At 40.9% G+C, this 142,594-nt stretch overlaps 2 protein-coding genes across 2 annotated transcripts; both read left to right on the top strand.

The window, feature by feature from the left end:
• The first annotated feature begins 22,577 nt into the window (after window positions 1–22,577).
• On the top strand, window positions 22,578–57,698 carry LOC134006546 (microtubule-associated protein 2-like). The gene is made up of 17 exons (XM_062445462.1): window positions 22,578–22,601; window positions 31,367–31,427; window positions 39,324–39,499; window positions 40,660–40,734; window positions 41,729–41,751; window positions 41,803–41,968; window positions 43,190–45,976; window positions 46,185–46,379; window positions 46,538–46,699; window positions 47,654–47,706; window positions 49,085–49,202; window positions 49,434–49,484; window positions 50,269–50,579; window positions 54,490–54,582; window positions 55,276–55,357; window positions 55,695–55,807; window positions 55,892–57,698. The coding sequence occupies exons 3-17, from the start codon at window positions 39,361–39,363 to the stop codon at window positions 56,099–56,101; spliced, it is 4,578 nt and encodes a 1,525-aa protein (XP_062301446.1). The 5' UTR covers window positions 22,578–22,601; window positions 31,367–31,427; window positions 39,324–39,360; the 3' UTR covers window positions 56,102–57,698.
• A 2,070-nt stretch (window positions 57,699–59,768) lies between these two features.
• LOC133976430 (protein unc-80 homolog) lies at window positions 59,769–101,362 on the top strand. The gene is made up of 66 exons (XM_062414640.1): window positions 59,769–59,860; window positions 60,305–60,353; window positions 60,703–60,880; window positions 61,508–61,857; window positions 62,287–62,410; window positions 62,508–62,572; window positions 62,877–63,019; window positions 68,491–68,764; window positions 68,986–69,120; window positions 69,203–69,419; window positions 69,967–70,107; window positions 71,933–72,201; window positions 72,389–72,730; window positions 72,820–72,951; window positions 73,361–73,508; window positions 74,621–74,671; window positions 75,168–75,316; window positions 76,575–76,738; window positions 77,301–77,399; window positions 78,181–78,389; window positions 79,521–79,627; window positions 79,951–80,104; window positions 81,822–81,994; window positions 82,108–82,320; window positions 82,410–82,545; window positions 82,958–83,091; window positions 83,295–83,472; window positions 83,568–83,781; window positions 84,097–84,190; window positions 84,282–84,485; window positions 84,609–84,716; window positions 85,177–85,315; window positions 85,710–85,891; window positions 86,009–86,140; window positions 88,111–88,297; window positions 88,465–88,596; window positions 88,947–89,090; window positions 89,211–89,311; window positions 89,404–89,490; window positions 89,590–89,773; window positions 89,935–90,029; window positions 90,180–90,269; window positions 90,488–90,589; window positions 90,697–90,877; window positions 90,986–91,251; window positions 91,652–91,786; window positions 91,882–92,020; window positions 92,128–92,224; window positions 92,396–92,566; window positions 92,670–92,762; window positions 92,886–93,104; window positions 93,410–93,640; window positions 94,715–94,838; window positions 94,937–95,062; window positions 95,159–95,282; window positions 95,597–95,803; window positions 95,899–96,083; window positions 96,220–96,385; window positions 96,509–96,688; window positions 96,798–96,945; window positions 98,184–98,240; window positions 99,274–99,355; window positions 99,477–99,582; window positions 100,073–100,093; window positions 100,333–100,547; window positions 100,874–101,362. The coding sequence occupies exons 1-66, from the start codon at window positions 59,769–59,771 to the stop codon at window positions 101,360–101,362; spliced, it is 10,383 nt and encodes a 3,460-aa protein (XP_062270624.1).
• Window positions 101,363–142,594: the final 41,232 nt, after the last annotated feature.

The following is a 142,594-nucleotide window of genomic DNA, read 5'->3' as shown; positions in this document are numbered from 1 at the left end:
GAGGTATGAATCGTGAATTGGATGTATTAGAATCTCGACAGGGAGTTTGTAACTTGAAGTCGCTTTCTTTTTCAGTGCAGATTTAAGATGGAAATTCTTGGCTCATGCATGTAAGAAAAATTTGTAGAATTGTGTTTTATTTGTGGGATTTAAGTCGCTGTCTTAATGCGTCCTGGTGCGCCTCTTTACGCAGCAGCAGCCTGCGCCTTTTGTTCTGGTCCACGCCTGCATGGTGCTGAAACCGGCGCTGCTTCCCGGCTATCCACTGCAGTAAAAGCCGACTGACGTGTGATGAAAGGCAGTAGATTAAATATGTGGCGGTGTATATTATTTTAACCATCTCGCTGTATATATTCGCTCATGTCTTGCCAGTGGATGGGGGATATGGGAGTAGCCCAGCCTGTAGTTGGCATCTTGTCTGTCACAGCCATTCTGCCCTTGCAGACATTACCACCCTCTGCATCAGCAAAAGGATGGTATTGGATAGAACACGTGCATTTTTTAATATAATTCAATTTTATTTATTCGGTAGAAATCATATATGAGAGTTAAATTGATTATTGTTACAGGAACTAAGCCATGATTCTCCATGTCTGGTGGTTATAACAGAAGTCCTGTTCTGCCATAGATAATGATCAGGAAATGTCCAGACTTCCATTAGGAATGGCTCTATTTGAAACCTTCCTCCTTTCTCAGCCTCTATGTGTTGAGGAAAAGCAGGCACAGTAGATTTTCTCATGTCTGGGTGTGAAAACATTCCTTTTATGAGAATTAATACCCAAATGAAACTGCTCCCTAGATTTTGTATTTGCACATTCCAACCGGTCTCTTATAAGACCCTGGATATAGACAAGATATGCAATGAAAACAATGCCTTCGCATACCAGTGATGTTGGATTTTGAGTACAGTTGTGGCTTTTCTCGTTTTCCTGATAAATGTTCATCACCAGATCTAGTCTTGCTTCATAAGAGGGTCAGTTTTGACTCAAACCTCAAAATATTTAAATGTTTTACCCCCCTCATAGTGCTCGTACTGCAGATTCATCAGGTATGGTTGCGCTTATGTCCGCAGCTTATGCTTTTGCTCAGTCAGCCTTCTTGATTGAGGTTTAGTCATCCGAGACTCTGTGTAAGTACAACGTAATACACTATGTTTGTGCATTCAAGCAAATTATGTTTTATTACCATGTAAAATAAATGTAAAGGATTAGTTTTACCTACATGAATGAAGACATTAACTTACAGGGATTCACAGTGTGCAGTGAGAGCAGCCTGTGGCAAAAAATATAGCTTATGTGCCAAAGAAAGGTGGACAAAAACCCAATATCTTACATGAAACAGTGCTGTGTTATGGTGAGTTCATGGTGACTTGCTAGTTCTCATTACACTGCGAGGCATTGGGAGACACATATTCATATGACCACACATATGGTATATTCATAATTCAGTGCAGCTTGCCAGCCAACACACAAATTGAAAGCATCAATTCCTTCTGTTAACTTCTCTGCTCATTTAAATGAGGTTTTTTTTGGCTGGGCCCAAATGGAGTTTGACAAAGTGCATTAGGAAGGCAGCTAAGATGTGTATCAGATTTCACCTACTTCTCCTGTAAAGACAATCCACTGTCAGGCCAGATTGGGCTCAGTCTAATCACTGATGGAGTAATTGAAATGGCCTTAATTACAACACAACAGGTTGGGGTTTTGTCTGAGTATTTTCTTGCATAAGCTATGAAAATACAGTTGTTCAGCTTATATTTCAAACTTAATTCTAGTGTACTCAGGTATTCACTTGAATATTGTGTGTGCGCGTAAGCAAGGACCTATAGATCCAAGCCACCTCTTGCTTTTCCAACCACCAGGAAACCCTATCCATCTCCATGCACCATGCAGAAACGTTAAGTACATTTCCCAACGTCAATTCTGGTTAGTCGCACCGTCAAACTCCCGAAACCGCAGAACCTTTCTCTGCTCCACTGAAATTAAGACTTGCCATGTTGGAAGCTTTTGAGACGGAATTGTATTGGAATAATGTTTGGAGTAAAAATCAGTTCCTGGATTTGTTTGTGGATTGTAAGCTGGTTTGATTTTGTTTGGCTTGTTTGTGAAGGAGAAGGTTTAGTCAGCTTTGTGTCATGATGGATTTTGAGGGTATTTAAATGATGATGTGGGTGTCTGTTGAATGTGTATGTGTGTGTGTGTGTGTGTGTGTGTGAGTGCATGTGTTCTGGTTTAGGGTCAGTAAAATAGGTAGACACAATGCCATAGTCACAGGTGTTTGAGGTCTCAGGATGCATCTTTGTCTCCTGCTGCTCCAGCCATCTGAGGCCTTATGCACTACAGGTGTCTAATGGGAGCTGGCAGAGCTGTGCTTTAGTACATGATTAAGCCTTGACTGTGAGAGGGACGTAATCTAATTCACATACGTCACAGGAACCAAACGGCCCACTAACCTGCATATGGTGCAGACACACACTTTGTCAATAAACACACACTGCTTCTCAGCATATTTGAGTGCTTTGAGTTTTGGTTGTTAGGCAAAAAGGAGTAAAATTGTCAATGGGTAGTAAATCAAAGGATGGGAACTCAAATAAACTGGCAGTTTGTAGTGTTGTGCTGCCATCATGAACACTGAATGAATTATCACTGATTTATCCACCACCAGGTCTGATGTCAATGTTCTGCTCAAGGGCTCTTTAAACTGAAATATGGCTCATAAAGGGAAATCGGTGCTCTCTTTATATATGTTCTTGTGCCTGTAAATTCCATTACATGTTTGGAGTAATATCCAAAATCAAATGTTTAATACGAAACAAAAAGAACATGCTGTACAGGGGAAGGGTTGGACATTTAGTCTTCAACCGAGAGTGTTAGATGACAACAGTTTATTGTATTGCAGCAGAATCAAGCAGCTTTCACAGTCTGCAGTACAGATATGGTTGAAGCAGCTGTGAAAATGAAGTCCTGTGGGTCAAGCAGCCAGCCAAACCAGCTCAGTGTTTTTGAGCAAACCTTTCTTGTCAAGGACGCAGGTGCCAAGTTGATTGAGTATAATGCACAGTCCTTCTCTGGCGCAGATCCATCCTATAACCTCCCTGCTACAGGACAGTCTTTCTAACCATTCCTCCACCCTACTGCCCTTATACCAGGGCTCCATCTTCGGCTGACTTGCAGCCAGTCTCTCAAACGAGCCCTGACAGCCAGTGTCACATCCCATTCCTCACGGACGATGCCCCTCGACAGAGAGGACACTCATGCAGGGGCATTCTTAAACTCAACACCAAACTCCCTCAGATATTGGCATCTCTAATCTTCTCTGCTTCCAGTTTTGTGTTGTAACCATGTTAGCTAATCCATGAGGTTTGAGTGGTAATGCCAGGCTGTACATGTGAGGCTGTGGAAGACCGGTAGTGAGTGGGACTAAATTTTGTTTCTGAGAGACAAAGAATACGCCTACAGTGGTTCAGTTTGTACAAGTTGACTTGGCTCGAGTACAGCAAATCCACTCCTGGTGATCCATGTGCCTTAAATGTATTTCCTCCCTCTAGAAAGCTGTCTTTATTTAAAGCAATTTATGTGGACAAGTTCCCAATAACACATTCCAAGAAATAAATTTGCCATATGTTCACGAGACTATCACAGGAAGTTCATGTGTCTCTGTCTTAGAGGGGTTATGGTGACATATAGTCCAGTTTAAAATTGCTGTTGGAGGTTTCGCACCCTTAATTGGAACATAAGACTTCAGGCATCTGGGGTGTTGACATATTCTGGATGATAATATGGCGGTGCCTGTTGTTCTGTGTAGCCAGCTGGGTCCTGAATTTTGTTTTAATGTAAGCAAAGCACTTGAACTTGCGTATGTTTGGCTTTGCAGATAATTGGAATTCAATTAAATGCATTTTTATGGACTGATAACAAATACCAAATGTCAAAAATAGAGAAAAATGCAAAAATAGTCCAAGGACAAGGTCATTATTGCAGCCAAACATGGAAAACCAGTTAAGGAAATATTTGACTTTGTACCAGCTGGTTGCAAAGTGAAATATTAAAGATGTACAAAATGAGTTATTTTATAAAGTTGATCTATGTCTTTAAATCTTGATATTTGTTGCCTTGCATATTTTAAGGTAAGGAAAAAGGGAAATTCTCTAACTGAATTTGCAGAACTTTCCTCTCACCTGACTTATAGAGATTGTTTTGTGTGCATGAGTCACAGCAGCTGTAGTAACATGGGAGGCTGGTCTGATTTGTCGGACCTTGACCTCGGCCAGCAGTGGGAAGAAACCACTAATGAGCCTTAGCGTCTTCCTGAATGGGCCAGGGACCTCCTGTTAGCCTAGTGTAGCGTCTGAGCTACGTAGCGCCCGAGCCTTTATGGTTTCCAGATGTGCAGGCTAAACAGCTAGATTGTTTTCTCCCCGTCCTTTTGCAAACAGTGGACTGGCAGCAGTTACGCTAATGCATCGGGTGTACTGGAGCTCTGTTTGGAGGAATGAATGAGCCTCATTGTTGGAGTCCATGCATTGTTAGAACATACAGACTCTATATCGGGTTTCTCCATGCTTTTATGATATTTTTTTTCCCGAACTGCATCTCAATGTGAGTGTGTTTTTCAGTTGATCCATTAAGGGAAAGGGGTTGGAATGTAATGTCATGGAAATAAGTCTCCAAGGATTCAGAGCAAATAGCTTCTCAGGGCCTGAAGCTTCCTAAACTAAAGCATAACATCTCCTAGCTGTGTTAGTGTGTGCATGTTTTTGTGCACATGTGGATCCTTGTGAGAGCTCATCTCTGCATCTGTTTGTCCCGGCCGTATTTTGGATGAATGAACCCCCCCCCCCCCCCCCCCCCAATTCATAGGAACTTCACACACAGCAGCTCTGTAAAGCCAGTGTGAAACGCAGAAACAGATGGGTGGCATGAATGCATTGATGGTACATCTCGTTCCCCCTAGTCTGTTTTTAACTGGACTGCAGAGACACAGCAGCTGAGTGTGTGTAGGGGACCTCCTGGCCGCCTTCCAGGAAGAGTTTTTTACTGTGTCCGCCACTGAATGTGTCTGAGGGACTTACCAGAAAAGCCTGTCTTCTCTCAGACATGTAACTGACAGATGCAGGATGTAATTATTGGGAAATCTGAGGATAAACTCAATTTACCTACTTTTTATGGGACAAGGACAAATGAAAAGGGACAAGGCCATGTGAACTTGCCATGTGAAAAAAAAATGTATTGGAAGTTTTAAAAAAAAAGAAGCTTTTATGTGTTTTCCATTGTAACAATGATCAAAATGCACAGTATATCAAATTAATATCTATATTTTGTCATTTACACTTCTCGCCTAACAGATGGAAATAGCTACATAAAACAAATTGTAACACACAAAATAAATGGATATAAATACATGAAAAATATATGAAATACATAAAAAATAAGAAAAATACAGCAACATGATACATTTAAAGGGAATATTACATAAAGATTGGCAGGAAACATACTATTTTGACAACTGCTTAATCATTTCAGTAATTTTTCAAGCATAAATGCCAACTATTAGTTGGTTTCAGCTTCTAAAATATGTGGATTTCCTGCATTTTCTGTCTTAAGTCATAGAAACCTGAATATTTTAAGATTTTAGACTTTAGATTATTGACAGATGAGTCACTAATGATCAATCAATAATGATGCTTCTTGGACCCTCATACTACACTGTACTGGGTTCCTCATTGACACGTATTATCCTACCCGAACTGTCTGTGTTGTTTTCAAGTGTTGACTGTGACTACTTCCCCATTGGGACCATCAAGGGCCCCCCTCACCACGGCAACCCCTGCCATGGAAACCAGCCCCTCAAAGGAATGACCCTTTTGAGTGCCAGTGTGTAGACCATCGTGTTTTCCTGCCTCGCTCTGGAGTAAGGGGATTCATGCAATAGCCTAGAAAAACCGAATACACACATTTGATGTTCTTTTATCTCCATCATGTTCCCTTCCCCCCTTCTCCTTCCTCTTATGCTTTCCTTTCATTTCCTTTCCTCTTATTTCCTTTGCTGTCCTTTGCTGTCCTTTGCTTTCATATCCTTTTAACCTAGGAATCCCCTGATTGGGACACAACCTTTGACCCTAATGTGCTTCTCTAATTGGTGTGATTGTTGTCTAAAGCAAAACTGGGGAATCTGTGCTTGTTTGTTTTTTTACCATTTTAAACCTATCCCTCCTCTATTTGATGTCAGCCACTCACAGCAATCATCTACGTTAAACCATTGATATAACAAGATAAACAGTGCAGTGTGAGTCGATGTACATGTGCGACAGAGCATGTGTCCCCAAGGCACTGTCTAGTGGAGGTGGGGTGGGAGACTTAACTGCCTCAGGTCGCCTCATTAAATCCATGAGCATAAATCCTGGTAGAAAAAGCAGCCGTTAGCTTTATTTCGGAGCATCAGCAGATGTTTGTGAATGGAAACTGGGGAAGGAAAGTGTTGTTCTCAGCCACAATGAGCTTTGTGACAGTTTCTCTTGAGAAAAAATTTGTATTTTTGGGTCCCATTGACCCAGTGTGGCCGGTCTTTTTTTAAAGCTGACAATGGCTGGCGATGAACTGGCGATAAACTGAAGAGCTTGAGCTTACATGCCCCCTACTCTTATGTGGTTTATGTGGGCAGAAATATATGTAACATGCTGTTGGAGGAAAAACCGAATAAATTAGATTAAATGTAATAATAATAATAACTGTAATAACTTGGAATTGCATTTCAAAACAGTGACTGACTCACTTTGTAGCTTATTACTCCACAAATCTGCAGCATGTGTTTCAAATGCAAATAGTAAAGTATTTTTTAAACTTGTAAAATCTTTTAAAAGTAACTTTGTCTTGTGTTTCTGGCCTTTATTGTTTGAGTCATGCCATGTACAGTAGTCTGGCATTTATTCAGGGTGTCATATGCCATGTAAAGTTTTCTCCATTGTCCTTCGAACAGTTTTATAGATTGTGTTGGATAATACAGCGAAATCTGTTGAGTTTCTTGGTCTCCTAGGGACTACAAACTTGTCCTCTGTGTTTTTACATCAGGATCTGAACTTCCTGATATTTTCCGTACTGAAATCTGGGAGCCAACATTTTACTCCAGAAAGGGGCAAAATCCTGCTGTGACATGATTTTGTAGAATATTTCTGCCTTGCTTGTACTGCTTGTGCACAAAATGACATTTAATAGGCTCAGTGTACTTGGAAGTCATTTCCTCTGTCAGATAAGAAAACCATGACGTGTAATATCATGGTTGGAGGATGTTTTTGAGACAGCAATGGGGGACCTCCACAGCACAAATGCAGCTAATTGTTGATACCAGCATGTTTTTCTGACTATGTAGCACAAGTCCAAACATTACAGACATGAACTTCAAAGCTGCGCCACTCGGTATGTGTCCTGACGTTATCTCTGTTGCCGTCATGTCTGCAGCAGCATGACGCCTGATTGCCATCTCCTATTACTGTACATGCAGGTTTGTTTCTACATTTAGATTTTTCTTGCCACTGTTTTCATGTTCAAAACACAATATAGAAACAACAATAAAAAATAACTGAGCAGCATATTCAGAGGGAGCATCTGTAATTAGCTGTTTCTCTTGCAAAATCCCCCCAGTTTTAAGCCACCAGCTTTTCCCAGTTCTTTTGTCTGTGCGCTACGGGTTGCCAATTATTGATTTTTGTCCCTCCTGAGCCGTCACTTCCTCAGCTCACCTCTCCCCTGTGGGGAAAGCAGGAGGAGTGGGAGACCCCCTGTAGATCTGCATGCCCACATTCAGATGCTAATCCCACCGCCATCTGCTTTCTACCTCAAGGGAAGGCTGCACGTGATGCCTCCCCGTCCATGTTCGTTATGGGGTAAAAAATAAATAAATCTCCAAGCTACCCTGAGGGCCTGCCAGGCTGATTGCCACCTTTACACCCTCACCACCCTTCGTAAAACCCATTTTCCCCCTTTTTCTCCACACGGGTCATCCGTAGAGATGGCTAAGAAAGAAAACTTCTAAGGGCAGTGGACCCTACCACAATAGACCTCTTTTTCTGCCCGACCACTCACAATGCCTGGTCAAAGAGGCTTGCAGGCAGATGAGTTAATCACAGCGGCGTTCCAACGTGGTGGGCTGTTCAACACTGCCAGCCTCTCTGATCAAATGATGCAGACGTAATTTACATGTAACGTCAGAGTCGTTGGAGTTCGGCTCCCACTTGTTTGAGTGGGAATGCTAATTCAGGCTGCACCTCAACTTGTGTGTGTGTGTGTGTGTGTGGGATTGTGCTTGGATTTGCGGCTCCAGGATGACATAATAGAGTATATTTTGGCAGTCACCGCTGGATGTTCCTCTTTAGGCCTGTAGCCTGCATTTAGAAGGCAGTTATTTCTTGCTCATTATATGTCCAGTTTGGCATACTGTAACGCAGTGTAGCTTTCATGGATGAAGCCAAACTGCAGCTGTAGTCCAAAAAGCATGCAGTAAAACGGCTCCATTCATCAAAAAGTGTGTATTTATGCATTTATTTTTATGTATTATATTTCCTAGATCACCAGTAGAGCTGAAATTGCCAATTATGTTCATTATTGATTAATCTGTCAATTAGTTTGTCGTATAAACGATTAGTTGTCTGGTCAAAGAATAGTAAAATGTCAATCAATGTTTCCCAAAGCTGAAGATACAACCTACATTGTTTCCTTTTTGTCCCAAACAACAGTCCATAACCCAAAGAAGTTCATTTTATTGTCATAGATATCCAAAGAAAACAGAGAATAATCACATTTTAGAAGCTGGAACTGGAGAATTTCAGTGTTTTTTTATTAAAAAATTACTCAAAGCAATCAATTGTTGATCAAAATAGTTGGTTATGAACATTCTGTCCATTGACTAATCCCCAACATGACCAACAAATAATAATACAATAATGTAAATCACAATAGAAAACATTGCTGCCTGATAAAAGCTGTGACAAATATCCCCCTAAATCAACAACTATCTTGCCCTTTGTATGCATTTCCCAGTGCAGATCAAGTGTAAACTTCAGGCAGCACGAACAGGAAAGTAAACCTTCCAGATCGTCGAGGCTTCCGCTCTCACCGACCTTTATCTCCTCATATTCTCACCACTAATTCAGCGCAGAGGCATGCATTTCCAAACCGGGAGACACAGAATGCATTTTATCAGCAGTAGCTTGTGTGTTCTCGAGCCCAGCTATTTCCTGCACTGGGCGGAATCCCGTCAACAGACACGTGTGATCTAAACCACAAAGAGTCGGAGCCCGAGATTCAAGACGCTTTTAATCTGCATCCACATCTGTGTAATGAAAACACTGCTCGGTCTGGACCAGCCTGTCCTGCATCATTCTGTCTGCCTGTGACTGCGTCTGCATTTGGCGCTACAGTATTTTGTGTGTGAATTCCTGGCTCTGTGAGTGTATATGTGTGTGTGTGTGTGTGTGTGTGTGTGTGTGTATGCATATGTGTGTGTCTGGCTGTGTAAAGCCAATGTGACACCCAGTCACTTGCATTCCATACGACGTCACTCTGCTGCAGAGCTGTTGATGGCGGCACGGTGAATGCTGAGGATGCACTGACATCACTGGTGTTATGTGTCCACTTCTGATAGATGAACCTTACCTGCAGTCTTTCTTGTCCCTTCTCCTTCGTCATCACTTTCACTGGGAATGAATTATAAATGGACCATTTGATAGGGGAAATATTTCATGCCGATGGCAAATTCGGATGCAGTAGGTTGAGTTTTTCATTTCACCCCTCTGTGCTTTACTTTTTTCTGTGATTGTTTGACCATTTCCAGCTGTCTAAATGGTTTAGTTCAGCACATTTACAGGCACTTTGTCATTCATGAATTAGTCAATTGACTATTTTGATAATACTTTTATGTAATTTAACCTGCTAAAATGCCACACATGCACTGCTTCCAGTTTGTAAAATTGGTCAAAACAAGCAATTTGAAGATCAGTCAGTTAAAGTCACTTTGGGCTGTGGGAAATTGTATTTTTCACAATTTTCTCATATTAAACTATATACTTAATTAGTCAGAAATGAACAGATTGATTCATTAAACAGTCTTACTGTAGACATCCTGTGATTTGTTGACTTTAACCTTTTGTGAATCTTTGAGTGTTTTTCTTTTGAGCTCAAAAATAAATGCAGCAGTGGAATCTTTTAAAGGCGTGTTTTGAATGTAGTTTTGGCTCATATGTCACGCTTTGTGCTTCTTAAAAAAAGTAAGTGAGGACCGTGTAATCTTGACCTTGCACACTTCCATCTGTGGCATTCAGAAGTTTTCATTCATTGCGGTGTGCACATTCCATTCCTGTGCAAATACAATAGTTTCATCATGCATTAAAAAGTCCATTAAAATGAGTGGTACCTGATACATGCAGGTTCTTTTAGATAGAAATAGTGCACCTTGTGTTTAACACCATTTGCGTCTTCCTAGTTTACCAAGCTTTTCATTTCCCACGACATTACCACTATACCAATAAAGAGGCCCACCATCGCAGTCCTTGGGTCTTCATTTAACTTTGTTTCCTGATGGAGCTGTAGCCATAGTGACTCATCTCAGTGTCATGGAAACAAAGCACTGTCATCGCAGCAATACCACCTCCTGAACCTCAGTTGCCCACACATGTCTCCAACTATGCAGTGAAATATTGATGAGATTAATTGAAAATCTTTTGACTGTTTTAATGAGACAAACAAGCAGAAATAAGCAGAGTGACAGTAATTCCAAAAGTGTTGGCAAATGTGTCTCAAAAGAGGTCACAGAAATAATCACACAGACATACCCTGAGCTGCAGTTGGCTCTGACCATATAAATGTCAAAGAAGTTACTAAAGAAACTAAGTTACTCTTTGGTCCCTCAAGTGCAGGAAGTCATTATCGCTTCACCACACCAAACCCCAATTTGATACATTATAACTGGGACTCTGCTCTTTATTCTTAATAACTCCAGCCTCACTCATCGCTCCATCATCTTTTGTTAATGGAAACTGGCAAGAGCTTTGTTCATATCGAACTCCTCCCCTACCCCCAAGTGACCACCCTCATATGCCTTCTTGGGAGGCCTTAAGGGGTTTCTCATATTATTGCCTCCCCTCTGCATGCCATCCAGCCTCTTCTCTCACTCTAACCACAGTATTGCAGTATCACTTACGCTAATAGCGTGCACTTAAGGTACCTCAAGGTGAAAGCAGTGTCGAGATGCTTCCTGTGGACGGAGCGGAGATGCGGAGGGATTGCACATTTAGCCGTCAGTGTTTGCTGTTAAGATTCTGTTTAAAAGGTAATGTCTTTGAGTTAATTGAATAGTGATGTTGCTTCTTCCACATTATTAGTCATCAGGGGACTGTCAACGCCGTGGCCTCTTTGGCACGTGATGCTTTTTATCCATTGCCTGAATGTTTCCAAATGCATAATTCAGCTTTCTTTGGCCATCATTGACTGAAATTTGAGTGATGGTGTTGCTAGGATACCAGCTGTCAAGTTTGATAGTGTGCTATTGACTGGAGCACCATCATAGTCCTGTGTGGCTTTCCAATGTTGAGCTGTTGCCTCATTATCAAGACCATTTATATGTGCAATTGACATTTTAAAACTAAACCATAATTAACCTGAAAAATGGCACTGAAACAACACAGGGGCTGGAGAGAGGGCCTTTTATGTACCTGCTCCCAGGTCCATTGTCTCATTATCCATGCAAAAATGAATTCTTATTGATTTTTACACTGTGCAGAAATTAATTGAAACAAAAAGCAGCTTAAGAAAACATTCATAACTGTAAAATTGTGCCACATAGTTTGCAAAAGGGTGAGCTCTTCTTTTTTTTTTTTTAAGTATTCATCATTTGTAAATGGGACGAAACTAGCAAAACCACTTGTATTGTCCTTTGGTAGCAGTGAAAGATTTGCTTTCAATTAAAAAAAAAGATGTCAAAACATAACACATATTCATCATGAGGGTGGTGCTTGCAATTTTTCCCCATTCAGCACAGCCAAAATTCAAATCCCGAGCCTCCTATGACTCACTCTTCTTTGGGGGAGAGAGGGAGGGGGTGGGAAAGGAGGGGAAAAAATGCTGGCTTGCTTGTTTTGGATGCTTTAGTGACAGGGTGGTTTCCCATGCAGCGCCTGAGAGACAGAGTTGCCCCTTAAGACTTGACAGCTGCTGTTGACTCCAACTCCAGGATGTGTTTGTCTGTGTTTGTTTGTCATTTATGAGTGTTTACTCCAGGCAGTTTCAGACTGCGTGTTTGCATGTCGGGCCACTGACCCACCCGTCCAGGATGTGGGTCCTCACTGACGTCTTTTTGCGTGTTATGTTTGTTGCCAAGCAGTATTCCATAAGGCATGCTGAATTTGTGCGCTTTGCTTGGATATCACAAAGTGTGTGTGTGTGTATGTGTGCAAACTTGCATGCATGTTGTGACGTCTTCTTTCGCTGCAGTAAAAGTCAACTGCAGCTGGCCCCTCCGCCCTGCCCGTCTCTGATGATTTCCAGAAACTTCCGCTTCTCGCTCAGTCTCAGTGACACGTGTGTCCTCTCTCCTCCAGGCCTGCAACACCACAACAGCTTAACAAGGTTTATCTGCTGCTTCTCACACTGCTCTCTGAAGAAACCATCCAACATCTGGGCTAAGATATCATTTAATTAACCGCAAGCTTCACTAATCTTTCAGTGTCGTATCTGTTGGTGTTTCCAAGAGTTGGAAAATCATGAATTGTTGCAGTTGTACAGTTTGATCGTGATTTATTTGTGTTATTGAGTCTCAAAGGAAAAGTCATTCTTTGCTTCATCTTATCCTTATAAATGGTGGTGTACAAAGCAGTGTCCCTCATGCTGGAAGCAATTTAGTATCTTACTGTACAACAGTTCTATCATATTTCCAGACAGGACATTTATTTTGAGCAATCCTTGCAGTTAAAGCAGATAAACTATAGTACTATAGGTAAGGTATGGTTGTGGTTAAGCTAATATGGCAACCAAATACGGTTTCTAGTATGAAAGTTGCATGCACTTGTCCTTCCACCATCCCAAACTACTAAGCGTGGAGCGAACCGGATATTCACTGGTTGTGGTTCGGTTCTGTTTTGGTTGCATCACACCTCTGTCACATTTCAAATCAACCAGATATCCTGAATTGTTTAGGGTTGTTTTGCAACATTTTTTCATGTTATGCTCCAGTATTTAATACGTTGGAAGCTAATTTAGATGTGGTAATGGAAACTGTGTGGCTGTACTATGTGTGCTCAGTTTAATTGAACATTTGTCCAACGTGAATCTTAATTCGTGGAATCGGGCTGAAACTTAAGACTTGAACTGAACTCAAGTTAATTCCAATGTCAGGTCCAATTGGGTGCACGTCAAACCCAGATCAAGAGGAAGATTTATTGTTAGTAGCACTGCGATGAACAAATAAACCAAACATGACGACTAAGAGTATTTTATTTCTGTTGGACAAAAAATTGAATCAACCTCAAAACAGTTTAAAAAAAGATCAAAATGAGTCCAAAATGGTGAAAAGTGCTCGAACAGCCGTCACCAGATATCATTGCTTCCTCTTCCAGTATCTATTATTCACATTAGTCTTCTTAGACTGTCTCTACAATGATAAGTAGCTGTCCTCTGTTGTTGGAGCTTCAGGGCTGTCAACCCCAGTGTCTGACCACTGGTGCCCAGATCTCAGTGCTCCCTGTGTAGGTGCTAATTTAGAGCAGATGGCATGTAGACGCCAAACCTCAGAACTCCCATGGACAGGAAAAGGCTTAGAAACGGGAGCATCCCTGCTACAAATTACAGCCGCTTACCTTCCCTTGCTGTTAACCTGGCCTTTAAGTGATCCATTCAAAGACAGCGTTAGTAGGGACGCACTCCAGGAAAATATCAAGCACCAAGGGAAAGCAATAACAGGAAATATGTTACCGTTTTAGCACATTTGAGCCATCGTTTCATTCCTATTTTGGTTTTGGTTTGCCATTTCAGTGCACTTTGTAGGCGGGAGTGCATTGTCTCTGACCTTTTTGGATTCTCTGTTCTATTTGATGAATTATTTGTTCACTTTGCAGCATGCAGATACCCTGCAGGTACGGGCAAGGAGCATACATTCCAACTGAACAGATTGTATAATATTTTTCAGGCAAAATAAACCCAGTTTGGACTGTTTCTTTCAGGCAAATCAAGCAATTTCAAGCTGTCACTTTGCAGTATTTTGTCATATTTTACATAATTGCTTGAAACCCTGCTGCGATTTCTTTCAGTTTTTTCTACCTAATGACGTTTTCATAGGGGAATAGAGAGGGCAGTGTTCCCTGTGGGTAAAAAGCATGTTGTGATTTTTCCATGGAGTAATATGAGATCTTGTACAGTAGCCTGTGTTTGAGTTCAGCCTAGGGTGTAGGGACGACTTCAAAGCCCACGGCTACACCCTGTGGTTAGTGTAAAGCCAGGCACACGCGAGCTGGAGCACTCGCACACATACACACTCACACACACACATACAAGTCAGGGGCAGACATACAACCTGGCAGAGGCAAGCACACGCCCTCAGACAGGCGTACATTTATTTAAATCCATAAAAAACAGTTGACTGCGTTCTCACTCCTGAATTCCCCCACAGTCCTAGCATCAGTCCCCTCCAGACCCCTTCTCTTTCTCTTGCTGTAAAACACACACATGCGCACGCAATCCTCTCCACTTCCGATCTCTCGTCCTTTCTCGTGCTTTCTCCTCTTCCTCTGTTTTAAACGGGCCTCTCGGAAACATATTTCACATTTTAGGAATTTCCTGTGAGAGGACTGACAGTCCAAAAGCGGTGCACACACAGGCAATCTTTAGCCTGTCAGTGAAGGAGGTGTGTGTGCGTGTGTGTGTTTGTGTGTGTATGCTGTATGTGTTGTGTGTGTATGCCTTCACGTTGTATACATGCATATGTATGTGAGTAATGAGGCTATATGTGGCCCCTAAGAGGCCATCTTGCTGGGTGGTAGAAAGGAAGGATTACTATCTGTGAAGACACTTTCCATCCATCACAGCCAATATTTTATCCAGCGGTGGTCCAGCTGTTGCATAAGAAGAGCATTGGACACTCCCATGCTTGGTTGTGTTTTCAATTTTGCTGCGAATGACAAGCCGGTCATTAAAACTGTGTGACGTTCACTCTTGGCATATGAGCTACTTTGGCAGACACAAATAAGGAAAGCTGCACTTTCACAAACCACTTACTTTTATACACTCAAGTGCCTTTCGCAAGCTTTGATTCAGTTGAACGGCTGAAAAGTGACAGGCGGCTGGGGTTGTCAATGCATGCTTGCTCGGGTAACTGTGTCAGTATCATTGAGTTAACTATTGCTTTTTTTTCTCCAAAGAATTAATGGTGTCAAGTTCATCTGTGGTGTTAAATATAAAGCTTTGTCACCCACTCTCTGGAGAGTAATTTTCATATAAAGACATGCTACCATTTATCACTATGATTGGTAAAGTGGGGTTCTGCCTGTGCACAATTTGTATCAGCCACTCAAAAGTGTCTAGAAGGTATTTTCAGGAGGGGAAAAAAAGAGTGGAGCACAGGAAGTCATCCATTCTACATTTTTGGTAGCAGTGACAGGAGTTTGTTTGGAACAACCAGCTGAAGAACTGGGTTGTTAGTATGAACAGTGAGTGCAGAAATGGTGTGCATGTGTTTGACTGACATGTGAACCCTTTGAGATGTAATGCAAATGCAAAACAATGGCCAAGTAGCTCCAAAGATTGTGACTCTCTCCCTGCTACATGATACAGCATGAGACATGAAGCACAAGCTAGATAGAAGCAGTGGTAGCAGTTTGGCACATCACCACAGGTGGAGGTTTAAGGTTTCCTCAGCAGGACACTGGATTCTGAGATGGGAACTCCTGCTCTCTAAATCTGTACTTGAGATAAAAGGCGTCACGTGGATGTACAGAGAAATCTTAAACATCACTCTCAATCTGAAATGAGCAAACTGAATCCAGCAGTGTCACTGACCAAATCACCATATTTTAGCATTGGAGCAGTTTAACTGTCATATTCAGTATGTTACAACCCCAGGGAGCCACAAAAACCCTTAAAACACATTGCTTGTCCTGAACAGTTTAAACCAGCATCAGACTGAAATTACTTAAATGTAAGCAATTATCACACTTAAATGTCACAGTCCTTTGAAGAGTAATTCTTAGCACAGTATTCCACAATCTTCTTAGTTTGTGACTCCTTAAAATTAAGAAAACCTAGGCAAAACAAAGGAAGGAACAGGCTCTTCTTGTTTTTATATTGGTGCCGGCACCCGGAGAAAAAGTCCACAAAATGTACACTCAATACAGAAAAGATTATGGCTTCAGTGTACAACAGATGTCACTTTAAATAACATTTAGAGGCTTTCAGGGGATTTTGTATATCTTCTTTATTGTCTCCTTAACTAATTTTGTCATGGGTCCTGGTACTGTAGGGTGCTCACAATCCACTGGCCGGTAACCAGGATTACGGTTTTAACAACATACAAAGACAGTGACTACAACGCTTTGAACCGAACACAGCAATTGTCCCTTCAGTCTTAAAAATGATAGACAAAGAAGCTGTTTGAAAGCTGTGGGTGGTCATGATCAACATGCAGAACAGTAATTCATCTAATCTAATAGGGGAAAAGAGGGAAGTGCATCAATTAAATTTGCTCATGTATGAATTAAATGGATTCCCCATGTCTTTATGTGTTGATCACAGTGTGATGTCATCATCTGGGAGCTGCAGCATGTGTCTTTGCAGGAGCATGTGCACAGGGCTTGGACAGGGTGCAGGGCTTTCCTGTTATGTCTATATGCAGAGCGCTCTGAGGGGATGGAGAGGATCAGCTCCTGTGTCTGGTCTAGCCGGTCTGAGCAGACTTACCTTTGACCTCTGACTTAAGATACCTTAAACAGCTTCCGATTAAAGAACAACAAGGAGTAAAAAGCCCTGATATCATGATAGATGTTTGAACAGTTATCATTATTAGACAAAGAAAGCAGCCTGGGGAAAAAACGAGATTTAAAAAAATAAGAAGCTTTCGAAGAAGTGGAATTAAATGTATCTAATATAAAAGGAAATTACGTCATCTAACAATAATAAATAACCCTCACTGATGAAATTATCTGAATGATACATGATTGAATTGGCTGACTGAGACAGAGACAGATGAGTGGCCAGTAACCTTTGAAGAGGCAGTCAGATAGCACGGATTTGGCTAATTAGATTTCCGTCGTCTTAAGCAAACAACAAAAACAAGCAGATGCCACCCTGTGTGTGTTTTTGTTTTTACAACTTCAGGCCAAAAGAGCAGTTGTTGTGGGAATTGGACATTGGCCTCAAGCTAGAAAGAGATTGCTCTTGTGATCCTATTGATGCTACAGTGGTGATCCAATCCTCAGTCATTAACATGTGTTTGCCAGCAAGTGATTACGAGGTCTGTGTCTGGGTGTAAGTATTAACACAGCATTGACTGTAAGGCTTATAGTTATGTATGTGGTCATCAGGAAGGAACTGTTGTTACACAATTATTATGAGATATTTTAGTCTTCTTATTAAAAAAAAAAAAAAAAGACTTATTTTAATTAATATTTAAAGGAGCAGTCCACCCATTTTAACAATTAAAGCCAGCTAGAAAACTATGTCATGAGGTTATGTCGGGCTGCAGAGTTATTTTGATTGGATTGAACTTGCATAATAAGTGGTGGCACGGAGTTTGAAAGATAGGGGCGTTTACCAGGCAGGACAGGTGATTCAACGTGATTCGTGGGAAGTGTAGTGTTTTTGGAGCATGAGCCATATCAGGTACTAAAATTCAGTACATTTCCCCCTATGCATCAGTTGTGACCATTCTTTCTTATTAGTTTGTTCCACAACTTTATGGGAGTGAAATACTATATAGCTTGAGTAGCCAAAAATGCCAGCTAAGTCTATGAAGTGTGAGAAAGTAGTGAAAAAAATGTCCATCACAATTTCTTAGAAGCCAAGGAGATGCCTTCATCTTAACTTGTTTTGTCCGACAAACAGTCAAAAATGAAGAGGTATTCTAGTGACTATGATATACAGCAGAGAAAGGAAGAAAATCCTCACATTTGAGAAGCTTTAACCAGGAAATATTTGATCAATTCATTTTATGTCGATTGATTTATCAATTAAGTGAATAATTATCTCAGCAGTACTTCCATCAATTAACATTTTAAAAAATGTAGCAGTAGCCATATTATCTCATGCAAAATTGACTTTTTCTTCACTCACATCAACTGCTCTCTACTCTTTAATGTCAGTTTATGTGGTCGCATACTAAAACAGAGCTCAGATCACAGCTACGTTAACACCTCTGTAGGATGACGCACAGCCACTAATGTTGTGTAGTCAAACACCTGCAATAAATATGCCCGCTCAGTGAAACTGTGCTTTTGCTAATGCTGCATTTTGAAAAAAGCTTGAGTCATGGTTCCAGAAGTGGCCTGATGAGGTGACAGCTTAGGATAGACAGCTTTTTGAGTATGACGACACACCAGCAAGTCCGCTGCAAGAGTATGTATGAATTGCAGTTATAGTCAGCACCTGTTTCATTTGAGCAAATGATGCCTCATTTGCTATCCTTCACACTGCAGTGGTTTGCTTTAGAGTGCAGCCCTCCCTAAAGCTCATCCAGACTTCTGTGCATGACCGTGTGTGTGTGATCAGCTTCCAAAAAAGCAGATGTGTTTTTTTTTAAGAGAATGTGCTCATGGAATATCTTGGGAACTAGCAGGCTCAGGAATAGGTTATGATATTCCACATTACATGGGAATTTATAGCTGTGGTCACGCACAACCTAATCTGAGTCCGTCAAGCAGGAGTGCTCTAGACTTTTAAAAAAATGATCCGTACAGCTATTGAATCTCCCGTCCAAATCTGGATGAAGGGGTCCAGGCAGATTACACCGAAGGCCGCGATGATCTATTTGGCTAATCCTGATCATAGTGTGTTGGCAGTGCCCCAATCTCACTGCTGAAGGATTGGCGGGGGGGGGGGGGGGGGCAACAACTATCTACAGCGATCAACCCACACACCCTACCTCCAATACAGCAATGAGATTGACCTACCTTTTAAATTGGGATTAGATGTAAGGTTCTATTTTGACCTATGAAAAAAACATTGTGTTGAAACATTAAAAACTAAATCTGTAACTTAAAATAGACATTTGATGCATTTTATGTTCTTTCTGAAGAAGAAAGGAACTGTTGAGTCATGTTCAGTCACATGTAGCAATTATTCATCGATTGATTTCTTGCTTTACAGTGCTTACAGAAAAGCACAAGATGGTTTTTGGACTCAATGTTTAACAAGTTGCTTTAAGGAGTCTATGACCACTGTAAATCATTAACTCTTATTTCCACCTATTTATCAAGGGTGTGTCTGATATTTACCATCCATATGTCGTCTTCAAACGCAAGATAAACAAAATGTGTAATCTGGCAGGAGCATGTCCAGTCTGCTGCTGTTTACGTTTACGTTTTTGGTTGTGGCAGATTGGCGTTAGCACGATTAGCATCTGCTTGCTGGCAGTGGAGACAGAGGGCAGATTAGATGTTAGTGGCTATGCTAGCTGGCTCTGCAGCTCCGGTCCAGGCCTCGCTCTCTAATCAGCGCTGGCAAAAGACCTCCAGAAAAGCCGGCGTTGACAGGACTGTCTGGGCTTCTCTGAGCTTTGATTCCCCCCGTTCGTCTCGCCCTCCCTCAACATGCCACCCAACCTTCCATTAAGTCTCCTTCCACCCTTATCTGTCCCCAGCCTTATCTCTTATCTCCCCTTTCCCTTTTCATTTACCAAAAGTCCAAATTCCCAACAGCAGCGCCGTGCCGCTTGGTTCAAGCACTCAACCCTTTCAACAAATGTGAAAATTGCAAATTATCTCATAACTCAATTTGACAGCAAGATTATTTTTCTGCTGCCATTTTGAATATCTCATTTGCTTTTTTAAAATCTAGTCCGGCCCCAACGCTGACAGGTTTATTACAGTCTCACAATGATGGCTCTTTCTACCCCCCAATAAGAGGACAGGCTAATGATGGGACTGAAAGAGGATGTGATACGGGACAGAAGGAGCAACCCTGGCTTTCTCTCCCCCCTCTCTTCCTCTAATGTTTTAAGTGGTTTTGGGAACCAAATGACTGTATCCTCTGATGATTCAGTCTTACGACAACCTCGGTGGTCTCTGAGGTTTGGCGATCGTGTTAGGGAGTGTCTTTTGGCATCAGCCTGGCCATATTGGTTTGCTTTTGTGGCTTAATTTATTTCCTCCTACAAGGATAGTTTCAGAATGTTTCTGTCTGTGTTAATACATTACTCACATGTCAAATGTACATTGGAAGAGTTATTAGTTCTTAAATTTCCAACCATAAAACAATCCCCATTGCCCATTGGTAGTATCAACACTAGTATCACTAGAATGAATGCCTAAGAAATGGATCTGTATCACATTAGGTCACATTATGGACAATTGGTAGTCATTGCTTCTCTGCTGCTGTTGGTTCACAGGATTCATCCAATAAAAATGGGTTATTTATTCCATTAAAATCTGCCCTTTTTCTTGGGAACATCATCATTTTTTTGCCACTCAGAGACAGTGGAAAAAAGCTGTGATATGTTATTACCATTTAAATCCAATGCTCTCTTTTCTTTGAGCTCTCTCAGTGGAGCATTTAGCTCTCGCTAAATGCTCCACTGTTGTTCCCCAGCTAGTTACTAACTTTGTGTGCCTGCTGTTTGGTGCTGGTTAGTGCACAGTGGGGTTTTTTTACAAGGTTTTTTGTAAAAACAGACAGTGTAAGAACGAATGAAATGGAATGGAAAACCAAAACAATCAGCTAAAAGAGGCTACTACGCTCTTTGAAGGAATTGAGCAATCTCTTTCACCTGTGATTCATTGTTCATTATTTAAAAAGCTGATTTTAGTCATATTTGTTTTGGATGGTAATGAAAACATAGAGGCATTGTAATTTCAGATCATCATCCAGTCAAAAAAACATATTCATGATACCTTTCACTTCGTGAATCATGACGCACTACTCTCCCCTACATTATTTTACTGGTTTCAAAATAAAACCTACCAGCCAATATTGGTGTTTTAACTCTGATATTATTTGGTACCAGATCAAAATCAAATGATTTTAGTTGGGCTCACTGCCACACTGTAAAAGCTTGTTCTTATATGTCCTGTTGAAGCTAATATTAGAAGTCTGAATTGGCCAAATTTTATGGGTATTTTCATTCTGGCTCATTACTGGTGCTGTTTCACGCCACCAACTGACAGTGAGGAAGAACTTTGTACTAAAAAGGCTGTAACTTCGGAAGATACCTAGTTAATTATCCACTTATTGGCAAATATGGAGAGGAGGAATGATTACAGTGACTAATGACTCTTTCAGTGTAACGTTACATATAGCATGTGAATATTATATTAAGATTAAGTGTTTGGTTTTACTTTACATGTTCAATTATCCATGAATACAAATTTGCATGCATCCGCTCTCTGTATTCATTTCATTATTATTTATCCACTTTTATTTAACTTTGACATCTCTAGTAGTACAGTTGATGGATCGCTGCAGACTGGAACTGTTGTAAGCCTCTGAACTAAATATATTTCATTTCATGTGGTTTGAGGTTGAAATAATGAGAGGGGAATTAGGCATTCTGCAGTCAGCGCTTGGTGCTACTGAGCTGTATGGGTTTGCTCTGCTTGTCTGGCCACTGCAGTCTCTCTCTCAGAACCCCTTTTCCCCCTCGTTCCCCCTCTCTGCCTTTGTTTCAGTGCTGCTGCTGCAGTTGGCCATGCCTGCAAATGAGCACCAGGACAGAGCAATTATTCAGCATGGAGCAAGCCCCGCACCCCTTCTTTATACACACACACACAATCTGACTACACTCACTGTCATGTTTTAAATGTTCCATGCATACAATGCGAACGTTATTGAGCTAAAGAGCAGAATGTTTTACGGATAAGATAAACACAGAGAGGAGAATAAAAGGCGCTTCTGGAAATTTCTTGGATAGAGATGGTCTTTTATCTTGGAACTCAATTCCCTCAGGGGTGGATGAGCTTCGCATCCCTTTCAAATATGAATTAATGTGACTGACATACACACATGCAGCCACACTCACGTAAATATACACACACTTTCGCTCAGACATGGCAAAACCCTCCCATCCCCCCCTAAATCCACCCCTCCCCAATGCGATGTAGACACTAGCTTGGTTGCAGTGCTCAGGAAAGGCAGTCGAAGGAGAAGGAGGAGGGGGGGTTAACCTATGTGTAAGGCAGCGTGCCGGTTGGCTCGGTGCGTGTTTGTGTGACGGAGTGTGCGCTTGCCGGCTCGGCTCGCCGGCAAAAAGCATCAGCCATCTCTGTCAGTGTGACGCTGCCCCTCTGAGTCCTGTTCGCTCATCTTTCTGTCTCTCATCTTTTTTCTCTCTCTTCCTTTCTCTGCAGAAGCCGCTGCCTTGCCTCCCCTTGTGCCCTCTTTGCAGAAAAAAAAGCTGGAATAACTGCCCCACCCCGACAGGTAAGATTTTTTTCTTTAAGATGCATGTTTCATTTTTTCATTGCTAGAAAATCCACCAGCAAAGCCACATAGATAAAGAACATATTGATGCATCATTGTTTATAGTAGTAGCAAATCCTTTGTGCTAATTATTTAATAGTCATAGAGGGGAAATCTTATCTTTCCCTCTTGTTGACAGGAGCTATGGAGACTTCTCTCCAGAGCATGCCTGTAATCTCTGATCAATGTCAGCCTGCGTATCATCTTTCCTTTTGTTTGCAGATATTATAATTATTCCAGATATTTGATGACATATTCAAACAAAAGAGTGAAAGAGCTGTTGTGATAAGCCGGGAGTTGTTACTGTGTTTTGGTGACCTTTAGTCTTTGTGACGTACCTCGTCTAGACATTGCTGATTATTCAGCCGGCAGGATAGAACAGTTCACCCCGAGTGTGATGCTGCTTCAACTGCTGCTACATGTGTGTGTAAGAGTCAGTGTTTACCAAGAGATCCAAACCCCCGATCTTTGGAGCATAACATTATTTCCAATGGAAATGATGTCGATTGTGATTATATTTAGAGGCTCATTCTGTGATGGCATGTGGCCACTGGCGGTTAGCGACTCATAGCCAACAGATTGTTGGTGGTTTCTCCGTGGGAATGACACCAAGCCGAGAAAGACTGCAGGACACATTACTCTGCCTGTCAGCGTCGACAGAGCTGGCTGTCAGGAGTTGCTGACAGCATCGTATGGTCGGGAGGAGATGGAGAGCCAATGAGCGGTTTTGATGTGAGCTGGTGGTGATTGAGTGATGAGACCTCGAATCTGTCTTTACCCTTTTCTACTACCCTTTCTCTTCTTTTTATTCTTCTTTTTTGCTCTTATTCCTCCCTGTGTATCTTCCTGCCTGTTTTGATCTGGCTCACCCTGCCTGCCCAACCCCCACTTTGTTTTTTTGTCCTTTCCTCTCTGTCTCTCAATATTTTTCCCTTTTCTTTTTCTCTCTTTACTAACCACCTAACCTTTCATTCCTTCGACTGTATGTCAGAAGTCACCAAGGCGTCTGTCACATCCATAGTGATGTAGCCCCCCACTCCCTTCCGCTGACCCCCCCGCCCACCCCTTTCACTATCTCCGTCTCTCTCTGCCTATGTGGTTGCCGGGCAGCTCTCAGGCGAGCTGTCTTTTCCGGGGAACCAACTTTGGATGACACGCAACAGTGTGGGAGGGGAGGACAAGGGGACGAATGCGCCCTCTCCCTGTCCTTCTTTTGAGGGTCACCAATGGAGTCCTGTCCCCCCAATGATCCTCCAACCCACTCCCGCATCCCTCACCCAATCCTGTCAAGCTCATGCCCTCGGAGCGAGGTCGCATTTTTGGCACGGAGCCTGCCGTAGCGGTCGGTTAACCAACCGCTATGGGCCTCGCGGAGCAAAACCCGTGGGAGAGGGGGACATTGTTTTGGAGTCAACATCGCCCCTGGTTCCAACTGCTGTTAGTCAGCAAAGCAATGGAACTGTAGTCGAGATAAATGTAGGTGTTGAGATGCCAAGTGTGAAAGAGAAGGGCATTGTTTCGACGCTTGTCCTCTACTTAACTCCTCCAGCTGTCAGTTAGAAAAATATCTGAAATTTGATTATGAATTGTAGTTTGTTTAATCCTGTAATGCACAACGTTTAAACTGCATTATGAAATATGTAGGATTGGGTGTTTTGGGAGCTTAATCCACACAAGGGACTAAAAGTGATGATATCTCTATAGCCTCTGTAGGGTTGATTGTAATTATTCTTTGTAAATCTGTCCCTCACAAGTATCCCTAATTGATTATGTAAAATCCAAACTGTTTTTAGATCTCTTGGTGCTTAAAATCACATTTTGTTTTTCATCATCAATGGATACATTTTGCTCTGTGTGAGCTCCAGAAAGTTGTGCGATAAAAGCCATATTTTAGACCTTGAGCTAAGACTGTATTTATGTTTTGTTCAGCCAGTAGTTGCATCAGTAATAATACCAACCTCTCATGCTGCAGTATTTTTTTTCTCATTGTCACACTTATCAGAGATTAATTTACAGTGTAACGTAGGTGCTTCGTAGAGGACAACTGCAGGAGAAAAGGACATTGCAGTTGAGTTAACATCACCCTTGACTTTGACAGAATACCCCTAAGTGTCTGTTGACAAGTGATACTTCATGAGTGTGCTGTTGGATGTCAAAGCACTGACAAAGATGAGGTGAGCCACAGTGACAGATTCAGCAAAGCGAATTAGACAGGATGGTATTTGGGGGTGGACTGCAGCAAAGTTTGTGATGTTACACAGGCTTTTATGTAGAAGACTGTTGTTCAGCTGTGCGTGATGATGTGGTAAAGTGGAAAATCAAATTTGATTTGGATCTTAAGGAACAGAAAGTAGGAAAAACACAAAGAAAACAACAGGAATAAGAGGAAAAAACACGAACATATTACAATACATATCTAGAATGAAGTGACAAGCGAGACAACTTGGTGAAAAATAGCATACAAACAATACTGCTACTAAATATATATTGCACAAATTACTCAACATGCTTTTTAATGTCTTACTTTTATATTTTCTGCACATTGCCTTTTTAAAATAAACACCAATTCCAAATAAACTTAAATAAACCTCAATTCACCAAAACACACCACTTAACAGCAAAGCCAGTACCCTAAAGACTATTTTACACATTCTTAGCGTCCTCGCATTCTTGAGAGGGGAAAACTTTCCAGGGCAGTAAAATCGTAGCCTACAGGCCACATTTTTGACCGCCCTTTTCTAACATGTTGATTGATAAATGTGTATGTAATACTCTCAGGCCACTAAGAAACCCACATATATCAGTATAAAGGCCAATTCTCCCACCTGTTTCTATACTCATAAGTGCAGCTGTCGCCTCAGGGGCACAAAGACCTGCACCTGGTCCTGCCTGGCTTACATAACGCAGCAGGACTAGGTGCTGCTCACATGTGTTCGGGATTGTAAATGGTGTGACGAGCAGAGAGCAGAGAGTTTGATTTTTGCATCTCCAGGATATTAGAGTTTAGTTAGTGTACAGTTATTGGTTCCTCAAAAATTCCCTCAAAAGCACTGCTCCATATAGTCCAAAGTAAATATTTGATCATTATTCATTTATTATATGAAACTGAATTGTCTAAATGTTGATTTGCTTCCCTGTGGACAGATGTCACATTTGTACTTGGTTGGCTGACCTGCTACGCATTATCTGAGCAAATCTCTAGGTTATGTTACCAATTAACGCAAATTAACTGGAATTGAACCAGTGAACAGTTATTTTCTCTATAATTAATGTCAATCATCTTGCTGGTTCCAGAAAACTCTCTAGTAAATTAGAAGGAAATAGTAGACTTGTATAATAAATCATGACTATACATGTCATTTCTGAATGTTTGATGTTTCATGCTCTGGAAACATTGAGGAAAATCAGTCTTTCATTGTTTTACAGCCATTTTTTTTATTGTTGTGATTGTATTGGGAAATAGTTTTTTGGAGTCCAAATGACAGCTGGAAACATCCTCAACCAGCTTTTCGTCAGGGCTTGGACGAATCCTTTCTAGCTCCCTGAAATTGTTCATCTCTGCTCTGCTCCACAAACTTTTCAACAAAAATCCATCACACCAAACTCTGAAAGCCTTTTCTCTTTAATTTGACAAAATAATCTCAACACAGAGTTTCTAATGAGTGGCTCTTACCCTGCTCCTTTCTTTCTTCAAACTGGGTCTGCATATCTACTTGTTTAGAGTTTTTCTGCTTGTCCATGCTCTCTCATGCTCATATCCTCTCTATTCTTCTTGCAAATTAATTAATGAGCCTGTTTCCCTGCGGAGATTGGCTCATTAGCCACACAGGCCCCTCTGTGCTCTGTACAAAGTGTGTAGGTGTATAAAACAACCCTCCTTTCTTCTTCTCTCTTTACACCTGTAAGATTGCGCTGATTACATAGGAGGATCCTTGCAGAGTGAAGGAGTTCAGGACTACGTGGAGAGTCCTGATTAAAGAAGGCAAAGTGAATCACAGATGCAATTACTCACCGGCTTGCATTGAGTGATGAGAAGATAATGAGAAGCTGTAAACACTAAACACCATAGCTGAGATGGTTATCAAAACCCATGTGATGTGGAAGAACACTAAAGGCGTCATGATATAAATTGAGTTTTCAGAGAACATAACATTCTTAATTATAGTAGTTATTAAGGAAATTAGCAAAATAATGCTCATAAAAGCTTTAATTTTATTGTGTAATCTTCCTTTTCCCCATTATATATCATGGTGTTTTGTACATGTCATAGATGAACACACTCCTAAGTATTCCTCACCTTGACTGTGACTTTTATGTATTAAACATGCATGTTTGTCTGTTATACAGAGGCGTGTGTTGGCCTGATGGAGTGTGTGCGTGTGTTTGTCTGTGGGGAGAAGGAGGCTGTCTGTGTGAATTATAGATGAGGAAACGGGGCTGATGGCCAACTTAAAAAGGGAGGAAGCAGAGACCTCTGAGGAGAGACTTTTGGTTGGACCAAAACACAACACCAAACAGTCAGGACACAACCACTACAGCTTAGTTTAAGCAGTGTTTCCATAAATCATCTAAATCCCTAGCCCTTGATTCCTTGTTTTACAGTAGGATTGTTAAGTAATGCATTCATAACTTCCTTTTTATGACCATTATTACCTGCTGCAGGGGGGTAGAAGTAACATTAGCAGCAGTGCCTTCATGTGACGTAACCCAAATTCTGGCATCCATATTCGATGACCTCAGGAAACTAGGACTACGTTACTTAATGCACTTCCGACAAAAGCAAATAGGGCTACTAAAGTGCTGGTATTGGTTATGTCAATATTTGGTGCTTTGTATTGCTAGCTATCTAGTTAGGTAAAGCCAATATAACAGGATATAAATAACAGGAAAAAAAGACATATCCCCTTTAAGGATTTAAACTTTATTGCTTTTATGATAGTTAGCTGTTTGTAGAGTCTGCTGCAGCTCACAGAAAGCAAAATATCAAAGATGGTGTCCAGAAAAAGGAATATAATATTATTATAATATTTTTTACCCTCTTGCCAAAAAACCTTGATAATGCTCATTTTTTATACCCTTCTATAGTATTGTTAAGGTTAAAGGGAAGGTTATAGAAAATATATAACTTAGGCAACTAGGATAATTTAAAGAACCCCGAAAGTCTTTTTTTAAGACCTAAAAAATCTCCTCCCCTTCTCCTCTATGGTGCCAAAGAACATGTAAAATTTAGTATCAATTGACCTCCTCTTGTATGATTAAATTCAATGGTTTTCTTTCATCAAGGGTATGATTTATGCATTCTGAAAGCTGTGTATGGTTTAGTCTGAAATTAAGATGTGGATAATTAAGATCCTGGAGAATGAGCTTTGCCGATCGATAAGACAGCATTAAAAGCTTGCCAGTAATGCAGTGTGCTGGGCTCAGTAAAACTGAACTGTTGGCTCACTTCAGTACATTTCAGCAAGGTTTATCAGGCCCTTTAGCGCAGTGTTGTGATTAGGATTCATTTCCTGTTTGCCTCATCTCTGATGATGAAGTCAAATCTGTGGATTAGGTCAACTTCTGACCGCCTTCCCCTCTTTCTTCTATCTTTGACTCTTCCCTTCCTCCTTCCTCCTTCGCTCTTTGCCTTCTGTTTGACCCATTTGGCCTCCCTCCTCCTGTGAGGAACGTGCAGGTCAAGACTGATGTCAGCATGGACAAAACAAATGTGATCGACTGTATTCCTCCTTTCCAGAGAGAGACTCGGAAGGAATTGCTTGTTTGTTCAACCTTCTAACTATTTTTTGCTCTATATATATGTGCCCTGGAGTTGATGGTCATCTTGGCTGGCTGATAAGATTGTAGAGATGTCAAATTATCAGCTTTCCATCCGGTGAAACCCGCAATTGATGAGTTTGTAGATAAGAGATGGCGTGCCTCAGATGTTTAAGCAAGCTGGGCGGAAATCAGAGGGTGGTTGTAGTTAGTAAGAAAAAAGAGAAAGGAACATTTTATCATATAGTAACAATGATCAAAAAGACCAGAAATGTGTCTCTCCCCCCCCCCCCCAAATAAGAGTTAGCTTGCATCAATTTGTTAATTAGTTTTATCCTATAGCAATCACAAGTTCCACAAATTCCAATCCATCAGATTATGGGCACACTCATTTGCAAAAGAGTTTAGATAAGTTTAGCTGAGGGAGACGTGGGTTTCATAACAAAAAGACCAACTACTGTGCAAGAGAGGGATCATTTACTGTGACTGTTAAAAACATGTGTCTTTGAGTACAATGCTGCTATTCCTGTCACGCTCCTGATATTTTTGGGCTGGGCGGTAACTGCTCATCTCTCTTTATATTTCTCTCTCATCATTCTTCCATCCTCATCTTTTTTGTTTTCCTTTGTGACCTAAGTTTCTCTTTTTTTCACTCTCTCTCTCGTTCTGGCTCCCTATCTTTCTCTTTGTCTGTTGAATAATATCAACCTGCTTCTTTTGCAGGATTGCCACTGGTTTTACATACCAGACTGACATTTAAATGATGATTTTCCAGGTTCTCACTGGACATTTTCTCATGCACATCAGAAACTTTCGGGTGTGCACATGAAACTTGCTGAAACACTGTGAATCACTGTATAGTACTGTAGAAACAGTATCTGCATAATTCATAAACCTACAAATCTTAAGCAACATTTCAGTTAATAAAAAGCAAGTGCATCAAATGAAATGTCAGTCTTGGACATTAGTAGATAACTTAAACTTAAAATATTTTCCTCCCTTTTTTTTTTTTCTCTGCAACATTTTTTCCTTCACTCTCTCCAGCCCTATTTTTTCTTTTACCCATAAATCCGCCTCTTTTTTGTATGGGTTAAAAGGAAAATGACAAGAAAATAAAAATAAAAATAATGAAGGCTTTTGTATCACTAAAAAGACATTTAACAGGCCAAAAAACATAGGTCAGGTTTTATTTTAAAGAGAGATGAAAGCAAACAGTAAAATTATGACCCAAACTACATATTATAATTTAACATTATATTCTTTGAGTATAGTGTTATTATAACCAAACTACAGCAATGAGAGGTAAGATGTAATAAATTAACTTTTAATAGAGGACTAAAAATATCTTTTTTCCCCCTCTGTGAATTCTACCTCTGTTTTCTCTCTTTTTCACCAAAGGCCTCATATTGGTCTCTTCTCTAATAAATCAACCTCCTTCCTGTTTGGGGAATCTCTTTGTGTCTCTGCTTCATCCTCTATCTCCTTCTTGCTCTCTCCAACTGCCTCTTTTGGCGCCAGACCCCCCTCCTCCCCGATGGTCCTTTCACTGTGCTTTAATGTTAACAGGATGCTCTGTATTCTACCTCCTTACAGTTTCAAAGCATAGTGAACGTGCAAATCTGTCTTTCTCCACGGCCGGTTTAAGCTTTAACTCATCCTCTGCTCAGCCCCAATGGAGCAATCCAAGAGTTTGACAAATCTTGAAAACAGCTCAAAAGTGGAGTCTGCTTAGTTGGCACGCAGAGGACTTGTTCACTTGTAATCATGTGTTTATGAAAAATAATCACTTCAGTTTCCTTTAGGATCATTATCCTCCTTGCAGTTGCCTTGGAAACTATCCAACCAGTGTTTACTTTCTCTGTCTCTTGTGTCTGCAGTCACAGTCATTAACTTGAACACGTGTCTTTTTTAACTTGATGTTTCTCAGATTTTCACCTTATCAAAAGCCATACACATATACACATACACATATTTGCCTGCTTGCCAAGATCTAGATAAGAAGACTGATACTTGTATCTATATTTTCATTAAATGTAAGGCTACAGCCAGTAGCCACTTAGCTTAGCATAAAGCTTGGAAACAGCAAGCGAAAATCCCCATAAAATTGTAGCTTTCACACTTTGATTTTTGTTGACAGATTTCACAAACAAGATAAAACGGGTTAATAAGTGGGCTTTAGCTGTTTCTACATTTCAACTCTTTATGCTAAGATAAGCTGAGTGTTTTGGGGTTTTTTTTCTCCTCAACATTTAGAGGGACCCATTGGGCTTTCAAACATATTTGGTGCCAACACACACCAGTGTACAGCTTTTCTGATCTGCATGATTTGGTTACAGTATAACCAATTTGTGCAGCGCCAACTCCACTCACAGTTTGCAATTAAAAGTTTAAAAGAACCAGAATACACACCTTACTATGAGAAATGTGATAATGTTAACAATGCTAAAAAATAAGACTATTAACTTCTCTATAAAACATGCACGACATAATCATGTGATAACACACCTAGTGAAATGAAGCAAGACACACAAAGACAATGCTCGTCCACTTACTCTGAATAGATTAGATTGTCTTTGGCTTTGTTTCTGCCCATCAGTAGCAGCTTAAAAGACAGAGAGGAGAAGCCGCATTGAGGTTTGGATTAATGTTGCTGGCGAACTCCAGGTGACAGAGCTAAGCTGCTGCGTGCATGCACGGCTCATGCAATGCTGTGTTAAACATGAGACAGAGATGAAAGCTTCCTGGTAAAAAGCCCCACATTAGATTCTGAACTAGAGGTGGGATTCAGAGGTTATAAAGCTTAGAAATGTTTGGGAATTAGTTGGGTTTAGGCTTTTCTTTGACCCACTGACATAGCCTGTTCTTTAAGAGGGCAGTATGTTGAGAGTGCGTGTTACATTTTAGTGCTGCAGTTAATTGTGTCCTAACATGTATTCCCTTTTCTTTCGCTTTCCTTTCTTTTCATGCAGGTCTGAGCAGACGCAGCACTTGTCAGGTTCATCCAACAGTGAAGACAGATCTTCAAGTCCGGTAAGCAAACACAAACAAACAAGACAAGAAAAGAGTCTACAGCTCTGCTAACGGCTCTGTGAGGCTGTACTGAGCAGGAGTAATGTGTATCATGTTCACAGCTCAGCTTAGTGCACTGGCATGTTCACATTTACTAATTATTACATACAGCTGAGACAGAAAAATCCCATGGCAACTTATCTAATAGATTTTGATACATTTCTCTAATAGCCAAAAATATTGACCTTCTGAAGGCACAAGCACAAAAGTCAGTGGGATACATCTTGTGGGGACCATGAATGCCTATACAAAAGTCCAAGGCAATTTGTCCTGGAAGACCAAAGACCAATGGTCATTTTGGAAGACCAAGTGACCAACATTGCTTTAAAACGTGGCTAAAAATCACAAAACTGCATGTTTGTGCTTGAATACAGCTCTTTCAAGTGACATATTTTCACTTCACACCTAAATAACCAAATGAAACAGCAAAAACATAAAAGTCTGGACTCGTGCCAGATGTAATACTATGCACTACTTATACTCGTATCCCCCACCGTGACATTTCACACTACTTTTCCCATGACTCATGGGGCCCCAGGAGTCAGATCTAAGTGGCTGCACTCAGCCAGATGATTAGCCTTGGCCGTTCATGGATATATAATAGAGGAGGAATTATGCTCAGCAACATGTGGAAGGGAGAAGGGGCGATTGTTTGGGTTGATGTCATGACAGATATTTTTGACCGTTGAAAAGCAGTGATTAAGTTGAAACTCCAATCTTGTGTTTTTAGCTTTACTGTACTGTAATTCTGTTTGAGTTTCATGACAGGAAATTAAATGAGAGAGCAAGTGGCTAAATGTAGCTACAGTGGTAAATGTCTCAGAGAAGTCTTCTGTTTGTGTCTATATTTAGCTCATGTTAACAATGTGTTCTTCTGGGTTTAGCTTTGCGGATGCATTTGGCATTTGTTTTGTGTGTGTGTGGTTGAGTTGTTGATCGGCTGAGGCGGTTGTTGTCCCACGACCATTATACAAAATATTGTTTTCAGGACAGCAACCACTTGGCAAAATCAGGATGTGAGTGTGGGCAAGTGTTCAGTTTGATCTGAGCAGGGCGTGTGCGTGTAGAGATGCAGATGTATATAAGGCGTGTAAGGCGTGGGCTGGGAGATGGTAAACTGTCAGCAGTCATCACAGTCCCCTCAGCCATGAAGGACACATAAAAATACAAGATGGCTGAGGAGGGAGGGACTGACTGCTAAAAAGACGGACGACTCAGACTGACAGATGGTAGGTTTTGTCGGGAAACACAGCAGAGAGCTTCAGCGAGTTCACAGCTGTGTGAAAATATCACAGTTGTTGCTCAATATTTTTCATCGAGACAATTAACAGGGGTAATTATGTATGAAAAGCTGGTGAAAAATGAGGCACAGTCTTTTTATTTTACTCTGGCAACCTGTGATTTAACATGAGTACAATTAGTCAACAAGTCAATAATTTTCCCAAAAAAGAAAAATCATTGCTGCATATTGCTTTCTCTAAAACATATTCAAATGTAATAATCTGAAGCTTAACTCAACTACTTTGATATCAGTTGGTAATGAAAGCATACAATTAATGAATATGCCTTCTCTTTTTTACAATCCTGCTGTTTGAAGCATTTTTTGACTAGATTTTGTAGTAATAGGATGGAAAAAATATAAACCACCCCCACCACCACCAGCGTAAAGGTCTAAAATGACATCAGCAGCCCAACCAGCAACCAGCTAACAGTTTATTGATGGATTTAAATGGCTCGGATACCATTTGTGTTCGGGTGAGGAAGGAGTTACGAAGGACCCCCAGAGGCTGTGCCTGGAGGATCTGGTGACCTATTTCAGGATCCATAACATAGTAAAAGTCGGCTCTTTGCAGCCCAGCATCCACTCCTGATCACCAGCCCCTCCCATCCTGGGATCACATCACCATGGGAACGATGACATCACCGTAGGTGGGGCTGCATCTACTCCTCTGATGAGATTTGAATGTAAAGACAAGGAGAAGCAGGCGAGCGGTGACAGGAGGATATAAATGTGAGTTAGGATGCAGGAGAGACATGGCAGTCAGTTTGATGTAAATTCAACCTTCAATTGTCTTGAAGGAGGAAACATTATGATGCTGGCTAACTGGCATGGTGATCACCACTCTTTTGATTGTGTTTTATCAACAAACAAAAAAAAGAATAATAGAAAAAAGTAAGAAACTACAGTCATTTTACCAACAGATATGACAAATGGTGGCATAGCAGTTAAAGAAGTCTCATGGTGTCAGTTGGTGTGCAAGCTTCAGCCAAAAATGATAAAAAAAAATGTAAGTATAAATTGTGACACTTCATAAATCCTTATGAATAAATGACAATGTTTTACCCACCCCCACATCCAATGTCTATGGTTGAGCTCAGCAAGTCTTCCGGTCAGTAAATTAATGTGCAAATCTTCAGACTGTGATGAAAGGTGGGGGAAAAGACCCAGTAGAGACTGACTTCATAGGATTGTATATACAGCACAGCACATTTGTGAACTTAAAAAGTAGCTCAAGTTTTATAAAGACTACTAGTGATGAAGAGGATGAAAAATCAATACTAATCATAGTTTGAAGTGGCAAAAAAAGATCATCTGAAGTATTTTTTACATGCTCACATCAATACCTACCAATATTTTTTAGCTCGATTTAATAATTCTATTATAATATTATGTTATCACTTTTTTGACAATATTAATTGTGTGAAATTCATATGATAAGGCATGTTTCTCTTTAAACTGAATGCCTCTTTTTGCAGGCATATTCATCCACATGTGTCTTATCTCAATGAAAATGACATAAATACTGATTTACTTTACAGATCGCAGATTTATGTATTCATATGATTTCCAGTCAAGGTGTTGTTTTGTGGAATACTACAATTGCACTCCACTTCCTCCTCACACTGTTATATTTACGTCACATAATCTCAGTGCGCCTATACCGCTGGTATTACGGTACTTAATCTTCAAGGAGTGTACTCATCCCCTACCTCTTGTGCATGGGTGTGTGTGTTTGTATGTGCGCGTGCCTCACTCGTCATGCCGGTGTTCACCGTGTACACAGTTCATTCACACTTCACTGCCAGCGCTCGTTGTGCCTCAACCCCCCACATGTCTTGCTGAGTCAAGGAAACATAATCCACTCGACTGCTGCTGTGGTTGATGCAGGAACTGCTGGATTCTGAATTAACGACAGGTCACTCTAACCTTCACTGTCCTCAGGTCTCCTGTGACAGTTATCCATCATTCATGGTAACTTGCTGTATCAAACTGTGTTTACATCAACTATAATCATCTCTGATTGACCCGAATTTCATAATCATGTCAATTTTTCATTAAATGTAGACATTTGACAATCTGATGATGATTTTCTCAATTATTCAGTTAATAATTTAGTCTCTGAAATTACCAAAATTGTGAAAGAACACTGCTATAAGTCTCAGGTGACGTCCCAACAGGCCAACATCCAAATATGTTCAATTTACTATTAGAAAAAACTGGAAATTCATTTATATGGCTTCCACTTTAAAAATGGCTCATATGATAAATTATTATCAAAAGAGTTTGAGATTTATTCATTTACATTTCTAAAATGCCCTTCAACGAACATTTTAAAATTCAATTCAATCACAAAATGTTGTCTTGTTCAGGCTTAGATAATCATGTTCACAAGCCATATGCTTTCATATAATTGTCTTAATAATAGTAATTTATAATGGAAATGTATTTCATATAATTTATTATTGAGAAAGTAATATTGATAAACTTTATTTGCATAATTCCAACACAAAGGGATTTACATAAATGTGAATGATCAAAAAAGGAATTTAAAGTAAAATAAGGATAAAATCAATAAAATAAGATATATAGAAGATGTTTTAACTGGGACAAAATGACATATGACATACTGGAAACCAACTGGAAACAAACCTGTGACCTTCTGAGTGTGTCTGTGTCTAAAACTACTTATTTTCCTGGAAACTCTCCCTCAACTGATCATTTGCCAAAATATTCTCATTATATCCAATATGCAGATGTTTGCCAAATACCCAAAATGCAAATTCCAAAGCTAGGACTGCTTGCCAAATGGTCTGCAGAGAAGAAATGTAAAGAGCTTTTCAGTCAATGAAGGCTTCATCAGACCAAAAAGGAGGAATTATTAGTTTAAATTACAAAACCCATGGTTTAAGACAGTTTTTACAGTGTCGTCTCTGCTTTTAAATGCATAAAAAGTGTTCAGGAAATAAATGATACTATTAATTGATCAAGCAATAATTGGGGTGTAGAAAACCATACCTATTCCTATCGTTAGAGACTTAGCTAATCCTGTGCAGGTTCTCAAACTGACACACACTCGGCCGCTCACACAGAGGATTAAGGCCAGGTTGGCCTACTGAGTCTGGCTGCCAGAGATTCCATCCTCCCTCCTAAATGGATGGTGACATTCCGATGTTAGCGGCGCTCCATGGAGGCGTGATGAGTGACCCAGATTGGGGTGGGGGGAGCGGGGCAGACGGGGAGGGAAGTGAGGTCGGATTAGGGATGGGGTGGGGTGGAGGGATTCTGGGGCTGGAAGGTAGGGCTGAGTGCAGCAAGGGGGGGCCATGAAAGTGCGAGACGAAAAGACAAAAGAAAGAGGGCAAAGAGAGAATGAAAGCCAGTGGAGCCTCGGGCCTGCTGCCACACCTTCTTCTCTAAGTCTCTGTAAGGGATCGAACTGGCATGCCCAATTCAAGATATCAATGCCAGGACGTGATGGGATTTGACAGCCGTTTTTTGACTCCTAATGCTGTTGATTTAACCCTTTTATGATTAAGAAACAGTGATGGTTCACATGCTGAGCAGTTGAGAGATGACTGCTCTGCTGTTAGACTTTCTGACAGTATAGTAGACAAACAAACCAAAATGCAATTTGGTTCTATCCTCAGGTGAAAGATGAGAGAGTGATTATTACAGCGTATTGCATCAGTGTGAAATATTAAAAACTGCTGCTTGGCTGTGTCTGGGAAGATGCCTTTTATTCACTTTATCATTTTCTCTATAACACAATATGACTGGTAAACAGCTGAAAGGGAGCAATGAGGGAGGGTGATGTCAGATCAAGTTAGTGACACAAGGACAGGATGTACCTGGAGAGCAAGGTCTGGAAGGGAGGAGAGGCAGACATCAGGATAAGAATATATAATTTAGTCTGAGTTTCTGAAACAATTTGCATAAAAGTTTGTTCGGAAGAAGTAGCAGATTTGCTGATGTAAAGGTCAGAATACAGCCAGTTAGATTAACACAGTATAATATGCATTCAAGAACAGGAACTTGATTTTGTGCTATGTGTTAGTGTTTAAATGTAGTCACTCTCTTTCAAAAAACTTTAAATGTAATATCTTCTATAGCCCACCTGATAGACAGGTGGATAGGATAATTAAATAATGTACAACAATGCCTTCAGCATATTCTTGAAGTTTGTCAGAAACCTTTTTTTAGATGAAGAAAGGAATGTTATTTCAACTCTAAACTCTTCATTGCATTGTGGTCTAACAGTGTTGTGTGGGCATTGATTCACACAGTTCATTCAGGGACAGTATTACTGTAACTCGCCACCAATCCTGCCAATTTTCCTTAAGCCACTTTCTATCAAAATATCACTGGTTCTTAGCATATTGCAGTCTGCTGCCAGTGGAGACAATCAAATATAGAATCAAAGATAGAATTAACACAGCCAACAGGCCAACAAATAGTAAGCAAGATATTTACGATGTGGGATGTAATGCATTTAAATTTTTGAGGGGAAAAAAGGTCTGTTTTCCTCTGCAATTACTTGCTTTTCTGCTAAATGAGAACACATGGGCTTTATGTAAGTAGCTAAGATTTATAACATCCTTGTCTAGGGACAATCTGTGATCTGTGAGTGTCAAGTGTGGCATAATATTGCCAAAACAGCAGCTGAAAGCAGGTCAATGCAACTCTAAACCACCATCAGCACAATCTGGCTGTCAGAACACCAGTTTTCTTCCTTAGCAACAGCTGGGACCAGGCTTGCCTTTGAGCCCTGGGCTGAGATTTTCAGTCTCAGACAGTTTGGCCCAGTATCTTTGAGTGTCAGTGGGTCTTTCTCCTCCTCCTCCTCCTCCTCCCTCCTTCTCCTCCTCTCTCTCGTCTTCTTTTTTTCTCTCTCTGTCTTTCTTTCTCTCTCTCCTCTGATCCTCACATCTTCCCACTGCAGCAGACATTAGCCCCGATCGCTGTGAGCCTGTCGTCATGCAGCCCTGCAGGCAAGGAGAGGAGACAGACTTAGAAAGGAAGAAGGAGAGAGAAAACGAGGGAAGCGACTGAAAGAAATAAGTGACAAATAAAGAACCGGATACTATTTTACAGAGGCTATTTAGGACAGAAGCAGCTATTTCTTTGTACATCTTTGAATTTGTTCTTTTTAATCACATCTCCCATAGATTTTTATTCTTAAGAGGGCTGAAATCCTCATTTACACCTTTATTTGATACTAAATTCATTCCATTATTCACTCTCTTGCCAAGACATACATTTCCCAGTGTACAACCACTGTAAAATGTTGTTGCTTTTTTTGTATTAATTAGTTAGTTTTAGGGGTCCTCATGCTGGTGGATTTTGTTACCTAGGGACAGAGCAAGGCTAGCTGTTTCCCCTTGTTTCCAGTCATTATGCTCAGCTAACCTGCTGCTGGGTCTAACTTCATATTTAGCACACAAACATGACAGCGGTATCCAAGCAAGACTTGACGATTAGAAGCTACAAGAAAGTGGTTACAATAGAAAAGCTGAAGAAAGGGACAGGAGGAGGAAGGCAGCAGTTTCAGACAGTGATGAGTTGTAAGGATGAAATTAGCTGCTGCAGCTGCTTGATGATAATGAGTCTATTTAGGTAGGCTGCCAGGCATGGGAGGGCCCCCTACTAATCTTGTTTAAAAAGCAACATTATGTGTTTTCTCTAAACGGAAATAGACCACTTTTATGAGGGTACATGCTTGATTAGAATGTAGACACTTGAGTAGCGCACACTTGATATGGATAAATCTTTTGTTATTATAATGGATGGAAAAGAAGGTGGAAGCTAAAATGTGCTACAGTCTGTCACGTGTTGCACTTATGTGTGCGGCTAGTGTCTGTGTAGGGCCACTTTTTCTTTTTTTTCTGTCTGAAAGGGACAAATCTGTCAAACCCAACTGCCAAAACTGCCGGACCCCGTAAGACCTGCTCTGGTTGCCATGGCAACAACCTCCTTATCGTTGGTGAGGAGGGTATGAAGGGTGTGTTCGTGAGCTCTTCCTCTCTCTCTTTTTCGTTGCTGTTTTACAAGCCGCCTGCTGCAGTGCGCCTAAACATATCACACAGTGGATGCTTGGTACTAATTTGTGTATTGTAATACACAAAATATAATATAAACCCCCAAAAAACCATTACAGTGAGTGTGCACATATAGCATGGGAGGGAATTAAATCTCAAAGCTTAGCTGCCACACTCGACCTGTTCTGTTTAGCTTACAAAAGCACATTTGTAGATGTCACAACAAATGTAAAAGTGTGTGTGTGTGTGGGGGGTGGGGGAGGTGGGGGGAATATTACCAATGAAACACTGACATTCAGTCAGTCTTTTCAGCACGTGGATGCTGAGACAAAGACTGGTTGGCTGAGACGGTAGTAACAATGTGGCATCTTACTCCCTCTGGTGGCTCATTTGTTAACTTCACCCTGCAGTGTGCATCAGAATTAGCTGAGGTCCTTCAGTGGAGTCCACCTTTTTGACTCCTCTCTACTCATTTCCTCCATCTTCTGCATACTCATCTGTCTCCTTTCTTTCCCCCAACTCTTTTACCTGATCTAACAGGTGATCCGTGCCCTCCTCGGTGTCCCAGCAGGCAGGCATGGCAGACGGTCAGCAGCCAGAGGAGCACTGGGCCTCCAACGGGCAAGAGAACGGCGAGAATGGCTACTCCGCCTACAGCTCTGCCTACAGGGAGAATGGATACCATGGTGGGGCAGCTGCACATCCTGGGACAACAGGTAGGAACATGGACATGGTGTGCCGGCGATCCTGTGCATGCATATGCGTGCAGTACTAGCTTAATGACATTGATTGCCCTGCCCAGCCAGAGATAGGTCTGCAACTGAGGGTAAATGTGATTGGTTTCATGGTGCCAGGAGAGGACAATCAATCCCCAAAAGGCACTTGAACAGATTTCACATTTGAGTGCTGAACATTTAAACATCAACAATCTGCTGTAGCAGTTCTCACAAAAGTAGAAAGGACCATTGGTCATATGGTTGTGGGTTTAATCACTCAAGTAATTAAAATATAAAGCATATGGAAGACTTTTTAGGCCTTTCTAAAACTAGACCTGAAAGCTTGATGATTATTGGTTGGAAATATTCCAAGGATTGCCAGAGAGTGCAATCACATTTTAAGGATGAGAGGTTTTTCATTTAATAAAGTTTTATTTATACCTACTTCCTGGCTTTCTTCCACAGTGGGAAAATGTCTTCCCCTCAGTCCCAATTTTAGTTTCATCAAGCTGAAGACATACCCTACCTCGTGGTAAATCTGATAAGTACACCATACTCTCGTGCTATCAATAGCATCCAGGATCTTTTGGATATACTATCTCATATAGAAGCCCTCCCAGCTATAAATTGTGGCAATGTTTTTGGTTATTGTATTATAACTTTTCTTGGTATAAGCTGATAGGAAAGACAGAAAAGAGAAAAGGTAAGGGCAGTGACACTAGTGTAAAAATAGATGACGATAAAGATACAGAAAGCAGAGGATAAGAAAAGTAAAATGAGAGAGAAATCAAGTGAAGGAATAAGGACAGAGGAATGGTGCAAAAGAAAAGATAAGAATGAAAAACAAATACAACGAGAAAGACGATTAACAATTTGGCTGAGGTAAGTTTGGCTCTATCTGCATTCACTTGCACTGGAGAAACAAAAAGGCCAAGCTAGCCTCTAATAAAATCCAAGAAGAGCATGAAATTTGCACTCTGCATCTACAACTCATCAAACACACACAAACACAACCAGCTTTGTTTCAAATTCAAAGGGAGGCCTCCCACAGAGTTAAGGTCAGCGGAGTTATTAGTTTTTCATTTCCACCCATCCATGTCTTGTCTTCCCGGTGTGTCTCTCTCTCTCTCTCCTTCTCTTTGTCTCTCTCCCTTTCGCAGTGGATGACTCAGCCAATTTGCCTCCCTCCCCTCCCCCCTCTCCATCCGCTGAGCAGATTGGGCCCGTGGCACAAGGTACACACACTAATAACCACTCAGACCACCCGGGATGAGAGTGTGAATGGTGGTGAGAGTGACAAAAATTTCTCTAAAAGACGACACCTAACACAGTCTTGAGGATTTCTGGAGATCTTTCTTGAAACACGTCAACCACTCCTCCTCTTTCTTCTGGTCCCTTAGTTTTTAATTTTGAGGTGCTTTATCCCCTTGCATCGTCATATCACTTTCAAGGTGCCTGCAGCATGTGCTACACTGTCCTGTCTTGTTCACACTTCTGTCTATCTTATCAATATTAGTTCAATAGTAGTTTTCTAACACACAGCAGAACGTTATTGAATTCAACCCTGGATACTAGAGCTAGACGCCAACAAAAATATCTCTCCTCCCTTTAGGCAAGTACATAACCTGCCACTGGAGCCCTTCATCTCATTAGTCTGCTTTACCCTCTCAGCGTCTTCTCTCTTCCTTTCCTCATTTTGTCTATTGATTTCCTCTAGGAGTAAATCACAGATTTGCTTTCAGCTCTTTACTCACAGAGAACAGCACAGGCTGTTTTCTAATCACGTCCATCTTGCATGTGGCATACAATCACTAGAATGTACTTTTAGATTTTCACACTGCATGGAAAGCTCATACTCAACTTTATACTTATAGTTACTTATTTGTGTAATACTGACTTAGATTTAATATGTTATCATAAGCAGTTCTACTGGAATGCAGATAAATAAAGTACATTATATCATACATTATTTTGGAGTAAATATATGTGGTTAAATGAATAAATAACAATATAATAATAAAACAATGATAAAACACATAAAATGATTATTAGGCATTTTAAGTTATATTGCTATATATCTGCAAGCTCTATCAGTGCACAGGTGATAGAGGGCTTGTTGATTGCATCCCATGCATCTTCATCAGAGGTGAAAGTGTCTTGTTAACCCATGTTATCCCAGATTTGTTGTCCTTCATGTCTCATCCATGTGTCTCCCTTCCCCTGCTCAAGAAGATAAAGTAGAGGTTGTCAGTGCTTTCTCTGCGGAGGAGCAACAGCAGGATGAGGAGGAGGCTCCAGAGGAGCCCGACAGTTACCAGGAGGAAGTGACATATGAGCAGCCAAGAGACTTGCTCTTAGAGCAGACAGATTTTGTAACAGAGCCCCAGGCTTTGGGCTTCCAGCAAGCCCAGACACCTGAGGTCCTCAATGGAGGAAGTCATCAGAGTGAACACAGCACGTCACAAAAAGGTGTGTGTGGTTTTATGGGTTTATGAGTGTGTGTGCATACAGTTTGAGTGGGAGCAACGTCTGTATGAGAGTGAATCTGAGTGAATGTGAGTCTGTTCAATACTTAATTTGCATGATCCTCTTGTGCTTAGTTATTGGGCACAAGGACATTTTGCTCTTGATTTCTTTAATGCGATGCAACAAAGGCTTTGCTGTCAGCGTTCCTGCAGCTTTGTTGCTCTTATATCCTTAAGCTTCCGCTTCAATATATGAAGTTGCCATGTGCAGAATGATGTTACAGCATTTTGATTTTGTGCTTTTTCATGCAAAACATAACCATTTGCTTTCATTGGAGTGACATTAGAATACCTGATCAACCATATTGCAGTTGATCATTTCTCCACATTTTGTATTGCCAGCTACATTGCAAATGCAAATATCACTGTCAAAACTGTCAAGCATTGTAGACATATGTGTGGCTAGAACTAATTGTCTGTATATAATTTATGTGGATTTTGTCGGAACTGTGTTACAATATAGTGTTTCTAAGTACACCCACATGTGTGGGTGCTCCATGAATCCAGATCTGAATGTATTTTATGTTTATTGTATATCACTTGCTTTGAGTTTCAATGTTGTTTTCATTTCATCCCAAGACGAAGGATAACTCTGTTTTCCTATTGTTACTAAGATTACACTTTGGGCATTACAATCCACCTTCATTGGACATATATCATCATCCTTATCTTCAAGGGTAATTGAATCAAGAAAATCAACCTAATGCATTTACTTACACATTTTATCCAGGCAAGCAAGATTCACATCTACAGTTTTCCTGTACTTGCAGTAGAAATTGACACCATTAATAGTAACAGCACATCAAATAAAAGTATCTTTATTTTAATCAGGACATCATTGAGTTGACCATTTTTGTCAATCAATGTGTATTGCAATAGGAATTCAATATTTGTGTGTACATTTATTTCTTGTCATCTAACATCATGCAACTCATTCCTTCATTCCAGTTCTGCACGCTACCTTAGGTGCTGTGACCCCCCCTGTGCTGTTGTGGCCTGCCACAAAATACACTGTGCTGTGTGTTTTGCTTGATGCAGAGCTACTGTATCTATGTGCAGAAGGTTTCGGCTTGACTGTATTGGCTAGCTTTTGTGGATGCTGCAAGCAAAGCTTTTAGGTAATATGACTCGGCACAAAGTTGTACAGTATCCTTGAAACTCACAGCCCAGCCCGAGGAGTGTATCAGTAAGGAGTCTCATGAGCCTGCTGTGAAAGAAGATGAGCCTCAAGAGGCGTCGCTACATCAGAAGCAGGCGGCAGTTGAAAGAGCAACACCTGAAGGGGCAGAACTTGCCTCGATCGAACCTCCCCCTCCCTCTGTGAAAGAAAAAGAGCTATCTGATACTTCCTCAGCTGAGCAGGGTAATCAAGAGAGAAAGGGTCGGGTAGAAGAGGCCACTGAGAGCCACCTAATTGCAGAGTCAAAAGCAAAAGAAGAAAAACAGCCTTCGCCAGCAGAAGAGTTGGGAATTATAACAGAAGACAAAGAAGGAATTATCTTGTCAAGCAAATCAGAAACCCCTGTGAATGAAGGAAAGGAAAAACTGGGGATTGATGATGGGATAAATAAGGAGGCCCAAAATAGTGGCAACGACAATAAATTGCATGAGACGCCTGTGACTGACATTCATCAAGTGGATCAAAAGGAAGAAACCGACAAATCAAGTCCAAAACCTGGTACAGAGTTGAAATCCTCATCTGATGTTTTGGTGGAACAGGAGTCAGGATCAAAAAGCTACTTTGAAACATCATCAAAAAGCAACAAAGAGGAGACTCCACAAACCCAGAGCTATTATGAGCTCAGCACAGCAGCAGAGACAAGGTTAAGTGGGGACACTGAAATTATGGAGAAGTTAGAGGAACAACAGGATAGAAAAGTCAGTACGTCTCCTGGTAAGATGTCATTAGAACAGAGAAGCCTCTCCGTGAACATAACAGTTGGGTCCACAGAGAAGGGAGAGAAATCAAGGACCCTCTCAGAAAGCATGTCTCCAATCAGTGGAAGTTTTGATGAATCAGAAGTTTACCCTTCAACACCATCTGTGAAGACCCATACACCCAGTTTTCCTCCAGCTGTCTCCATTACCCCAACTTCCACTGAATCACCTAAAGATACCCCCACCCAGGCAGAAACACCTTTACCTTTTGATAAGGACAGTTGCAGTCTTGAGCAATCAAGTAGTCTCTCTGAGATGTTGGACTTGGCCGGGGCCCTGCCTCGGCTTTCCGTAGAGAATAGGGAGGTTGACCACATGAGACGAAAGTCCATGCCTGCAAATGTATCAGCTCTGGTTGGGAGTTCTTTAGCCAAGCTTGCTTTGGGAGATCAGACCCCAAGGGTGGTGGGTGGGGAAAGCCAGCTGGAGGAACTAGGTTACTGTGTATTTAGTGAATACTCGGGGCCCATGCCTTCTCCTGCGGATGTGCCCAGTCCAGGGGACTCTCCATACCAGCGCTTCCCTGCTATGGAGGGTGAAGTTGAACAGGAGCTTGGAGCTACAGAAGTTGAGGGGGTCCACAAAGGAATGCAACAAGAAGACCATAAAGGAATTGTCCCTGAGACTTCTCAAAAAGCTGTGATGGAAAAAAAAGAAGCACCAGTAAAGACTACTCTGATTCTAGAAAGAGCTCTGACAAGCGGAATAAAACCTGATCGCTTAAGAATCCCAATCCCTACTTCAAAAGACAGACTAACTGAGTTTCGCTTGGAGAGTGGCCTTCCTGGTGACATAAAGATCCAAGCAATACCTGAGGTAGACATTGAAAAAGACCCCTCAAGAGAGGCTTCTCCCATCCCGCCTGACCATTCCTTTACGTTTACTCCTTCTGAAACTGGAGTTAAGGTTCCCCCAACTCCCTCCACTCCCAAGTCACCAGATGATACACCCTCAGAAACCCAAGTTATTGAGGAGAACACCAACAAAATCTTACCAGAAGTCAAAGCAGAGAACGATCCAGAGTCTGAAAAGACTGATAATAAACAGACAGAGTTAGAGAAAGAAATTAAAAAACCTGAACAGGAAGTCTCAGAAGAAAGTGAAGAACCTGAAATGGTAAATAGAGACCTACATTCAACACCATCTCAGTCTTCACGAGAGAGCACAGAAAAACATGACAAGACAATCCAAAGTGAACATGAGACGCCTACAAGATTAGAAGGAACAGAAACGCAAGAGACCTCAAAAGTTGTACAGGATTTAAGCACTGAAAAGCCAGTAGATAAGAAAGATTCCCAAATTCAGTTGCAGGAGGTGAAACTGGAAAAAGACTCACCAAAGCCACATATATCTTCCCCAGTCATTATTATTCCTCAAGCACAAATAGACGAAGAAGCAGATGAAGACGACGATATTGAGATTGCTGAAGAGCCTCGAGAGATAATGGAGGAAACTGAGGTGCCTGTACTCTGCAGGACTGATCAAGCTGAAGTTGGAAAGGGACAGGAAAAGCAAGAAGGGATGAAGCTTCTGGAAGCTCCTGGGATGGTGGATGAAGATCCCAAATCTGGTGCAGAAGAATGGAGTCATAGTGCACTAAACAGTGATGATGGGGAACCTGCAACTGACAGTTCACACTTGTCTCCATGCTCTGACCATGGCTTACAACAACCACCAGAGGAAGGAGACAGAGATGAGAAGATGGGCGAGGATAAAGTTGTAGACAACCTACAAAATAAGGAAAAAGGGAAGAAAGAGGAGGATGAGGAAGTAAAGAAAGTCCAAACAGAAGAGGAGGAAGCGGAGGAAACTGGTTCTGGTGAAGTAGTTGAAGAGAAAGAGGAGAAAAAAGTGGAGAAAGAGGATGATGGGGAGGAAAGGACGAGTGAAAAGGGGGGTGAAAAAAACATTGAGATTGCTCAGGAGGTGGAAGAGACCAGTCAGGCAGTTAACGATGAAACCACCATGGACATCTCTATCCTAGACACAGACAGTGGCTGGATGGACTCACAAGGTACCCAGAGTTATCAAACAATTACACACAATTGCTTGTAAAATCACTGTTTAAAGCATTTAATGTATATTGAACATAATGTTTTATATAAAGAACAGGCTTTTTGCTAATAAATTTGAATGTGAATGAGCTTTTTTGTACTAAGTTAGCTCTTAAGATAGCTAGGATTGTGGAGAATTAGTCTTCTTTTAATCCCTCTCTAATGCAGATGATGACAAAAGTATCATGACTGAGCAAATCGAAGCCCTTCCTCAGACCCAGAGTCCTACCAGTACACCTGTGGTGGACAGACCCGCTAAACGGGCGCTTGTCAGAGGAAGGGGCCACCCTAGCATCACTGAGAGTAAAGTGTCCCGCAAAGTACCCAGCCACCATCCAAGAGAGGAGATGAAGAAGAAAAAAGGTTCCAATTCTATATTTAAAATTCATTTTCTTTAATAAATTGCAATGTATTTTGTTTTTATTTAAATATAAAAGTGTATTTATTTAACTATGTACAGTAATAGCAAACACAGTAAGAATGTGATTTGTTCATATAATCCTGTCTCTCCTCTTTGCTAGTAGGCATACGGAGGGCTGACCAGAATAAGGTGTCAGCCCTCCAAAGTCGCTCTCCATCTCGAAAGAGTGTAGCCAAAGTGCCGGCCAGACATCCTAGGCCCGCTCTGCTTCACGGCTCTGCTAGACGCAAGGTCACAGGTGAACACTTTTCACCAGGAATCTGTGCCGTGGATAGAGAGAGTGCAACCAAATCTTACTGTATTACTTTTAAATTGGCTCAAGTGACATAGTGTAGCAGTACACAGTACCCACAAAGCCTAAGGGAGTGCTGAGAGCCCTTCCAATAGTCATGATTTAGAAAAGAATCTCCTCAGGGGTGTTGAGAGATTTGTGTGATTGGCAAAAATTAGAATGTGAACTTTTGTGGTGTCAAACTTTGTCTTATATGCAAAAAACAACAAACTCCAACTAAACTTGACATAGCAGAAGTTCTACCAAAGTTGAAACAAAAAGGGTGTGGATTGTTATGGAAAGGTTGGTTAAATATGGACAGGTAATGGAAATGTTGATGCCTGCTCTCTCTCTATTGATGGCTCTTTGAGGTATCAAGCAGGTGCAATGTAGCTGGCAAACATCATGTGCTGCTGACCCATTTTCAAAACATCATGTTTGGTCTCTTTATTATAAGCTCAAATGTGTTGTCCTTTTGGTTCTCATTTTATCCATGTCAGAAATGGAGTATTTACTCACGCTTGGCTTCATATTCCTGTTTTTTCATGCTCAGTGATGCTGCTGCATAATTTGTTTGATTGGTTTTCACTGAGTGAACTTTGGTTTCATTCTTTGTCTTATAGCTAAGTGTCACTTGTGTATGTTTGGTGGAAGTGGCTGCATGTTGAAAGTGGTGTGTTTGATCAGAGGGTGTGAAGAGAAACTATATTGTGATGTGATTCTTAACATGAAAAGAGGGTGTTTCACTGATCTCTGTATGGATCTTGATGTGTCTGCTGGTAGACTGTTGTGCAGCAAACAACATTTGCGCCTTAACTATGGTTTCAGAAGTTTGAGTACATTTATGTGTGTGTGTATGTGACTGTATGTGAAAATTCACACTCGCAAATGTCTTCCCCCTGCTGGTTTATATTGGTCATTACAGCCAAACTGTTTTCTGTACAGGTTTGGAAAGCCATCAGCCCCTCAGTGTTCACCAGTCCAGGGAGAGACCCACCGTAAGTGCTGCCATGCAGCCACACACATACACATGTGATTAAAATAACCCTAGTTTTTTTATTTTCTTTTGGTCACACTGCTTTTTTCATAAACTAACAGGAAATAATTATTTTGAATTTCTTGGCCCTTTTTTTGATCGCATCTTAAATTTAAATGTTTTTCCTTTGATATGTAAATAAAAATATGCATCAGTAAATATCTCATCATGAAGCCTAAACAGGAGAAAAAAGGATGATGTAAAGGTACAGCGTTAAAGTGTGAAGAGAAACTATATTGTGTAGACGTCCAGTACACTTAAGTTTACATAAATGTATTTTTTCCATTTTATTATGAGGTTATTTCCCAAGCTTATTCAGTCAATATCTGTCAAATGCACACTATCACATCTGCAAAAGCTTGATGATGTTGTCACATAAACTGAAGTGACATCATTTTCAGGATTGCTATGTTGTTGCAAATATTACTTAGTATATCTTCTGTCGTACAGTATCTCCTTAAATTTCCCAAAATAACTGTCATGGGGCCTTGTTTGTATGAAAACCCCAAACATTTTCTTTCTTTTTTCCCCTCCTTTCTGCATGTTTGCATTTGTCTCTTTTTGTTTCTCTCTGTGCATATTTGTCTTGCATGCCTGCCTCTGTCCTTGTGCCAGTCTCGACAGAGAAAATCAGTGAGTATAGAAATAAAATAATAATGTGCACGTTTTAGCAATAAACATTGATGTGCACTACAGTGACACAGAGGCTCACCAAAGTGAATTGAGGCGAATATCATTTGTCACTTTCATACATAACAACCCCAACATTTCACCTCAAACCTTTTCCTTTTCTGTTGTTAAATCCTCTTTTTAACTTTGTGTTGAATGTTTAAATCTTTCATGTTTTCTGTCATTCATGTCAAACTCTCTATCCATCAAACCATGCCAGCCATTAAGACACATTTCATCTGCATTGCCTCTGTCTCATGTCTTCATTTCTCCATCTGTCTGTCACTTCTGCCTACCTGCCTGCAAATCATCCATCTATCCTGCATGCTTTCCTGCCTCTTTGTCGCGGCTGCTGTCCAGAGCCCCACTCGGGCTGTTCTGTTAAAGATGGCAGCTCAGCGACGGGGGCTCGAACACCAACCCCCCCGGCCCGGCTCTGCCTGTAGCATTAAACGGAGCCCCCTGGTGGAGGCGGAGCTCTGTCAGGCCCGCCCCTCCTCTGCATGCTCCCGTCCGTCCCCTCGAATACATAAATGGGCAGAGAAGGTAAAGTGAATGGAAAGAATACGAAGGGATTGCTGTGTGTGAAAATGTCAGATAGGTAGCTGTAACGAATGTACATGCAGACTACATACATGTGATTGAGCTTCTGACGGTGTGTGTTCATCCAGGAGAGAGCATACCGCAGCCCAGAGAAGAGGTCATCCCTCCCCAGGCCTGCCAAGTCTCTGACACGCCACATCCCTGCTGCTGAACAAGATGAACACAGCAGCCCCTCCAGGCCAACCTGTAAGACCACACACACATTCAAAATATTGAATCCTCAAGCTGATTTCCTCATTAACTCATCCCTTGCATAGCAGATTGCCTCTGTACTCTCTTGCGCTTTCACTAATGACTGTTTTTAATCGCTTGCTTATTGATCGCTTATTAAATTTAACTCCTACCACCCTCCACCACTTTTCCCTCTTCCTCCACTCACTCCTCTTTGCTTTCTTCTGCCTCTCCTGTCTCTCAAAGCGTTCCAGTCCAGAGGAGACAGCAGGTCTGGGAGAGCCGCTAGTATGGCAGGTAGAGCACCCAGTAGCTCCGGTTAGAACCATCACACCCTCCCTCATCCATATAAGGCATCTTAGTTTTACAACATAGTGTTTTCATTTTTGGTGTGTTCATCAAAAACTAAAAGGTAAAAGCAGAAGGACTCATATTCTGTGTAGTTATGAGCATCATCCATGCAAAGCATCCATTCATTCATTATTCTGTAGAGTGTCTGCAGGTCTTCCAAAACTGGACAAACAAAATTGGATCTTTCTGTGCATGAGTTTGCAGCTGTTTTCTACAAAATCTGGTCCTAATTGATACAAATATAATTCAATGGTTGTAAAAAGTGTCATATTTGGCTTTGTGAAACCTGCAGTCACCCTAAACCAGAAACAGTTGGGATCTATGACAACAGATTGCCAACTCTTCTTATTCAGGATCTTATCAGCTAAAATCCTATTGGTCTAGCCCCAGTATCCCAGCAACAAGCCGTCTTCATTAACTGAAATCAGCTGCCTGTGTGTGCTCAAATGCTCTTTGTCAAACAGTCTTGTTTGGCCAGCATTGTTTGTTTTGTGGAAACAGAGCAAATCTGGCATCAACATAACAGCTTTCATAGTTCCATGTGTGTTTTGTTTTCTTATCATCATCAAAACCAGATGAAGGATCACACACAGAACCCATCTGTTTCTCTTTAATGTTTTTCTCCCACTTTTCTCTTTGTCCGAGGTGTTTCTGTCTCCAGCAAGGGTTTTCTTTCATTTCACATGTCTGTTTCTTCCCTTCATCATTGTCATCTCTCTCCCTCCCTCAGGCACAGACTCGGCACGTTCCCGGTCAGTCCGTAGCGGCGCCTCCACCCCCGGCTCCTCAGCCGTCACGCCTGGCTCACCCCCTAGCTACTCCTGCCGCACTCCTGGCTCGCGCACCCCTGGCAGCCACACACCCAAGTCCTTCAGCATCCTCCAGGAGAAGAAGGTGGCGGTCATCCGAACCCCACCTAAGTCACCATCCTCCGCCCAGCGGCAGCTGAAGGTTCTCAATCAGCCCCTGCCTGACCTTAAGAATGTAAAGTCCAAGATTGGCTCGACCTCCAACCTTAAACACCAGCCGAAAGGAGGACAGGTAACAGGACTGTGCTGTAGCATGACACTCACTATGTTATTAAATTATATAATCACGCTCAAAACATAAAGAAAACCTTTTAAAAAACAGATTCTCATGCATTCATTCAATTGAAGTAAATATAGTCCAATTACATTTCTATCAAAATGTCCAGCAGTTACATCCTTCTGTCACATGGTGGCACTAAAGGGCAAATTTATATTGTGCAACTTGATAAACATCCCAGTTTATTATAGCTCTAAGACATGAATATTCATAAACTTTCTGTAAATTTATACAAACAAGATGTAATAAGATATGCTGTTAAAAGACAGAAAATGTACATTAATGACACAAGAAATATGAACATAAAATCAAAGTATATTTCATCATTTCACTTTTGCTTACACCATTACAGCACTAAGACATCTAATTAAGAATGTAATTTTTAATTAGATGGCTTTGAAAATAAGTTTTCATTGCCTGATATATTTTGGGATTCCACTGCAATGTGTCTGTTGTCACAATATAACAAAAGTTTTAACCACTTCTATAAAAAAAGGCACGTTTGTGCGTTTTACGTTTTACCTTTTCTCCCCTTCTATCCTTTTCTTTGCTTGTCTCTCTCTGAGTTGTAGAAATGTCAAATATCTCTCCTGACATCTTCACTATCACTCACCCTCTGCCCTGCCTCTGAACCCCTGTCGTCACTGTCTGTCTGCTTCCTCTGACTGTCCCCTGCCCTCTTCCTGTCCACTGTCATCTCCGTCAGTCTGGATGAACCGTCATCGTCTGCCTCCGGCCTCCTCCCCTGACTTTCCCTTTTCTCTTTCACCTCTCCTCACCTTTCTTAGATTTCACCCTTGTGAAAAAAAGAGTCATGTGTTTTCTAAAATATGAAAATCTCCTAAGAATATTCCAAGAATCCAGTCACCTTTGATAAGCAGATATCCTTTAGCGTCATTTGCCCGGGGGACCTGCTTTCGTCACTGCTGTGCAGGATTTTCCCGCTGGCTCTGAGTATTAATAATTGCAAGCAGGTGGAATTATTTATTAAGAAGTTGCATTAAGGACACAGAATGAAACATATCACCTTCTTTTTCTTCTTTGAACAGTTTTGTGGGGATTTGTGTGTGTGTGTGTGTGTGTGTGTGTGGTGTGTGTGTGTTTGTGTGTGTGTGTGTGTGTGTGTGTGTGTGTGTGTGTGTGTGTGTGTGTGTGTGTGTGTGTGTGTGTGTGTGTGTGTGTGTGTGTGTGTGTGTGTTTGTTTGTGTGTGTGTGTGTGTGTGTGTGTGTGTGTTTCAAACTAAATCGTGGTTTACTGCATCCTTGAATAGAGACAGATTTAGCAGTCAGCCTCTCTTAAACTAAAGAGGATTGCCAAGCGAGAAGTGGCCGATTATCTTATTATTTCTTTGTCTTTTCGTGGTGATTTCAGATTTAATCTACAGTTCAACCATTAATAGTCTCACTCCTCCTATACTTGTGTCTGTGGGGGTGAAACAGATGTGTGGTCATCTAATAGACTGCAAATTCTTAATCACATAACCAAGACAACCGGCAGTCTTAATGCTCATGAATATTTCAAAGGTGAGACTTTTTCATTAACCCCAGTGATGCATGGGGCTCATTGTCATTTTTTCCAGCTCTTTTTTCCCTCTTTGGGGAGAAATTTGACATAGGGGTAGAAATATTTAATGAATCTGGGTGATACACGACTTGGAGGAGCAGTACACCAGGCTTTGCTGTGTGGTCTCTGATATACCGGAGGTCTGTGGGAAATCTTGAGTGATTGATGTTTGACGTTTCTTAAATAAATAAATAAAGATAATAAAGATTTTATAACTTATCAAGTCATATAAGATTTTATGCCATAATTATCTTTTTGTAATTCTGACCTTTTTCTTGTACTGTATTATTTGTTTTTACATAAAATGTTGCAAATGCACAAAAATGGTGCAAAAACTAAAAGTTAGTTAATTTAGTGATATTTTGTTATTCATTAATTGTCAGTGTGTCACATGTAGGCTGATTTTTCTCCAATAAATTAAGACAGTGTTTTAAATATTAAAATAAAACCATTATATAATGTAAAATATAAGGCTTCCACTAACAATTTTAGCAATATTTCCATTATTGATGAATCTGTCCAATACTTTTTTGATTAACTGCTGACAAAATGTCAGAAAGTGGTGAATAATGCCTAAATCTAAGTTTTCCTGAGCCCAAACTGACATCATATTTCATGTCATTTCTGACCATGGCCTAATACACAGAAGACAAATAAAGAACGTCAGACATTTTTACATTTAAGAAGCTGGAACCAATGAGATTTGGTACATTTACTTAAAACATGATTGATAATCAATTATCGAAGTAGTTACAGATTATTAATGAATAATCAACTATTTATTTCAGCTCTGGTATAATAACTCTGATTATCATTGGGTTCAGTGCAGGTGCTTTGTCATTGGTTGACTTTGCAGCTGTCTGTGCTGTACCAGCTGTAGCAGGGACAAAAAAACACTAAAATAGATTGTAGGAAGAGTATGTGTGTCACATACAGTAACGTGTGTGTGTGTGTGTGTGTGTGTGTGTGTGAGTGAGTAAGAAGAAGAGCTGTCAAGAGAAACCAGGTCAGGTCAGTGTAGACTGGAGACGGAGGCTCGTGTGTTTTCCTTGAACCCCTGTTGTCTTTTCGTTTCCCCTCTCTGTGTGTTCACCTTGAACAGCTAAGTAGGCTTTTTAAAGATTCGTTTTGTATTCCAAAACAGCACAAAATGATGCACAAGGCTGAAATACTCTCATTGGTTGTGTTCAACCAGCTAGATCACAAAATGGATACATTTTCATTCCTATTGATCTATTTTTTGAATTGTTTGTTTGCTTGTTACTCAAGAATAATCAGCTTCATGGTATTAATTACCTCCGCTTACTTTACTAAGTTTTCATTAATCATTCAACCAGAAAACATGTTTTTATTTTTTAAGGTTTAACTTGGCCAATGAGATTATTTCTGCCTCCAGAGCAGCTCTGAGAAAAAACAGTCAAACTTAAAACTAAAAATCTGCCACCACAAAATACCCTGGGCAAAACAGTCACCCGCAGTTGTGCAGATCATTACTTCTAATCTCAGAGCTCTTCACCAAAGAAATCACTGTAAATGACACATGTTAAATATAAATGCATGAGAAGACACATTGATCAGTCATTGCACACTTATCTAAATGAGGCACATATAGTATTTTTTTTCTTTTTTTTTTTTGTCCGATTTTGTTTTAGGTTCAAATTGTAACCGGGAAACTGGACTTCAGTCATGTTCAGTCAAAGTGCGGCTCCAAGGATAATCTGAAGCACACGCCCAAAGGAGGCAATGTATGTACGGCTTTCTCTTTTTGTTCCTCTCTCTCTCTCCTTATCTCTTTCTCCTTTTTCAGCTGTTGTATTGCTGTCTCATGCTTTTTATCTGTGGACCCATCTGTTTGTCTGTTATTGGCTAATGAACGGGTTTATTTCCAAACTGCAATACATCCATGTTACTTCTTTCTCAGGCAAGAAGTAAAAGAAGTTCTGAGAAGTTTTGATTGTGTGCCATTCAAATATGCTTCTTACTGCTTTAACAGCTCTGTTCAAAACAGGGACAAGACTGGATGGATTACAACAAGCGCACCCTCTGCACACTTATAAATACCTTGATCTGTGCATAAAAGCTGCACTCCATCAATAAAAAGCATATTTTTTTTGCTCCAACGCTGAAGTGAGTGCAGACAGATTGATAGGTTGCGGATTTAAAATTGGGACAATTTTACGGGGATTATATTAGAAGGGAAAGGGCGGGGGGGAGGGTGTGCCTTTTTTAAAGCTTCCCCCTCCTGTTTGAGAAGCTGTGCGCTGTTTGTTTGTATAAAAAGAGATACCTTGTCATTCCCAGGTTTTTATTCCAAGTGTTAAACTGGACTTTAGCCACGTTCAGGCTAAATGTGGCTCCCTGAACAAACTCCATCATACAGCAGGCGGGGGAAACGTGAGTGACTTCACAAAAAATAAAAGCATACTCATACACAAAACCTTCTCTTTCCAAGTTGTCTCTCTTTCTAATAAACCAACACATTTATATTTAGGCATGAACCTGTCTGTGAGTTGTAGTTGTGGAGCGTTTTCATATTTATTAACTGTTTTTTGTGCCTCAGAATCAAATATTTTTAATTTTCTTGCAAGAATTGGCACTATTATATTTTTTCCTTATATTTGGCTGAGGCACAACATTCAGTATCTCTGCACAGTGTATGAACTGCTAAAGTAAACACAACTTTACAGCATGCATGGTTGTCAGCGTATCTTTTTAACCATGTTTGTCTTTACACTAATGCATATCACCCATGGACAATAAAGTTAAATTGAAGCACCTGCTCCCTGTAGTGTTAGGTAGTGCTTGTTTTCTGTGTCTGTTTGATCTCTGTGATTTTAGTGCTTGCTTTCAAGTTAACCTCTCTGCAGTGGACTGACATCAGCACCCTGTGTCTCCTGTGTCGACGAACTATGATTTGAATTAACCTGCCTTCATCCAGGATCATGTCACGTCGTCTCATGGCTGATTTATTCAGTTTTTGTGAAGATCGGATATCATACACAAGATGTTTGTAAAGCATACAGCTTACAACACTTGACTTTTCCTAGTAAACATAGGTTGATATGTGTTTTCCACTGTTCTACACAGGTCCAAATCCAGACCAAGAAGATAGACTTGAGCCACGTCACCGCCAAATGTGGCTCCTTTTCCAACGTCCACTACAGACCAGGTACTGTACATTTATTATCTTGGCTTTAACAAAGGAAAGATGGATGATTATATACAGCATTATGTTGTTTTTTGTTAATTTAATTATATCATGATAGGGATTAGTATAGGAAAATATCATTATTAATATCATGATAATAATTTCAGCCCTATATGATACTACATATACAGAGTCAATAAACAGAACCATAGTACTGTTTTTTTGTGCACTGCAGTGTGCAGCCTGAGCTGGTCTTCCCTGAGCTTTGTTTAGGAGAAGTGATGCATGTATGGCCTGCAGGCAAGTGATGCCTGTGGGTTTGATGCTTTTCTTCTCCTCCTTGCTTCCCTGTTCCCAGGGGGAGGTCATGTGCGTATTGAGAATACGAAGCTGGACTTTAAAGACAAGGCCCTTGCCAAGGTTGGCTCCCTGGATAATGCCAGCCACACTCCCGGAGGGGGGAACATTATGGTAAAAGAAGCACATACATTATTTGCACACAAAAACAAGTATAGGAAATTATCCCGAGTTAAACTCTCTTTACTCACCTACCAGATCGAGAGCCACAAGCTGTCCTTCCGTGAAACAGCCAAAGCTCGGGTGGACCATGGCGCGGAAATTGTCGTCACCCACTCCCCCGGGATCGAGACGGGAGGCACTTCACCTCGCCTTTCTTCCGCCGGCAGCATCAACATCCTGGAGTCACCCCAGCTCTCCACACTGGCCCAGGATGTCACCGCTGCCCTGGCCAAGCAAGGCTTATAAGCTGCCTGCCTCCACTTCGGATAATCTCAAAAATCCACACCATTTCTCCTTTACCCATCAGTCTTATTTACTCATAAGCATCCAGTGTTCTCCCATGGTCCTTCACTGCAACATGACCCCCACCCACACACACTCTCACTCAAACCCACAGGTTCCACAGTTGTAGTTGATTGACTGTCTCGTCTGTCAATAACCCTTTCAGCCCTTCCGCAGGGATCTTAAAAACTGAAATCTAAGATTATTCTTCATTCACTCCCTTAAAAGGGCTAGAGCCCGCTCACAACTTGTTTTTCATTCTTTTTTTTTTTGATCACTCAACTACAGACTTTTTTGTTCTAGATAGGCTGAGTGCAAAGGTTTGAGTGGATGTGTTTGTCTTAGAAGGCGTTGTCGGTTTTATGATTGTACAGTGAATTTTTTAGCATGAAAAGCATCACCACATTCAACTAATTTGGGGGATAAACGTCATGCATTATGTCCATTCAGAAACTTGAACGGTACCGAATGCAAGATTTAGCTACTAGATACTAGGCTCTTGTCTTAAAGATACAACTATGTGAGAGAGTTCAGAAACATGGTGTGTAACTGCACCTGCGAGAGAATGGCTGATGGGCATGTCTGCTAAAATGTGACATTTTAAGTCATGAAATTTTGTTTGCTTGTTGGCTGGTTTCATGAGTTCCTGATACGTGCTGAATTGTTGGACAAATTGTGTTCTCTTGTTTTATTTTCTTTTTATATATATATATATATATGTCACTGTAGTGGAAGTTGTTGCAGTTTTTTTGTACGTTCCCTGTGGCTGCACTGGCTTATTAGCACTTAAATGTGGATAACCATTGCAGTTCTGTCGCTAAAATGCTAGCTCTCCAATAGATCTCTTCTTTTTTTTTTTTCTTTCTCTGCAAACCAATGGGCTGCTCTTTTTTTTTGGTTCGGTTTTATGTTAGCTCTGTGGTTTTATTAGGCTGCAACAACGCTGTTATGCTGGCATGGCAAATAAATAATAAATAAATTAGATCTATTTGGAGCAATCTTAAACTTTCAGTGTAAATGGCCAGGGTGCACCCTAGTGTCCGTACTGTGAGGTCACATCCCTCACACCCCTTTGACCTTTCCCCCGTCTGCAGAAACTGGGTCACACAACAGCTTTGAAAGGGCAAAAAGCCCCACAGTTTGTTATAAAAGTGGAAAGTCTGAAGCTTTATACTGTATGAAAACATTCCATTTGTAAGAGCAGCTACCCGACCTTATTGTGCGATTGAACCTACGTGGCTGTTTTGACTGTGTTACTTTACAGGCGACGTAGAAGATGAAGAATGGGTATTTAAAAAACAAACCCTCAACTTGCAGCTGTTAGAATTCATTTTTGAAAAAATGCATAAAAAAAATAAAACTAGCATATTGTCTGCTCACCATTGTGAAACTTCTCTGCCCCCCCCTCCCCAAGTCCTCCTCCCCTGATGTCAGCTACCCCCTCCAGTGTTTTTCTGTGCTCCCCCTTTCCTAACCTCCTCCCCCCAGCCCCACTTTGCCTGTGTAAGTGTATTTAAAAGACCATGTAGATGTGTGCACACTTTCCAATGTTTGAGACGTACTGATGACAAATGCTCCTACAGGATGATGACGACAGAAATAAAGAAAATAAAAAGTGCTTTGCTGTAGTCTCTTGAATTAATTCTAATAATAACGACTGATTTATTTCCAGGATGCTTTAAAAAAAAAAAAAGAAGCAGTATAAAGAAACAATAATGCCAAGGTGTGTTTGTTTATGTCTCTTTAGAGATGTGAAAAAACATGTTTGTGTACAAATGTTTTGAGGATACCACAAGTTATTATTCATAATTTATGAAACAAGCAGCAGCATTACCACACTAGTAGTAGTCTACATAATAGGCCTATAGTGTATGTCTGATGGGGAATGCTAACATGTTTTGAATTTATAGTTATTTATCTTTTCTGTTGCATTCACTTAGTGGAAACTGATGAGCCTGTGTGTTTTTTTGTGTGTAATTGTTTAGTCTATGGGAAAATGTTATTCATAGTTTTTCAGAGGCCACACTGATGTCTTCAGTTTCTTTGTTTTGTCTGAGTAACAGCCTAAAATGGTAAGATATTCAATTAACAGTCATACCTCAAACCACAGAATAACCAGTGCTGCCCTAGTGGCTATTTTCTACATATAAAGTTTGAAATGTGTGGACATTGTCATCTATCCATATACTGAGGTATTAATATTCTTAAACTCTCGCAATTATGGATGCAATAGTGGCAATATGAAAGTTGTTGCTACTATTACCTCTAGCTCTAGGTAATGGCATAAACTTATTAACAAGTTATATGTGCATTCAGTACAAGTTTAAGATCATTAAGTGCAGCTTGGAGAATGCAGAAGGAATATAGCAGGTTCTCCACAGCTAGCTGAGCAGAGTCTGCAATACAATACAATATTGTATCATCCGTGTGCATGGTAATTAGTTAAATATGAAAAGATATTAATATACATTTTAAAAAGAAGTGGACCCAGAATAGAGCCTTAAATATTGGCTTCACTGACTGCTGCTGATTAGACAGGCAATTTAGGAACCCTGCACAGACATTTGAACCAACATTATTTTTAAAAAAAGAGTTTTTTCTCATCCAAATATAATGTAATGCAATAAGTTAAACCACCCTGTAATGATGTAGTTTATTTGCTTTGAGCAGTTGGAAACTTGAAGCCTATAGTTCACATAAACTGAAGATTCACTTTTCAATAAAGTTGGAGACATCTTGAGCCCAGCAGTGACACTCCTAAAAATACCAATATTTGTGTATTCATAGATTGGAGAATGGGAGAATGATTAGATGTCATTAAGCTTTTTGTGGAAAAACCATATCAGAAACACATTATTGTAATTTAGATGCCTTAATACATGTCAGGAGGGAATCTTTAATATGTTGACAGGGGCTATTCTTCACTTTTACTTCTAATACTACATATTTGTCGTGTGTTTTGCTGTTCGTACTTGAAAATATGGTCTAAACACATAAAATCCAAATCTTTTTAGAGCCCACAACGTTGTCCACCTGGGTTATTATTAAACAACCTGTTGATATTCAAATGTGGTATTATCCTTCCTGTGAATGCACTATTGAGGAGGCGAGCCAGCGTGTGTTTGCCATCATCAATTTGTGTTTATGTACGTTCAAGTCATATGAAGTGTTTCTGTGCCATTTGCTGTGCTGGTGCACAAAGCAGAGGAAAACATCTGTCCCAGCTGCATACTGCGTCTTAAAGCTCCGCCGCCGATAAATTAGCACGCCGATCAACTGTCGCTGTCCGGTGAGGGAGGTGCTGAAATCAGAGCGCGCTCTCTCCTTCTCAGTCTCCCCCACCCACCACCCCCCTGCTCTCTCCCCTTCTCTCTCTCTCTCTCTGTCTCTCTCTCTCTCTCTCTCTCTCTCTCTCTCTCTCTCTCTCTCTCTCTCTCTCTCTCTCTCTCTCTCTCTCTCTCTCCCGCTCCTTCGCTCTCTATTGCCGCCGATCGACCGACACTTGCAGCCATTTTACGCAGGACGAACCTAATCATGTCGTGAGGGGAAGGTCTCTGGTCACCTGGGCAGAGCCAGCAGCTGCCGAGCGTCCCGGTGGTCGCACACAGGCAGGCAGGCAGGTCCGGCCAAAATGGTGAAGAGGAAAAGCCTGGACGAGAACGAGCCGGAGTGCGGGAAAGGAATACCGTTCCCCATTCAGACCTTCCTATGGAGGCAAACCAGGTTAGTGTGTGTTTCAGTGTAAATTGATAACAGGTGTTTATCATTACCGAAAATAAACAGGATCAAGGGTTTGACAGCAGTGGTGACAAAAGTCGCTGCCTGTCACATGAAAATTGTCACCCGAATTTTTATTCTAACCGGCATCAAAATAGATGTATTGCCTTCTTTCAATTCAACCGGTGAATGGGTAACCGTGTCATTTCACCGGCTTCAGTGAATGTATTAAATGGAGGGAGGTGGGCTTGCATGTCTGTGTAACTGTGGTGTGAATGGAGACGGATGCAGATTGTATGATGTCACACCTGTAAAAGCAAATTTGCGTTAAAAGTGAGCCAAAGAAAATGTATTGTTTGTGGCATTAGAGATGAAATTTCCATAAATATAGTGTAACCCACTTTCGTGTTTTTTTTAATCTCATATGAGCATGTTTTTTTGTATTTTCAGCGCATTTTTGCGTCCAAAGTTGGGAAAACAGTATGAAGCATCTTGTGTGGTAAGTCATTTTGATAATGCATGTCCATGATGAGGGGAAATAATCGCTCCAATCCCAGTAATCTGTTTTTACCTTAATGCACCTGCAAATCAAGTGTTCTCTTCAGTTTGCATTTAGCAAATTAGTTTTCCCCCTTTGCTTCCTCCTATTACCCAGGAGCCAGACCTTTGGCAATCCATATCCATAATGACGCTTCTCCAGATCCCTTTGGATCTAAACAGAGCTGCTACTGTCTCTCCCACAGGCACTGCCTTGCTTGGGGCCATGGGAGACATTTAGATAGTCAAAGAAAGAAGCTTTAGTTCCTGGCTGATGTCTCTTTTCTCCTTCTCTCTGGCTGTCTCCCCAGTCCTTTGAGCGGGTGCTGGTGGAGAATAAGCTCCACGGGTTGTCGCCGGCCCTGTCAGAGGCCATCCAGAGTATCTCCCGCTGGGAACTCGTCCAGGCAGCTCTGCCTCATGTACTCCACTGCACCTCCATCCTGCTGTCTAACAGGAACAAGCTGGGTGAGGACACGCAGGACAGACATTACCAGCGCTTCAGGCATTGAGTTGACAGCCTTATCCAGGATATCCTAATTCAACAAAGCACCAAACTGATGTTCTTTCAGTTACAGCAACAGTCTGACTCTGAATTATGGGAAGCAAAGAACAAAATAATTAACATGTTTATTTAAATGAAATCACTTTTTCTGGATCATGTTAGAACTTAAATGCACAGAAAGGCAATTGAAGCACTGACTATTTATTTTACTCTAACATAAATATAAGATTAATTAAACAATGTATTAACCAAAACTGTTATTTGTCTGTATAATTGTGACAATAGATACTTAAAAGCACAGATAATATAAAAAATAACATCATAGTAAGGATTGTATTCTTTGAAATGTCTACAAAATGGGACAACCAAATACATGATTCAATTTGAGATTTGAAAAACATCGATCAACATTTTACACCATTTTCAGACAATTTATAGACCAATTAATTGGGAAAACGATCCATAGATTAATTAATATGCTTAGTTGAGGCCGTTTATAATTCCAGTGATTAACAGGAGCCATCCACAAAAACACTAAAGCTTCAGGCTGCCTCTCGAGCCAGTTCATCACTTCACTTAGCTGCTGTCAACATTAACCCCTGACCTTTGACCTCTGACAGGCCACCAGGACAAGCTGGGCGTGGCCGAGACAAAGCTGCTCCACACCCTGCACTGGATGCTGCTGGATGCCGCCCAGGAGTGCAACCACGAGCCCAGCCTGGGCCACGGCTGGTCCGCCGGCAGCAGCAGCAGCGCCTTCCTCCAGCCTGTCGGGAACCAGGGTTCTTCACCGGGGGCTCCTGGCTCCTGCTCTGGCTCGGCCTTAGGAGGATCGGGGCCCCAACACAGCGGTTCCCTGCTGGAGGAGGATGAGCACACTCGTAACAAGCTGTTCCACAAGAGTATGGCCACGGTGGAGCTGTTTGTGTTCCTGTTCGCACCGCTTATTCACCGGATAAAGGTTTATTAAAACAAAAAATTACAATGCAATTAATTGTTACTGTGCAGTTTCAGTCTTTCTAGAACTATTAATATCTATATATATAGATTATTAAAACCCTCCATCACATACACCCTCAGGGTCACCATACGCTTGGATTGATCTGTGTGTACAACAGATAAAAGGGTCAGGTTCCAGCACTCTTGGCATTGTTCTGTTTCCCAACTGAGGAATTTATTACTATATCTTGTAGATAATCATATTACAATAGCATTGTATTATCTTTGCATTTGAAGTCATAAAAGTTGATTGGTGACCCTTTTATGTTGTTTCCTGCTGCTTCGATTAGATGATAATTACATGGTTGAGGATGCAGCATTTCATCTTTATACAACTAATGTGCGCTAATGCTTCCTTCTGTAAATTTCAATTATTTATCTTTTTCTGTAGGAGTCAGATTTGACCTTCCGATTAGCCAGTGGTCTGGTAATATGGCAACCAATGTGGGAGCACCGCCAGCCTGACATCCCTGCCTTTACTGCGCTCATCAAACCTGTCAGAAACATTGTTACAGGTGAACAAGAAATCCTCATTTACAGTTAATTGCATCCTTTTAAGAATCAGTCTCGTTGTTCATACTGAAGCTAATCTGCTACGCCTTTCTGCAACAGCTAAGAGGAACTCCCCAGTGAATAACCAGTGCAGCCCCTGTGGATCAGGCAACCCAGGTCCCGTGGTGAGTGAGCGTTTTTTAGCTCATATCTTGTCAGAATTTGCTTCAGAGGATCCCATGATGATTGAAAATGTTCAGGCAAGAGTCTGAGGCTTCTTCTCCTCCCCCTTATCAGCACCCCCCATCCCCCAGGGACTGGCTGCTAATATTCATTAGCACCAGCCATCCAGGACCATTAGTTTGGTTGGCCAGGGTCACTACAGAGACCTCACTCCAACCTTCAGATCCTTTAATTATCCGGAACTGCCTGTCTTCCTTTTTTTTGCCTGTTTATCTACTCATCTATCTGTCCATCTGCCTCCCACAGGGCTTCCAGGTGGTTTGTGAAGCCACCCAATCAGATTCCTCCTCCCCCTCAGCTGGAGAGCAGAGTTGTCGTCGTGGTAACTCGGTCGAGAAAGGTGGCCCTTCCCAGCAACCCCCTCCAGTCAAAGGCCCTTCCAAGAAAAAGTGAGCGCTTTCAATCAAATTACTAGAAGCAGGGAGATTGTGAGCATTAGGTCATGCAAGCATCATTGATTTTTTTTGGAGTTATGTAGAAGAGTCATGTCCATGCATGCCTGCTGTTAAGAAGGAGGTGGAGGTGTCATAAATAGTGTGAATGCAAATTGCAATTGCTGCTCCAACTTTGAAGTGTGAACATAATAAGCTAAACAAGGACACTTTTCATCCACCATCTTTCCTTTAATCCACTTCTACTGCACATTTCTTGGTCTGGTGTCAGACTTTCTAACATAACAGAATATTCTCCACAGTCTAATCATAGACAAACATTATGTTGTCTCAAAAGCAAAACTGCCTGTCGGTCATAGGCCATTCTGTCACTCTGTCAGCTTAGAAACGTTGGTGTTGGAGACCCATAGAAATTCCCTTATGAATCAAGTCTGGAAGAAGTCAAGAAGCATGAAATCAAAAATTTGTCCTTGAAAGCTTTGCCAGCTGTACAGCACATGGCTGTATATAGACACTCTTATATTTATGGCAAGGAAAAACACGAGAGACAGTTTTTTCAAGTTGGATAGACATGTACATAACAGGCGGAAAAAAGCAACTAAGAATGCAGCATAACAGAATTTCAAAACAGCAGAAAATATAAGAAACTAGCTAAATATGACAGAGTGTAATCATCAGTCAAGACTGCAGTTTGCCCTTGCGTTACTTTCCTGATGCATGAGTAACTTCATTATTACATAGTTGCTCTTAAAGGCCTGAAAACCATTTTTCAGTTTATCAGTTTCCTGAAGCTAAAGGCATTATATATGAGCACATAATTCTCTGCTAAAATAGAGCTGTTTTTAGTAAATGACACTTGACAGTTCCTCTCACTGGTTTTAAGTGGGCCGGGTGCAGTTGGGAAAAGCTGGCTTAAGCAACATTTGAATATAAATGGGGTTGTTTGCTTATGTTACTCGGCCACTGGTAATTGACTGGTGCTAATTTAGTAATTCATATTTAATGTTATAGAGAAATATTTAATTTAAAACCAAGTCTTGTGGGCTTTAAACCCATAAAACCTTTGCAGTTTGGTAGCTGTTTCTCTGAGCTGCTGCCATTTGCATGGAATAGGACCATGGCTTGTTTTTTTCAGACACAATACAGTCACGAGATGCCACTTCAGGTTAAATGTCATGTCACGTCTCACCAAACAAATCAGTAAAATCGCCACGCCATTTACATGATCAGCTGCACCAAAAATGTGTTGTGTCAGTGTATCGTATCACCATTACATGTCTCATGCAACATGAATGGGTGTTGTTTTTCATATTAAATTATAAATGCAGATTCATTATGTTTAATATATGATTTTATTTGCAAAGCTGTGACAAAAGCTTTCATAATGAATCAATTGTGTGAGCTATACCAAAGACGCCAGCTGTGGGTTGAAGCAGTACAGAAGTGCAGTGATTTATATGTGACCCGTGCTGACACAGAGCTGGTGCCATCATCTCGTTCGTGGCTAAACATTTAGCCCTGCGGCACCGTCTGTCGAATGCACTGCACAGCACAGCTCGCTCCACTAGCTCATGAGAGCTAGCGTATAGGAATAGCTCCTCCTTCCCCTGTGTAATGTGTCGCTCTAAGCAGTCTCAGTCAGCATAGACACACACACACACACACACACACACACACACACACACACACGCATACATTCACAGCCTTGTCTTTCGTGAGTATTAGCAGACCCATCTGACGTTTGCACACATAACCAGGGTAATTATGCAGAAGTAATGTGCTACATGTCTAATGCTGGCAGTGTCCCTGGCCTGGCATGACATGGTCTGGCTTGATTTGGTCTGCCCACGGCAAGTCTGGCATTGTTTGGCCTTCACTGCTAGACTTGGGCTCAATCTATGCTCACTTTGGCACCGACAAAAATGGTTTGACCAGCTCGGTTGGCAGCTAATGGTAGCTGACTTTATGCACAGTCTGATCTTGTTAACAAAAGTTTTAGTTATCCAAATAGAAATATAGGAAGAAAAAAAAAGTGACATTAAATAGGTGTGAATAAATAAATATGTCAAAACATTTGCATCCTGTGTGGGTGTTTTGATGTTTTTAACTTCATCTCGGCTGGTCCATCATCATCCTGATTCACCAAACCAGTGGGCTGAGAATATAAGAGTGATGTGGGGGGAAGGCGTAGAGATGTTGATGAGCTATCCATTGCTCATCTCAGCTGACAACTAAACAAGTCACTCCAATGCTTCTGCCTTTGATCCCTTTGACAGCCAGCGACTGACTGAGAATCAAAATAAGCCCCAATCCCCCCCTCCCTCCCCCAAGCTAGTTATATCCTCATGCACTCCAAACTCAAACACAAGGGTTTTTTGAGCAGTCACATGGCAATGCAGGAAGGGAGAGATTTATCCCTATTGTTTCTCTGCATGCACTCAGCTAAGACAGATTAATTGCTTTCTTGATGTGTCGATGGTGGGAATTTTAAGCCGTTGCGTGCAACTGGTGCAATGCAAGATAGGATGGGAGCAGGGCTGAGGAGAGAAGTGCTTTGAATGAAAATTAGACATACAGCAAGGAGAGTTTTGACATTTGAGAGGATTTGTGTGTAAGAGTGGATTCAACCAACCAAGATACTCAAATTCTAATTCAAATGTGCATCTTATGTCTTAATTTTTCCCTGTCAGAGTTAACATTACTATATTCTGCCTCACACACCTCTGTGTCGTACAGCACCAATAAAATAATTTCCGCCATCGGGTTCTGTGATTGATGCAGTTTAATCATCCCGTGGCGCGGCATCACACATAACTCAAAGCACTGCTGATGCTGAGACAGTTTCCATGGCAACCGCTGGCTGCTGCATCTCTCCTACCGCATGGAGTCAGGGGCTGGGCCACTGCCTCTCCGAGGGCCTGGGGTGGCTGTCGTCACTCGGGTCTCCGTGGCAACCTGACACAACAGCAGTAGGCAGAGCGCGTGCGTGTGTGTGTCGGCTAGACAGTGAAATATGATACAGCCTCACTCTGCTGTCCGCTCTCAAAGTGATTCATGTAGATATCGACCATCTCTTCCTGCTCCATTTATTACAACGGCCAAGATTAAATGTCTTCCTCTCTCTGTCTCTCTCTTTCGCTCTCTCTTTCTCTTTCAGGGTATCAATATATTTCTCCTCAGTGTGCGGTGCTCTATACGCTCTGCAGCTCACCAACCACTGACCTTCATTCCAGCTTATTTATAGTGGACTCACGTAGGCTTAGGCTCCCTCTCTCCCTGCTGTTCTCTCAATGATGCTGGAGGGGGAATCTGCCCTTGTTTACCATCCTCCTTTGATGCAATATTAATGAAGCAATGTGGCAAGTGTTGATGATAGGCTAATACAACAGGAGAGGCTGTGATATAGTGTCATTGTCATGTTAATAGAAAGTTGTGTCACAGGACTGGAAAGGCTTAAAATGTTCCAATTAGTGTTGCATTTTGTCACAATTTCCTATCTAAGTATTGATCAAGCAGTTGGCAGATTTCTAAGATGTCCCTTTTACTTCTTTTCTTTACCTCTTACTTGCATCTTTTCACTGATTTTAATCAATCTGTCTTCTCCCTCCTTCCACAATTTTTACATGCTGGTTTCTGATTTCAGCCCCTTTCATCCTTGATTTTTAAACCCTTTCTGCTTTAACTGTTTCTTCAGTTTTTTCCCTTTAATTCCCTAACATAAATATTTCACTTCCTGCACAGATTTAGCATTGCACTTATATAACATTACAGGATTAGTGATGGACAGTATAAAATAGTTCTAAAATTGCAGCATCTCTTTTACTCCATGTACTCTCCTTCCTTGTTAAAAAACTGGAACCTACATTCTCCATAATGCAACTTGACTGCTGACATTATGGTCGCAGATTCAGGTTTTTTGTGTTTGGTACATGGTACAACAGGTTTACCCAATCTGAAGTTGTTTGGGAGAATTTCAACAAAGCTTTTTAAAAGATACATAAACAGTGGTGTGCAGTAAGGGGCAGCAGGGCTAGCACTGCCCTGTCAAAAATGTATTTTTTCCAGTTTTTTCCATAATTAAAAGGTCATTCTGAAATGTATCTGGAGTCAATTACTTGTTCAGTATGCAACGTTATCCAGAAAACGAATCGTTATATTTTGTGGAGCTCAAATCTCCTATGTCCTATAAACGCATCACAGCTCCTTTCCTTTGCTGGGGCCAGCAGTAGTTGCATTGCTAGCCCTCTGATCGAGCTGGACGCTGCTATTGGATGTGTAACGTTGAGTGACCGTATAATCAGCCAATCAAATTTTGATGTGTTATGGACAGAACGCCCTAAGTCCAGCAGAGTTTCTAGTGCTGGTCTGGGCATCGTCATTCAAATGAGCTTGGCTGATTGGCCCACGGGCAGGTGCGTGATGACGCACTGTCTGTTATTCTGGAAAGATGATGGCGGTTGATTTAACAGCAAGATCGGTAGATAAAGATATGATTGCGGACCTGTTTCGGGTGCCTTTTTCATCATGAAGGATCGCAGAATGGATTTAATCTTCAAGTCATCGGTGAGTGCTAGGTTTTTTTTTTTGTTTTTTTTTTTAACTTTCTCTGGACCAGATTGGCGCTGCTGTTGGGCTAATATCTCTCTCTCTCTCTCTCTCTCTCTCTCTCTCTCTTTGTGAAGGAAATTTAGAACCGTTTTTGGAGCATGTTTGTGTCTGTTATAAAAATTGATATTATTTTTGAAGTGATTTAGAAGTTTCCTCTAAGGGTGCAGAGCAGTCGGGCAGTATGTGCTGTTTTTGATGTTGTGTCACATGGTATGTGCATTGTAAAGTGGGCAGTGACGTAAGGGAAGATGATCTGATGGCGATGCTGCACAGTGGTGTTTTGATGCGTTGCAGCTGTTGATCAGCTGTCATTTTGGTGTAGTACTGTTGCATAATAGGGGCCTTACATTGGATTCGCAATGTGTATATATTGTAGGGCATATGTGTGCGGCTGCTCTGTTGGCTGTATCGGCATACAATACTTTCTTTTTGGGAGGGTTGGATTTTGGTGCTGGCCCTGACTGAAACACCACCGCACGCTACTGTAAATAAATATATCTATGTGAATGCACAGAGGAGAGTTCCTGGGTTCAACAATGTCAATGTCAATGGGACATTATCTGCCTTGGTGCTATCTAAAATCTATTGATAATACACAATAAAATAAAATAAAACTCACTTTTCATCCATTATATTAACCAAAACTAATTTGGGATGATTGGAAGTTTCACACTGCAGTTCCCATCATTTTTTGAGTGATGCAAACAGGAAGTGCAGTTTGTTAGTTAGTAGCAGAGTTCTAATAATAAATCTATGGTCAGCTCTGGACTACATCTGAGCCTGTTTAAACCTGTATTTTGGGGGAGGGGAAGGGGGGTGAAATCAGTCAGGTGCTAAACACGCTCCCCACTTTGTTCCAGGACATCAGCTCCTGCCGGCTTGCCAACATCCCTCTCCCAGCGAGCACGCTACGCCACCTACTTTGATGTAGCAGTTCTGCGCTGCCTCCTGCAGCCCCATTGGACAGAGGAGGGTGTTCACTGGGCCTTAATGTACTACCTGCAGCGCCTGAGGCAGATCCTGGAGGAAAGGCCTGAACGCCCCCCGGAGCCCCTGGTCACGCCTCTGCCACGCCCTCGCAGCAGCTCCATGGTGGCTGCCACGCCCTCATTAGTTAATACCCACAAGACCCAGGTAATAGCAAGAGGATAAAGAAGTAGTCGTGTGGATTTCATGAATGAACTGTATAAAGATTAATGCTCTATTGTTATCTATTTATCATTTCAATGGCAAAACAAACTACTGAAACACCTTTTCTTGCACAAGCTGTCATGAAAATGGATTCAAGTAGTTTTTCAGATGTCCATGCTGCACTAACCATCACATCATCTGTATCCTCTGATGTGTATCTGCAGGATATGAGCCTGAAATGCAATGAGGAAGGCAAATCTCTGAGCACGGAGACCTTTGCAAAAGTGTCCTTGACCAATCTTCGTCGACAGGCAGTTCCTGACCTTTCTTCTGACCTGGGCATGAACATCTTCAAGAAGGTCAGACATTTTTTATATAGCCCTTTATCTCATAAGACCGATGTGGTTCTTACTGGGAGGCCTTTTTCTTCTTCTGTTTCAGTTTAAGAACCGGCGTGAAGACCGGGAGAGGAAGGGCTCTATCCCCTACCATCACACAGGAAAGAAGCGTCAGCGCCGTATGGGGGTTCCTTTCCTGCTCCACGATGATCACTTAGACGTCTCGCCCACCCGCAGCACCTTCTCCTTCGGAAGCTTCTCCGGCCTGGGTGACGATCGGCGAACTCTTGACCGCAGTGGTTGGCAGGCCACCATCATGGGTAGGTTGAGTGATCATCATAATGAGAAATAACTGCATGCCTTAAGCCCGCAGTTGGTGAGTCAGAGGATTCTGTCTGGATCTGGTTGTCAATTAGGTCAGTTCATTAACGTCAGTATAGGTGCTGGTATCACTTCTCTCACAGAGAAGTGTGATCAAAATTCACCAGGCACAAAGACGTTCCTTGTTATTATCCCGAGTTACTGACTTTTTAAAGCTGTGAATGAGCTTTCTATGAGTCGGTTGACTTTCACAGTACCGTGTAAATCCAGTTAGCTTGGCTACTGCTTTAAATTTCAAAGGATTATTCTCAAAATGCCAAATATATGCAGGAAAAAGTGCATGAAATAGAATTTATAGCAGCTATCATGCTATGAAAATATAAGTAATTTAATCCTCTGTTTCAGCCTTAACAGCCTGGTCTTTTTCACTCTCATGCTGCTTTAAAATATTCAGCTGGCCTTTATCATCTTATTATAGGTGTGTTTGGCTCTGTACTGTATGTGTGTGTGTTTAAGTCCTGACATCTAAATCTTTTGCGTCACCAGGAAAATTCACACGGAGGGGCAGCACAGACACAGCTGCAGACGCAGACAGCCTGAGCGCCAAACACTCTCATTCCCACCACTCTCTGCTCAGAGACATGCCCGACCACTCCAACAGCCACAGCGATAACACCGTCAAAGAGGGTAAGAAGGACCCGCAGTTGAGAGAAATCTAGTAAAAACTGCAAAAATCATAAAGTCAGCACACAGCAGTGATTAAAACCAAAACCAGGATAATAGAAAATGCTCCGTGCTACTAGAGAAGCTCTGCAGAAGAGCAGAGTGATATCAAACATGCACGTTTTATAAAAAATAAAATTAAATAAAAAATTAAATGACAAACTATAAAATAATCATATTGTCATCTATCAGCTATAATAAAGCGAAGACAGGCACTGCTGGTTCCTCTGAGACCTGCTGAGCAGAGCAAAAATAGGACAGTAATATTGTTGTGACAATGCTAATTTGCATACAAATAATAGTGCTGGCTGTACACTCTGCTCTGCACTGCATCACGTGTGCACTATTAGGTTAAGTGAGAACAGAATATAATTATAGCTGAGAGTTGATTCTGACATGAATTACTCTTCTCTCATATCACGTAGATATAATTGGATAAAAGCTGCCACAAGTCATTTCAGTCTTTACATTATGGCAAAACAGAGCAGATATTTTGATTTAAGAAATTACTGGATACAATTGAATGCATCTGATATTTTTTATTTGAAGATTACGACACTTGGCATTGCATTTAAGGCTTAAAACCTTAAATTAAGTAATTAAAAACCTTGAATATAAAGCTTTCAATTAGTTGTTGTTTTTTAAACATCTAATTCAGTTATTTTAGCTCTAAAAGTTTTACACTTTAGACCCAGTTATGCCCCAAAATTACTTCAACTCCAATGTTATTGCCCTTAAGCTGAAATGTGCCTTGCAGCCAGGTGAAACACAGACTACACCCGAATATATACTGCGTTCCAAATTTAAGTGTCATAAACATTTAATTTTTTGTTAGTCAGTTAAACACATGCATTGGTATTGTGTCTCAGGGCTCTTTGGATCACTGAAATCAATCTCAGAGACCTGTGATAATTAGTTTGCCAGGTGAGCCCAATTAAAGGGAAGCTACTTAAGAAGGACGTTCCACATTATTAAGCAGGCCACTGGTTTCAAGCAATATAGGAAAGGAAAAGGATCTCTCTGCTGCCGAAAAGTGTCAAATAGTGCAATAAAAAGAGAGAAACTCATGGTGTGGCCCCCATCCTCCCCTGACCTAAACCCTTTTGAGAACCTTTGGAGCATCCTCAAGCAAAAGATCTATGAGGGTGGGAGGCAGTTCACATCAAAACAGCAGCTCTGGGAGGCTATTCTGACATCCTGCAAAGAAATTCAAGCAGAAACTCCCCAAAAACTCACAAGTTCAATGGATGCAAGAATTGTGAAGGTGATATCAAAGAAGGGGTCCTGTGTTAACATGTAACTTGGCATGTTAAGATGTTTTTGATTGAAATAGCTTTTGATTTCAGTAAATATGACCTCCTAATGCTGCAAATTCAACAAATTACCATTTTCAGTTCTTTACAACCTATAAAATGTTTTGAAACTCTGCTGGCATAATAATTTGGTGCAGTGCATTTAGATTTTTTAGATTTTTGAAAAACATTCTGTTATCATTGGGAGGTTTGTTCAATAAAATTTGAATTATACTCTAATGGTTGATGACTTGAATATTATACTGACTGAAAAATTTCATTTGCATAATTTGGAACGAGGTGTAAAACATACAATGCTTAATAACTTTAATTTTAATCATGTACATAAGAGTGCCACATAAAACCAGGAGTACATCAAGGTTAATTGATTAATTAAGGGACATATTTGGGGTTGAGAAACTGAGCACAATTAAAGAAAAAGATCTGATTAAGACAATATTACAAAATGATAACATGTCTTCTTCTGCTGCCTACAGTTCGGTCTCAGATCTCCACCATCACCATGGCAGCATTCAACACAACAGTGGCGTCCTTCAACGTGGGGTACGCCGACTTCTTCACCGAGCACATGAAGAAGCTCTGCAACCCAGTGGCCGTACCGGAGATACCCGTGGAGCCGCTGGCCTGCGCCAACCTGCCGCGCAGCCTCACTGACTCCTGCATCAACTACTCCTGTCTGGAGGAAGGGGGGAACATCGAGGGGACCAATAACTTTGTGCTGAAGAATGGCATGTTGGACCTCACCGTAAGTGACTTGATGAACCTAAACTGAATTTGATGGGGGGGGTTTTCTCTCTCAGTCTTGGACCTGAAAACTCAAAAAAAGTACAATCCAATCCAAGGAGCCCAAAAGTGAAAATGATGAATTGTCAAAAAAAGGACTAATTTCGGCATCAATTTCTCACCTTGACTCTTTCCCTCTTGGTTGCCAGGCTGTCCTCCGAGCACTCTACGCTGTCCTCAGCCACGACATCAGCTCCCGAATCTGCGACGTGGCCCTCAACATCATCGACTGCTTGCTACAGCTGGGTGTAGTGCCAGGCATGGGCAAGAAACTGTCCAAGCCCGACAACAAGGAGAACCAGGAGGCACGAGCCAAAGATCCGGCGGGGCAGGGTCTCGGCGGAGGAGCCCAGGGAGGCGGGGCGGTCCCGGGGGCTGGAGCAGGTGGAGGGGGAGATGGAGGCGGAGGTGGAGGAGGAGGGGGAAGTGGTGGAGGAAGTGGGCAAGGGAGCAAGGATGATGTGAAGAATAACAAGGATAATGATAAAAAGGTGCGTTATAAATTTTGAAGACATTTTTATATATATATACATAAAACTTTAACCTGCATGATCACATTTGCATCCTATGCAATGTACAGGAAGAGGGCTCCAGCCTCAGCGCCCACCGATTGGCTCTCACAATGCTGATAAAGATAGTCAAATCTCTGGGCTGCGCCTATGGCTGCGGTGAGGGACACCGCGGGCTGTCAGGAGACCGCCTCAGGATGCAGGTCAGACTCCTCACTCTCTCTCTTTTACCTCGGCTGACCCTCCTCTGTGCATGTTTGCATTTTTCCACTAATTTGCACAGTTTGCAGTGCCTGACATGTATTCATATTCTATTAATTATTAACTGCATTGCCTGTTTGATGCAATCAAAGTTTCATGAAACTGAAATGAATCCTTCAAGGTGCACTGGGCTGAGTTTATAAGCATCTGGAATTCTATTTTAACGCTGATCAATATTTTCTGTTATTGGATTTAGTAGAGAAGCGATAAAATGCTGTCTCAACAACTGATATCTTCCATGAGAATTGATGAAAATAGCACATCCTGCAAAATAATACGACGTGTAAATCTTTAATACTTCGCAGTGACTTTTTTCTAATCGTGTATCTCATCCCACCTCTTTCCTTTCAGGCACAGAACTGCCTGACCAACCTGTATAAGCTGGACAAGCTGCAGTTTCGCCAGACAATGCGCGAGTATGTCAACAAAGACTCCCTCAATAACATAGTGGATTTCCTGCATGCACTGCTGGGCTTCTGCATGGAGCCCATCACTGACAGTAAGTATCTTGCGTGTGTGAGTGGGACCAGATGCTAATCAAGACACACACACAAAAATAATTAAATTGATAGGCACTGACAACAAATGCACAAAATAGGACCAACATTGCTTTAAAATGCTGATTCTTGTATAAATTAAGAGGCTGCAAATAGGTGATATCATGTGCAGTAGGGCTGCAACTAACAATGCTTTCCATAACAATTAATCTGCTGACTATCTTCTTTTAATTTATTTTTTTTGTCAATAAGAGGTGAAAAATGGCCACACTTCCTCAAACAGTTTGAAACCCCACATTTTAGAGGCTGGAAAAAGTGAATGATTTTGCTTAAATAATGAATCAGTCATGATAATAGTTGTAGATTAATTTGATTGTTATTTCAGCGCTACTTTGCAACAAATTCTCTTGTGTTTTTGCACTTTTTTTTTAATATAACCATTTAAATTTATATTACACTCAAAGGTCTAATGTGGGACAGCTTCGATGCTCCAGTGTGGTTTGCAAAGCTGAATTGTACTACCACTGTCTCACCCCACACTTCGACTTTGCATTCCAGCGCTATATCTGTTTATATATCTGTTTTACCCTTCCTCCTTCCACTTGTTTCTGCTTGTCTGTGTCCCCTTTTTTGTCGTCCTCCTCCTGCTTCCATCTTCCCTACTTTTCTTCATCCACCTCAACGAGCCTAATCCTACCTTCCTTACTCATCCATTCTGTACACTTGCCAATCCAAAGCTTTTCCCATTACATCTCTGCTCAATCAGGGGCTTTATTGCTGAGCATTGAGACACATTGTACATGCCAATTCAGTTTTGCACTTCAATTTGAAGTATTTTGTAAGCTAGAATCAGCACAATCATGTCATACAAAATACTGTACAGTTGGCAAGTTACTGAAATGATGAGTGTTTTAGTTCTGAAAGTGCACAGGGCACCATGTTTATTTTTTTTGTAATGTGTGTGTGTGTGTGTGTTATATTTGCGTGTGGCAGTCTGTGTGTGCGTCTCAAGTTCACCTCCTTCCGGAGGTGGGGTGCCACATCCTGACGCCGCGTACATGTCTGTGCTGGCCTGATGTCAATCAACTTGTGCCCCGCCTCTTTTCTCTTGCAGAGTACGGCAGTGCAAGTGAGAGGTCCAGGAGGGCGAAAAAAAGAAACATCGGTAGATACACATAATCAATAACAATAATATAAGCAGTAAGATGAATACACTCACCTGATCAGACCCATCCCTAGGCACCGCTTCCATTGCTGCACCCCTCACTCTGTCTGAAAGTGACAAAACTCACCTGCAACTTCAAAATTTAGACCTGTATGGTTGAATCTGGTGTTCATCGAGCTTCTATTTTTTGCATAGACGATAAGTGTCATCTAACTGGACCAAGAGAATAAGCCCCCCACTGTATGGTGTTATAGCGGGCCCTAGTCACTTGCATGTATTCCTTATCCCCTACCCTAAATCCTTTTCAGTTTGCTTCTCCCCCATATGCTTTATGAACCCTTTCCTTTTTCCCCACCTGCCCCCCATTCCCTCCCTGTTGTTTGGGCTCACTGTTTAAACTCCAGCTGGTCAGCTGTCAATAATGTTCTCCACCCCTGGTGACTAAACCACCCCCCTGTGTGATCCGTGGTCTCTCCCGCCTCCCTGTTGCTTCCAGACAAGGCAGGTTTCGGGAACAACTTCACCACAGGGGACAACAAATCTGTGGCACAGAACATGGAGGCGGTGGTTGTGGGCTGCATGTTCAAGTCCCTCATCACCCGGTGTGCCTCGACCACTCATGAGCTCCACAGCCCGGAGAACCTGGTGAGTGGTGTGTGAAGTCATGTGTCCATCTGCCTCCCTCTGTCTGTGTTTATTTTTCCACACTGGTCTCTTTGGCTCTTCCTTGATTCAGATATTCAGCCTGAGCTTCACATATCATTTGTAGTCATATTACTTTAATTTGCTCTTATTAATTATTAATGGTTCATTTTGTAAAAAGCCCGAAGAACATGCCTTTGTTCATAATGCTCTGTCATGCGTGATGAATTGGACTTGGAGTGTACTTTAATCTCAGTCTGAATAAAGACATTAACCTAAGCAGTCTTGATTTTTGTCACAAATGAAGATGACAAATGTTCATGTTAAAATGTTCAAACATATTCCCAAAACTTTTAGCTGAGAGAATATTGAATGTTTGTCCACTACACTATATATTTATTCAGAGCTGGGGCAATTAGTCAGTTAGTTGCTAACTATGAAATTAATCACAAATTATTTTGATAATGGATTAATTGAGTTTGAGTTATTTAGACAAGAACATTTCCTAATCCTCTGATACCAGGTGTGATAATATGTCATTACTACTATTTCCATGCACCAATCAGGATTTAGCAACATTTGAGTCAAAGTCGGATAACAGTTTTTTGATCAGTTTTTGAGCGTTAAACTCATGATTAATAATACCAAAGATTTCTGAACCATAACTTTGTTTGTTTATTTGATTAATGTCAAAAAGAAATACTACATTGGTTTTGAAACCAAGTTTGAAAGGTTAAGTCTATGTATATTCCTCATTGACATACTCATTAATACATATATTGTAATACTGATATACATTTGTTGCTACTGTAGTTGTTTCTATCTAAGACATCAAGATTTTTCCCAATTTTTTCAACCACACATAACATCAGATAGTTACTGCAGCCTCTTTAACGGTACTTGGATCACTGCTTTCAGAGCAATGAGATAATGGGCCACTCTGCAGTCTAGAAAGCCTGAAGGCTGGCATGACTGGCGTACGTTGGCGGAAGATGAGACACTTTTTAAGGCAGGCTTCACTATGGCACAGAATCAGAGGCCACCCACTCACAAGCTGGAGCTGGTGGCTTGAGCATGCTCCTGCCCACCCTACATTTATGCATTTATGCATTTATGCATGTGCAGAAAACAACACACTCTATTTTGATGGCAAAGTCAAATCTAATTCTAGGCCCTAGCTGTCAATTTTCTTCCTCTGACACACTTTCTTATTCAGGCACCATTCGACTCACTCGTTGTTTGTTACCCTCTTTTTCTCCAGGGTCTGTACTGTGACATCCGCCAGCTGGTGCAGTTCATTAAGGAGGCCCATGGAAATGTGTTCCGCAGGGTGGCATTGAGCGCACTCCTAGACAGCGCAGAGAAGGTCGCCACCACCAAGAAACCCGAGGAGAAGGAAGAAACTAAACAGCCTGGACCAAAGAGGTACTGGCTAGAAGTGATCTAAATGACATCATGTTTTATCCAGGCATAAACTTGTAACTTCCTGTTGAGGCAAACGAAGATTTTAAACCCCTTCCCCCAGTAAGTGATAAAATAATATTTCTCATCCGAATCCCATAGCAGCGCTACGCTTCTCATCACTGCTTACCTTTTTATTTTTTTATTTATTTTCTGTCCTGTCTGCATCTGTTTTTCTTGTGTGAGTGACTGATTTGATGTCCTCATTTTCAAAATGACCTGCCTCATACTGAGTAGGAACTAGCACGCTGGGTAAAGTTGTGAAGTATTGACTTTTACAGGCTATTACCTTGCTGGTAAATGTAAGAATACTAGATTTATGAAACAATAAAAACAAACAGTAAGTATTTAAAGGGCACCAGACATGATTGCAACATTTTTATGGAGTTTGCATGCATGTTCTGCACATGTTTGCAAAGGTTTTCATCCAGGTGTCCTTACCAAGGTTCGGTTCAGTTGGTATCCAAATCGGGTGGCCTGAGTGCTCTGTCTGTGTATTGGGGGGTGTGTGTGTGTGTGTGTGCAGGTCAGAAGCGGGTGTGTCCGGGGAGAAGGGTCAGGTGTCCAGTGCTGCAGATGAGTGTCGCAGCTACATCTCCAGCAGACCCCCCCAGACACCCGAACAGTGAGTGTCCACCTCACAGTATCTCCATATAGCACCATCTATGTTGAGCCAAGCTGCCATTTCTCTGTTCTAAATCAGCTTCCTGTCTCCTAATTTTTAATACTCCTCATGTTGCTCCTTTCTCCGCCCCCTCAAGGAAGAACAGGTCGTATTAACACTGAAAGACGAGAATATGTCTAATAAGTATTTTCCCTTAAATAGACATTTAAAGCTGGGGTAGGCGGTGTTCGAAGGAAAAGGCAAACAATGCTAGAATTTGAAACTAAAGCCCTCCTCAGGCAGCTTTCTCCCCTCATCTGTGTCTTAACAACAACCTTTAATACATGGTAAACAGGACTGCCTCCACCATACAAGTAATGAGTGTTTCATGAGTGAATTTGAGTGAAATCATGTCTCTTTCGTTGTCCACCACCAATGAACTGAAGCTGCAGTGGTATAAAAATGTCCCTTCGAAAGTCTCTCACTCCAGCATTGATGATAAGATTATGATGAAGATGATATACTGGTCTTTTTCTTCTCTCCTCCTGCAATTCATGTAGTCCCGTCACTTCTTGGCCTCCAAACTGTCTGTGTTGTCTGTGCCTTAAAGAGACAGGAGCTAATACTGTCTGTTAAGAGACTGAACTGAGGGGCTGCATAAAACGGGCCAGTATAAGAAAATTAAGGAGTGAATCATGTAAAGCTACTCTTGGAGTCCCAGAACAAAAGTATACAACTGGAAATGAGCGTAATAGTTCCTCTTAAAATCCTCCCTTCCATCTCTCCCTCTCTGTACCTCCAGTGAAGAGCAGATCCCAGGTGCTCTGCTGGGCAGGAAAGATTTTTGGAGGAAGATGTTTAAGTCGCAGAGTGCCGCCAGTGACACCAGCAGCCAATCAGAACAGGACACCTCAGAATGCACCACTGCCCACTCTGGCACCACCACTGACCGGCGCTCCCGTTCCAGGTCCCGTCGTATTTCACTGCGCAAGAAACTGAAATTACCAATAGGTAAGAGAACTGCTCTTTTATCCAACAGCTCCAAATCTTCTTGAAGACTGTTTGCACTGAAGTGCACCGTAGCAGTTAACTAGTGTTATTGCACTCTTGAACAATATCAATAAAAGTTAAGCTCTGCTGTCTTTAGGAAAGGTTAATATCAGTTTTCCTTCATATTTTTGTTCAATAATGCAACATAAACTTATGTTCTTATGCACCCATTTTTCCAAAGAGGTTTTCTCTCATTGGAAATTGTCTGTTCTCAGTGTTTGACATATCTTCCAAGTTATTTTTTTTTATGTCAGATCCATGGACAGTATGCATTTCCATGACCATACCATTGCATACGCTGTCCTAATGTCACCTTGAATTTCACTCTAACATGATGTGTTTTGTATGTCTAACATTGGAACACTGCCTGTCCACAAGGCCAAGTCACCTCATCTCTTTGGTCTGTTTTGTGTTCCTTCTTGTGCCTCAGCATGCCGTGGGACTGTTCGCCTACCACTCACTCTCTCTGTCTTACGTATGTGGATGTGGACCCATCTTCATGTTTGTGTCATGTTACACAGTGTGTGTTGGTCATCTCTCCCAGTGTGCACGATGCTCCAGACCTGGGTCAAATTGTATTTTGCAAAACGTATTAGAAGGATGGAGGGTGCTGCAGGTTATAGACTTTTGTGTGATACCCCAACTCAACTGAAAGCCTTGTAAACTTTCGGCTGTCAGTCCAGCCTGAAAACATATTTGTCACCCACTCTGATACTGCACCGCATGTTCCCTGTCTTTATCAGGCAGTATAGTTTACTCCATCTATCTGTCAGCAACTTATGTGAAAACAAAGTATTTGCAAATACCACTCGACCATGGTCTTTTGTTTCATCCGTTAGGAAACAACAAAAATAATTTTGTACCTTTTTTGAATGAACCTCAGTCTGTGAATTGAATTAACTACCCTGAATGTGTGTCACTGTGCATTAACAACGACTGAATGCTTTCCCCCAATGTTCCCTCCTCTTCCTTAATACAGTGTGTTTGCATGTGTACTTGCCTTCATAACCCAGTGTGTGCAGTACATCTGTGGCTTCTTCTTCTGCAGTATCAGTTGTTCATGTATGTTTCTGAATATTCACGTATATTCAGGAAACTGGCTGAAGCGTTCCTCTCTTTCTGGACTGACTGACGGTGTTGAGGACCTGCTGGATATCAGCTCAGTGGACCGACTCTCCTTCATACGACAGAGTTCAAAGGTCAGGAGGGCTAACAGAGTCATAACATAGCATTTCTCCATAAAAGTCAAAGCCTTGTCGTCTTTTGTCTTTAACATTTGAAATCTACAGAGCCAGGAGTGGTCATGAGGAAAAATCTAACTAATTCATGCCCTTAGCTCTTATTTGTGTTGTTATTTTAATAATTACTGCACTGGATTTAACAATTTGTGCACTCGATTTGGTACATTTTACTCTCAATTTATTCATTTGTGCTTTCAGTTTAGCAGAATTCACCCTCATGCCATTCTGTAAGTAAGTCCTCTAAAGTGAAAACATGACTGTGTGTGTTCATGTATTAACAGGTGAAGTTCACCAGTGCGGTGAAGCTGTCAGAAGGGGGCGCTGTGGGGCCAGAGTACATCAGGGACGAGGAGGAGAATTTCTTCAAGCGGCTCGGTAAATGGAGGTCTGGCAGGAGGAATCCATCCAAGCTTCACCACACAGAAGAGAAAGATGGTAGACCTCCCCCACCCCGGGGTGCCCCTCGCCCAAACCACGCCCCATCGTCCTTTGTCTATTTCTCACCTTCTCTGTCCCCGCCTCTTTTTGTCCCGTGTGGTTTTCTGTCTTGTCTCCTCGCAAGTAGTGGTCTGTTCTCTTCTCTTGTACGCCATTCTCCATGTCAGCACTGCCGGATAGCTGCCTGTTACACTGAAAAAACACTACTTTCAGGCTAACAGAGTGTCTAGTTTGTAAAAATACACCTTTTTTTCCTGAATGTTTGGCGGGATCTTTATGCTGAACTGTCTGCTACAAACTAGCTTCCAAAAAGTCCATGTAAAACAATGCAAGAGTAATGGGAAGTAAGACTAAGACTAAGAATATATAATCTTCCTTTTACAAATGAAAATTTAAAACATATGTTTGTTTGATTCCCTCATTACTATCAAGTTGCGTTATGGAAATAGTCTACTCCAGTGATTTTTGGATCTTCACCCATGCTACGGAGTAGAATCCAAGAGATCTTAGCCTCATCGATTTTGACCTTTTTATAAAATACACAACTCCTAACATCATGGAAGTTTAATTCTAAATGAGTTGATGACATTTACATTGTTACCATAGACAAAAGGAAATTATGTATTTTACATCCTATTCTACAAGATTTTGTTCTTGCAAAACTGTTCCTCTTTTTTATCTGTGGTTTCAACAAAAGAAAAATTGTTAACCTACCATATTCAAACTACTGCTGCAATGTTTTTCCGTTGACTTTTTGAAACAAACATATCTGACATCCCAAATTTGTATTCACAAATTGTGCAATGATGTGCAACAAAGATCACAAGGCCAAACATTCAGATGTGTTGGAGTGGACATTGTTTGTTTTTCCTTTTACAATAGGTAACCTCTAGTTGTTTGCAGTTGCCAAAATACATTATCCCTCCGCAAAAGAAACAGCTTTTCAGTATTATAATGAAAAAATAAAGCACTCCAATTTCAATTTTCAGGATTCTCCCGTAACTGTGTATTGTGTTACCAACTCTACATCCCTTTCTTTTCCAACTATGCACGTCCTGCTCTCTATTCGACCCCCTTTCTCTTTCTTTCACTTAATGGTGTAAAGAGAGGAATGGAGGACACAAGGGGAATAATTCCCATCTATAAAACCATCTTTCTGCTGTCAAGCGTATTGCTGTGCTACGTCAAGCATGGCGCTGTCTTTCCATCTCTTCTGTGGTGACGTCTGGTGGTATTTTCCAATGCCTGAGTTTCAGTCAAGTGATAAAAACAGAATGGTCCACATACAGCGTTCTACTGTATGGCTACGGTTACACGTGGCATTTCAATATGATTTATAAAAAATACATTATGTATAATGTTTTGTCCCTACTGATTCTTCACATGATAATTTTTTGTGGACCTCCTGTGAGGCCAGTAAATGAATATCTCAAGATAATTAATTGAAAATCCAAGTGTAACCGCTTCCGATGGCTATGTGTCCGTCTCTCGCTCTGCTTCATTTGTCGGTGGCTCTTCAGTGCTTTCTGTTAAATGTCCTGGATGGTGATGTTGCTTCATGCAATGTACAGTGTGTAATCTTCAGAACTGCTGTGGACATGGAAAAAAAGTGCAGTCTTTACCTTGCAAACGATTTTTACCCACTAAAAAAATGTCCTTTCACTTGTTCTCTTCGCTTCTATTGTCTTCTATTCTATTCATCTTTTACCTCCAGGACCCCATGGTTTTCAGGAGCGTCTGGCAGCCAGTCAGGAGGCAATGAAGAACAAGAATGTGGTGAATTTGGGTGCCATTCGACAAGGCATGAAACGCTTCCAGTTCCTCTTGAACTGCTGCGAGCCAGGAACCATACCTGATGCTTCCATCCTTGCTGCTGCTTTGGACCTGGTATGTTTCAGAATGTACTAATCCAGTCTTCTGCACATGATGTGTCACCTGGGGCTGTTTTATGTCCCCAAAAAAGCTCCCACCCCGACATATCTGCTTTTTGGTTCCTCCAGGAAGCTCCAGTTGTGGCCCGAGCATCCCTCTTTCTTGAATGTGCCCGATTTGTTCACCGGTGTAACCGCGGCAACTGGCCAGAGTGGATGAAGGGCCACCATGTAAATATCACCAAGAGAGGCCTGTCCAGGGGGCGATCACCTATTGTTGGCAACAAAAGAAACCAGAAACTTCAGTGGAACGCTGCCAAACATTTCTGCCAGTGGGGAGACGTGAGTTTAAGTTTTTGCAAAGGCTTCTGATTGTTAACGCCGACCATTTATTGTACAAGTGAGTGTCTTTATGTGTTTTATCCACTCAGGCAATCGGAACAAGGCTGAGTGAACTCTGTCACTCTGACAGCGAGAGCCCTGCCAACATCCTGGGCTACATTTACGATGAGGAGACCAAACGGAGAATGAGAAAAGAAGATGAGGAAGAGGACTATTTAGATGACAGTGAGCCAAAAAATGAGCGTTTTTAATGAAATTGGATACTGACACAAAAGTCTATATTGTAAGAGGCCATATCATGCTTTTTGTGATTTTCTATTATAACGTTAGATATCTATGTTAAACATAGTTCAAATCAGAGCAGAGTTGGCTCCTTTTGAAGAGACAGGAGCTAAAACTACCTGTTTCAGACAGAGGCTGAAATGAGCCGCTGCATAAAGAGCCTTTATAAGATAAATAAAGAGTTTTGTTTTTTTTAACTGTAAATCATTTAAAGATATTCCAGTAGAACCCCATGATAAATATAGATCTGGGAAAGTGCATGACTTGTCCCCTTTAAGAAAAATGTTCTTGATATCTGTACTTTTTTACTAATTTAGCTTTAACTACAGTGTTTTATTTGTACTAATTCCCAAAGACACAGTCAATCCTACAAAATGTGGCTGCCCCTTTGCTCTGAAGATGGCTGCCTGCCAGCTGCTGTTGGAAATCACCACTTTCCTGCGTGAGACCTTTCCATGCTTACCACGGCCACGCACCGAACCACTCGTGGTCAGTCACATTTTCTGTGTATTTGGTCACGATTACAAATCATAGCTGCTGATTTACAAGTCAGTAATTACTAAAAAGTCAGTAATTACTAAAAAAAATTGGAAATAGTATACAGAAAATACACTCATTGTGTTGAATGTGTGATGAATAAGACAAGAAATGTACTGGAACTATATAATACTGTTGATGCTCACATGCTGTAGGATCTGGACAGCTGCCGCCTGCGTCTGGACCCGGAGCTCGGTCGCCATCGTTATGAGAGGAAGATCAGCTTTGCAGGCATCCTGGATGATGAGGACGGACACGATTCACTGAACAGCAGCAGTCATACTCTGAAATCTGACACCACCTGCGATGAGAAGAAGACCCCTGAGGCCCAGGGTGAGACATTTGTTTCATTACTGCCTTGCCTGCTTATTATTGTAAAAATATATATATAGTCATAGATAATTTGTCACTAACTTCCATCTTTCCAGCGCCTATCCGTAAGATTCGTATCGGAGGCTCCCGGCTGCTTCAGATCAAAGGGGCACGCAGTTTCCGTGTAAAGAAGGGTGGCTCCCTGTCATCCATACGCCGGGCGGGGAGCCTCAAGAGCACCAAGATGTCCCGCCAAGACTCGGAGTCTGAGAACGAAGAAGGGCTGCTGTCACAAACACACAGCAGGGACACTGTCACTGACATAGGCAAGTTATGGACAAAAAACATCCACACTGGTAATTATGCTGAAATTCTTTAGTTTCATCAACCACTGTCCTATTAATTATTTTATGATATGACAAATAAAAGAGGGGAAAAGCCTTTTCAAATGCGACTTCCAACATGTTTCCTCTTTATTTTCTTTGCAATAAAATAGCAGCTCAAAGGAAGAAAATCCTTAATTGCAAGCTACAATGTTTACAGGAAAAGATAAAGGGAAAATTGGAAAGCACCTTAAATTCCACATTTAACATCTTCTTCTGAGATTTTAAACATTTTTGTGTTCTTGTTTCCTTTTCAAGGAAGCCCCTTCAGCACCAGTGAACCCAGTATAGAGCCGGAGGGCCAGAGCACAGGAGGAGCAGAGGATAACTACCACCGCAACATGTCCTGGCTCCATGTATGATTATCAACATATGTGTAGTATATGTGCACATACAGCATCTTCGTGCTGCTTCTTACATACCGACTTCCCCTCTCTCTTGGCACAGATTATGATTCTGCTGTGCAACCAGCAGAGTTTCATCTGTACCCACATAGACTTCTGCCACCCACGCTGCTACCAGCATCACAGCCGCTCCTGCGCCCGTCTGGTCCGTGCCATCAAGCTCGTGTACGGCGAGACAGTCGACAGCCTGAGAGAGGACAGCACCTCCTCCGGTAACATCGGGGCACGCGCCAAGAAGAACAAAGAGGTGAGTTTCACAAACAGAAACTGGCCTGCACTACACTATATCTCCAAAAACAAAATGAGGGAGGGATGGGTTTGTTTTTTTTGTTTTTGTTTGGTGGTTTATGGAAAGTCTCTGTGCTTTCAGTGTTCAGACAAGTCTTGCCTGAGGACCCCGTCCATGAAGAGGAGACCCACTGACACAAACACAGAAGGGAAGAAGGACACCGGCATGCTCAAGTACATCCGCAACCAGGTGATAACAGTGACTCTGTGTGCACGTGTTAAATCAAACAGCAAGTTATTTAGATAGAACAACTGTACCTTAAAATAAATAGAAGAAGTCATTATGCTACAGTGCAGTTTTGACCCATTTAACTTTTAAGCCATTAGGTATTTTTTTCAATTGCTTTACAGCTGGCACTGTTCTCTCATAGCAAACAGTGATGAAAGCAGACAATATGTGAATGAGTTTCTGTCTCATAACTACCAAGTTGTTCTTATTCCAAGCAAATTGCAAGGATTTTAAATGCATTACGTCCTGCCATCCCTTTATAACATTATCATAGATTGTGTGTCTACAGCTGTAAATGTAAAAGCTTTATTCTACTTGGTAAAAAAAAAAAATTTAAATAACTAAATTCCCAGAAAATGTCACATATTGGCACACACTTCACATTTGATTTTCTATATTTTCGACCTGTGTTCCCCTCCAGGTGATGAGCTTGTCGCCAGCTCCTCTTTCACTGCTGACCAAGGCGGCTCCCATCCTGACGGACGACATGTATGGAGACATCCAACCTGCAGCCTGGGAACTGTTGCTCAGCGTGGACGAACATATGGCAGCCGCCGCTGGTGAGTCAGCCAACAGGCTGTGCATCCATGCTCTGTGGGTCGCCTCTGGAGGTTGTTGTGCCCTTCAGAGTTTGTATTATGAAAGGAAATGTTTGATTTAATTTAGTAGATTTACTTAAACATTTCGTCTTAGATATTCAAATGCTTTTTGTTCTAACAGTCATCATGTCCTTTCATTTCTTTCTTCCCTTCCTGTTTCTTTTTGACCTCCACCATTCCACACTTCTACCTCCTGAATAATTATTTTGCCCGCAACCACAATATCTCTTTTCTGCCCTTTCCATCTCTCCCCCTCTCTCTTGTTCCCTCATTCCCCCTCTTTCCTCCCTTTCCCTTTTTTATTTCTGTCTTTCCTCATTCCTCCCTCTGCCACCCTTATCTGAATCCCCTCCAGCTGCCATGTTCCTCCTATGTGCGGTTAAGGTCCCCGACGCGGTGACCGAAATGATGATGGCTGAGTTCCAGCACCAGGAGCCCTGCCAGCGCATCAACTCCATCCTAAAGTTTTACACACTGTGGCGTTTCCGCTACCAAGTGTGGCCTCGTATGGAAGAAGGAGCCCAGCAGATCTTTAAAGTAAGGACTTTATTTTTTTTTTATGCCTCAAAAAGGGACTAAAATTTGTTTTGTGACACATTTTCTGTCACTACTTTGCTACTTAGACTCTTTGTGTGCTCTTTTTGTCTTTTTCAGATTCCTCCACCCAGCATCAACTTCACTCTGCCATCTCCTATACTTGGCATGCCCTGTGTCCCCATATTTGACCCCCCGTGGGTGCCCCAGAACACTGGCAGTGTCCAGGACCCAATCAATGAAGACCAGTCTGTAAGTCTCACCCCTGTTCATATGGGTTTTGCCTATTATGCATGATGCAAAACATATTCAGCATATTATTATTATTATTATTATTATTATTATTAGCAGTAGTAGTCAGGGTAAGAGTATTTGTAAAATGTTTACACATAGTTTTGAATCACCTAGGACTTCAAGATGCATTGAATGTACATAATACTGTCAGTGACTCATGTTACTTGCACCTAAATGCACCTTTGGATCACACCTGGGTTATGTTTCAGTGTAAATTTGGTTCCATGCATTGCAAAATGAAATCACATTACCTGTAAAGAAGGCCTCGGTTTAGTGGGTATTTGACGCAATATGGCCAAAAGTATGTCTGTCCACATATTTTTGTGTTGGGCCCTTGAATTCCCAAGAAGGGACCTCTAAACAACAGAGTATACATTTATATTTAAGTGCACTTTCAACTTTTGTAGATAACAGAAAAGAGAGCAAGAAAAGAGACCCAGGAGAGTAGCTTCTCAGCCTTTATATAATCTCAGATGGTCTGTGATTGGCTGTAGGGTCCCTATATTCATCATGAGTCAGAAGGAGGACCTAAGGCACACTAGACCCTGAGGTGTAACGCAGCACATATTAGTACATTTTAACATGTGCAAGTTCACAGAGGCCTATAGCTTCAACCTCATTTAACATCACTTCCCAACCTCACTAATGCTCTGGCTGAATGGGAGCAAATCCCCCGCAGCCATATTCTACACAGATTATGGAAGAGTGGAGCCCCCTTGCAGCAGATTAATGAACATTTGCAAATCCACATACTTTTGGCCATATGGTGTATTTCGAAACTTATTTTGGATGGAGTCCTGCTCAACCCAACAAAAAGCTGATTCAATGCACTTTAGACTGCTTTAAAAGACATTTGTTACTGCTGTGCTTGTGTAATGTGGACAACTGCACCAAGAAATCTGCTAAAAATTCAATTGTTATTTTTTTAAAGGTAAAATGGCCGTTTAAACTATTTAAAATGATTTCTTGGTGTTTCCTTTTTATTTCTCTGTCTTTTTATTTGTTTAGAAGCATGATTATCAAAATATTTTTTTATACATTTTGATGAAGACTTACAAGCACATGTTCTACAATTTATCTATCGACTGTCTTTGTTTTTAGTACCCCACATTTATTCAGTCAGTCCATACCATAGTAAGTTGGTATTTCTGTCCGGATGTTTGTGCTGATGCATCTTGTTACCTCAGATCATTAACAACAGGAGAGAAATTTTTTCTCCATGTAGTGTTTTTAGTCCATTGGGAGCTATAAGTTTTCACCATAGATCAGAAGCTGGGGGAGGTTCATATGGGTCATTTCGGATAGTTGCATCTTGATCAGTGATACACACCACAATCAAAAATGTCTTCTAGCTCTTGGTCTGATATTAAGAAAACAATAACAGCATGCATCGGACATTCAGACATTTTGTGTGTGTTGTGCTGTTTATGCATGGTCATTGGATGAGAATGACTTTGCTGTGTATGTTTTCATATCATGCGTTCAGCCTATTTGGATATGTATGTGTATGGGCACTCGTGCGAATGCTATGAGGCATTTACTGTACACAAGATACAGTAAATTCTCCAAATTCCAGTCTGAATAAATTTATTTGTGTCACAGTTTGTCATGATTGAAATCTTTCCTATTCAATACTCCCAACAGTGTTCTTCATCATGCTCAGGGTGGCATTGGAGCATGAGGTGAATGTGCTGGAGGAGAGTTACTGTATTAATGTGTTGTCCAGTCATTTTACATTACAATATGCTCCTCAGATGTAATAGTAAGCCTAGAATAGCTGTGCGCACACGTTCCTAAAAAGTGTAAACTGTCAGTTTTATATTAATTTCTGCATTTCATCATTCTGAATCTTCTGTATGTCTGCTCCCGCTGGTCTACCTCTGTTCCGTTTGATCCAACACAACCCGTCCATGCCTATCCCCTTCCAGAAATCTTTCTCGGCGCGGGCGGTGTCACGCTCCCACCAGCGAGCCGAGCACATCCTGAAGAACATGCAGCAAGAGGAAGAGAAGAGGCGTCTGGGCCGTGAGGCCAGCATCATCACGGCCATCCCTGTGGCTCAGGAGGCCTGCTACGAGCCCACATGCAGCCCACCGCCCGAACAGGAGGAAGAAGGTGGGGCTACCAGGCACACAAGCACATATTCTACACACACATACACAAGTGATGATGCCTGCCCTGCTGTAAAAGTTTGATTTGAAGCTGCTGACACCTCAGTACCTTGATAGCATGTTGTTTTTTTATGTGTCTACACTGGTCATGTCTGACATTGATCCCGCCAGCAGAAGAAGTGGTGAACCTGGCATCACGCCGTCTGTCTGTCAGCCCATCCTGCGCCTCCAGTAACTCCCACAGGAACTACTCTTTCCGTAGAGGCTCTGTGTGGTCTGTCCGATCATTGGCCAGTGCCGAAGGTATGACTGACTTTAAAAAGAAAAAGAAAAAAGGAATACTTTTTGGCTCTAGTGATGACAGTGTTGGCTGGTCAGCCACTTGGTTCAGACCGAAATATCTCAACAACTATTAGATGGATTGTCACAAAATTTACATTTGTTGTTCCCAGAGGATGAATAACTTTGTTAAACACCTGAATTTTCCTTTAGTGCCATCATAAGGTTTTGTTGTGTCCCTTCCTGTTTCTTACGGACTAATGATATTACCATCAGCCCGAGTTGTGTGTCTTGTTTAGTTCTAATTTGGAAATGTCAGAACGCTAACACTATAAACTAAAACTTGTGACGTGTAGTTTTTTACTCTTTGCCAGATGAAGAGAACACAACAGAACACACTCCAACTCACCACATGCTACAGCCGCCCCAAGCTGTTTTCCCAGCATGCATCTGTGCTGCAGTCCTTCCGATAGTGCACCTCATGGAGGACGGGGAGGTCCGAGAGGATGGTGTGGCCGGTAAGCTGCTCTCAGTTAAATGCATTGTTTTTTTTCTGTTGTCTGGGTCCTCTCTGCTCCATAGTGTTTGGTGACATACTGTATTTGCAAGCATAAACAATGTTTTCAATGTTTCCTCAGTGAGCGCTATTGCCCAACAAATCTTGTGGAACTGCCTGATTGAAGATCCAGCTCTGGTCCTCCGCCACTTTCTGGAAAAACTAACCGTGAGCAACAGGCAGGTAAGTAAACATCTGGAGAACAATCAGCCTCATACGTGATAAGTTGATGAAGGTGTAGTGTGCATGCTGAAAAAAGTGTCTTGTGTTGTCAGGATGAGCTGATGTTCATGCTGAGGAAGCTCCTGCTCAACATCGGAGATCTGCCGGCCCAGACCTCTCACATCCTCTTCAACTACCTGGTGAGGCAACAGAGAAAACTCAGCTCTGATCTTATATCTTCACTACTCCTTAATCTAACCATCTTGCATCCACCCTCTCTTGAATTTCCTCACTCCTAGGTTGGACTGATCATGTATTTCGTACGGACTCCCTGCGAGTGGGGAATGGACGCCATCTCGGCCACGCTCACGTTCCTGTGGGAGGTGGTCGGCTACGTGGAGGGGCTCTTCTTCAAGGACCTCAAGCAGACCATGAAGAAGGAGCAGTGTGAGGTCAAATTGCTGGTGACTGCATCCATGCCAGGTGAACTATGGTGCTAAAAATGTAACATTTGTACTAATCTTCTTAAATTAGGATAGCATCTCATTTACAATAGAGACAAGGCTGAGACGAAATACTTCAATAAGTGATATTTTTTGGGAAATTGATAATATTAGTCATTTTCTTGTGTATTTTCGACGCAGGAACCAAGACACTGGTGGTGCACGGGCAGAACGAATGTGACATCCCAACACAGCTGCCAGTCCATGAAGACACTCAGTTTGAAGCCCTGTTGAAGGTACAGACACTGAACTGGACTGTCTTAGTCAGGATACCACAGTTCTCTCCTTTATGCCCATTTTTCATTCAGTGATCAAGGACGTATCAAGGAGGAGAATCAGCAAAATATTTATGTAACTGATACGCAATCTTTTTCCTGCCTGACCAGGAATGCCTGGAATTTTTCAACATTCCCGAGGCAAGATCTGCGCACTACTTCCTTATGGACAAACGGTGGAACCTCATCCATTATTCGAAGGTATAATAGAAACATTTGGCACTCAAAACTAGTCATTGTAGTTCAGTAATACCATGTATCTACAGATTTGCTGAAGTTTTCAGATTAACTGAATGATTAAATGTAATTTGCTTGATTGAAAAAAATGACCAACTACCATCTAAGGGCCCATTGAAGCATTATTTTAATATTTTTTGTTTACTCTAATCTAATTCATTGTTGCTATCTACCTTCTCCAGACGTATGTAAGAGACATCTACCCCTTTCGAAGATCAGTCTCTCCACAGCTCAACCTGGTTCATATGCTGCCTGAGAAAGGACAGGAGCTTATCCAGAAACAGGTATTTGAAAATTAAGGCTAAATATCAAACAGAATGGTAAAAACATGCTCTTGTAGTATCTATTTTTTCTCTCATTCTGTTTCCTTTTCCCTCTGTTACTTTTCTAGGTGTTCTCCCGTAAACTAGAAGAAGTCGGTCGGGTGCTCTTCCTCATCTCCCTCACTCAACACATGCCAGCCATACACAAGCAATCCCATGTTTCCCTGCTTCAGGAAGACCTGCTTCGCTTACCATCCTTCCCAAGAACCGCTATTGATGGCGAGTTCTCTCTGTTCAATGAGCCACAAGGTTAGACAGACTTTAACTCTGAGATCTAGCACATGTCAGGATCCCCTCTGAAACCAAACCCTTACATTTTTAAAACATACTGAATAATGAAGTCTTTTTTTTCTTCAGGTAAGGAGCTGTTCGGTTTGGACACCCTCCACAAGGTGTTGTGGATCAAGCTGCTGGAGGAAATGTTTCTGGGCATGCCCAGTGAGTACCCGTGGGGAGACGAGATGATGCTGTTCCTCAACGTCTTCAACGGGGCGCTGCTGCTGCACCCTGAGGACAGCTCCCTCGTCAGGCAGTACACAGCAACTGCGATCAACACTGCCGTGCACTTCAACCATCTCTTCTCTCTGAGCGGTTACCAGTGGATCCTGCCAACCATGCTGCAGGTACATGGGTCATGCAGCCAGTTTTTCTAGAAAATGCTCATATTTGAAGTTTAGTTTGAAGTGTTTTAGTAAAGTGTTTTCTTTCTTTTTTTTTTACTAATCAATCTAAAAGTCATCAGTCAGCTCTTAAATTTGTTTCAAAATAACCATTTTGAGCTTTTCGCCACCTTTTTGGTACACGGTTTCCATCCACATTTTACAAGCATTTAAGAAAAAACAGAATTGTAGGTAACAAAGATTTTACACTCATTTAAATTTAAAAAGTTGTTACTTCTATAATTGATATATGAATCAATGGATGTGTCTCCAACTGAACATTCAGTGCTCACTGGATGGTGCATTCATTGGATTCATGGTCTTTTTCACTCTACTCTTTGCCTGGACTGTATTATTGTGACAGGTATACGCTGACTATGAGAGCAACCCCTTACTGAGGCAGGGCATCGAGTTCTGCTGCAGGCAGTTCTACATCCTCCACCGCAAACCCTTCATCCTGCAGCTGTTTGCCAGCGTGGCTCCACTGCTAGAATTCACTGTAAGACCACTGAGCACACACACACAAATGCGCGTTTTCATATTCCCAGACACCTGCAATTTGTAGATTTCTATATCTGTCGTCTTTTATCCCAGACCAGCACCAGTACAGGTCTGTCCAAAGGAGTGTCAGCCCAGTGTCTGTTTGACCTGCTGGTCTCACTGGAGGGTGAGACCCAGGATGCCCTGGACGCTCTGGAGCTGGTCAAGGCTGAGAAACCTCTACGATCTCTGGGTAAACTGTCACCATCACACAAATTTTAGTGGTCTTTTATTGCTGTCAAGAAGGCTTTCGTTTCTAATTGTGCAAACCAAACCAAACTGGTACCTTTTATGTTGCAGATTTCTGTTACGGTAATGAGGACTTGGCCTTTTCAATCAGCGAGGCTATCAAGCTGTGTGTCACTGTGGTTGCCTACGCCCCTGAATCCTTTAGGAGGTATGAAAACTCACTCTGTATCATAGATCATCTCTCCCTCTTCTTCCTCTTGTCTCTGTCTTGTATAGTTTCTTTGTCTTAGCTTGTCTTTTTAGTCTATGGTCTCCATTCTTCTCACATTCAAAACAGATAAACATCTCTCTTTCTCTCTGTACTCATCTTTGTCTCTAGTCTCCAAATGTTGATGGTGCTGGAGGCCTTGGTCCCCTGCTTCCTCCAGAAGCTGAAGAGCAACACAGTGACGATGGAGTCAGCTTCGGCTGCCAGGGACGAGATTGCAGCCATCGCTGCTCTGGCCACGTCCTTACAGGCCCTCCTCTACAGCTCCGAGGCCCTCACAAGGTTGAGACTCTCACCCAAATCTGGATTTTTGCTGGGCACAAATATAGGATAAATCTGTCAGCCATTTATAATCCTAATACTTTTGTTCACATCTCCTCCACAGGCCAATGACAGCTCCCCAGCTATCCCGTTGTGACCAGGGCCATAAGGGAGGCACTACAGCCAACCATGCCATGTCAGGAGGAGTTAACACTAGGTCTGTACATGAAAATGACCATTGTAAGGTCTATTAAAAGAAGTGGCTTTCTTAAACAAGAGAGTACAGTTCTGGAGTCCTAAAGTCGAGACTGAACTCCTGTTGGTGTGTATATGTGATCAGGGACAACCTCCATCTTCTGGAGGAGGGCCAGGGCATGCCAAGGGAGGAGCTGGACGAGCGCATAGCCAGGGAGGAGTTCCGCCGGCCTCGGGAGTCCCTGCTGAACATCTGCACCGAATTTTACAAGCACTGCGGGCCACGACTGAAAATCCTGCAGAACGTAGCCGGTGAACCCCGGGTCACAGCCCTGGAGCTGCTGGATATCAAATCCCACATGAGGTGATGAGATTCATTCATCAGATTCATTGATAACAGTTTGTGAAGTTGATTCTAGCAAGTAAATGAGGGTGTTTCCATCTACAGTACATCTTTTTCCCACTTAGTTAGGAAAAACTCAGCTCACAAGATCTTAAAGTATCTTAAATAAAACAGTGATTTTGATGGTGTAAAAAGAAAAGAAAAATTATGGAAGCCAAGGTATCTTAAAACACACAATTAATCTAAAAGAGAAATCGACAGCAAATTTTACACAAAATGAAAAAAATGAACAACACTAAAGGTGTGGCTGTTTGTCTTTTTCCCAGGCTGGCAGAGATCGCCCACGCCCTGCTGAAGCTGGCACCATATGACACCCTGACCATGGAGAGCCGAGGCCTGCGGCGCTACATCATGGAGATGCTGCCAATCACCGACTGGTCATCTGAGGCCGTCCGCCCCGCCCTCATCCTCATCCTCAAGAGGCTGGACCGCATGTTCAACAAGATACACAAGATGCCTACGCTCAGGTGCGCTCGCCCACAGGCATTATGTACCAGGTCTGTTGAATACTATCCCACTTCTTTCTCTGTCTCCCCGTGAGTGTATCGTGCTGTGCCGGTGCCGTGGTGTGTACAGTAGATAGACGGCTTCTTGGCACTGTCCTCTGTAGCGCTGCCTTCGTGGGTGCTGTACTGTAGGTGCTCCTGTGGTGTGTTTTTGTGCAAGCACACGTGTGTGTGTGTGTGTGTGTGTGTGTGTGTGTGTGTGTGTGTGTGTGTGTGTGTGTGTGTGTGTGTGTGTGTGTGTGTGTGTGTGTGTGTGTGTGTGTGTGTGTGTGTGTGTGTGTGTGTGTGTGTGTGTGCAGAGTTACATGCATATGTGGGAGTGTGTGTGCTGACGATGTCAGATGGCAGTGTTTCCTCTGATCCAGCGGAGTCCAGTCTTGTGCCAAGGAACATAATGCAGATTTTTTATTTCAAACATGCAGTGAGAGGCAAAAGCTTTATTTAACTGTCACAAAAAGCAACAAATCAATCCTAACCTGACTATATTTTCATGTTCTGAATAGGCAACAATAAAGAAAGAAAGAAGGAAAGAACAACAGAGAGAAAGTTTTTGTTGCCAAGAATAAACAATATTATTAAATATACTGCCTACAAATGGAAAGGTAAAAATAGACATTTTTATTCAAATAAAGCAAACCTGCCTTTTCTTCCATGACATAAGACTGGAAGCCGATGACTTCACACCAGGATCTGTCACGGCAGTGTTTAGTTGGCTGTGTTTGTCAGCTTTGCAATATTTGCTGTCAGTATGGCTTATATGTTTTAATAGGGGGAAACATCAAGAGACGTAAGTGTTTCACCAGTATCACTTTCAGCATATGATGGTTTTTAGATATAATACTCTTAATTAATCTTGAAACTTTTGCCACATTTTAGTTTTTCAGAAGAAGCTAATAAGACATTGAATGGCTTTTGCTTGTCAACATCTTGTATTTTCCTTTTCATCCCACAATACACCAATTAGGCTTTTTAAAGAATTTATATTTCCAATTGTAGCACACATATTCTGACTGTGTGTGTGTGGATGGGTTGTGGGGTGTTGCTGCATGGTTGTGTGTTCTCCAGGAGACAGGTGGAGTGGGAGGCCGCCAGCAGCCTGATTGAGGGAATCTGCCTGACCCTGCAGCGACAGCCGATCATCTCTTTCCTCCCGCACCTTCGCTCGCTTATCAACGTGTGCGTCAACCTGGTATGAAAACACATGAGACAGCACAAATTGTTCTTTTCTTTTTTACCTTTTTTGGGGGGGGAATTGTTTTTTATGTGTGTGTGTGTGTGTGTTGTCAGGTGATGGGTGTGGTCGGTCCTTCCAGCGTGGCAGACGGGCTTCCTCTGCTCCACCTCAGCCCATACCTCTCCCCTCCTCTCCCCTTTAGCACAGCGGTGGTCCGGCTTGTTGCATTGCAGATCCAGGTAGGACTCAATAACCCTAAAAAAAATCACACAAAACAAACAGCCTACAACAATTACTGATCTTTTTCTCCTTTCTTCTCCATTTCTCATCTCTAGGCTTTAAAGGATGACTTCCCACTTAGCCACGTTATCTCACCTTTCACCAATCAGGAGAGGCGAGAGGGGATGCTGCTCAACCTGCTTATTCCCTTTGTGCTCACTGTGGGGTCTGGAAGCAAAGGTAAAAGCTTACAGGCATCTGCTTGAAGCCGTAGCTGTAGTTGAATATAGAAACACCTAAATCAAACCCTTGAATTATATTGTTTCAGTTTGTAGAGTATCTATTATATGCTGCTAATGTCTTATGAAGACCACAAAGTAATTCAGATTCAGCCTATTACAGAAGTCTACAAATAACAGTTTAACAATGTTTTTAAATGATGAATATTTCAGTTTTTTCTTTACTTGGTCCTTAAAAATCCTCAAATTTGATTGCAGATCCATGATTTTCCAGCTTGTTTGTATTTCAACATGTGTGTTTTTCTTCTTTTGCAGATAGCCCCCACCTGGAGCAGCCTGAAATCTTCCTGCTCCTGCAGACAGTCATCAATATCCTCCTGCCTCCTCGGATTATCTCAACCTCCCGCACCAAGAACTTCATGCTAGATGCATCCCCGGCTCACTGCTCCACCCCGGGCGACACGGGAAAGGATCTGCGCAGAGAGGGTTTAGCCGAGTCCACCAGCCAGGCTGCATATCTGGGTACGAGTGAGAGCTGATATGATGGCATGACATTGTTCATACCTCATTCCCTTCTCATTCTCCTCTTTCCTTCCTTTTTTTTCTTATGTGTGCAGCTCTGAAGGTGATTCTGGTTTGCTTTGAGCGCTCGTTGGGAAACCAGTGGTACCGGCTCAGCCTGCAGGTAAAGGAGATGGCTCTGAGGAAGGTGGGCGGCCTGGCCTTCTGGGACTTCATCGACTTCATTGTCCGAACCCGTATCCCTATCTTTGTCTTGCTGAGACCTTTCATACAGTGCAAGGTAAAAAAAAACAAAAAACAGTGACCACAGTTTCATTTTTTTGGTTGTTGTTACTTTGCTAGAAATATTTTTTGTCCAATTTCTTTCGGCTATGTTCTTCTACCTCACTTCTCCATCCATGTTCATGTTCATCTAGTTGTTGACCCAGCCAGCTGACTCCCAGGAAGAGATTACAGCACGTCACCACATCGCCGACCAGCTGGAGCGACGCTTCATCCCTCGACCTCTCTGCAAGAGCTCTTTGTTTGCAGAGTTCAACAATGAGCTCAAGATCCTGAAGGAGGCCGTGCACAGCGGCTCCGGTCAGACAATCACACTGAAATCTTTTTTCTGAACACTATCATATGATTCTTTGTGCTAGTAACTTCAAAATGTAGCCATAATTATGTCTATGTGTTCTTGTTTGACCTGCTACCACCCAACAGCATACCAAGGCAAGACGTCCATCAGCACAGTAGGCACCTCTACATCGGCATATCGCCTCAGTTTGGCCACGATGTCACGCTCGAACACAGGCACCGGCACAGTTTGGGAGCAGGACAGCCAGCCGTCCCGCCAACCTTCTCAGGACACACTCAGCCGCACTGATGAGGATGATGAAGAGAGTCAGAAACTTTTTTATTCGTTTATGTTTGATGTTTAATTTCAATTCTCATATGGAGTTTGTCATTCTTCTCTTCCGCTCTTTTCATCTCCATCCCTCTCTCATTCCAGATGACTCTATAAGTATCCCCAGTGTAGTGAGCGAGCACGAGGCTTTCTTACCCAGAGTGATGTCACAGCGCCGTTTCTCCAGCCACGCCACAGGCACAGCTGCTTCACAGCCCGAAGCCCCGCGCATCACCATGCTGCCCAGTCACAGGTGACAATCATTCACTAACACATGCATGCATACAGATAAACACTGAATCACAAATTAGTATGTGCACATGTACACATTTCTCTTCAAATGTAGTGTTTCTGTGAAGACTGCAAGCCTTGTAGGTACGTATGTATGTAACTGTATGCACACAAATTGAATCACAGATTGTAGCTTTCGTTGTAACTTGCATATATAAGATGTGTCTGCACACAAATGAAAAACTATGGGGAGCCACATGGGACAAATAACAAAAAGAAAGTGACCTGGGCTCGCAAATTAGAACACACTTTATATATCAAACAGACAATGTTTTAAATATCTTCCACATATGTATGTATGATGAATAAGGTGATCTGGTTTGTATACATTTCTTAAAAGCAGAGCTGGTGTGGATGCAGAAATTATCTCACTAGAGTTTTTGTTTGCATGGTTTTCCACATTAAAACCAAGTGATAAGGTGAAAAAGCAAAACAGGAGAATGATGCATATGCAATTTCGGCATACAGATAAAGCTAGTATCCAGGTACAAAGTTTGGCTTGTGTACAGAATTGACCCTGAAGGAAAAAGAAGTCTAATGTAATCAGAATGTAGCTACATTTTGCCGACTAAGCTTTAAAAATGCTGCTTGCTGGTGACCACCGATGCCTGCAGAAGCTTGTAGCTGCTTAAGAGCAAACTGCAGGTACCTGTATATCTGGTATATCTTTCATAGACCATTGCTTGCTTTTTATAGCATGGACAAAAAAATAAAGGAAGTTTTATTTGATTAAATTGAGCCTCTGTGAAGATGGAGGAATACTAAAAGAACAAACTGCAGGAAACAGTGGACTGAATTTTGGTCATCATCTTTTAAATGTGAGATCTTTCTGTCTCCAGAACCTTCAAGAAATGTCCAACACAACTGATCACGTTTCACATCTCAGCTTGTTTATATATGTCAGATTTTAGAAAAGGGTCAACCAGTCATATGCCACAACCACAGTCATATTTTTGTGTGTATATCTGTTGATTTATAATGTTTTTCTATTCAACAGTCTCAGGACAGCATGGTGAAGTAATGTAGCTAAGACTCTGTATCTTGGTAAGACTGTTAAAAAAGCTCAAGCTTTGGCTAATTATGGTCAGAGTGAGCACTCTGGCTGTCCTCAAAAGGAAGGGACTCAGGACTCGGGTGGTGATTTGATCTCGACTAAACTCCTTAAACTCCCATTCTTCCCCTTCGCCCCCCTTTTTACAGTGAACCCAATGTGCTAGATGAGTCCCAGGGCCTTCTGCAGGAGGGTAACCTCTCTAGGTACAGTGGCCCTCTCTCTGTGTATGTCCCGTTGGTGCGTTCTTGCATCTGTCCGCCACTGGGAGGGGCATCGCCTCAGGACGGCCTCCCCTGTTGGCCGCCTCGCCGTTGATCACTCATCCACATCTAATCAAATCGCCTTGGCCAGTCACACCTCCCCTGCCACCTCCCACTTACCTGTCTCTATCTCTTTCTGTGTGGGTCCAGTGTGCCTTGTCTCTATCCCCCTCCCCCCACCCCCACTTCCCCCTGAGCTCCACACTGACCCTCATCTCTTCAGCTCATCTGCTGTGCTATCCTAACCAGGCCCCTCCCTCCCCTTTAAAAAAAAATCTAAAGAGGGCCCCATCATCAGCCCCTGGGCCCGGGAGCTCTGCCTCAGTTCCTTCTCTGTTAGCTATGGGTCTTCAAGGTTGATGTGCCATCACCAAAGTCAGCCTCTCTCCCATTGGTGCCATGGTGTTTCATACTGTATCCGTGTCTATCAGGCTTCTTGCTGATCAAATTGGGCGTCCTATACTGGATACCAATCTGTAGGGGCAACGGGGAACTGGGGTGGCAACCCTCATTTAAGGACACTTGTTGTATTTTTTTCTCCAATTTTACTTCAGAAGTTCGAAATGTAATTGTGGTCTATTTAACTGTTCTATGAGAAAATGAAATCTCTGGAGCTAAACTTTAAAAGAATCAAAGTTTTTAAAAACTATAAATTTGCATATCTTTACGGCGGTTTCTTTTGTCAGCGTTGCTACACCAGCCCCTACTATCCCTTGTTGTGTTTTCAGTGTATGAATCATGGCAGCACCTTTTCTGCTCTGTGATTGGTTGTCTTGTAAACATACCGTATGTGTTGTGTAGTGAGAGAATGAGTAGAATAGCAAGCAACATCTTGTTGTGGTCAAAGATGTGATCGGTAAACGAGCGCAGCTGGGGATACAGAGACCTTTTGGGCTCTTTATGTTGATGCATTTCTCTCTTGTGTGTGTTTGTGTGTGTGTGTGTACATATGCATCCGTCTGATTCATTGCACCAGGGTTGCCAGTGTGCAGAGTGAACCTGGCCAGCAGAACGTCCTGATCCAGCCTCCGTTAGGAAGAAAGCGAGGTCTCAGACAGGTATTGATGTCAACTCCATCCTTCATCCAACACATTTTTAAAAGCTTTGAAAACATATTTTCTGAATCAGCTTCCGATAAACAACCTGAAAAATATATCTGAATTTCTGTTTTTCGTGCAGATGCGACGCCCCCTGTTGTCCATTCCAAAGACCGAACCACGCTGTCGCTCAGGAGCTCGACTCTCGACAACTCGCAGGAGCATCCAGCCCAAGAACAAACCACTGGGTAACAGCACATGTATCATCATCATCATCATCATCTGTGTGTGTGTGTGTGTGTGTGTGTGTGTGTGTGTGTGTGTGTGTGTGTGTGTGTGTGTGTGTGTGTGTGTGTGTGTGTGTGTGTGTGTGTGTGTGTGTGTGTGTGTGTGTGTGTGTGTGTGTGTGTGTGTGTGTGTGTGTGTGTGTGTGTGTGTGTGTGACTGTTTGTAGGCAAAATCACTTGTTTGTCAGTCCTTACAAAAACTGTGATTCACTGAGAAACTACAACTAATGGCCAGACTTAACCTGCTCTTCAAATCACGCACACATAAGCCTGTTCTTTCTGTTAAAATACTTTTTTTGACAGTAATAATGTCTCTGTGCTGTCTTGAACTGACCCGTCTTCCCCCATTCACAACCTCCGTCTTTGTTCCAATTCTATTTGTTGTAACACCTGTCACCAAACTGACTCTTCTCACTCTGTTCTGTCTCATGCCTTATGTTTCGAAATAAAGAAACTTTATTGGACTGTGAAGGTGAGACACAACCCTTAACCCTTCCTCTCCACCCTGCAATGGCCCACCCCCTTCTATCTGCAACCTTACCTAATAGGGAGCTCTGCATGTCTGTCTTGCTTCCCCTTCCCAATCCCTGCCTACTCCCCTCCTGTCCTATCCCTGCCTCCACTCTCTTTGGTGGTGCTAATGTGTTAGAGAGACGCTAGGTGGTGCTGTTGTCTCCATTTTGACCATGTGCTGTGAATGTATGCCCACAGCACAAGGAGACCAAAAGAGGTCAGTCACCTTTACAGAGAATCAGGGACAGCAGGCATCCACAGGGACCAGTAAGCCCCCGACTCCCAGCTCCATGGATCCTCCAGGTGAGGGTAGAAAGGCCAGTCCTGCTCATTCAAAGTCCCCCACGCTGGAAGTGCCCTCCGTCTCCTCAGCCACTGTCACTGCCGACCTGCACAGCCCTGCTACTATACAGGTAGGACCAGCAGAGGGAGCGCTGGAGGGTTGGTAACTGTTGCAGGAATACATTTTGGTATACTTTCAATACCTGATGACATGAATACATCCAACTAATTTCCAAACTGCTTGTCCTGTTCACGTGGAGACCCCAAGTGATCAAATTAATGTCATATCTTAAAATTTTGAAAAAATAAAACCAATTCAAAACTCTGTATGGTAGGTAAGAAAATATGTTTTGGGGGGGTGTTTGAGTGAACTGACCCTTTAAGTGTGTCAGCTGTATTTCATTTCAGTAGCAGCTTACAAGCTGAAACTAAAGGAACAAAGTTTATTCTCATCCAGGTTGCTTCAGCCATAAGCAGCAAGGAGAAGCGAGAGCAGTGGTGCCTCCGAAGCAGCCTCTCCCCTCCTCCCTCCATCTCCCGCCGCTCAACCCCAACACCTCCCTCCCGAACCTGCTCCCCGCTGCCCCTCTCCCGAACCTGTTCCCCTCTCCCCTTGTCCCGCACCTCCTCTCCTCTCCCTCCACCGCTGCCCGTGCTCGGTACAGCACCAGCCCCTGGCCCCCCGCCACCGCCGCCGCTCCCAACACCACTTCTTCCCCCACCGCCGCCACCAGGGCCATCCAGGATCAGAGAGAGCCCCGGGGATGAGGACACAACGGCACTGCTGCCACGCAGCGACACCCTGCTGCATCTCAGCGAGGACGACGGCACTGAGAACCCCCTCCTCACCCCGCTGCTGTCCCCTCCCTCGACTCGTCGGTCACCTCGCCGGTTACCCCTGCCCCTCTCTCCCGTCGATCTGGACCTGGATGAGTCCCACGTGTGAGAGGGGTGACTGTGGACTGTTTTTTTCTGTCTGTGCCACATTGATACATGCAGGGAGGCGCCACATTCAAAACATTTAAGAGTAAAGTGAACATTTGGATTAGATTCACTGACAATCTAAAGGTACAAAAGAAGGGAATGTACAGGCAGGAGAAGTGTGAGTTACCCTGCCTCTCCAAGTGTGTCTATACCCCACAGACTTTTCTGTTTTTCCCTTAGCTTCACCCTGAAACTAAACTTTCCTCCTGAATGTTCAAAACAATCCATATTTCCCTTCCCTCCCTCCCTCCCTCCATTCCTTTATTCCTCACTCTTTCAGTCTCTTATTGTATCTTTTCAGTGTCAAATATCAACATCAAAATCATTATTGGGCTGTATCTGTTTCCATGGCTACACATGTTGAGAGTTGAATGTATATCTTGTATCAAAAATCTACCTTATCACTCATCTCCATCATACAAATGTGAGATCACACTGTGCTAGCCATTTTACCCCAATATATATATATATATATTTTGGTCATACATGTAATATTTAAAGAGCAGAAATGGATATAAGATTAATATTTAAGATCTTTATAAATTAAAAGAAGAGTGTTAACCTATAACTTGTACAAAATGTTGCAAAGGTTATAAAGTTAGAACTTGTATAAAAAGTGTATTAAGAGATTAAATGAAGGCTGTCAATCAACTCGGCGCCTTTTTATTAAATGAAGATGATATACGGAAACAAATTACAATATATGTATTTTAAACATATCTGATGATATGGAGCACGAGCAAGAAATGTTGTAATGAGAAGTCTGAGATTTTATATTTTCAAAGAGTTTTTCTGAATATTGATTATACAGCATGGAACAAGTCAAGCAAGCTTAGTCGATCTTTAAATTGAAAATGACAGAAAATCTTTCAAATCCAGGTTTTTTCTTTTTTAAGGGACACTGTTGAAACTGAAGTTGTTGTTTTTTTAGGCCTGAGGGGGAAATAGGTTATACGGTTTATTACAATTTTGATGCATGGAGAAAGACTTGCATTTTCTTGTGAAAGAAGCTGTGGAGTTGCATTGTGGGAAGTGTAGTGCAGTATTTTTGAAGCTTAAATCAGATTGTGACCATTTTTTAATCTGTTTCTTGCAAGTCTCCTAACTTTATATAACACTTTAGCCCTTTAAATCAAGTGATTATTATTTACTATCATTGAATGTTTTATCTATCTTGGGTTTTTTATTCCACTTGCATTAGTGAGACGGCATTGACAATAACAGAAATCACCTCACTCCATTAAGAAAACCATGATTTACACTGTAAATCCACTATCGACTTGTTTAATGTACATACATTTCAATGCAGTTCTTGAGTCTGGCTTCAGTGATACTTTAACCAAAACTGGGTTTACAGCTGTCGTCATGCAATCATAATGCGAAACATACTGTATATCCTATTAACTCAGTGTATAATGTGCAGCAGAATATTTTACTCATGACCAAAGACTGTAGCTTTATCTTGTCTTTCAGTGGTCTCCAAAGTTATGTCAGTTTCAAAATAGCAATTCTGTAAAAAGCTCTCACATGTTGCGGTGCCGTTTGCATTGTTTTGTTTGTATCTGTGATGTGCAGAACAGCAGAGGCAGCAACACTCCTCTTATTGCGACTGAAGCAATGCAGTAGATAGCTGTCACTTCATTGCTCATTCCATGCCTTAAACGGAGACATATTAACATGTTTTTCCATATCAAGATGTCTGTTGAATGGGTTTATTATGTGCAGTGAAAACCTTATACCTCCAAAAATAGCCACTTTTATGGAAAAGCTTCAGTTTTGTTGCCCTGATTCTTGTATCTGACTTATTTGAGTCTTTGTTTGGCTTTATTGGAGGAGAAGTTGGGACACAATCTCCTACAGTCCATTAATGACTGATCATGATAGTGATGGTGTTAAATCACATAATACAGGATCAATATGTGCCATAATTCACACCAATGCACTGTGAGTGTTTTGTTATTGGCTGCTTCACTCGACTGTACTGTATGTCATTGCTCTGTTTCAGTTTTCTTTTGAGTGTGTGTGTTGCTGTTTGTGAAAATATTTTGATTCATACAGATTAAAGAGGGTTCATTTATGCAGTGAGAAAGGATGAAGCTTCTCTTTGTGCATTTAATTAATTTCAATCAATACAAACTTAAATGTTATTGTTAAAAATAATACCTGAGCTCTTAAGACCACCAGGTCGAAAGTATTTCAAAGGAGCATCAACGTTTTTAGTCAGAGGGCCATTGAGCTTTTTCATCATGAGTTCCCTTTAAATGTAACGTGTCTGTGTCAATTTGTCTTCTTTGTGTAAAGCTCGAATAAAGCGACAGTATATCAGACTATTTCTGTAATATTAAATAAATGGATATTGTTTACAATGTTTCTCAGCTTTCTTTCCAGACCACTAACCATTCGTGTAGAAATTTAAGGTCAAGGGTTAACAAGCCTGTATGGTGGCTGTTTTATGATTGTGAGGATGTGGGTTCGAGACATAGTTTTTATTTTAATCTAAGATGATATTCTTTTCAAAAATATGAGAAAATTATATCTTACAAACTACCAGGACTGAAACCCCAAGTCCTGCTGAGTAGCTGTGCTAAACAGCACTTTTTGGTGGTGTGGGGTGTTACCCACGCATCGTCTGACTTTCTGACTTGGTTGGAGTTGTAAATTCAACACTGAGCCAATCAGCTGAGCCAAATTTTAGCTCACTGTGTTTAACAGCAGCAATGAAGTTTAAAGGTTGTTGGTTCAATCCTCAAGCCTTTGGTATTATTTGCTATTCATACTACTGAGCTATCCTTGAGGTTGACAAGGCAGGTGTTTGTCTCAAAAATGTTATTCTTGTACCTGTTTCTATTCTACTTAACATTTCATGAAAATAATTCCGCTGTAATTGGGGACTGTACAGTTCATATGTGATTGTAGCAGGCAATCTTTTTATATGCCTTCATAGGGCTTGATTTGGTGATTGAACCTGCAACCCTTTTTCTCCAACCACTAAGCTAGATAATTTGCCCACCCACTTCAGGGAAATAAACATTGATAAATATTAATAGATTAATTATGTTAATTGAATCAATTAAAGTTAATCTAATAATTATTCAAATATATATTCATTGATTCATCAAGAAGACTGCTTGGGAAGATTGAGGTTGTTGGTTCAATTCTTGGACACTTTTAAAGTCCAACATCAAGAGGACAGAGAGAAAAGTGTGAGAAAACCTCTGTTCCCAGTGAAGATCCAGTGGCTCAGTGGTTAAGACATCTTCCCTCTCAGTCAGTCAGAGATTGTGAGTTCAATCCCAGGTCGCTACTTTTAAAAGTCAGAAAGCCCAAATAAAGAGTAAAAAGCTCTTAAAAAAGTGAGTAAAAGTGTCAGTCCAGGTAGCTCAGGCTGTTAGAAGACTGCTTGGGAAGATTGAGGTTGTTGGTTCAAATCTTGGACACTTTTAAAGTCCAACATCCAAAAGTGAAGGATAAATGCGCCCGGAGAAAAGGTCTCTATGTAGACAGGCTCTGTAGTGTAGTGGGTTTGTCCGAGATCATAAGGCCATAGTGAAGTAACGATAGGTTCGAAGCCAGGTCAGAGCTAGGAACAGGAGACCAGTGTAGGAAAGGGTGTGTGAGGGGCTGTTGGTCCCCGATGTTTCTGAGAGGTGAAATTGAGGGGTTATGACAATTTTGACTTTTTTTTTTTGGTAGAAAGTACAAAGTACAAAATACAAAGTACAAGCTAGATAGATAGGCAAAAAAAAAAAAAAAAAACCTTTCCTGTCTCAACCGTCCCCTCCTGCCTCCCATCCCCATCTTCTTACCTGCCTCCCCCTCCCTGGTACTCCTACCTCCACCTCTCCCCAGTACAACCACCAATTCCATAATTGTGATAATCAGATTAGAATATACTCACCCACTGACGAACGTGTCTTCCGACGATCCAGATCCTGTCCACGGGCGGAGTCGAACCAGCCGATGTTCAATCCATGACGGCTCATGGCAGCCAACTAACCCACTACTCCACGGGCTCACTGTCAAAAACAACCGGGAATCTCCCCTATCACAACTACATCATTTTCATTCATATTACTTACGATATATTACTAAGTATAAAAGGTGAAAGAAGAAGATTTGTATAACATAAACATTTCAGAAGTCAGCTTGCAGGTTAGCTCTGTCATATAAGTGTTGGCCATTAATTACCTGAGTGTAAAGTTATTGGTTCAATCCGCACTTGGGCTCATTGATCTTAGTAGATCTGTAATGTTGCTTTACTAAAGTGCCACAGGAAAGGAACAAGGAGCAACTTTATTATATTCTATTTAAGAACTTAATGTTAATTAAAAAGCTTGAATTTGGGGGATTTTTGACCCTGTGAAGCTGTGTGAAGTGTGATGATGAATCAATTAATAGATATCAATAATTCATAATTATTCATTATTTATATAAATATAGGTAAATTAAGAGGTTTTTTTGGGTTTGTTTTGCCTAAATGAGCAGTACTATAGCGACAAATGAAGGACATCTTGACCTCTGCCTCCGCAATTGACAGGAAGTCACGTTGTTTAATACATTGTTGTTTAAAATAAATTGATTTAAAACATTACATGAGTGTACCTGAGTGTGAGGTTATTGGTTCAATCTCCACTTGGGGTCATTGATCTTATTTCATCTGTAATGTTGCTTTACTAAAGTGCCACAGGAAAGGAACAATGAGAGTGAAACACAAGTGACACAATCCACCTGCTAATGTTTAAATGTTACTCTTTGTCTTTCTTTATGAGCTGCAGATGTTACATATTTATCTGTCTGCCACGTTCTCTACAATCAATATCTTCAGTAATGTTGTCAAAGTGTGGTTTTAATGTAGGGTGTGGGATCCAGGAGATGAGCTGGAGGAGCAGGCGTGTTGGTGGGAGGTGCTTCATTAATAAAGGGAGGTGCAGCACAGCTGGTGCTCCTGTTGTGTGAGATTGAGGGTGAGAGTGAAGCTGCATGTTTGTATTTCTTCCAGGAAAGATGGTTTAACACGGTTCCCAGGTGTAATTATGGTGATTTAAAGTGAGATTAACAAACAAAGACTAGTTTATAATAATCAGAACTTGACTGAAAATAAGAAAAGCCATGTTTAGGTTTAAGTATATAATATATGTAACATATTAAGTTTTAGATGCTCTCTGGTGTTGACATGTTTCATTAAAGCTAAAGTTTCTCAGCAACTGTTTTCAATCTAGACAGTTTGATGTATCCTTTTCTTCAGTCACAGTCTTCGTAAATATTGAGACATTAACCTTCATAAACAATCACTTAACTCTTGTACTTTTAATTACCATTAACCGTGTATGTGGGGAACTTATTAAACCAACTTTCTGAGAAGAAACACAAAGATTTGTCTTCATTTAAAAGTTTGAAACATTTCTTACCCTGAATCCGGGTGTGCCGAAGAGACAAAGAGACCTCCATGTTGTCTCTGATTGCTCTCGTTAACACACCTGTTAGATCCAGCTGGGCCTGTTTGAAGCACTTTACTATGAGCTGTATGTAAAAACAGCCTTAAGAGCCGACTTGGGAGTAAAAAGTCCAGTGAAATAATAAGTCAGATGTATGAGATGAGTCAAAGTGTTGATACAAACCTTCAACTCTAAATGTTCATGTGATTAATCACATGTAAGCTCACAGATGATGAGCCAATCAGACACGATGATAAACTCTGTGTGATACTAACAACAACCTAATATATTTTAAAATACATAAGAGGAAGTTCATCCGAGGAGTTAAAGAGAATCTGTAGACAATAAAAAAGATTAGAAGACTGCGCTGCAAATGTAGAAGTTGTGGCTTTGATCCTGGGACACTTTTAGCAGTCTAACATCAAGAGGACAGAGTGAAAAGTGTGAGAAAACCTCTGTTCCCAGTGAAGATCCAGTGGCTCAGTGGGTAATACATTCTCTCTCAGTCAGTCAGAGGTTGTGAGTTCAATACCAGATTGCTACTTTTAAAGTCAGAAAGGCCAGATAAAGAGTGAAAAGCTCTTACAAAAGTGAGTAAAAGTGTCAGTCCAGGTAGCTCAGGCTGTCAGAAGACTGCTTGGGAAGATTGAGGTTGTTGGTTCAAATCTTGGACACTTTTAAAGTCCAACATCAAGAGGACAGAGAGAAAAGTGTGAGAAAACCTCTGTTCCCAGTGAAGATCCAGTGGCTCAGTGGTTAAGACATCTTCCCTCTCAGTCAGTCAGAGATTGTGTGTTCAATCCCAGGTCGCTACTTTTAAAAGTCAGCAAGCCCAAATAAAGAGTAAAAAGCTCTTAAAAAAGTGAGTAAAAGTGTCAGTCCAGGTAGCTCAGGCTGTTAGAAGACTGCTTGGGAAGATTGAGGTTGTTGGTTCAAATCTTGGACACTTTTAAAGTCCAACATCCAAAAGTGAAGGATAAATGCGCCCGGAGAAAACGTCCCTATGTAGACAGACTCTGTAGTGTAGTGGGTTTGCCCGAGATCATAAGGCCATAGTGAAGTAACGATAGGTTCGAAGCCAGGTCAGAGCTAGGAACAGGAGACCAGTGTAGGAAAGGGTGTGTGAGGGGCTGTTGGTCCCCGATGTTTCTGAGAGGTGAAATTGAGGGGTTATGACAATTTTGACTTTTTTTTTTTTGGTAGAAAGTACAAAGTACAAAATACAAAGTACAAGCTAGATAGATAGGCAAAAAAAAAAAAAAAAACCTTTCCTGTCTCAACCGTCCCCTCCTGCCTCCCATCCCCATCTTCTTACCTGCCTCCCCCTCCCTGGTACTCCTACCTCCACCTCTCCCCAGTACAACCACCAATTCCATAATTGTGATAATCAGATTAGAATATACTCACCCACTGACGAACGTGTCTTCCGACGATCCAGATCCTGTCCACGGGCGGAGTCGAACCAGCCGATGTTCAATCCATGACGGCTCATGGCAGCCAACTAACCCACTACTCCACGGGCTCACTGTCAAAAACAACCGGGAATCTCCCCTATCACAACTACATCATTTTCATTCATATTACTTACGATATATTACTAAGTATAAAAGGTGAAAGAAGAAGATTTGTATAACATAAACATTTCAGAAGTCAGCCTGCAGGATAGCTCTGTCATATAAGTGTTGGCCATTAATTACCGGAGTGTAAAGTTATTGGTTCAATCCCCACTTGGGCTCATTGATCTTAGTAGATCTGTAATGTTGCTTTACTAAAGTGCCACAGGAAAGGAAAGGAACAAGGAGCAACTTTATTATATTCTATTTAAGAACTTAATGTTAATTAAAAAGCTTGAATTTGGGGGATTTTTGACCCTGTGAAGCTGTGTGAAGTGTGATGATGAATCAATTAATAGATATCAATAATTCATAATTATTCATTATTTATATAAATATAGGTAAATTAAGAGGTTTTTTTGGGTTTGTTTTGCCTAAATGAGCAGTACTATAGCGACAAATGAAGGACATCTTGACCTCTGCCTCCGCAATTGACAGGAAGTCACGTTGTTTAATACATTGTTGTTTAAAATAAATTGATTTAAAACATTACATGAGTGTACCTGAGTGTGAGGTTATTGGTTCAATCTCCACTTGGGGTCATTGATCTTATTTCATCTGTAATGTTGCTTTACTAAAGTGCCACAGGAAAGGAACAATGAGAGTGAAACACAAGTGACACAATCCACCTGCTAATGTTTAAATGTTACTCTTTGTCTTTCTTTATGAGCTGCAGATGTTACATATTTATCTGTCTGCCACGTTCTCTACAATCAATATCTTCAGTAATGTTGTCAAAGTGTGGTTTTAATGTAGGGTGTGGGATCCAGGAGATGAGCTGGAGGAGCAGGCGTGTTGGTGGGAGGTGCTTCATTAATAAAGGGAGGTGCAGCACAGCTGGTGCTCCTGTTGTGTGAGATTGAGGGTGAGAGTGAAGCTGCATGTTTGTATTTCTTCCAGGAAAGATGGTTTAACACGGTTCCCAGGTGTAATTATGGTGATTTAAAGTGAGATTAACAAACAAAGACTAGTTTATAATAATCAGAACTTGACTGAAAATAAGAAAAGCCATGTTTAGGTTTAAGTATATAATATATGTAACATATTAAGTTTTAGATGCTCTCTGGTGTTGACATGTTTCATTAAAGCTAAAGTTTCTCAGCAACTGTTTTCAATCTAGACAGTTTGATGTATCCTTTTCTTCAGTCACAGTCTTCGTAAATATTGAGACATTAACCTTCATAAACAATCACTTAACTCTTGTACTTTTAATTACCATTAACCGTGTATGTGGGGAACTTATTAAACCAACTTTCTGAGAAGAAACACAAAGATTTGTCTTCATTTAAAAGTTTGAAACATTTCTTACCCTGAATCCGGGTGTGCCGAAGAGACAAAGAGACCTCCATGTTGTCTCTGATTGCTCTCGTTAACACACCTGTTAGATCCAGCTGGGCCTGTTTGAAGCACTTTACTATGAGCTGTATGTAAAAACAGCCTTAAGAGCCGACTTGGGAGTAAAAAGTCCAGTGAAATAATAAGTCAGATGTATGAGATGAGTCAAAGTGTTGATACAAACCTTCAACTCTAAATGTTCATGTGATTAATCACATGTAAGCTCACAGATGATGAGCCAATCAGACACGATGATAAACTCTGTGTGATACTAACAACAACCTAATATATTTTAAAATACATAAGAGGAAGTTCATCCGAGGAGTTAAAGAGAATCTGTAGACAATAAAAAAGATTAGAAGACTGCGCTGCAAATGTAGAAGTTGTGGCTTTGATCCTGGGACACTTTTAGCAGTCTAACATCAAGAGGACAGAGTGAAAAGTGTGAGAAAACCTCTGTTCCCAGTGAAGATCCAGTGGCTCAGTGGGTAATACATTCTCTCTCAGTCAGTCAGAGGTTGTGAGTTCAATACCAGATTGCTACTTTTAAAGTCAGAAAGGCCAGATAAAGAGTGAAAAGCTCTTACAAAAGTGAGTAAAAGTGTCAGTCCAGGTAGCTCAGGCTGTCAGAAGACTGCTTGGGAAGATTGAGGTTGTTGGTTCAAATCTTGGACACTTTTAAAGTCCAACATCAAGAGGACAGAGAGAAAAGTGTGAGAAAACCTCTGTTCCCAGTGAAGATCCAGTGGCTCAGTGGTTAAGACATCTTCCCTCTCAGTCAGTCAGAGATTGTGTGTTCAATCCCAGGTCGCTACTTTTAAAAGTCAGCAAGCCCAAATAAAGAGTAAAAAGCTCTTAAAAAAGTGAGTAAAAGTGTCAGTCCAGGTAGCTCAGGCTGTTAGAAGACTGCTTGGGAAGATTGAGGTTGTTGGTTCAAATCTTGGACACTTTTAAAGTCCAACATCCAAAAGTGAAGGATAAATGCGCCCGGAGAAAACGTCCCTATGTAGACAGACTCTGTAGTGTAGTGGGTTTGCCCGAGATCATAAGGCCATAGTGAAGTAACGATAGGTTCGAAGCCAGGTCAGAGCTAGGAACAGGAGACCAGTGTAGGAAAGGGTGTGTGAGGGGCTGTTGGTCCCCGATGTTTCTGAGAGGTGAAATTGAGGGGTTATGACAATTTTGACTTTTTTTTTTTTGGTAGAAAGTACAAAGTACAAAATACAAAGTACAAGCTAGATAGATAGGCAAAAAAAAAAAAAAAAACCTTTCCTGTCTCAACCGTCCCCTCCTGCCTCCCATCCCCATCTTCTTACCTGCCTCCCCCTCCCTGGTACTCCTACCTCCACCTCTCCCCAGTACAACCACCAATTCCATAATTGTGATAATCAGATTAGAATATACTCACCCACTGACGAACGTGTCTTCCGACGATCCAGATCCTGTCCACGGGCGGAGTCGAACCAGCCGATGTTCAATCCATGACGGCTCATGGCAGCCAACTAACCCACTACTCCACGGGCTCACTGTCAAAAACAACCGGGAATCTCCCGTATCACAACTACATCATTTTCATTCATATTACTTACGATATATTACTAAGTATAAAAGGTGAAAGAAGAAGATTTGTATAACATAAACATTTCAGAAGTCAGCCTGCAGGATAGCTCTGTCATATAAGTGTTGGCCATTAATTACCGGAGTGTAAAGTTATTGGTTCAATCCCCACTTGGGCTCATTGATCTTAGTAGATCTGTAATGTTGCTTTACTAAAGTGCCACAGGAAAGGAAAGGAACAAGGAGCAACTTTATTATATTCTATTTAAGAACTTAATGTTAATTAAAAAGCTTGAATTTGGGGGATTTTTGACCCTGTGAAGCTGTGTGAAGTGTGATGATGAATCAATTAATAGATATCAATAATTCATAATTATTCATTATTTATATAAATATAGGTAAATTAAGAGGTTTTTTTGGGTTTGTTTTGCCTAAATGAGCAGTACTATAGCGACAAATGAAGGACATCTTGACCTCTGCCTCCGCAATTGACAGGAAGTCACGTTGTTTAATACATTGTTGTTTAAAATAAATTGATTTAAAACATTACATGAGTGTACCTGAGTGTGAGGTTATTGGTTCAATCTCCACTTGGGGTCATTGATCTTATTTCATCTGTAATGTTGCTTTACTAAAGTGCCACAGGAAAGGAACAATGAGAGTGAAACACAAGTGACACAATCCACCTGCTAATGTTTAAATGTTACTCTTTGTCTTTCTTTATGAGCTGCAGATGTTACATATTTATCTGTCTGCCACGTTCTCTACAATCAATATCTTCAGTAATGTTGTCAAAGTGTGGTTTTAATGTAGGGTGTGGGATCCAGGAGATGAGCTGGAGGAGCAGGCGTGTTGGTGGGAGGTGCTTCATTAATAAAGGGAGGTGCAGCACAGCTGGTGCTCCTGTTGTGTGAGATTGAGGGTGAGAGTGAAGCTGCATGTTTGTATTTCTTCCAGGAAAGATGGTTTAACACGGTTCCCAGGTGTAATTATGGTGATTTAAAGTGAGATTAACAAACAAAGACTAGTTTATAATAATCAGAACTTGACTGAAAATAAGAAAAGCCATGTTTAGGTTTAAGTATATAATATATGTAACATATTAAGTTTTAGATGCTCTCTGGTGTTGACATGTTTCATTAAAGCTAAAGTTTCTCAGCAACTGTTTTCAATCTAGACAGTTTGATGTATCCTTTTCTTCAGTCACAGTCTTCGTAAATATTGAGACATTAACCTTCATAAACAATCACTTAACTCTTGTACTTTTAATTACCATTAACCGTGTATGTGGGGAACTTATTAAACCAACTTTCTGAGAAGAAACACAAAGATTTGTCTTCATTTAAAAGTTTGAAACATTTCTTACCCTGAATCCGGGTGTGCCGAAGAGACAAAGAGACCTCCATGTTGTCTCTGATTGCTCTCGTTAACACACCTGTTAGATCCAGCTGGGCCTGTTTGAAGCACTTTACTATGAGCTGTATGTAAAAACAGCCTTAAGAGCCGACTTGGGAGTAAAAAGTCCAGTGAAATAATAAGTCAGATGTATGAGATGAGTCAAAGTGTTGATACAAACCTTCAACTCTAAATGTTCATGTGATTAATCACATGTAAGCTCACAGATGATGAGCCAATCAGACACGATGATAAACTCTGTGTGATACTAACAACAACCTAATATATTTTAAAATACATAAGAGGAAGTTCATCCGAGGAGTTAAAGAGAATCTGTAGACAATAAAAAAGATTAGAAGACTGCGCTGCAAATGTAGAAGTTGTGGCTTTGATCCTGGGACACTTTTAGCAGTCTAACATCAAGAGGACAGAGTGAAAAGTGTGAGAAAACCTCTGTTCCCAGTGAAGATCCAGTGGCTCAGTGGGTAATACATTCTCTCTCAGTCAGTCAGAGGTTGTGAGTTCAATACCAGATTGCTACTTTTAAAGTCAGAAAGGCCAGATAAAGAGTGAAAAGCTCTTACAAAAGTGAGTAAAAGTGTCAGTCCAGGTAGCTCAGGCTGTCAGAAGACTGCTTGGGAAGATTGAGGTTGTTGGTTCAAATCTTGGACACTTTTAAAGTCCAACATCAAGAGGACAGAGAGAAAAGTGTGAGAAAACCTCTGTTCCCAGTGAAGATCCAGTGGCTCAGTGGTTAAGACATCTTCCCTCTCAGTCAGTCAGAGATTGTGTGTTCAATCCCAGGTCGCTACTTTTAAAAGTCAGCAAGCCCAAATAAAGAGTAAAAAGCTCTTAAAAAAGTGAGTAAAAGTGTCAGTCCAGGTAGCTCAGGCTGTTAGAAGACTGCTTGGGAAGATTGAGGTTGTTGGTTCAAATCTTGGACACTTTTAAAGTCCAACATCCAAAAGTGAAGGATAAATGCGCCCGGAGAAAACGTCCCTATGTAGACAGACTCTGTAGTGTAGTGGGTTTGCCCGAGATCATAAGGCCATAGTGAAGTAACGATAGGTTCGAAGCCAGGTCAGAGCTAGGAACAGGAGACCAGTGTAGGAAAGGGTGTGTGAGGGGCTGTTGGTCCCCGATGTTTCTGAGAGGTGAAATTGAGGGGTTATGACAATTTTGACTTTTTTTTTTTGGTAGAAAGTACAAAGTACAAAATACAAAGTACAAGCTAGATAGATAGGCAAAAAAAAAAAAAAAAACCTTTCCTGTCTCAACCGTCCCCTCCTGCCTCCCATCCCCATCTTCTTACCTGCCTCCCCCTCCCTGGTACTCCTACCTCCACCTCTCCCCAGTACAACCACCAATTCCATAATTGTGATAATCAGATTAGAATATACTCACCCACTGACGAACGTGTCTTCCGACGATCCAGATCCTGTCCACGGGCGGAGTCGAACCAGCCGATGTTCAATCCATGACGGCTCATGGCAGCCAACTAACCCACTACTCCACGGGCTCACTGTCAAAAACAACCGGGAATCTCCCCTATCACAACTACATCATTTTCATTCATATTACTTACGATATATTACTAAGTATAAAAGGTGAAAGAAGAAGATTTGTATAACATAAACATTTCAGAAGTCAGCCTGCAGGATAGCTCTGTCATATAAGTGTTGGCCATTAATTACCGGAGTGTAAAGTTATTGGTTCAATCCCCACTTGGGCTCATTGATCTTAGTAGATCTGTAATGTTGCTTTACTAAAGTGCCACAGGAAAGGAAAGGAACAAGGAGCAACTTTATTATATTCTATTTAAGAACTTAATGTTAATTAAAAAGCTTGAATTTGGGGGATTTTTGACCCTGTGAAGCTGTGTGAAGTGTGATGATGAATCAATTAATAGATATCAATAATTCATAATTATTCATTATTTATATAAATATAGGTAAATTAAGAGGTTTTTTTGGGTTTGTTTTGCCTAAATGAGCAGTACTATAGCGACAAATGAAGGACATCTTGACCTCTGCCTCCGCAATTGACAGGAAGTCACGTTGTTTAATACATTGTTGTTTAAAATAAATTGATTTAAAACATTACATGAGTGTACCTGAGTGTGAGGTTATTGGTTCAATCTCCACTTGGGGTCATTGATCTTATTTCATCTGTAATGTTGCTTTACTAAAGTGCCACAGGAAAGGAACAATGAGAGTGAAACACAAGTGACACAATCCACCTGCTAATGTTTAAATGTTACTCTTTGTCTTTCTTTATGAGCTGCAGATGTTACATATTTATCTGTCTGCCACGTTCTCTACAATCAATATCTTCAGTAATGTTGTCAAAGTGTGGTTTTAATGTAGGGTGTGGGATCCAGGAGATGAGCTGGAGGAGCAGGCGTGTTGGTGGGAGGTGCTTCATTAATAAAGGGAGGTGCAGCACAGCTGGTGCTCCTGTTGTGTGAGATTGAGGGTGAGAGTGAAGCTGCATGTTTGTATTTCTTCCAGGAAAGATGGTTTAACACGGTTCCCAGGTGTAATTATGGTGATTTAAAGTGAGATTAACAAACAAAGACTAGTTTATAATAATCAGAACTTGACTGAAAATAAGAAAAGCCATGTTTAGGTTTAAGTATATAATATATGTAACATATTAAGTTTTAGATGCTCTCTGGTGTTGACATGTTTCATTAAAGCTAAAGTTTCTCAGCAACTGTTTTCAATCTAGACAGTTTGATGTATCCTTTTCTTCAGTCACAGTCTTCGTAAATATTGAGACATTAACCTTCATAAACAATCACTTAACTCTTGTACTTTTAATTACCATTAACCGTGTATGTGGGGAACTTATTAAACCAACTTTCTGAGAAGAAACACAAAGATTTGTCTTCATTTAAAAGTTTGAAACATTTCTTACCCTGAATCCGGGTGTGCCGAAGAGACAAAGAGACCTCCATGTTGTCTCTGATTGCTCTCGTTAACACACCTGTTAGATCCAGCTGGGCCTGTTTGAAGCACTTTACTATGAGCTGTATGTAAAAACAGCCTTAAGAGCCGACTTGGGAGTAAAAAGTCCAGTGAAATAATAAGTCAGATGTATGAGATGAGTCAAAGTGTTGATACAAACCTTCAACTCTAAATGTTCATGTGATTAATCACATGTAAGCTCACAGATGATGAGCCAATCAGACACGATGATAAACTCTGTGTGATACTAACAACAACCTAATATATTTTAAAATACATAAGAGGAAGTTCATCCGAGGAGTTAAAGAGAATCTGTAGACAATAAAAAAGATTAGAAGACTGCGCTGCAAATGTAGAAGTTGTGGCTTTGATCCTGGGACACTTTTAGCAGTCTAACATCAAGAGGACAGAGTGAAAAGTGTGAGAAAACCTCTGTTCCCAGTGAAGATCCAGTGGCTCAGTGGGTAATACATTCTCTCTCAGTCAGTCAGAGGTTGTGAGTTCAATACCAGATTGCTACTTTTAAAGTCAGAAAGGCCAGATAAAGAGTGAAAAGCTCTTACAAAAGTGAGTAAAAGTGTCAGTCCAGGTAGCTCAGGCTGTCAGAAGACTGCTTGGGAAGATTGAGGTTGTTGGTTCAAATCTTGGACACTTTTAAAGTCCAACATCAAGAGGACAGAGAGAAAAGTGTGAGAAAACCTCTGTTCCCAGTGAAGATCCAGTGGCTCAGTGGTTAAGACATCTTCCCTCTCAGTCAGTCAGAGATTGTGTGTTCAATCCCAGGTCGCTACTTTTAAAAGTCAGCAAGCCCAAATAAAGAGTAAAAAGCTCTTAAAAAAGTGAGTAAAAGTGTCAGTCCAGGTAGCTCAGGCTGTTAGAAGACTGCTTGGGAAGATTGAGGTTGTTGGTTCAAATCTTGGACACTTTTAAAGTCCAACATCCAAAAGTGAAGGATAAATGCGCCCGGAGAAAACGTCCCTATGTAGACAGACTCTGTAGTGTAGTGGGTTTGCCCGAGATCATAAGGCCATAGTGAAGTAACGATAGGTTCGAAGCCAGGTCAGAGCTAGGAACAGGAGACCAGTGTAGGAAAGGGTGTGTGAGGGGCTGTTGGTCCCCGATGTTTCTGAGAGGTGAAATTGAGGGGTTATGACAATTTTGACTTTTTTTTTTTGGTAGAAAGTACAAAGTACAAAATACAAAGTACAAGCTAGATAGATAGGCAAAAAAAAAAAAAAAAACCTTTCCTGTCTCAACCGTCCCCTCCTGCCTCCCATCCCCATCTTCTTACCTGCCTCCCCCTCCCTGGTACTCCTACCTCCACCTCTCCCCAGTACAACCACCAATTCCATAATTGTGATAATCAGATTAGAATATACTCAACCACTGACGAACGTGTCTTCCGACGATCCAGATCCTGTCCACGGGCGGAGTCGAACCAGCCGATGTTCAATCCATGACGGCTCATGGCAGCCAACTAACCCACTACTCCACGGGCTCACTGTCAAAAACAACCGGGAATCTCCCCTATCACAACTACATCATTTTCATTCATATTACTTACGATATATTACTAAGTATAAAAGGTGAAAGAAGAAGATTTGTATAACATAAACATTTCAGAAGTCAGCCTGCAGGATAGCTCTGTCATATAAGTGTTGGCCATTAATTACCTGAGTGTAAAGTTATTGGTTCAATCCCCACTTGGGCTCATTGATCTTAGTAGATCTGTAATGTTGCTTTACTAAAGTGCCACAGGAAAGGAACAAGGAGCAACTTTATTATATTCTATTTAAGAACTTAATGTTAATTAAAAAGCTTGAATTTGGGGGATTTTTGACCCTGTGAAGCTGTGTGAAGTGTGATGATGAATCAATTAATAGATATGAATAATTCATAATTATTCATTATTTATATAAGTATAGGTAAATTAAGAGGGTTTTTTTGGTTTGTTTTGCCTAAATGAGCAGTACTATAGCGACAAATGACGGACATCTTGACCTCTGCCTCCGCAATTGACAGGAAGTCACGTTGTTTAATACATTGTTGTTTAAAATAAATTGATTTAAAACATTACATGAGTGTACCTGAGTGTGAGGTTATTGGTTCAATCTCCACTTGGGGTCATTGATCTTATTTCATCTGTAATGTTGCTTTACTAAAGTGCCACAGGAAAGGAACAATGAGAGTGAAACACAAGTGACACAATCCACCTGCTAATGTTTAAATGTTACTCTTTGTCTTTCTTTATGAGCTGCAGATGTTACATATTTATCTGTCTGCCACGTTCTCTACAATCAATATCTTCAGTAATGTTGTTAAAGTGTGGTTTTAATGTAGGGTGTGGGATCCAGGAGATGAGCTGGAGGAGCAGGCGTGTTGGTGGGAGGTGCTTCATTAATAAAGGGAGGTGCAGCACAGCTGGTGCTCCTGTTGTGTGAGATTGAGGGTGAGAGTGAAGCTGCATGTTTGTATTTCTTCCAGGAAAGATGGTTTAACACGGTTCCCAGGTGTAATTATGGTGATTTAAAGTGAGATTAACAAACAAAGACTAGTTTATAATAATCAGAACTTGACTGAAAATAAGAAAAGCCATGTTTAGGTTTAAGTATATAATATATGTAACATATTAAGTTTTAGATGCTCTCTGGTGTTGACATATTTCATTAAAGCTAAAGTTTCTCAGCAACTGTTTTCAATCTAGACAGTTTGATGTATCCTTTTCTTCAGTCACAGTCTTTGTAAATATTGGGACATTAACCTTCATAAAACAATCACTTAACTCTTGTACTTTTAATTACCATTATGTGTATACCACATTGTGTATGTGGGGAACTTATTAAACCAACTTTCTGAGAAGAAACACAAAGATTTGTCTTCATTTAAAAGTTTGAAACATTTCTTACCCTGAATCCGGGTGTGCCGAAGAGACAAAGAGACCTCCATGTTGTCTCTGATTGCTCTCGTTAACACACCTGTTAGATCCAGCTGGGCCTGTTTGAAGCACTTTACTATGAGCTGTATGTAAAAACAGCCTTAAGAGCCGACTTGGGAGTAAAAAGTCCAGTGAAATAATAAGTCAGATGTATGAGATGAGTCAAAGTGTTGATACAAACCTTCAACTCTAAATGTTCATGTGATTAATCACATGTAAGCTCACAGATGATGAGCCAATCAGACACGATGATAAACTCTGTGTGATACTAACAACAACCTAATATATTTTAAAATACATAAGAGGAAGTTCATCCGAGGAGTTAAAGAGAATCTGTAGACAATAAAAAGGATTAGAAGACTGCGCTGCAAATGTAGAAGTTGTGGCTTTGATCCTGGGACACTTTTAGCAGTCTAACATCAAGAGGACAGAGTGAAAAGTGTGAGAAAACCTCTGTTCCCAGTGAAGATCCAGTGGCTCAGTGGGTAATACATTCTCTCTCAGTCAGTCAGAGGTTGTGAGTTCAATACCAGATTGCTACTTTTAAAGTCAGAAAGGCCAGATAAAGAGTGAAAAGCTCTTACAAAAGTGAGTAAAAGTGTCAGTCCAGGTAGCTCAGGCTGTCAGAAGACTGCTTGGGAAGATTGAGGTTGTTGGTTCAAATCTTGGACACTTTTAAAGTCCAACATCAAGAGGACAGAGAGAAAAGTGTGAGAAAACCTCTGTTCCCAGTGAAGATCCAGTGGCTCAGTGGTTAAGACATCTTCCCTCTCAGTCAGTCAGAGATTGTGTGTTCAATCCCAGGTCGCTACTTTTAAAAGTCAGCAAGCCCAAATAAAGAGTAAAAAGCTCTTAAAAAAGTGAGTAAAAGTGTCAGTCCAGGTAGCTCAGGCTGTTAGAAGACTGCTTGGGAAGATTGAGGTTGTTGGTTCAAATCTTGGACACTTTTAAAGTCCAACATCAAGAGGACAGAGAGAAAAGTGTGAGAAAACCTCTGTTCCCAGTGAAGATCCAGTGGCTCAGTGGTTAAGACATCTTTCCTCTCAGTCAGTCAGAGATTGTGTGTTCAATCCCAGGTCGCTACTTTTAAAAGTCAGCAAGCCCAAATAAAGAGTAAAAAGCTCTTAAAAAAGTGAGTAAAAGTGTCAGTCCAGGTAGCTCAGGCTGTTAGAAGACTGCTTGGGAAGATTGAGGTTGTTGGTTCAAATCTTGGACACTTTTAAAGTCCAACATCCAAAAGTGAAGGATAAATGCGCCCGGAGAAAACGTCCCTATGTAGACAGACTCTGTAGTGTAGTGGGTTTGCCCGAGATCATAAGGCCATAGTGAAGTAACGATAGGTTCGAAGCCAGGTCAGAGCTAGGAACAGGAGACCAGTGTAGGAAAGGGTGTGTGAGGGGCTGTTGGTCCCCGATGTTTCTGAGAGGTGAAATTGAGGGGTTATGACAATTTTGACTTTTTTTTTTTGGTAGAAAGTACAAAGTACAAAATACAAAGTACAAGCTAGATAGATAGGCAAAAAAAAAAAAAAAAACCTTTCCTGTCTCAACCGTCCCCTCCTGCCTCCCCTCCCCATCTTCTTACCTGCCTCCCCCTCCCTGGTACTCCTACCTCCACCTCTCCCCAGTACAACCACCAATTCCATAATTGTGATAATCAGGTTAGAATATACTCACCCACTGACGAACGTGTCTTCCGACGATCCAGATCCTGTCCACGGGCGGAGTCGAACCAGCCGATGTTCAATCCATGACGGCTCATGGCAGCCAACTAACCCACTACTCCACGGGCTCACTGTCAAAAACAACCGGGAATCTCCCGTATCACAACTACATCATTTTCATTCATATTACTTACGATATATTACTAAGTATAAAAGGTGAAAGAAGAAGATTTGTATAACATAAACATTTCAGAAGTCAGCCTGCAGGATAGCTCTGTCATATAAGTGTTGGCCATTAATTACCGGAGTGTAAAGTTATTGGTTCAATCCCCACTTGGGCTCATTGATCTTAGTAGATCTGTAATGTTGCTTTACTAAAGTGCCACAGGAAAGGAAAGGAACAAGGAGCAACTTTATTATATTCTATTTAAGAACTTAATGTTAATTAAAAAGCTTGAATTTGGGGGATTTTTGACCCTGTGAAGCTGTGTGAAGTGTGATGATGAATCAATTAATAGATATCAATAATTCATAATTATTCATTATTTATATAAATATAGGTAAATTAAGAGGTTTTTTTGGGTTTGTTTTGCCTAAATGAGCAGTACTATAGCGACAAATGAAGGACATCTTGACCTCTGCCTCCGCAATTGACAGGAAGTCACGTTGTTTAATACATTGTTGTTTAAAATAAATTGATTTAAAACATTACATGAGTGTACCTGAGTGTGAGGTTATTGGTTCAATCTCCACTTGGGGTCATTGATCTTATTTCATCTGTAATGTTGCTTTACTAAAGTGCCACAGGAAAGGAACAATGAGAGTGAAACACAAGTGACACAATCCACCTGCTAATGTTTAAATGTTACTCTTTGTCTTTCTTTGGAGCTGCAGATGTTACATATTTATCTGTCTGCCACGTTCTCTACAATCAATATCTTCAGTAATGTTGTTAAAGAGTGGTTTTAATGTAGGGTGTGGGATCCAGGAGATGAGCTGGAGGAGCAGGCGTGTTGGTGGGAGGTGCTTCATTAATAAAGGGAGGTGCAGCACAGCTGGTGCTCCTGTTGTGTGAGATTGAGGGTGAGAGTGAAGCTGAATGTTTGTATTTCTTCCAGGAAAGATGGTTTAACACGGTTCCCAGGTGTAATTATGGTGATTTAAAGTGAGATTAACAAACAAAGACTAGTTTATAATAATCAGAACTTGACTGAAAATAAGAAAAGCGATGTTTAGGTTTAAGTATATAATATATGTAAAATATTAAGTTTTAGATGCTCTCTGGTGTTGACATGTTTCATTAAAGCTAAAGTTTCTCAGCAACCGTTTTCAATCTAAACAATTTGATTTATCCTTTTCTTCAGTCAGTCTTTGTAAATATTGAGACATTAACCTTCATAAAACAATCACTTAACTCTTGTACTTTTAATTACCATTAACTGTGTATGTGGGGAACTTATTAAACCAACTTTCTGAGAAGAAACACAAAGATTTGTCTTCACTTAAAAGTTTGAAACATTTCTTACCCTGAATCCGGGTGTGCCGAAGAGACAGAGACCTCCATGTTGTCTCTGATTGCTCTCGTTAACACACCTGTTAGATCCAGCTGGGCCTGTTTGAAGCACTTTACTATGAGTTGTATGTAAAAACAGCCTTAAGAGCCGACTTGGGAGTAAAAAGTCCAGTGAAATAATAAGTCAGATGTATGAGATGAGTCAAAGTGTTGATACAAACCTTCAACTCTAAATGTTCATGTGATTAATCACATGTAAGCTCACAGATGATGAGCCAATCAGACACGATGATAAACTCTGTGTGATACTAACAACAACCTAAAATATTTTAAAATACATAAGAGGAAGTTCATCCGAGGAGTTAAAGAGAATCTGTAGACAATAAAAGAGATTAGAAGTAGTGGCTTTGATCCTGGGACACTTTTGCAGTCTAACATCAAGAGGACAGACTGAAAAGTGTGAGAAAACCCAGTGAAGATCCAGTGACTTCACATGCTCATCTCATTCTTTACTGTTCAGCTGCGTCTCAGATAAAAGCACAAATAGGAAAACGAGCACAGAGCTACCTGTAGCTGCATACAGCTCAGCAGGATAAGAGTTAGAAACTATCTACACTAACAAGTCCTGGTTCAAATCCTCCTTCAGGTACTCATCAACTTCTTTACTGTTGATCTTCTCACAGGAAACACAAATAAGAGATCCAGCACTCAGTAGCTTGTGGAGAGGTACAGCTCAGCAGGATGAGCTCCAACGCTTACTGAAACACAGTCTGTTTGGTTCACTTCCAGGCTGAGGACTAATGTTATTGACACAACTAAAGCAATGTGTAGGACAGAATGAAAACTGTGAGAAAACAACAGACCTCAATGAAGATCCAATGGCTCAGTGGGTAAGACATCATCTCACTGGCTCAGAGGTTGTGAGTTCAATCCCAGGTTTCTACTTTTAAAGTCAGAAAGCCCAAATAAAGAGTAAAAACCTCTTAAAAAAGTGAGTAAGAGAGTCAGTCCAGGTAGCTCAGGCTGTTAGAAGACTGCTTGGGAAGCTTCAGGTTGTTGGTTCAAATCGTGCACACTTTTAAAGTCCAACATCAAGAGGACAGACTGAAAAGTGTGAGAAAACCTCTGTTCCCCTGAAGATCCAGTGGCTCAGTGGTTAGGACATCTTCCCTCTCAGTCAGAGGTTGTGAGTACAATACCGGGCTGCTCCTTTTAAGTTCAGAAATCCCAAATAAAGACTGAAAAGCTCTAAAAAAACCAACAAAAGAGAGTCAGTCCAGGTAGCTCAGGCTGTTAAAAGACTGCTTGGGAAGATTGAGGTTGTTGGTTCAAATCGTGCACACTTTTAAAGTCCAACATCCAAAAGTGAGAGGATAAATGCGCCCGGAGAAAAGGTCTCTATGTAGACAGGCTCAGTGGTGTAGTGGGTTTGTCTGTGATCATAAGGTGTGAGTGCTGCAACGGCTGGTTCGAATCCGCCCGTTGGCAGCACATGGATTGTCTAAAGTGGTTTGTGTAGAGGTAGGAGGGCAGGGCAAGACAGGGAGGGACAACCTGGGGGCACTGACCCCTGGAGTTTCCCAGAGGTGGAAGTAAGGGGTTATGGAACCATTTTTTTTTATTAAAAAAAATTTAAATAAAAATAATAAAAAGCCTCCCCTTTTACCTCCTCCTCTCTCCCCCCTGCCTGCCCCTCCCCCCACAGCTGAAGGTTGTCACGCAGCTTCAATTCAATTCAAACTTTATTTGAATTCAATTGAAGCTGCGTGACAACCTTCAGCTGTGAGGGGAGGGGCCTTGAATACAGCTGCAGATACCTACCTGTGGTCCTGATGATCGTCTTCGGCAACAGCAACAGCAGCAACAGCAGCAGCAGCAGCAGCAGCAGCAGCAGCAGAGATCTACAGCTCAATAGAAACAGAAAATTATATTAACAATGTTTCAAGTTAAACTTTCATATTTACCAACTTACTCACAACAGCAGGAGGTGCTGCCACAGGTTGAGGAGGTGCTGGTTGTTACACTGATGATGCTGAAGGAGGAGCAAGGAAGGAGGTGTGCTATGGGAAAGGATCCTGTAGAGTTAGACAGGCATCGACAACTTATTGTGTTTGTTTATATGCTGTAATACATTTGCATAAAAAGAAAAACTTGGATTTTCTTTTACCTGGGAAGATTTTCTGGTGGTTTTGCAGCTCTCACAAATATAAACATCGTAGATTACAGACTAAAACCTTGCCTTCACTACATAATACAATATTCAGAAGCTTGAATAATAATTAAAGAATAACTAATAACACTGATGAGTCTGAAGCTTAAGATCATATTAACCACTGGCAGTTATTTTACCCCTTTTTGTCACATCTCCAGCATTGGATGAAACTTCTCTGGGGAGCAGCAAAAGGGTGTATGTACAAGTAAGTTATGTTATTAATTTTGACTTGTTTTTATTCATTCCAACTAAATAGAAAAGTGCTGTTTAAGGATTTTTCTATTTTTAGATGCTGTTAAATTCTTTTTGCAACAATTTCTACACCTACAAGGGGCCTTAAGCAATTAGTTTAACAAGAGTAAATCTGGCCTATAACTCACAAATAGCCTTTAAAAATTAAGTGGATTTCCTGTAACAGATCCACTATTTGGATTAATATAATATATTATTTATTATGCATAATACTGAAAGCCTAGCAGATGTTGCAAGTCTTCTGTTATAATTAACTGTCATAAAAAATATTTTTTTAAAGCTGAGTTTTGCACGCAAACATGATTTTTTGGCTATAACTTGAGAGATAATGTAATAAAACTGAGTCAGAGAAAGTTGCTGCAGTTCCACCATCAATCCACTAGATGGCGACATGAAGCAGCAGCATGATGCTCAGAGGAGGATTTACTTTCATTCACTGACTGAATCATTAACAATTCAACGCCAATAAAACAACATTTAAAGAGATTCAGGTATCTATTAGTTCTCTTTAGTGATATTAATATTTCACATGATGCACAACAAGAAATGTATTAAGATATAATCTACATTGTAAAACCATTGTTGTCATTAGACAGTTACACTGAATGACATGTTGATACTTTAGAGCTCAATATTTCTAACGTTGTTAGACATTATTTCTAATGTTCTCCAAAGTTTGTGATAAATAAATAAAAAGATGAACCACAAACATCAAAGAGCAAGAAACAAAGTGTAAAGTTACTGTAGATAAAGGTAAAATATGTATGAAAGAAAGCAAACTTACTGTGAACAGTCCAAACAGCTGCTTTACTCAATGGTGGCAGTCATGTGACCTGCATCAGGTGACTTTAGGTCACCTGACATTCAGCTTCACTCTCAACCTCACTCTCACACAACAGCAGCAGCAGCAGCACCACCCCAGCTGGTGGTGCTGCTGCTGTTGTGTGAGAGTGAGGGTGAGGGTGAGAGTGAAGCTGAATGTTTGTATTTCTTCCAGGAAAGATGGTTTAACACAGTTCCCAGATGTAATTATGGTGATTTAAAGTGAGATTAACAAAGAAAGACTAGTTTATAATGATCAGAACTTGACTGAAAATAAGAAAAAAAAGTGATGTTTAGATTTAAGTATATAATATATGTAAAATATTAAGTTTTAGATGCTCTCTGGTGTTGACATGTTTCATTAAAGCTAAAGTTTCTCAGCAACTGTTTTCAATCTAGACAGTTTGATGTATCATTTTCTTCAGTCACAGTCTTTGTAAATATTGAGACATTAACCTTCATAAAACATTCACTTAACTCTTGTACTTTTAATTACCATTAACTGTGTATGTGGGGAACTTATTAAACCAACTTTCTGAGAAGAAACACAAAGATTTGTCTTCACTTAAAAGTTTGAAACATTTCTTACCCTGAATCTGGGTGTGCCGAAGAGACAAAAACACCTCCATGTTGTCTCTGATTGCTCTCGTTAACACACCTGTTAGATCCAGCTGGGCCTGTTTGAAGCACTTTACTATGAGTTGTATGTAAAAACAGCCTTAAGAGCCGATTTAGCAGTAAATAGTCCAGTACAATAATAAGTCAGATGTATGAGATGAGTCAAAGTGTTGATATAAACCTTCAACTCTAAATGTTCATGTGATTAATCACATGTAAGCTCACAGATGATGAGCCAATCAGACACGATGATAAACTCTGTGTGATACTAACAACAACTTAATATATTTTAAAATACATAAGAGGAAGTTCATCAGAGGAGTTAAAGAGAATCTGTAGACAATAAAAGAGATTAGAAGACTGCGCTGCAAATGTAGAAGTAGTGGCTTTGATCCTGGGACACTTTTGCAGTCTAACATCAAGAGGACAGAGTGAAAAGTGTGAGAAAACCCAGTGAAGATCCAGTGACTTCACATGCTCATCTCATTCTTTACTGTTCAGCTGCGTCTCAGATAAAAGCACAAATAGGAGAACGAGCACAGGGCTACCTGTAGCTGCATACAGCTCAGCAGGATAAGAGTTAGAAACTATCTACACTAACAAGTCCTGGTTCAAATCCTCCTTCAGGTACTCATCAACTTCTTTACTGTTGATCTTCTCACAGGAAACACAAATAAGAGATCCAGCACTCAGTAGCTTGTGGAGAGGTACAGCTCAGCAGGATGAGCTCCAACGCTTACTGAAACACAATCTGTTTGGTTCACTTCCAGGCTGAGGACTAATGTTATTGACACAACTAAAGCAATGTGTAGGACAGAATGAAAACTGTGAGAAAACAACAGACCTCAATGAAGATCCAATGGCTCAGTGGGTAAGACATCATCTCACTGGCTCAGAGGTTGTGAGTTCAATCCCAGGTTTCTACTTTTAAAGTCAGAAATCCCAAATAAAGACTGAAAACCTCTAAAAAAAACCAACAAAAGAGAGTCAGTCCAGGTAGCTCAGGCTGTTAGAAGACTGCTTGGGAAGCTTCAGGTTGTTGGTTCAAATCATGCACACTTTTAAAGTCCAACATCAAGAGGACAGACTGAAAAGTGTGAGAAAACCTCTGTTCCCCTGAAGATCCAGTGGCTCAGTGGTTAGGACATCTTCCCTCTCAGTCAGAGGTTGTGAGTACAATACCGGGCTGCTCCTTTTAAGTTCAGAAATCCCAAATAAAGACTGAAAAGCTCTAAAAAAACCAACAAAAGAGAGTCAGTCCAGGTAGCTCAGGCTGTTAAAAGACTGCTTGGGAAGATTGAGGTTGTTGGTTCAAATCGTGCACACTTTTAAAGTCCAACATCCAAAAGTGAGAGGATAAATGCGCCCGGAGAAAAGGTCTCTATGTAGACAGGCTCAGTGGTGTAGTGGGTTTGTCTGTGATCATAAGGTGTGAGTGCTGCAACGGCTGGTTCGAATCCGCCCGTTGGCAGCACATGGATTGTCTAAAGTGGTTTGTGTAGAGGTAGGAGGGCAGGGCAAGACAGGGAGGGACAACCTGGGGGCACTGACCCCCGGAGTTTCCCAGAGGTGGAAGTAAGGGGTTATGGAACCATTTTTTTTATTAAAAAAAATTTAAATAAAAATAATAAAAAGCCTCCCCTTTTACCTCCTCCTCTCTCCCCCCTGCCTGCCCCTCCCCCCACAGCTGAAGGTTGTCACGCAGCTTCAATTCAATTCAAACTTTATTTGAATTCAATTGAAGCTGCGTGACAACCTTCAGCTGTGAGGGGAGGGGCCTTGAATACAGCTGCAGATACCTACCTGTGGTCCTGATGATCGTCTTCGGCAACAGCAACAGCAGCAGCAGCAGCAGCAGCAGCAGCAGCAGCAGCAGCAGAGATCTACAGCTCAATAGAAACAGAAAATTATATTAACAATGTTTCAAGTTAAACTTTCATATTTACCAACTTACTCACAACAGCAGGAGGTGCTGCCACAGGTTGAGGAGGTGCTGGTTGTTACACTGATGATGCTGAAGGAGGAGCAAGGAAGGAGGTGTGCTATGGGAAAGGATCCTGTAGAGTTAGACAGGCATCGACAACTTATTGTGTTTGTTTATATGCTGTAATACATTTGCATAAAAAGAAAAACTTGGATTTTCTTTTACCTGGGAAGATTTTCTGGTGGTTTTGCAGCTCTCACAAATATATACATAGTAGAGTATAGACTCAAACCTTGCCTTCACTCCATAATACAATATTCAGAAGCTTGAATAATAATTTAAGAATAACTAATAACACTGATGAGTCTGAAGACGAAGATCATATTAACCACTGGCAGTTATTTTACCCCTTTTTGTCACATCTCCAGCGTTGGATGAAATTCTCTGGGGAGCAGCAAAAGATGAAGTGTCACCTGCAGGAGGCACACATGGAGCATCAGAGGGTCCCTTAAAAATACAGCACACACATATACAGACACATATGGATTTATGGACATGCGACTGATTTGAAGAATTGCAGGAGTGATGATTTGGAGGTTGCATTTAATACATATGAGGTGTGTGGTGGACTCACTGGGTGGAAGCAGCAGGAGGAAATATTTACAGGGTGCATGACATGTACAAATTAGTTATGTTATTCATTTTGACTTGTTTTTATTCATTCCAAATAAATAAAAAAGTGCTGTTGAAGGGTTTGTCTATTTTTAGATGTGGTTAAATTCTTTCTGCAACACATTTTAAACCTACAATAGGCCTTTTCATTGTTATATTAAGAGAAGTTTATATTGTTATTGCTTTTGAGGAATACAATTCAATTGCTGCACATCTGCTACATGTACAATTTTATTATTTACTTCTTTTTAGTACATCTTAAGCATAATTTAATTTTGAACATGTTTTGGGCCAGTTGTTGTTGATTTGGGCAGCCAGGTAATTTGACATATATGAACAATTTTTCTAAAAAGTAACGTAATTGTTACTTTTCTGGTAATTAATTACTTTGACATTGATGTAACTAAGTTACTTTTTGGGAGAAGTAATAACTATAATTAATTAATTTTCAAACTAACGTGCCCAACACTTAAAAAATAAAGGGATTTTCTATAACAGATCCACTATTTGGATTAATATAATATATCATATTATTTATTATGCATAATACTGACAGCCTAGCAGGTGTTGCAGGTCTTCTGTTATGCTCAACTGTCTTAAAATATTCGTTCCAAACTGAATTTTGCAAGCAAACATTATTTTTGGGCTCTAACTTGTTGATGTAATTAAACTGTCAGAGAAAGTTGCTGCAGTTCCATAATCAGTCCACTAGATGGCGACAATAAGCAGCACACATGATGCTTAGAGGAAGATTTACATTCACTGACTGAATCAAATTCAACGCCAATAGATAAATAGATTCAGGTACCTATTAGTTATCTTTAATGTTGTAACATTAATATTTCACATGATGCACAAAAAGAAATGTATTAAAATATAATCGTGACACATTTACTTTGATATGAATTCTTTTACAGTAAAAACTTAACAGCAGCAGATGTGAGATCTTAATTTAACTTAATTTAGTAGTTTAACTTTTAACTCTTCGCTCAGTAGATGAAGTATAATCACAAAGAGAAATAAAGCAATAAATACACAGATCATCTCCTCCTGTCTAAGTGTAATTAGGCTGTTTGCATGTCATTGTAGTAATACTGACTGACTGTTCCTCCACATCAGTGAATACGACACATTTAATATTCAAACATAAAACATGTTGATTTTTTTGAGCTTAAGAAAGGAAATATTGATTAGCTGATTGATTTTAGATTTATCTTCTAACATTATGTATTTATTTTTAAAAAGGGACAGTGTACATTCATGAACATTTCAAATTAAAATGTAAATGCACCGGAATAAGCTAAAATAGCTAGTTTTCATCTGTGAACATGAACAGAGTTCTCCAAAGTTTATGATAAATAAATAAAAAGATGAACTACAATCATAAAAGAGCAAGAAACAAAGTGTAAAGTTACTGTAGATGAAGGTAAAATAAGTATGAAAGAAAGCAAACTTACCATGAAGAGTCCAAACAGCTGCTTTAATCAGTGATGACTTTAGGTGACATCCCCCCCCCCCCCCCTCCAGGTAAAAGTGCTGCTTGTGTTACTGGTTATCAGACTGGTCCTGCTGCTGAAGCTTCTCTTTAATGGTTTGACTTGTTTGGGAAGCTTCAGGTTGTTGGTTCAAATCTGCCCCCTGGAGTTTCCCAGAGGTGGAAATCAGGGGTTATGGAACCATGGATGGATTTTGACATATTGTCAATGTTGATGTTTTCACAGCGTTGGATGAAATTCTCTGGGGAGGAGCAAAAGATGATGTGTCACCTGCAGGAGGCTCATATGGAGCATCAGAGGGTCCCTTAAAAATACAGCACAGACACATATGGATTTTTGGACTTGAGAGTGATTTGAAGAATTGCAGGAGTGATGATTTGGAGGATGCATTTAATACAGATGAGGTGTATGGTGGACTCACTGGGTGGATGGATGTGTGCTTGGTGAAGCAGCAGGAGGAAATATTTACAGGGTGCATGACATGTACATGTTAGTTATGTTATTAATGTTGACTTTTTATTCATTCCAACTAAATAAAAAAAGTGCTGTTTAAGGATTTTTCTATTTGTAGATGCTGTTAAATTATTTCTGCAACAATTTTTAAACCTACAAGTGTCCTTAAGAAATTAGTTTAACAAAATTTAATTAGATTTAAAAAAAATTATAACTCACAAATAACCTTTAAAAATGAAGTGGATTTCCTGTAACAGATCCACTATTTGGATTAATATAATGTATTATATTATTTATTATGTATAATACTATAGGTTAATGAAACAACTACACATGCAAACATTTTATTTCATTTTCATTTACTTAAAAATCTGGACTCAGTTACCCAAATGTTTGTTGCATGTGGTCCCATCCTTGTTGCTACCTTCAGGTGAGAGGGCAGACTATCAAACAGGAAGTGGGAGAATCCAATTTCATTTATAGAAGGGGAGCTCAGACTGTACTAAGTGGGGAAGATTACAGGGGGTGTCTGTTGTCTACTGCGGCTGTAATTGGCAACAATGAAAATTACACACAGGCTGATTAGCAGCTCCGTTCCAGCACGACTCGCCTCGGTTCTTTTTGCGTTTCCACTAGGGAACGTACCTGGTACCTGGTCCTTTTTTAGTACCTGCTCTGGTGAGGTTCCAAGCGAGCCAAGCCGGTACTAAAATGTGACGTCGACACACTGCTGGCCGCTGATTGGTAGTTGTCGCTGGAATCGTCATGAGCCGTCCCACACAAGAATCAAACCCGGCATTTTTAAATACGGCAGCAGCGTTACAACCATAGTTACAGGTATACGGCTCAATTTTCTTGCTTTGTGTGTGACAGAAAGCCACATACAGCAGCAAGTACACCACTGCCTCAATGTCCTCCATTGTTTATGTGTTTTGTGTCGCGTAAAAAACAAAGTCACGGCAGTTTCGCGGAGCCGTGCTATGACGACCCCGCCCACGTTGAGTAGGTACTTTTTTGTAATGGAAAAGGAACCGTGCCCAGGATAGGGGGGGGGGGGGGCAGAACCCACATTAAATTATGGAATAATTTGTTCAAAATAGGCCTATTTGTGGAAAAAAATTGTAATATTTGAGTTACATAAAAGCTTTTAATTGTTTTCTTCCAAATCGCTCTTGAAATAGTGGTCAAGAACCCCCCCACCCCCAACACAAAAATGGTTTGGCCACATAATTTGATGTTGTCATTTGAAGTTCAGTACGCTAAAAATGTCCGGCCAGCCCAAGTCCGGTGCTCAGAAAAGTAAAGAAAAGAGAAAAAGAGAAGAAAAAGAAAATAGAGGCCTTAGAGATTTTCTAAACAAATATTTAAAAAAAAAAAAAAGGTGGTGACGGTGAAGCTGGAACTAGTAAAGTCAACGTAGAGCAAGGTAAGAAACAGCGCAGCCAACGTTTACCGGCAGCCTTGTTACGTAACCTAACAGGTCAGCTCTAATGTTAACGTCCATTAGCTTGTATAAAAGCCTGACACACAACACGTTATCTTTGACAGAAACAGTTGAATTTGGTAGCTCCGTCAGAGAGGAGAGAGATCCAGCTGCAGTCAGGTGACCGAGAGAGTGATGCGGGAGAGCTGCCCCGCAACGGAGGGACAGAGTCAGGCTACCGGTGAGAGAGAAGAGAGTCACAGTGGAGCGGGAGGGGCCCGCTGCCCCCCGCAGAGAGTCTGAGCAGGATGGATCAGAGACTGATCAGACATTTAATTTCAGCGATCCTGCATTATGTCCAACTAAAATGACCGAGTCTGATAGAGTAGGAGTAGGAAGAGCAGAGGAGAGGCAGTGTTGGGGAGACTTAAACTACATGTAGTTGAACTACATAGCTTAACTACAATTAGCTGTAACTTGCTGGTAGTTAAACTACATTCATATGCTGTGCTGCGTCAAGTATTTCAACTACTTTTTGGGTCATTTTTTGTAGTTAAACTACTCAATTTACAAACTACAATTTTGGTCAATAACATGAAATATTATTATTTTATTTTTTTAAGATTTTGTTGGCATGGACGCCTTTATTTAGCAGCGTATGGCATGTGCTCTAACCACTCGACCACCTGCACATGAAATATTTTTTTATTTAAAAAAGACCTATATAATATAAATGTTAATTAAACATTTTTTTTGAAAAAAGGCATGAATCATGTCATGACATGCCAACATTGTTGTTGAAGACACACCGATCTAGAATATGTCTACCTCTTTGGGTTTTTTATTACATTTTTTGTAGACTGATTTACATGTGGGTATTGGGGTAGGCTTTTCATTTTCTCTTTATATTACCCAACATATCTTTAGATTACCCAACATGTCTATGGTAAACCTACAGTATGTTGACCAGCTTTTTTTCTTTAAAAAAATAAAACTGACTTGAGAGGCATATTTCTGCTGGCATGTGAATTTTTTGTAGGCTATTATATTTAGTTTCATATACACCACATGTTGATTTATTTAACGCTGAGTTAAATGAGTATAATGAGTATAAGTAGTTGCTAAAGCTACTTTTTTTAGCTGTAGTTTTACAAACTACATTTCTCTAGGGGTAGAAATGGTAGTTTGTTCAAACTACTGCCAGGCTGAACTACATGTAGTTTTACAAGCTATGCTTGCAAAGTAGCTTCCCCAACACTGAGGAGAGGAGAGGAAGAGCAGAGGAGAGGAAGAGCAAGGGAAAAGGAGAGATCCGGGTGCGTGGGGGCCCATCTAAGATTATCTCGTCCCGGGCCCAGGCAAGACTGTCAGCTGGCCTGGTTGTATTCACTGATGTGGAGGAACAGTCAGTGTTACTACAATAACATGCAAACAGCCTAATTACACTTAAACAGGAAGAGATGATCCGCGTATTTATTGCTTTATTTCTCTACTGAGCGAAGAGTTAAAATTACTACTACTATATTAAGTTAAATTAAGATATAACATCTGCTGCTGTTAGGTTTTTACTGTAAAATAATTCATATCAAAGTAAATGTGTCACGATTATATTTGAATCATCAGTGTTATTAGTTATTTTTTAATTATTATTCAAGCTTCTGAATATCATATCATGTAGTGAAGGCAAGGTTTTAGTCTATACTCTACTATGTAGATTATTGCAAGGGCAATAAAAAGCAATGACAATGTTAAAATAGTACTGTAGTATTAAAATAATCACAGTAGACAACAGACACCCCCTGTAATCTTCCCCACTTAGTACAGTCTGAGCTCCCCTTCTATAAATGAAATTGGATTCTCCCACTTCCTGTTTGATAGTCTGCCCTCTCACCTGAAGGTAGCAACAAGGATGGGACCACATGCAACAAACATTTGGGTAACTGAGTCCAGATTTTTAAGTAAATGAAAATGAAATAAAATGTTTGCATGTGTAGTTGTTTCATTAACCTATAGTATTATACATAATAAATAATATAATACATTATATTAATCCAAATAGTGGATCTGTTACAGGAAATCCACTTCATTTTTAAAGGTTATTTGTGAGTTATAATTTTTTTTAAATCTAATTAAATTTTGTTAAACTAATTTCTTAAGGACACTTGTAGGTTTAAAAATTGTTGCAGAAATAATTTAACAGCATCTACAAATAGAAAAATCCTTAAACAGCACTTTTTTTATTTAGTTGGAATGAATAAAAAGTCAACATTAATAACATAACTAACATGTACATGTCATGCACCCTGTAAATATTTCCTCCTGCTGCTTCACCAAGCACACATCCATCCACCCAGTGAGTCCACCATACACCTCATCTGTATTAAATGCATCCTCCAAATCATCACTCCTGCAATTCTTCAAATCACTCTCAAGTCCAAAAATCCATATGTGTCTGTGCTGTATTTTTAAGGGACCCTCTGATGCTCCATATGAGCCTCCTGCAGGTGACACATCATCTTTTGCTCCTCCCCAGAGAATTTCATCCAACGCTGTGAAAACATCAACATTGACAATATGTCAAAATCCATCCATGGTTCCATAACCCCTGATTTCCACCTCTGGGAAACTCCAGGGGGCAGATTTGAACCAACAACCTGAAGCTTCCCAAACAAGTCAAACCATTAAAGAGAAGCTTCAGCAGCAGGACCAGTCTGATAACCAGTAACACAAGCAGCACTTTTACCTGGAGGGGGGGGGGGGGGATGTCACCTAAAGTCATCACTGATTAAAGCAGCTGTTTGGACTCTTCATGGTAAGTTTGCTTTCTTTCATACTTATTTTACCTTCATCTACAGTAACTTTACACTTTGTTTCTTGCTCTTTTATGATTGTAGTTCATCTTTTTATTTATTTATCATAAACTTTGGAGAACTCTGTTCATGTTCACAGATGAAAACTAGCTATTTTAGCTTATTCCGGTGCATTTACATTTTAATTTGAAATGTTCATGAATGTACACTGTCCCTTTTTAAAAATAAATACATAATGTTAGAAGATAAATCTAAAATCAATCAGCTAATCAATATTTCCTTTCTTAAGCTCAAAAAAATCAACATGTTTTATGTTTGAATATTAAATGTGTCGTATTCACTGATGTGGAGGAACAGTCAGTCAGTATTACTACAATGACATGCAAACAGCCTAATTACACTTAGACAGGAGGAGATGATCTGTGTATTTATTGCTTTATTTCTCTTTGTGATTATACTTCATCTACTGAGCGAAGAGTTAAAAGTTAAACTACTAAATTAAGTTAAATTAAGATCTCACATCTGCTGCTGTTAAGTTTTTACTGTAAAAGAATTCATATCAAAGTAAATGTGTCACGATTATATTTTAATACATTTCTTTTTGTGCATCATGTGAAATATTAATGTTACAACATTAAAGATAACTAATAGGTACCTGAATCTATTTATCTATTGGCGTTGAATTTGATTCAGTCAGTGAATGTAAATCTTCCTCTAAGCATCATGTGTGCTGCTTATTGTCGCCATCTAGTGGACTGATTATGGAACTGCAGCAACTTTCTCTGACAGTTTAATTACATCAACAAGTTAGAGCCCAAAAATAATGTTTGCTTGCAAAATTCAGTTTGGAACGAATATTTTAAGACAGTTGAGCATAACAGAAGACCTGCAACACCTGCTAGGCTGTCAGTATTATGCATAATAAATAATATGATATATTATATTAATCCAAATAGTGGATCTGTTATAGAAAATCCCTTTATTTTTTAAGTGTTGGGCACGTTAGTTTGAAAATTAATTAATTATAGTTATTACTTCTCCCAAAAAGTAACTTAGTTACATCAATGTCAAAGTAATTAATTACCAGAAAAGTAACAATTACGTTACTTTTTAGAAAAATTGTTCATATATGTCAAATTACCTGGCTGCCCAAATCAACAACAACTGGCCCAAAACATGTTCAAAATTAAATTATGCTTAAGATGTACTAAAAAGAAGTAAATAATAAAATTGTACATGTAGCAGATGTGCAGCAATTGAATTGTATTCCTCAAAAGCATAACAATATAAACTTCTCTTAATATAACAATGAAAAGGCCTATTGTAGGTTTAAAATGTGTTGCAGAAAGAATTTAACCACATCTAAAAATAGACAAACCCTTCAACAGCACTTTTTTATTTATTTGGAATGAATAAAAACAAGTCAAAATGAATAACATAACTAACTTGTACATGTCATGCACCCTGTAAATATTTCCTCCTGCTGCTTCCACCCAGTGAGTCCACCACACACCTCATATGTATTAAATGCAACCTCCAAATCATCACTCCTGCAATTCTTCAAATCAGTCGCATGTCCATAAATCCATATGTGTCTGTATATGTGTGTGCTGTATTTTTAAGGGACCCTCTGATGCTCCATGTGAGCCTCCTGCAGGTGACACTTCATCTTTTGCTGCTCCCCAGAGAATTTCATCCAACGCTGGAGATGTGACAAAAAGGGGTAAAATAACTGCCAGTGGTTAATATGATCTTCGTCTTCAGACTCATCAGTGTTATTAGTTATTCTTAAATTATTATTCAAGCTTCTGAATATTGTATTATGGAGTGAAGGCAAGGTTTGAGTCTATACTCTACTATGTATATATTTGTGAGAGCTGCAAAACCACCAGAAAATCTTCCCAGGTAAAAGAAAATCCAAGTTTTTCTTTTTATGCAAATGTATTACAGCATATAAACAAACACAATAAGTTGTCGATGCCTGTCTAACTCTACAGGATCCTTTCCCATAGCACACCTCCTTCCTTGCTCCTCCTTCAGCATCATCAGTGTAACAACCAGCACCTCCTCAACCTGTGGCAGCACCTCCTGCTGTTGTGAGTAAGTTGGTAAATATGAAAGTTTAACTTGAAACATTGTTAATATAATTTTCTGTTTCTATTGAGCTGTAGATCTCTGCTGCTGCTGCTGCTGCTGCTGCTGCTGCTGCTGTTGCTGTTGCCGAAGACGATCATCAGGACCACAGGTAGGTATCTGCAGCTGTATTCAAGGCCCCTCCCCTCACAGCTGAAGGTTGTCACGCAGCTTCAATTGAATTCAAATAAAGTTTGAATTGAATTGAAGCTGCGTGACAACCTTCAGCTGTGGGGGGAGGGGCAGGCAGGGGGGAGAGAGGAGGAGGTAAAAGGGGAGGCTTTTTATTATTTTTATTTAAATTTTTTTTAATAAAAAAAATGGTTCCATAACCCCTTACTTCCACCTCTGGGAAACTCCGGGGGTCAGTGCCCCCAGGTTGTCCCTCCCTGTCTTGCCCTGCCCTCCTACCTCTACACAAACCACTTTAGACAATCCATGTGCTGCCAACGGGCGGATTCGAACCAGCCGTTGCAGCACTCACACCTTATGATCACAGACAAACCCACTACACCACTGAGCCTGTCTACATAGAGACCTTTTCTCCGGGCGCATTTATCCTCTCACTTTTGGATGTTGGACTTTAAAAGTGTGCACGATTTGAACCAACAACCTCAATCTTCCCAAGCAGTCTTCTAACAGCCTGAGCTACCTGGACTGACTCTCTTTTGTTGTTTTTTTTAGAGCTTTTCAGTCTTTATTTGGGATTTCTGAACTTAAAAGGAGCAGCCCGGTATTGTACTCACAACCTCTGACTGAGAGGGAAGATGTCCTAACCACTGAGCCACTGGATCTTCAGGGGAACAGAGGTTTTCTCACACTTTTCAGTCTGTCCTCTTGATGTTGGACTTTAAAAGTGTCCACGATTTGAACCAACAACCTCAATCTTCCCAAGCAGTCTTCTAACAGCCTGAGCTACCTGGACTGACTCTCTTTTGTTGGTTTTTTTTAGAGGTTTTCAGTCTTTATTTGGGATTTCTGACTTTAAAAGTAGAAACCTGGGATTGAACTCACAACCTCTGAGCCAGTGAGATGATGTCTTACCCACTGAGCCATTGGATCTTCATTGAGGTCTGTTGTTTTCTCACAGTTTTCATTCTGTCCTACACATTGCTTTAGTTGTGTCAATAACATTAGTCCTCAGCCTGGAAGTGAACCAAACAGACTGTGTTTCAGTAAGCGTTGGAGCTCATCCTGCTGAGCTGTACCTCTCCACAAGCTACTGAGTGCTGGATCTCTTATTTGTGTTTCCTGTGAGAAGATCAACAGTAAAGAAGTTGATGAGTACCTGAAGGAGGATTTGAACCAGGACTTGTTAGTGTAGATAGTTTCTAACTCTTATCCTGCTGAGCTGTATGCAGCTACAGGTAGCTCTGTGCTCGTTCTCCTATTTGTGCTTTTATCTGAGACGCAGCTGAACAGTAAAGAATGAGATGAGCATGTGAAGTCACTGGATCTTCACTGGGTTTTCTCACACTTTTCACTCTGTCCTCTTGATGTTATACTGCAAAAGTGTCCCAGGATCAAAGCCACTACTTCTAATCTCTTTTATTGTCTACAGATTCTCTTTAACTCCTCGGATGAACTTCCTCTTATGTATTTTAAAATATATTAGGTTGTTGTTAGTATCACACAGAGTTTATCATCGTGTCTGATTGGCTCATCATCTGTGAGCTTACATGTGATTAATCACATGAACATTTAGAGTTGAAGGTTTGTATCAACACTTTGACTCATCTCATACATCTGACTTATTATTTCACTGGACTTTTTACTCCCAAGTCGGCTCTTAAGGCTGTTTTTACATACAGCTCATAGTAAAGTGCTTCAAACAGGCCCAGCTGGATCTAACAGGTGTGTTAACGAGAGCAATCAGAGACAACATGGAGGTCTCTTTGTCTCTTCGGCACACCCGGATTCAGGGTAAGAAATGTTTCAAACTATTAAATGAAGACAAATCTTTGTGTTTCTTCTCAGAAAGTTGGTTTAATAAGTTCCCCACATACACAGTCGATGGTAATTAAAAGTACAAGAGTTAAGTGATTTTTTTATGAAGGTTAATGTCTCAATATTTACAAAGACTGTGACTGAAGAAAAGGATACATCAAACTGTCTAGATTGAAAACAGTTGCTGAGAAACTTTAGCTTTAATGAAACATGTCAACACCAGAAAGCATCTAAAACTTAATATGTTACATATATTATATACTTAAACCTAAACATCACTTTTTTTTCTTATTTTCAGTCAAGTTCTGATTATTATAAACTAGTCTTTGTTTGTTAATCTCACTTTAAATCACCATAATTACACCTGGGAACCGTGTTAAACCATCTTTCCTGGAAGAAATACAAACATGCAGCTTCACTCTCACCCTCAATCTCACACAACAGGAGCACCAGCTGTGCTGCACCTCCCTTTATTAATGAAGCACCTCCCACCAACACGCCTGCTCCTCCAGCTCATCTCCTGGATCCCACACCCTACATTAAAACCACACTTTAACAACATTACTGAAGATATTGATTGTAGAGAACGTGGCAGACAGATAAATATGTAACATCTGCAGCTCCAAAGAAAGACAAAGAGTAACATTTAAACATTAGCAGGTGGATTGTGTCACTTGTGTTTCACTCTCATTGTTCCTTTCCTGTGGCACTTTAGTAAAGCAACATTACAGATGAAATAAGATCAATGACCCCAAGTGGAGATTGAACCAATAACCTCACACTCAGGTACACTCATGTAATGTTTTAAATCAATTTATTTTAAACAACAATGTATTAAACAACGTGACTTCCTGTCAATTGCGGAGGCAGAGGTCAAGATGTCCTTCATTTGTCGCTATAGTACTGCTCATTTAGGCAAAACAAACCAAAAAAACCCTCTTAATTTACCTATACTTATATAAATAATGAATAATTATGAATTATTGATATCTATTAATTGATTCATCATCACACTTCACACAGCTTCACAGGGTCAAAAATCCCCCAAATTCAAGCTTTTTAATTAACATTAAGTTCTTAAATAGAATATAATAAAGTTGATCCTTGTTCCTTTCCTTTCCTGTGGCACTTTAGTAAAGCAACATTACAGATCTACTAAGATCAATGAGCCCAAGTGGGTATTGAACCAATAACTTTACACTCAGGTAATTAATGGCCAACACTTATATGACAGAGCTATCCTGCAGGCTGACTTCTGAAATGTTTATGTTATACAAATCTTCTTCTTTCACCTTTTATACTTAGTAATATATCGTAAGTAATATGAATGAAAATGATGTAGTTGTCATAGGGGAGATTCCCGTTTTTTTTTGACAGTGAGCCCGTGGAGTAGTGGGTTAGTTCGCTGCCATGAGCCGTCATGGATTGAACATCGGCTGGTTCGACTCCGCCCGTGGACAGGATCTGGATCGTCGGAAGACACGTTCGTCAGTGGGTGAGTATATTCTAACCTGATTATCACAATTATGGAATTGGTGGTTGTACTGGGGAGAGGTGGAGGTAGGAGTACCAGGGAGGGGGAGGCAGGTAAGAAGATGGGGAGGGGAGGCAGGTAAGAAGATGGGGAGGGGAGGCAGGTAAGAAGATGGGGAGGGGAGGCAGGAGGGGACGGTTGAGACAGGAAAGGTTTTTTTTTTTTTTTTTTGCCTATCTATCTAGCTTGTACTTTGTATTTTGTACTTTGTACTTTCTACCAAAAAAAAAAAGTCAAAATTGTCATAACCCCTCAATTTCACCTCTCAGAAACATCGGGGACCAACAGCCCCTCACACACCCTTTCCTACACTGGTCTCCTGTTCCTAGCTCTGACCTGGCTTCGAACCTATCGTTACTTCACTATGGCCTTATGATCTCGGGCAAACCCACTACACTACAGAGTCTGTCTACATAGGGACGTTTTCTCCGGGCGCATTTATCCTTCACTTTTGGATGTTGGACTTTAAAAGTGTCCAAGATTTGAACCAACAACCTCAATCTTCCCAAGCAGTCTTCTAACAGCCTGAGCTACCTGGACTGACACTTTTACTCACTTTTGTAAGAGCTTTTTACTCTTTATTTGGGCTTGCTGACTTTTAAAAGTAGCGACCTGGGATTGAACACACAATCTCTGACTGACTGAGAGAGAATGTCTTAACCACTGAGCCACTGGATCTTCACTGGGAACAGAGGTTTTCTCACACTTTTCTCTCTGTCCTCTTGATGTTGGACTTTAAAAGTGTCCAAGATTTGAACCAACAACCTCAATCTTCCCAAGCAGTCTTCTGACAGCCTGAGCTACCTGGACTGACACTTTTACTCACTTTTGTAAGAGCTTTTCACTCTTTATCTGGCCTTTCTGACTTTAAAAGTAGCAATCTGGTATTGAACTCACAACCTCTGACTGACTGAGAGAGAATGTATTACCCACTGAGCCACTGGATCTTCACTGGGAACAGAGGTTTTCTCACACTTTTCACTCTGTCCTCTTGATGTTAGACTGCTAAAAGTGTCCCAGGATCAAAGCCACAACTTCTACATTTGCAGCGCAGTCTTCTAATCTTTTTTATTGTCTACAGATTCTCTTTAACTCCTCGGATGAACTTCCTCTTATGTATTTTAAAATATATTAGGTTGTTGTTAGTATCACACAGAGTTTATCATCGTGTCTGATTGGCTCATCATCTGTGAGCTTACATGTGATTAATCACATGAACATTTAGAGTTGAAGGTTTGTATCAACACTTTGACTCATCTCATACATCTGACTTATTATTTCACTGGACTTTTTACTCCCAAGTCGGCTCTTAAGGCTGTTTTTACATACAGCTCATAGTAAAGTGCTTCAAACAGGCCCAGCTGGATCTAACAGGTGTGTTAACGAGAGCAATCAGAGACAACATGGAGGTCTCTTTGTCTCTTCGGCACACCCGGATTCAGGGTAAGAAATGTTTCAAACTTTTAAATGAAGACAAATCTTTGTGTTTCTTCTCAGAAAGTTGGTTTAATAAGTTCCCCACATACACAGTCGATGGTAATTAAAAGTACAAGAGTTAAGTGATTTTTTTATGAAGGTTAATGTCTCAATATTTACAAAGACTGTGACTGAAGAAAAGGATACATCAAACTGTCTAGATTGAAAACAGTTGCTGAGAAACTTTAGCTTTAATGAAACATGTCAACACCAGAAAGCATCTAAAACTTAATATGTTACATATATTATATACTTAAACCTAAACATCACTTTTTTTTCTTATTTTCAGTCAAGTTCTGATTATTATAAACTAGTCTTTGTTTGTTAATCTCACTTTAAATCACCATAATTACACCTGGGAACCGTGTTAAACCATCTTTCCTGGAAGAAATACAAACATGCAGCTTCACTCTCACCCTCAATCTCACACAACAGGAGCACCAGCTGTGCTGCACCTCCCTTTATTAATGAAGCACCTCCCACCAACACGCCTGCTCCTCCAGCTCATCTCCTGGATCCCACACCCTACATTAAAACCACACTTTAACAACATTACTGAAGATATTGATTGTAGAGAACGTGGCAGACAGATAAATATGTAACATCTGCAGCTCATAAAGAAAGACAAAGAGTAACATTTAAACATTAGCAGGTGGATTGTGTCACTTGTGTTTCACTCTCATTGTTCCTTTCCTGTGGCACTTTAGTAAAGCAACATTACAGATGAAATAAGATCAATGACCCCAAGTGGAGATTGAACCAATAACCTCACACTCAGGTACACTCATGTAATGTTTTAAATCAATTTATTTTAAACAACAATGTATTAAACAACGTGACTTCCTGTCAATTGCGGAGGCAGAGGTCAAGATGTCCTTCATTTGTCGCTATAGTACTGCTCATTTAGGCAAAACAAACCAAAAAAACCCTCTTAATTTACCTATATTTATATAAATAATGAATAATTATGAATTATTGATATCTATTAATTGATTCATCATCACACT

The sequence above is a fragment of the Scomber scombrus genome, chromosome 24 (assembly GCF_963691925.1).
Source record: "Scomber scombrus chromosome 24, fScoSco1.1, whole genome shotgun sequence".
Classification (NCBI taxonomy): domain Eukaryota; kingdom Metazoa; phylum Chordata; class Actinopteri; order Scombriformes; family Scombridae; genus Scomber; species Scomber scombrus.
This window is presented reverse-complemented; position numbering and strand designations above follow the sequence as displayed.

Coding starts and splice junctions, on each gene's coding strand:
- LOC134006546 (XM_062445462.1), top strand. CDS start 39,361: ATGGCAGACGGTCAGCAGCCAGAGGAGCACTGGGCCTCCAACGGGCAA. Junction 40,735..41,728: donor GATTGGGCCCGTGGCACAAG/GTACACACACTA, acceptor CCCCTGCTCAAG/AAGATAAAGTAGAGGTTGTC. Junction 49,485..50,268: donor GAGAGCCGCTAGTATGGCAG/GTAGAGCACCCA, acceptor TCCCTCCCTCAG/GCACAGACTCGGCACGTTCC.
- LOC133976430 (XM_062414640.1), top strand. CDS start 59,769: ATGGTGAAGAGGAAAAGCCTGGACGAGAACGAGCCGGAGTGCGGGAAA. Junction 69,420..69,966: donor TTGGCAGGCCACCATCATGG/GTAGGTTGAGTG, acceptor TTGCGTCACCAG/GAAAATTCACACGGAGGGGC. Junction 96,689..96,797: donor TGATGAGGATGATGAAGAGA/GTCAGAAACTTT, acceptor CTCTCATTCCAG/ATGACTCTATAAGTATCCCC.